Source organism: Papilio machaon, chromosome 5, assembly GCF_912999745.1.
Source record: "Papilio machaon chromosome 5, ilPapMach1.1, whole genome shotgun sequence".
NCBI lineage: Eukaryota > Metazoa > Arthropoda > Insecta > Lepidoptera > Papilionidae > Papilio > Papilio machaon.
Genome location: NC_059990.1, coordinates 6169472 through 6291367, shown reverse-complemented (window position 1 = coordinate 6291367; position 121896 = coordinate 6169472). Strand labels below are relative to the sequence as shown.

The window sequence follows — 121896 nt, the reverse complement described above, 5'->3', positions numbered from 1 at the left end:
TAGCAGTAGCCGTTTGTTTACAAAGTTTTGGTGTTGAATTTGGAAAGTATAAGTACTCTGTGATATAATTTTGATTTCTCGACATTTGGTCGATATCGCTATATTACGATAATCTTGAGACATTTTTTGTAAATCGGCCATTTTGTTGAGTGCCTTGAAGTTTTCCTTGGTTGACTAATATTTTGTACAAAACCAGGGTTGTGTAAATAAAATTCATTGATTATAAAATATGTTTTATTTAACTCCCTTTATCGTTGAGAGAAAAATAGGAGGAATTCCTTTTTGATACCAAATATAGAACAACAATCTTCATAAGCACAAAACAGAGGATTAGAAACATTAATAAATGTGTTAATAAAATATTTTTAAAGTCCATTCTAATAGATTGAAATTACCATTTTTTAATTTTCTTAAACAATTTCTAATATTTTCTTTCCCACTGTGACGTCTTCTCGTAATTGTCTAATACTCTCTTCAAGGATACCACATTCGTAGGAGAATAAATTTGAATAGAGTCGCATTTCACCGATACCATTTTTATTAACTTCGACCAACCCTGAGAAATAAGATGTACCGAAATCATTGTTCTCCACCAAAGCGTTCACTTGAGATATTTGTCCATCTATCGCTTCTAATATCCTTTGAGTGAATAAATATACGCTATAAGCAATAGATAAAGCAGGCGTTAACGGTGAAGACGCTTTTTCATAAATTGTAAAATCTCGAAGGGTATTAGTTAAATCTTGACATTTCTCTTCAGGTAGAACGGTTTTAGGACTCGCCTGGGATAATAACGGCACCATAGTTTCTTTCGAGTGGCCACAGATAACCGGCACATGACATTCGTTGTGCACGAAACCGTTCGCTTTGGCGTACAATGTCTGCGCTTTCAACGCATCGATGATGGTTACGCCAAATAGTTTGTTCTGTTCGTAACATCCCTGATGTCGCATAACCTCCACTGCCATAGGTACGAGCGTGTTAATAGGTTCTGTTGCTATACCAAAGAATGGCACTGGTGCGATTCTAGTCACCGCCGAAGCAACTATTTTTATAAAATCTGCATTTTGGGAAAGTATCGATTGTGACGTCGTGAGAGATTTTTGAGGTAAACCACCAACAGCAAGAACTAAACTTGAACCTTCCAAAGCCTCCTCCAATGTATTTCTACCGCAGTAACCTTTAGCTTTTGATTTGGATGGGATGTGCGATAGATCTAAAACAACACCGGGCGTGCTATCGGTTGTGTCGTGAAGAACTAATTTGCTCACAGAAGGACACGTCCGCAGTAGAAGCGCAGTTGTTTGTCCGACTTCATTAGTCGCCCCTACAACGGCTACTTGATGATTTCTCTTAGCAGTGAAGAATGCACTGTAAGTTATTTTAGAAAATTGCCGCGATATAAACATATTTATATTGTAAAGTAAAAAAAAGTAAAATCACAAAAATTTGAAAAGTCAGATTTTATATGACATGAGATGTTTTTGATTATTTTAATATTTTTTTATGAGTCACCATAGTGTTGTGGTTCTTGAACTACTCCACCTGCTAATTTAAGTTTGTAAAAAAAAAACATTAAATGTAACTGATTACAATTGCTGACATTTTCATACCTAAGATAGTGTGACTAAAAGTTAGAGAAAAGAAAAAGAATTAAAAGTCGCTTAGAGGAAGTATGTTGACTTGTACGTGACCAGTATTCTAGAACCCGGTTAGAATACTATTAACCGTGGGTCCTGTGAGAAATTTGTCCTCTCCAAGTGACACCCAGTGTCCGTTGCTGTGTTCAGGATTCGTATATGAGTATTTCATATCCATGCAAGAAGTATTTAAAAAGACTATATATTTATTACTATCTGTAAATTATAAGTTGACACAAGTGACATTTACTGCTGTTTTATGTCAAGAATAATGCTTTAGAAATTATAGAAAACCAAATCACTATCAGTAACCTCAATCAAAAATTTTAAATCATGTTGTTAGCTAAATTAAAATCATCGAAAATTTTCTTTCGAAATACACGTAAATCCCAATTAACTTTTATTCCACTGAGAAATATTCAAGTATCTATCATTGGCTCCGTTGGTGAGGTTGGATCTAATTTGGCTTTACTATTAAAACAGAATCCAAAGATATCGAGACTACAATTGTATGACGATAATGAAAGTGTGAATAAACTAGCATTAGAATTGGACTGTTTACCGGGCGGACCTACCGTGTCGGCTTTCGCTGGTCCTTCCATGTTATGCCCGGCGATACGATTCACAGATCTCATCCTAATGGTCGACAGGACACACAGGAAACCAGGTATCAAAAGGGAACAAATGATTTTTGCCAACGCTCCACCGGTCCAGAAGCTTTGTAGAGCAATGGCTGAACAGAATTCTAAGGCATTTCTAGCTATGACTACAAGTCCATTAAACTCAATAGTACCCTTTGCTAGCGTACTTTTACTTAATTATGGTAGTTACAATCCATTCAAAGTGTTCGGTATTACGCATCTCGATTTAGCGAGGACACGATCTCTCGCTGGGAATGTTTTACAAGCGAATCCAACGGAATTACAAATCCCGGTCATCGGTGGACACTCTGATGAAACTATAGTGCCTCTGTTTTCGAATATCTCGCCGAAAACATACGAAGTATCCGAACGCCAAGCTGATATGTTGACAAGACTTATAAGAAAAGCTGGAGTTGAGGTTATCAATAAAAAATATGGTACCGAATCTGCCTCCTTGTCAATGGCTTGGTCGATAAATGAATTTGTGGATTGTATTTTAGACGCGTTACGTGGAGCTGAAGTGACTGTAAATACGTACACGGCGAATCCTCATTTTGGAACAAAATTTTTCTCCGGCCCGACCGTAGTTGGTGCTCAAGGTTTAGTTCAACCATGCTACGAATTCAAGTTGAACGATTTTGAAGACAAACTTTTGGAAAAAGCTATTCCGATGATAAGTCGAGACGTAGCCCAGGGAGAGCAATACGTTGACGTGTTTGAAAGTTTTGTGAAGAAATTTTAAGTAATATATGTCTGAATTCAATAATAAGTCTGACATAATAAAATTTATTTTCTCATCTTTTTGGTTATGATATCACTTGTTGTCGCCCGCGACTCTGTCTGCGCAAAATTAAAAATAAAACTTTGTAAGTAGCCTATGTGTTCTTCCCTTACTATGTTCTACATCTATGCTAAATTTCATCATGAACTGTTAAGCCGTTCCGGAGATACCTTCAAACAAACATCCATCCATCCATCCATCCATCTAAACATTTGCAATTATAATATTAGTAATATTTACACTTAAATACTGGGTCTGAAAACTTAAAAAAAAATTGCCATATGGTTTAAGAGCCACTTCAACAGCAACATAGCTTGAAAATCAAACCAACTATTTTTACTGTAACATAAACATGCATTTTAATATTAAATGCGTATTATCCTTAGCAGGATATAGGAAGCACATTAAAGTAAACGTTCAATGCAAATAAAGACATTGGAATGTTCTTGTGAACGTGTGACAACGAAGGTTCAATATCGAGGAAACGGCAATGTTGCGGCCCAGGGCGGCCATCATGGGGCAACGGAACTGTTAACTGCCGCACAGTGCTGCCAATATTGCCAACGCACGTACTCTCATCATTGCACCTACGTTACCGTTACCTTAAAATGAAATTTTCCAATATAGTCGTATTTCTAGAAATTGAAATATGTTTTTGGATTGTTTTTTTTACTGAAGTTGTCATCTCTGCATTGAACTAGGGCGTATGTTCCTTAGGTCTAAATGCGCTGCAGCAAGGCTAAAGAAACTGCGCCCTTAAGCTACGCCCGCCTGGAGAAGTTAAGCTACTTCATCCACTATAATGAAGAGTTTCCACTGCTTAAAACATACCAAAAAATCTTATTATCCATCTGTTCTCAAAGAAAGTGAGACGGATGACCTATGTTTTCGTATAGGTGTTTTGGCAATGTATCTGGAACTCGCGATTAAGTTGTACAAGATATAATATTTTTTAATTATGTCATCGATTAATCATGACCAAGTGATTCTTTTGTTTTCATGTATAGTTACATAGTAAACCACTAACAAATTTGGATTTTATTAATGATCAGATAAAATTAGCTCAAATTGAAGTACTGGTACTCTGTTCTGTTCAGGAAATTAATTAAAGGCATATTAAAACAATGTGAATTTAATTAGCGTTTAATATATGCGTTTTAATAGTTGTATATAAGGGAAGCTATGTAAAGAACTCGTGCAACTTTCCCATCGCGTCGTATTCGTTATCTCAAGTTGTTTGCTAACTCGCCGCGGTAAGAATTGCAAATGGCGATAATTCCAACTACGCCGATAAATCAGCTCCAGTTTTTCCTCAAGGGTGCAGCTCTGGTGCCATTGTAGGTGATCGATCGCCTTTTTCCGTACTTAAAACTTTCTTTCACGACGCCCGCGTACATGTGTTGCGAAAGAGTTTTGACTCACAGACATTTCCACATGTTTCGAATCTGTTAGCAATAGATTTATCGGTTTATAATTTGCAAAGGGGTTTTTGGATTCATACTTTGTTGAGCGGATAAAGTATAAATCAATAAAGTTAAGGTTGATATGATTTTAATTTCTTGCGTATAAAAAACTAAATTGTTACTACGTAAAGTATTTTAACTTGACAAAGTTTACTTACTTTTCTTTTATACCAATGTTATTTTGTATTTTGAATGAAAACAAAGGAGATATTTTTATAGTATGTTATTTAACTTTATTTGTGATAACTAAAATATTCTAAGAAACCATATTTTTAAGACCATTACTTTATTCTCAACAATCCAAATTACCAGTATGACTTAGAAAAGCAATAAATTATCAATCGATGACACCCGCGGGAGTCGCGGTCACCAACTAGGATCAAACGATTTATAGCTACAGCTAATTGCCCTCAATTTATATCTCCAATACAGAACATAATAATGGTAACAATAAAAGAACGCGGTGGCAATGCACTCGTAAATGTTGATACGGGCGTGTTATAGATATTTTCTATCTTAGGAATCAAAGCTTACAAACTGTTGTTCCGTGGAATCCATTAAGTAACCCAAATTGTGTAGTACGATTAGTAGTATTATTTCTATGACATAACATTATACCTCGAAGATTAAACAAAACTAGTAAATCCAAAGAGATGGGTTTGCCTAGGAAATATCTAGCTAAATCTTAAAAAAAGTAATGTTTGAGACATCACAAACATTTATTACAGCCTTTATTTACAGATTGCTTGGCCATAGTACCGTATTTTACACTATTTGAATTTGGTAGTGTAAAATAATATCTCTTTGCGGCTGGTAATTGTATTAATGGGATAATTAGCGCCAGTGAGACGTACTTTCCTGCCGCGTCCTTGTTGCAGTTGCCGGAACACTTCCGCTGCGACGTTCGACGCGGTGCATCATTTTAAAGTCAATTTTCTTGTTTATTGCCTTCAATTAGATCGGTTTCATGAAGTTACTAAAGTACTTATTGAGTTATTTCTTTTATTTTAGTGTTTTATTTTTATGCGAGCAACTATATGAAATAATTAATCCTTGATAAATTTACTTTTACATTAAAATTGTCGCAGTTGTACACTAATTATGTGTAATCATTTTACACAACGCTGTATTTATTTTAGGGAATGTTATAATTGAATCTTATAATGTGGCGAATTCATTTGGCAGACGACAGCGGCAGTGATACGCGTCGACTGTTTTGAAATAATACGGGCAACATTTCTCCTCCGCTCCGCTTTTATTAATCGATTTAATTGAGCCAATGAACAATTTAATTAAAATTCTAAAGACACGCCGGAGCGACTGTAGTCGGATGCGCGGACTGTGATGCGGTGAAACTGTGAAATGAATCAATCCATTATTTGCTTGTATGAACATAATGTAACATGCATTTGAATGCACAAATAATCTTACCAATATTATAAATGCGCATTTTTAGATGGATAGATGGATGGATGTTTGTTTGAAGGTATCTCCAGAACGACTTAATGGATCTTGATGAAATTTGGCACAGGTGTAGAACATAGTCTGGAAAAAAACATAGGCTATTCATACGTTTTTTAAATTCCGCGCAGACGTAGCCGCGGGCGACAGCTAGTGGACGTTTAAATGAATGCGTTAGGTCTTTAGTTAGTTGCCCTTACCATACTGCTTAATATGTATGTATTTCTAACAAATTAACCTATTTTTACTAACGTTTCTTAGGACAGACAAAATTAAATGGTTATATCAATTCGTAGAGGTCTTAATAAAATAATGTGTCAATACTGAGATTACTTTAAAAGTTGCAGCATTTTCGTGAACAAAAAACTTTTGTGTGATGATTGATGTAATTAAATTTCTTGTGTGTTTTTCGATTTATATTAGAAGTTGATTTTAAACAGAATGTCTTATTTCGCACAATGCCGGTGACAAGAATAAAAATATGCGATTATTAAAATGTCGGAGTACAAATGAGCGATGAGGCGCGGTGGTATGCAGGTATTTACGGTACGGGTTATTGTGCCCCGGGACGCTGTCGCTGGGATCCGACTTACTTCTCTTTACCTTTTATCTTGTTGTTCTTATATTAATATTTATTTATTTGCTTCACGTAAATATTTCATTGTGTATGCTTTTAGAAAACACATTATTGTTTACAATAGTGTTTGACTGAAATTGTAGAAAAATTGATTTTGCCGTAGAATTTTATCTACACCTTGGTATAATAAGATTCAAAGTACAGCAGCTCGTAGATTGCTGCGAGACCATGAAGATGCAAGGTGGGCACATTGCAGTTGATACTCCAATTTGAGTTCTGTCCCTCTAGTGCAATATTACGAGCAGCCATAAATTTTGGATAATACTGTACATTCAGATCTCACCCGCCTCGTTTCAATAAAGCCAGTTTGCATCAAAAGTTCACGTTATTCAGCAAAATGAACTACTTATCTTTGTGCGTGATGATACATAACAACTGCACCATTAACTTTAGCGGGGTGACGTTACAATGAGATTTGCGGTATAAATCGCGCAATCGGTGGTGGCCACGCACGCGCAGATCCTCATGTGATAGACCACAGTGCACGTGCAAGTCGCGTGCCGGACATTACATTATATGGAATAGAAAGTTTTTAACACCGAATCAAAGTTTCAGCCATTCTGTCACAATCTTCTGCGTACATACGAATAACAACTATGTGCCATTCCTAAAGTCAGTTATGTACAAAGGTTCCCTAAATGATATGAATTGTGTGTTAATTTATGTTCTTTAATAATTGTGTTAAATAAACTTGATGTTATATACTAAAAATAAAGAATTTTTTAGCGTTACACTAGTATATTTTTACTTTTCTTTTGTTGTTACTGTTGATTTTTAAAGTTTAATATCTCGTAGTAAAAATATGCTTAATATAAAATTCTTTATCCCTAAATATAATTTGGCTATTGTGGCCCGGACATGAGTTGACGATAATGTCCCCTAATCTTTATTTGGGCGTTAATATAAAATCAGGATTACACTCCATTAGCTTCGGCTTCAACCATTCAATGGTTAAATAAATAAAGATTATTTAGAACTGTTTGTTTAAATGCCGTGAGAGTGACTTAGAAGAATAAATCTCGTGTCATTATGGTTGTTATTTGAGTATATGTTTTGCTGGTGTGTGCTGCGGGATTGTATAATAACGTGAGAATGGTACAGTGCAATCGAAAAAATTATAGATTTAATTAAAGGTTTATTTTTTTTTGTTTTTATTAATTCAATATTCAATATTAAAAAAATATGTCATCATAGAAGTCACCATATTACAGTTTTCAAAACGATAACCAAACAAAAATTTGTAAATTTTAAGATCTGTCACTTATTTTATACCTGTCATAATTTGTGAATACTAAGCCAAAAAATAAATTCTAAAATACTAATTTTTAATTAATTAGTCCCGTACAAAGGTTATGTAAAGCGGACTTAAAGTGAATGCAAATTATTAAGGATCCAGATCTGTTTAGCGAAGCACATTAATCTTAGATCTCAGTTATCATTTAATTAGATCCATGTCGACCGCCCTAGCGGCTTCAATTTTATTTTATAACGTCATACACACGTCTCTCCCTTAATAACTACAAAACATAATTAAGCTTACTATTGCTAAATTTATTAACAGCAAAATATACCTTATGCAGCCAGCATTAGAGTTAAAATTTCGTATATATCGTTGATTGGAACTACGTACACTGTTGGAGATGCAGTAGCGGTTCGTCCCTATTGTTACAATGGTCCAAATCTATTCGTTACTAGTCGGTGTGCGTAATGAACATTATAGGGCTGAGTAACAAATATAAATTTCCTCTGAATTGATTGCTTAAGAAGTAGCCTAAACGATAAAGTTTTCGATTTGTTTAGAAAAAATCCCAAAGAATAAAAAATCGGTTCTAAATAACTACAAAATGTAGCATTGTGTAATTTATTTCAGCACTTACGTTTAAACGAAAGTACAACACATCGTTTGTTTACTGCCTTCTGTATTTTTATTTGTACATATAAATAAGGCTATACACCTTTTACAATATTATTCTTAATATTAGGAAAGAAAATGTTTTTGGTATGACAACACATGAATTAAAAAAATCCATTTAATACTTATATGTTTTGTACTAAACTGGGAATTAAATTTTACGCACAAATAGAAAACTTGACAACCCTTAACATCCGAAACTGCATTTAATGTCTTGCGCGTTTTCTCCGGATATTAAGCCCCCAAACTTAATCATGTCCCTCTTACAATATCGAACAGCGAACAGAAAAGAATTTGACGTATCTCATTATCCTGCCGACGTATTCCCACGACTTGAACAATTTTTTCAAAGCGGCCATTTCATTTTAACAATTAGATTCGTGAGGTAATGCGTTCACGCCGCATAATTTTCCATGCGGTTCCGACTCGCAAATTTTTATAATTGAATGAATGCAAACCATTATGAATCGGTAGTTGCGAGTCGCGTCACAAAAGCCTTAACGCGTATTTAATTTATCTGTTGAGAATAATTTCGTTAGTCCCTTCGCGTGCTGTGAATATTTAAAGCTCGTGGGGACTCGCGTGAAATTGTAATTAACTCTCGCCGATTGTTCTTGATTCCGCTCGTAATTAATTAAAAATGATAACAAATTTATGTATAAATATTATATTATGATGGTTGTTTGATGATGATTGGTGCTTAAGATGATCCGATTTATAGTCTATACGTAAAGTGGTCATCATTATTATCATCAGAGAAATTACAGTCACACAGTCAGGGCTTAGTGGTTACAATAAATTTCTCCATGTTGGTATGGTATTAATTTAGGCTCGAACACAAACATTTTTATTCCATAATAGAACCCAATTTAAAAATCGCTACATTATCATTTAATTTTATGTACTTGTAAAAAATCCCAGCGGACCATCTGACGCACGAAATGCGAAAAATACGAAAAAAAATGTGGAGCTTAAACTGTATTTAAATTTGCATCAGCGGTGGCTGTGATGCAGATGAGTGACGTCACATGGCGCTCGCCGCACCACCCTGTCTAATTGACGCCCCCCCGATACCATACACGTAGCGTAACATTTTTTGATAAATGGTTCAAATATTCGAATAGTATGATGAAAAATTGAATGTAAGCTTTGGGTATCAATCAGTTTTACTAAACATTGGTATAAGCATTTTTTTGCAGTCTTTACTATCAATGTAGGATGCAATCATGAAAAGTTTTGTGATATTAAGGCGGAATGGAAAGTACCAATCAGTTAGTTCGTATGTATTTTTTTAGCCATAAAACTGTTCCCACTCTAGTAACTAATCAGCATGTCTGTCATTTGTTTCTCTCTTAAATATCAAGATTCGTAAAACCATATAATTTTTTTCTGTCATAAAATCGGTTACACTATTATGAAAAGTAAAGCAAGTCCGGAAGCAGTTAATACTATGCCGAGACCGTGTAGCAAAGCTGCGTTATTTGTCAACGCGCCGCGGCTCAGGGCGGCACAATCTTAAAATCAATTTTCATTTATTCGCAGATTATCCTCGCCGGTGCGCGCCCAAAACCATAGAGCTTAGAAAGTATACGAACTGAACTGGGTAATAACATATGCTTGCCAATTTTATTTCTAATATAATATGTATATACACATATAAATGTGGTTTAAAGTAATTGAAGTTGGCATCAAAATACCAGATACCAAGATACTCAATCAAATACTATTTATTGAGAGGAATAATTTCAAAATTGTATGTGCCGTAATACAAATACAAAATACAATTTTATTGGTCATAAATATTTTACAGGTCATGAAAGCAAAAGTAGTACCGTTGATATTAAAATCTAATTAAAAAGTAGCGTATAATAATTATATTTTCGATAAATGTCACGATCTATTACGAGGATATGTTCCAAAATTTAAAATGTTTTCTTTAAATGGTATAGGTTTATTTAATGTCAGTTCTAATACTTTTATGTCTCTTCCTAAACGTATGGCCACAAAACTGTGGTATAGTCTTGGGCGGGTGGTCGCTAGGGCCGGTAAAATCTTTACAAATGTGGTCCGTTATCGTGTGATGCCGGTATTGCCGATTGACCGTCGGCCGCGCGTCGCTCAGCCTGAAAAATAACGGATTTATTTAATTTTATGGCGCAGCGGCGTGCTGAATCCACGATTGGGCCGACAACGTGAATGGAGGTCGGACGACTTCATTTATTTTCTACTTTGCCAAACTACAACGATTTAGTTTTGTTTTTAGACGATGTTTCGTTTTCTCTTTATCAATTTACAGTCGTCTTTTACTTAAAAGGTGAATGTTTTTTAGTTTTATTAATAGGCTGAAATCGATCGATATTTTTTTTTACATTTTAGTAACCAACTTAGTAAACAGTAATATGTATAATTTATATTTAATTGAATTTATAACTTAACCAATTTATATGACTTTAATTTGCTGTAATTACTATACGCTTTTTTGTGTAAAATTAATAACTAAGACCTGTATTCCGTTGCTAAAATCGATTCGTCTGTTTGGTAAATAAAGTAAGGGCGGTACCCATTCCTTGTTTTGACGTTTTACGACATGCAGCATGTTTATAACGCTTGTAATATAAATGGGTTGTTTTTTATGGCTGCAGACTATTTGTCAACTAATTTGTGGATTAGTACAAGTATAATGGGCCCGTTTCCCCTGTGTTTACTTTTCCCATGGCTGCATGGTTCATTGTTAGGGTAAGACTGATCTCGTTAAATTAATCTCCGTTGATAATTTTACGATTTGTCACGTTTTGTCGACTTTGGTTTGCACGAATTTCAGAATTTATAATTCTTCGTGTCATTTCTTTTGTAACGACAGCATATTGCGTTATTTGTTATGCATTTTCGATTACCTTTTACTTTTTTTTGTTAACTATTTTAGTAAAAAATATACATTTTAATTGACATAATTAGATGCAAGTGATCAATTCCTATCCGATTGCAACACTATTGTTATTAAAAAAAAGCAAGGTCAGTAAAAAGTTATTGTAGCGTAAAATTGTTTTCTTGAACCGTTCACGTTTCGTAAAGAGACCGTAGAACTAAGGCGTAAGAATTAAGTTAACCGCATGGTTCTGCACAGAAATTAATTATTTTAATGTTTTCAAAATATTACCGATAATTAAAAAATGTTTTCTATTTATGTTATTATTAGCTGTCGCCCGCGACTCTGTCCGTGCCGAATTAAAAAAAATCATAATTTGTAGCTTATGTCTTCTTCGAAACTATACAATACATTCATGCCAAATTTCCCCGAGATCTATGCAGCCGTTTTGGATATACCTTGTAATAAACATCCATCCATTCATCCATTTAAACATTTGCATTTATAATATTAGATTTTCATTTTATAAAGGCGAAAGATTGGATGGAACAAAAATTGGGTCTCGTTGAAATTTGCCACCGATGTAGAGCATAGTCGGGAAGAATACAAACATAGATTAGAATTTATTTTTATTCGTCGCGCATGGAGTCACGGGCGACAGGTAGTGTTTCCATAAAATCTGTATACACCTATCAATCGATATACGTACGTGGAAATAAAATGGTTTACCGTCAAGCTTGATGCTAAGAACAATATTTTCAACGACAATTACACTATGGTTTTAGTTACTCTTGTTGTTATTGAAAAGTTTTTTGCGTTTATTTTGCAACGTCAAGCTGAACTAAAAATCAACTTATCCAATATTCTAGCCTTATCGAATTAAGGTTACTGTTCTAATTCTTTTGTTGTTTTTCTTTTCTTTAATAAGGTACATTTTTTATTCATTAGTATTGTTAGTTGGCTTTAAGTAAAAATGTTCTGTTCTACTCAGACATTTACAGTTCTGACTATAACTATATACATAAAATAAAATTGGAATGTCTGTATATAATAACAAAAAAAAAACATATTTCCTACAATTGGTTTATTTGCGTTTTCGATAACGAAAAAAAAATAACATTTTAGTCAGTCAGTCTGGCTGTTCGCAAAGCCGCGTGTGTTCCGGGTAATATCCGAAATGGATGGACCAATTTTGACGAGACTTTACAAGGAATGTAATTGATACATGCGGGCATGTTATATGCCGTTTTATTCCCTCGCTCTGACGAAGTCAAGAAGCGGGCGACTGCTTTAGTGCGTCAATCAAATATAAGCATTCACACCTATCTAGAAAGATAACCAAAAAATATAAATATGCGATACTATAAAAAGAATATAACCTTTAAAAACATATTTGTAAACTGCAATTAAGAAACAGTCTAATCTTATTATAATTGGCACCAGAAACCGCGCAACCTGCCAACGGGCGCGATGTTATTAAAACAACTTAAGTAAACAAAATTCAAATAAGTTAAGAACTCGACTTAAACTGCTTTACATACAATCATTTGCTACTTACCGACCTCCCTAAGATCTTAACGATAGCACCTGACGATATTTTAGTGATTTTACTTTTTTATAAAATTAAAAAACAATAATTTTCTCGGTTGATCACTGAAGTACTTCCCCGCATATTCCCTGCTCCTCAAATTGTTCCTAACCTATAATATAAAAATATTTGCAACACGTTTCCTAATCAATAAACTCTATTTTCTTTTTTGTCGGTTTTACAACCTTTAAGATATATGTAACCGATTTTACATTCATTCGGATCGGATATTCACATAAAACATTAAATAAGTAATGCCTCATGCTATTACTAACTCTATTCTTGACTTCATATCGTATTTTTCCTTAATACCTATATTAATTAATTATACTTGAATGCAATTTAAAAAACCTTACATTGTCTTATCACAAGTTTAAACGATGTTTAAAAATGTACACATCGTTTACAAAGCTAGGGGGTAACATTTCTCCGTAAGGGATCGCGTGTTAGGCCTTAAGCTCTCGTTAGCGCACTTTATTCAGTGACGAAAGGTGCCTCGTTTTAATTTATGCAAATTCCTGTTTCGTTGTTTCCTTGCCGGGACTTAGCGACGTTACTAAGTGGGGGTTGGATAATGCCTGCTATTTGTGGAGTTAAGGGTGACATTTTCTTGCAAATTATACCGTTTATATTTTAGAATTTTAAGTATGTTATTCAAGTTTAATTTAAATCGGGTTTAAATTGTTTATGCTTTTAAAATTGTATTTAAAGATTGCAGTGTTTTATAAGCTAGTTTCTGTATAAAACATATCTTCATCCCTGTCATTGACAAAATAGACATATTAACAATGTTTTTTTAAATGGGGATTTTGGTCTCAAAAACCCACGGTTACTCCCAGTAATTAAACGTGATTATAAAAATTACCATTACATATATAGTTTAACGGTGCAGTTACCAAGCCGCTTGCCAATTTTGGCTTTAACGTCATCTGCGCTTTGAGTGGGATTATGTCAGTGCTGGTGCTTAACTAGGGAATTAAGGTTATTACACTGTCAACCGATCTCAGTCGTTTTGAATCGAATCCGAAATGTGAGTTTGTGTTTTTACGTTAACTTTAATGAATGGAAAAAATACTTCGAGAAATTTTATATGTATTTATTCAGTCGTGCTTCTAATATGTAACCGTGTAATATCGATGCTAATCTAGTAATCATTTTATTTCATAGTTCCATTTTGACATTTTGGGCTCATGGTTACCGTAGAGTCAATATCAAAGTAACATAAAGTAAGATTCGCATGGTTATACTGTAGCTAATCAAATACATAAATTTTAATGAAACCAAGAAAGCCTAAGTACTATATAATGTATATCGTCTCAAAAGACTAATCGTCAGTTCACTCCGGTCGGCTCTATCAGTTTATAACACAATTGTTACGAACAATGGTCCAAATGGGGCACAATGCCAGACGTTTCTCCACAACAACTCAATGGCCAGCCGCCTTGCAGTCCCTCAGCGGAAAAAGTCAGCGAAATAACCCGATAAGAATGATTAATTGGTTTAAGGCGAATTCAATGAAACTTGGGACGGAAACGTTTAAGCCATTTTTCTTTAGATTCAATGGATCAGTTCCGATTGAATTAAACCGCTACTATAGCGTTAATAGTTTGAGAGTAACAATCTGCTTAGTAAATATTACATTCAAAATTACTAAATCATATACCACACTTCCAATTTCTTATATAGATTTAGTTACATTTACAGTTATGCACTAAATAAAATATTAGACACTAGTTTTAGCCCGCGACTTCGTCTGCGCATACATAAAATAAAAAGAATGATAAGTATCTCATGTGTTATTCGAGGTTATGTTTTATATCTATGGCAAATTTCAATAAAATTGGAATTTTTCGAGTAAATATGTGAATTAAATACACACAGGAACCGTACACATTTCCCGGACCATACTTAACCTATGTGTTCTTGCACATTTATTGAACATCTGTGACAAATTTCATCCAGATTCATTGAGCTGTACTGGTGATAGTGTCTAACAAACATCCGTCTAAACATTCGCATTTATAATAGTAGTAAGTCTTCATTGATTAATGTCTATCACTAAAAAGTTAATGATGTCGAAATACAATATTGAGTGGCTTTGTAATTTTATACTGTAATGTAAGCATCATATTGTATTTAAAGTGATGCCTGTGACAGTCGGTGACGTCAGAGGTTAGTCGAAGAATTGAATATATAGCATCGTATCGTGGTCATCAATTAGCTATCCGATATCACAGTAATTGCTACGTCGGTCAAACAAAACCACATATGGTATTTTAATTATAAAGTATTCGTATTACAAACTATAATATTTCCATTATATTTTATGGTATTTTGATCAGTAGATAGGATATTGTTAAAATAAAATTGATTATCAAATATAAGTTGCTGAAGTTCAAGCGTAAATTATAAGGTTTTGTATTTAATATAATTTATATTATGAAAGATGATTATTACGCATTTGTGGTTAAAATTTTTAAACATGTTTCGCAAATTTGCATACGTACAGATTACGTTTTATGTTGTAGAATTTAATTTTGTAAAAAAAGTCTTCTAAACTTTGTATTAATGATAATAAAAGTTCTAAGGTGTTTTATAAAAAGTATATTTCTTGTCATAATCCGAACAAGCCCTCGCATGAAGAAGCAAATTAAGAAATCATTTGTAACGTCCCTTCAAAACCGTAAAGCTCGTGTTTCTTTCAAACAAGCGAGTGACAAAACGTCGCTGAAAGCTTATAAGGCGACCTATGATTTGTGAGTGCGCATGTTTCCAGTTACACGCAATAAATTAAGCGGGTATAGAAAATAAATGCGTCAATGTGGCCCGCCGTACCGTAGTGATGTTCCTTTGATTTATCGATATGTCGGATGCGATGTTAATTTATTTATGAATCTAACCGCACGACAAGGATATGTCATCTCTTCACACGCACAATGTTTACACGCTATAATTCATACAATGCAAGCTATAATTAATACAATGATTTGTTAACTTTAAGATCTATTTACAGATAATGAAAGACAATTCAAATACCTTCAGTGTAACAGTATGTCATTTCAGGATTAACTATGTACTCTGTTTGTTTCGAGACGGAAATAATATAATAAACAGAGATTTAATATAGACTTACATATTATTATGTATTTAATTTATATTATTACGTTTAAAGCGTACTATCAGAGGCCCGCGACTTCGTCCGCGCGGAATTAAAAAATGTAGGCTATGCCACCCGGGGATAGTGTGGCTTCCCAAAAGTGAAACAATTTTCAAATCGATCCAGTACTTTCGGAGCCTATTCAATTCAAACGAACAATATTAGTATAGATTTGTAACGTTTAGCAAAGGCAAAAAATCATTTACAATTAAAATAACTATCGCAAAAATACTATTATTCTTAAATTTAAACAGTATAATATTACTACAATATAAAGTTTAATATGCGATTTTTTATCGATAACATCAGGAGCAACGCACTACCGTTGAGGCCTGTGTTGAATGGATCGCAAATTGATATAGAAACGCAAGGCGTTCCCTTCGATTTATTTAGGAATTTTAGCGTATTCATGTCATGCGCCCTTAAATTGAACCATTCTATTCTGCCTAATAACGAATCAAATGCGGCAAGACCCGCTTGTTTGTTTGACCCCTTTTAAATATTCGTATTTGTAGAAATTGTACAAAGTGTAAAATTTAAACTCTCAGTCCTTTTATCAAATATTCTTTTAACTTAACAATGCAGCTAATATTTAAAGAAACTAAATAAGATATATACAATCACATGTGACCTGTAGGAATACTTGTATTATTTGTTATTCATAGATATTTGTTACTTTACTTTTATAATGAAAATAATTGAGGCCGCGGGCATGAGATTTGCGACAGCGGAACGCGGCGATATAATCAATAGTATAGCACAACATAACAAAGCGCACGAAACGAGCGGGAGCAGTGTTGTACTTTTGTTGACATCGCTCCGCTCCGCTGTCGCGTCGCGTAGATCCGCTCATCGCTAATCTGCTAAATCTAATCTTTTTGTTCCAATACATTATGACACTATAATATCTTGCCTATAATTTTCTAGCTTATTCAACGGTAATACTGTAAGAACAAAGCCAGTATTTCATTGTTATGTGTAGTGACTAAAAATGTATTTTAATTGAATGCATTATATTCAACGGCGATAAATCAAATTTTACTGCACCCCTTTTACGTCGTCTTAATTGAGTGAATGCAGGAGAGAGCCTGTTTACAAAAAATTATAACAGGACGCAAGTCTCAACCCTTTTACTTTCTATTTGACAAGATCCTTTTCAAGTACAGTTTTGAAATGAATAGATAATAAATTGGTTCTTATGAGTGGTTTTTAAAATTACATATAAATTTTTTTTCTAAAGGTATATGACGGTAAACCTCCATATACTACAATTTACATCCTTTATCTGACGTCTACTAATTGATTGTTTCACTATTTGTTACTGGATCATCACATTAAGGAAACAAATAAATAAAATAAAACTATTTCAGAACTAACATAATTCACAATGCCGTTGATATAAGCTTGTGATTACATTACATATTTACATTATTTAATAATATTTAATACACAATATTTTGTTGAAATTAATACATTTGTAGCGATTTTTAACAGATATTGATTTTCTTATTTGAAACGCATAGCTTGTGCGAGAAAAATATGTTTTAATTACTCTATTGTAATATAAAAATTTCGAATAAAAGACCTAAGTGTATAAAATAATTAAAAAGCGGTCTAAAAGCTTTCATAAAAATCAAGGTTGAATGTGGTTTAATGGCTATAAACTATGACAATGGGGTATGAGTGCAACAGGGATGCCCCTCCGGCGTCAGGGTTCCCCGCCTGCCGCCGCCGCAATGAACGAGGTGTCACCAACTAGTTTTATCAATGATGAATGGTACGCAAGCTCATGCGATAGCGAATGCACTCCGGAATTACATGGGAATATTTTGCGGCCGAGTTTTTGATTTAGCAACATAGAATGTACGTCATACGCATGGTTTTTGTTTTGATTTTTTAATATTTGTCCTTCCAAATATGTTATCATATTATGCTTTCAAAATGTACAAAAGTAAATTGTACATTTAATACATAATACAATAGTTTTATTCAATCTGTATGTTTTTAGTTTAAAAAATGTATAAAATAATACGCAATGGTATCGGAAACTTACATTTTTTTCACACACCAAAACAAACAAGTCGATTCGACTTTAAGTAATATAATTATCATTTAAATCACGAAATGTAGTCGAAATGCATTCATCCGATTGTAATTTGATTCAGTATCGTTTTTATTTAGGCCTAAATGCAATACCGCACAATCTGCCCACTTACGGCGTTAAGCGTTGCTCTAGTGACAAAAGGTAACATGGGGTGCGTCCTCCGCGCGGGAAAAGCTCCGCAATGGCTAAACTTTGCTACGAGAAAAGGAAGGACAACACTCCCCGCCTAGTATCGCGGCCTCCTGCTCATTCGCTTCCCGGCTGTTGTAGCGAGCGCACGTCTCCTCTGCTCCCAAACGCCCGCGTACGATCGCGCAAAAAACTTTTCGGTGCCGTTACGAACTGTCTTTTTGAACATTGAATATTAAAAAAATGAACAAGACCTTTTTGTGGTGTGACTTTATCTGAGTGTGAAGAGACTTCTCGAGTGAAGGAGTGCTTCGGAGGCTAATTACAGGCTGCTAGGCTAATTGGTGGGGCCGGCGTTTCATGAAGGTGAGCCGACTTTTATTTCCGTTCGGCAATCCCTCTAATTGCGTCAATTAGTGTAATGCGGCGACAGCTTTGATGCGGCCGCTTAATGATCTACACTCTACTCTGCTCTGCTCTCTACCAGACATTACAAATTTTAAATATAAATTCGAAGTTCCTCCGAGTTTGTAAATTATAAACCAACAGTTGGATTTCTTTATAAATTTAACATTTTTCTAATATTTGTTTCTTTTAATTCTGTATATAAAATAATAATATATATTAAACCAATAATTTTATAACATTTCCAAATTCACACCAATACAAAACAAATTATAATTGCTGTGTCAAAAAACATACAATAACAAATGTACTTAAATTATTGTATTCAGATTTATCTTTAGAAAGTAAAGGAAAATTGTTCATTATTATCATAAAACTGTTAATTACGTTTGTGTTTGCATTGTAATGAAAATATGCAATCTAAAGAAAATGCAACAAAGTGCATTGGGAATTTTAATTGGCATAATTGAGTCTATTCGGTTTATTCCGATCGATGTGTGGCTTTAATTATACCAGCGCTGAATAATTTATTTAATAGTATTAAATGGACTGTGGGGTGATAGGAGTAGTGAATTAACATCTAATGGAACGCTATTGGTTATTCAGTTGCCGGTTAACGCGTTTTTTATTATTTTATTTATATACATTTATTGCTTTATTCTACCTTTCCATCAATTTTTCTACAAGAATATTGTTTTCATAGAAAAGAAAATAAGATTGCATTTGTCTGGAAAATTTTATTCCTAAAATTCATCGGAAATTATTAAGTAATTATCACTGTAAGTAAATATCGGGTTTTGTATTTTTGAGTCTATTTAAATTTTTAAAGCCAATGTATTTTTTATAGTACATATTAAGCATCGAAAAAAATCTATTTTTCTTTCAGTAAAATAAATAAATAAGAATGTATTTTCTAGAAAATCATATTACTTACCATATTAAGTACATTAATAATTACAATAAAGAAGCATAATCGAATTCAATAAGTCCGCAAAAAAAGGTTAAATACCATTTACTATCACTTACATTCGTTCAAAGTACATTTTTTTTACAAATGAAATATTAAACAAGTTTCTTTTCGTTATATTAATATTTAAATTAGTCAATTAAAATTAAAAATAACCGTGTCGGCGTTATGATAAGACATGATGCATTGTCTCTGTACTGAATAGTTATTGATAAAGTTTCCGGCTTAGAAAAAGCATTGACGATTGTTATTTAATTAAACTAGTTCTCATTTCCGTTGTTTAATAGTATTGATAATAAGTTAATGTTACATTACACGACTGTTTTCAATATTTAAATAAGACTGTTACTAAAACGTCTAGTGCAAGAATTTTAATTTTAAATACAATACATTCCTATTCAATGTTTAAAACAGAATACGAGTTTTGACGTAACAATAAGAATGAAATAGATATAAAAAAATAACACAAGTTAGAAGCGAAAGAAAAGGTTAAGTCAATTAATTATTGTGTAAAAAATAATTTTGAAGTTAATTTAACTAAAATTTAAATCAAAAACAAAGCGGATTAGTTACTATGTCTTTACCGTGGATATAATTTTTTAAAGAATAAAAGAGATAATGACTGATCTTAACTGTGCGATAGGTACTACAGTTGTTACGATAAAATGACAATATGAGTGCTACCCAGGAGCGTGTTTGCGTAAATGTAGGGATTTCAAAAAGAGAATGCTCGCCTGAAAACTGATCTACTCAATTCAAACAATCAATGACTTCTAGTCGTTTTTTTTAACAAACGTTAGTGCTTTTTATTTATTTTTCTAAGTCAATGGCCAAGTATCAAAAAAGTACGCTATTAATATTGAGTCATCATCATCAGCTCACTGTATGTCCCCACCGAGGGGCTCGGAGCCTACCCCAAGTTAGGGGTGACTAGGCCATAGTCAACCACGCTGGCCAAGTGCGGGTTGGTTGACTTCACACATATCATTGAATTTCTTCTCAGATATGTGCAGGTTGCATCACGATGTTTTCCTTCACCGTAAGAACGTCGGATAAATGTACATATGTTAATCGAAAATCGAAAAACACATTGGTACATGGCGGGATTCGAACCCAGGACCTGCAGATTGCAAGTCAAGTGCTGAAACCCCTGAGCCACCGACGCTCCTATTCGCTCCTAATATTGAGTATTAAATTATAACTACACTTGCGTATTTATTTCAAATAATAAATAATCTAAACGTCTAAACGAACTAGTGACCAATTTATTGAGAGCCTAATTAAAATATATATGCAATCAAGATACTAGAGTCACATTGGGTGAAAAAATGCGGTTTTTTTAAGAAGTAATTTATTTAAGGCTAGTCAAGTCAGTGATATTCGTACGTAATATTACAATAAGTAATTGCTTTGTTGATGAAATTAATGAAATTCAATAAAATGGGAATATTAAAAATACTCCACTCTTTATTATCTCAACATAAATGTATGCCAAAAATCTCAAAAAAATGCTCGTTTAAATGATAACAAAAATTACATTAAATGTAGTAATTAAAACTGCATGTATATAAACTAATATTTTAATAATGCACTGTTTAAAGTTTACAGAGTATAATCTGTGGCACAAAGTGACAGTTTTTTTACTCGTCTGTTAAGGTATGAGTATCGCGGGAGCGCGACACGGCTGTCCCAAAAGCTAATTAGAATCCCGTATCCGGCTTGTTTATTCTCTAATTAGCAAGTGGCTCATTAGAGCTACATCACTAGGCTAGAGAGAGCGGGCCAATGCTTCATTCGTTTTAATTATATACACTGCTTCTTGTGTCTTATAATTACCGAGCACAATTAAGGGACAACATTTTAATGCTTATCTTGTATATAATGGCTGTTTACAGAACGAATTACCGTTCGCTTCAGTTCGAAAGCTTTATTTACTCCAGTTTTTTCTGTACGCCTTCATAATTTTTACGTGTCTTTTGCTTATGTTGTTAAGGAATACAACTTAAATGATCCCTATATTTTATTATTTTGCCCACTTAGCAAATATGCTAAAAATTTTTTTTTTAATTTTAGTCATCTATGCTTACATTATAAAGAGGAACGATTTCATTGTTTGGATTGAATAGACTCCGAAATTACTGAACCTATTTAAAAAAAAAATCTTTCACTTTTGGGAAGCTGCACTAACTCCAGGTGACATAGGCTATATTAATTACTAGATTTAGTTTTAAATTCCCCGCGGGCGAAGTCGCGGCCAACTGTTAGTTATTAATAATGTAAATTCTATCATGGCCATTGTTTCAAATTTCGCAATCGCTATCTTTAAAGATTTTAAGTTTTTGTTTTATCATTCCAATAAGATTTGATAAATGTAATTTATTACTTTTTTTCCAAACAATATGTGTCGTCGTGTAGGCCTCGTATTTTGTTACTTTATTAAATGAAAGATATTAGTGATTTTAATTGGCACAATACATCACTTTCATGTTAGTTAGTGTGTTATGTTGTTGCTGTCAATTATAATATATTGTTTAGTCAGCCATGTAGTCGATTGGGCCGCTGAGGCCAAAAATTCCATGTATTAATTAATGATGATGTCTTCGCCGTACGTGAGTAACCAATTAGTAAATTATTATAGAAACATATAAGTTAACAATTTATACTCTGAAATAAAATAATAAATATATCTAATATTAAGTCTACTAAACATAAACTGAGAGGAAAGCGAACCCAATTTTGATTTGAACGTATCATGGATCTCGTTTCTTCCAGCAAACCGTTTACGAAGAACTGGAGCTTACCATTTTCGTTCTCATGTGTAAAGCGTAATGCTCGCTTCCTTTCGCTTGCTGTGTGCTACAGCCCTTAATAATCAAATTTTTACGATATCTAGTAATTCGTCCCGGTTTGTTTGTTTTCAGTTAAGGATGGGATAAACAAATGAAGTAATAGCATCAGTAGTTGTCTACGTTTTTTGGTCAAACAATCTTTAAAATCACTTTAGTAGTTTTCGTCTTTATCGAGCTTCATCAATTTTTCTCATTATGAAATTAGCATATTCTATACAAAGATAACAATAGCTGACATAACATAGAACAGGTTGATGCATTTGCATTAATTAATTTTAGCTAATTAATAACCTGCTTTAATTAACGAGGCTATTAGGACAATTTAATCAGAGCTGATTGGTCCAACGGTAGCGGGTGACACTGGCCGGCGTGAGGTTTCACCTGTTATTATTAGGTTTCGTTTAATTATGAATTTATGACAAACACTATTTGCGTAAATCAGTTTATCGTATTACTTCGTTAATCTACACTTAATTATGAATTATAACGCGATGGGCACCGGGAAAAACTGGTTGTCGAATGCAGTTTTTTTATTGAGTTAAAATTTGTAACAATCGAAAAAATTAAAAATGTAGAGTATACATATATCAGAACAAATGTTTTTTTTTAAATTTATAGTAAAATATTTTGGTTACGTTTTATTTTTTTAGGGTACAAAAACAAAACTGCACTCATCGACTACAACTTTATAAAAACATTTGAACTTTAGTGTTAATAAAAAAAAAATTTTGAAAAAACAGTATGAATTGAAAATAGAAACCTACAAGTACCTAATACATGTTTTCTTTTTTGTTCATTTAAGTTAGCATTCCTTGATTTTTATTCTTGTTGAAAGTTTGTGATAGTTTAATTAATTATTCATAATATTTTATAGATGTTTTTAGTAGTCGCTGTGATACTCTACAGCTAGGAATTGCAGACACACGGGGCCAACGGGCGCACTAATTGCTCCCCTACCCTGCCGGCCTTCTCTTCACCGCTCCACAAACAAATTAGCTAGAGAAATGGATGTCGACGCTGCGTTAGGGTTTTCGCTTAAAAAATCCTAATTACGATGTTACGTTCACTTGGCCTTTTTTCAAGTTAATGAGTAACATTTTAGTGTTGTAGTGATCTTATATTTTGTAATAAAAAGTTTTATTTTACATTTTCAGAATATCTTAATAAGGAAAAACAATTATGACGTATATGTTTTGTCTAAAATTCTACGTTATTTTGTTAATAACAAAATCATAAATGTACGGTTATAATTTAATGATAAATATTTTAATTCAATGATAAATGAATGAAAGAAATAGCTTATCATATTCTCGTAGAAGATTATGTTGATAAATAAATAGATATGGAAAAGAGCAGTTTTTATTAAAGAGACAAAAGTATCTAACATTTATCATTTAATGATATATTTCTCACACTATTAGTTGCTAAGAATATTTTACGAATTCAAGTAGTAAAAAAAAAGAACACTTAATAATAACACTGTCATAGTACATACAAGCCTTCAATAACAGATTGTCCGTAGAATTTTTCTTTTGCCGGTAATTTTACATTAAACGGTTGAAAGTTTTGTTTTTAAAAACTATAACTTAATAAAGTGCCGTTTAAATACTAAGTAATTGTAGTGTGTACGAGCCCTATTGGACGTAAGGGCGCAAGTAATTAGGTTTCTGTTGGGGCATGTTTTTCAACGACGTGGCCTCTTCCTCTTGTTACTCATTTAATTACCGGCGAATGTCAGCGCTCGTATTCTTGCATAAATACACGTCCAATGTCTTCATTTAACGTCAGCATTATTCGTGATAAATTAAATTTTGCATTCAATGATAAGATTCGTTGCAAATTAACTTGTACACGGAGATGAAAGCTATGCTTTTGGTCTTCATCCGAAAACTATGAGAACAGAATTGAGTGACGATATTTTGTCGAAATTAATCGAATTTAGGAATCACTAATTAACAGCTTTCTTGAAGGAACCTAAGTTCTCATGATTAAATAATATTTCCTACCTAAACATGTTTTTGTATTTAAAATTTACAGTATTCTATTTAGATCATGCGAGAAAAAAATCAAATGCCTCTTTTCTTTCCTACGTTTTCGTTCTTAAAAATATTTTATTTAGTGTTAGTGAATTTGGTTAGGTTGCATATTTAAATATACTGTTAAATAGTTCTCTACTACTGTATTATAATTAATTAATCAAAGTAAACAAGTATTCGTATCGACGTCAATGATATTTAGCATTTTGTGTGGATGTTATTAACATTTTTTTTCCTTTTTAATTGTCATCCATTATTTTATATTTCCAATAAGGTTACTGGTTCTAATCATTTCAACGAGTGAACCATGAATGTCTACAATTATTTTATTTAACATTTTTTATTTAACTGAATGTCTTAAATACCAATATAACATTAATTTCTTTGTAAACCATTAATGTTCAGTTACTATTTTACCAGACAGTTTTTTCTTCTTTAACATCATCCGTCTGAGTAGTACATGTTACCCGTACAGTACTTAGAAAGTAATTGAAATCAAACAGTATCAAAGGTAGAACATGTGATACAGGAGCCAGCAAAGCTATACGTCCAAAGCACGTAATTAGAAAGTCGTTTCGCATACTCCACTCATTAGGCGCGTCCCGTATGACAGTGTGCGATAACCCGGGGTGGCGTGACTAATGACGCAGCTCCGATGTATTTGTTTGTCAATACTGCGACCATCTGACGGCAGATCATAGCATTCGCGGATCGACATAATTATAATTCATATATCGTTTTTATTAATTACTTAGTTTTTATGCGTTTCTCGGATATTATATCTATTTGATTATTATAGATGTTGAGTTATTACTGTTGTTACTAACCCAATTTGGTAAGCAGTATCATTGAACATACGATCTAGTTGTTTCATGAGTATCATTTTACTATTAATCCAACTAATTCATGTTTTAAACTAAATTGTATTTACAACATTACGTAGTTTGAATTTCCAAGTTTGTTGTATAATACTATTTTGAAAATTTATTTTATATCAGTATTAGTTAACTAAAATATTTGTCCTTGAATTTTATTGTTACTCGACCGACATTTTTATTTGTGCCAACAGATAACTAATTTGATACACTTGAAATAAGTTAAAGCGATATTTCTAACATTGTACCGGACTTCCAAAAACATGAAATAAGTCGTTAATTTATTAAATTACAAATTGCTAAAATTTCCGAAACGAAATTCGTACACGAAAATTTAAATTAGTACAGTGAAATTTAAAACGGTAATAAAAGATTAAAGTGAAGGAAGCACTCAAATTATCTATACTTCCCGCAATTAAAGCTGAATTAACTAACAAATAGGACAGTGTTATAAAATAAGACAACATTATGACCGTCGCGAAAATATAATTTGAACTATGAACAAAATTTTGCACTTCGCTGTACAAAATTTTGCATTAACATTTTCTGTTAATGCAAAATTTTGTGTACTCGTGCATTAAAATACTTGAATTGTAAAAACCCAAAAATTAATATTCAAGTATGACTTATTGCATTCCAACATTTTACGAGTGTACGAAGTAAAGAATTTTTAAACGCATATTTAACGATCTTCAAGTTATCAGTTAACTTTTTTACTCGTCGAGATAAGCAGAGCGTTCTCCTAATGTTGTTTGATACTCCAACTGATAATGATTTGTGGTAGAACTTTTCTTTAAATATTTTAGGATACGGATCAATAAATGAGTAACTAGAGACTTATTTTGATGTACAACGCAGAATATGTGATTTTTACTATAATATTTTTTTTCTTTTTACTTGAAACTCTTATCGTGGGATTCCATTATGTAAACTGATGTCCAAATACTTTCCATTCTTTATTTTTGAAAAAAAAAATAGATTTCAGTTAATTGAAAAAAATATACAAAACCCAGTGCTGAGAAGGTCATCTATAATTCTATATTTATATATTATTGAAAAATCATTGGTATATTAGCTGGGAAGTACAATAATGAAATAGATTTTAAAATAATTGAGTTAATTCGAGAGGTAGATGGAGGAAACAATATTTTCGATCGATTTCATCGTCGTCTCCCTAATTGGTCTTACGCCGGCGGCTCGAATGCAAATACTCTGTTATTAGGCAGGTTAATTAAAGAGTTATCGGTCGTAATTAACCCGTTTCGGTACAGTTCGTGTGCCCATGGCTCGTATGAAACAACACTAATTAAGAAATTCCTCCTTCATTACCTCAATTAGATTTATTCACGTCTAGAACTAAAATACGCTTCGACTTTTCAGTTATTGATTTTCGTGGGAGACTCAAAATATTAAGGCTAACATCTTTGTTGGTTCAAACTTTGAAATAAAAACTACATATTTAACACATGCATATTTGATTTTGAGCATTGAACTGAAATATAATATATCACGATATTTCCTTGAAATGAATGCTCTATGAACTACACATTAGAGAAGGTTGTCTTTGGAACGTTATTGTTATGATGTATTATCGTCTTCTATCTCACAGATTTCTATATTGACTGGAACATTAACGATTTAAAAACAAAAAATATTTTATCACTTAAATTACTTTAAATTTTAAAAGTCCATAACGATAAGATAATGTCAGAAAGCGTCGGAACTCGTTAACAACGAAATTAACTTCCGATAGGAGCCGAATGTTGTTCAGGTTACGGTATGTCTAAATTAAATGCCAGCGACTTGGTGGGACACCGTAAAGTTTCATCATGTAGTCAGATGTATCAATATGTATACAATACCTGTTGTCCGCGATTCAGACTGCGCGGAATTAAAAAAAATGAGTAATGATATTGTGTTCTTCTAGGCTATATTGTACATCTGCATCAAATTTCATCAAGGTCCGTTAAGCAGTTCCAGAGATACTTTCTAACAAACATCCATACATCGATCGATCTAAACTTTCGCATTTATAATATTAGTAAGAATTACAAAACTTCACAAACTTGCAATGGCTAATGAGGTAAATAACGGTTTTAAATATAGTTTGGTATTTAAACACGATAAATGGAATAAGTGTTTATAACTTAAATTTCATAATTGTTATATTTAATAAAGCAATTAAATAATTCATTGATAAGAGATGTAATGTATTTAATTTATCGTTCTATGTGCGGATGTCTTAATTACAGTGACGTATATTATTTACATTCGTTATCATAGCTTATTATCTCTCTGAATATACATAAGTATATAAGAATAAAATATAACAACGTTATTAGTTATGTCTAAAAATATAATTATATTTGCCAATCTATAATACTTCCCTGTATTGATTCACTAGTTATATTTTTTCAATTGAAATTTATTGGTGGGAAAATTTATTTGTGTTACAAGAAATCAAGGATAGTAAAGATTAGACTGGACTTTAACAGTGTATTCAATGTACGGCCATAAGTCTATTACTAATCGATTTCGTTGTGATCATTAAATAATCTCAAAGGCAAGAATGAAATTGGTAAGAGGAGATATTGATAACCTCTGATCTCCATTATCATGTTTGCATCGTCAACTAAAGTTTCAAGTGCTTGCCTATCATCGTCTCCTCGGAGCTTTTTCAATTTCAACGTCGATATGAAAAAAGTTAAACTTTTTACGGGCACTTATCTAAAGACGGTCACAACGCCTATGTGTAACAGGACAGATATGTACCCTTATCTCTATACACTAATAAACTTGAAATATGTACACATTAATGAGCTTTTGTTATCATTGAAGATAGATAAGTTTCATCAACTAATTAAGCTATGTAGAGTGATTTATCACAATTGTTACAATTATGTTGTTTTTCGTTAAATTAAAGTAGTACCATTTTTGGAAGAATTGATGAAACGATAAAAGTCAAAACATTAAAACATGATTCTTTTTTTCTTAATTCTTATGCTCTTAAAAATCTAGGCCTATTTATTTCTCAAACTGTACAGAGGGAGCATCAAAAAATGAGGCCTTCCATTTATCGGCTATTTAGCTTTGAGTGTTCTCAAAGTACGACCAAACTTCGTAACGATGCCATCGGTTAGCGAATTTTATGCAAATTCTGTCAACTTAACATTAAGTAGGGGAACAAACTGCGTCCACTTTTTACTACTTTGGTTTCGTGAGCCGCATTTTGTATGGCCAATTTTTTTTTGTAATTTTTTATGTAACCATTTTTAACGGTACTCCACTGTTTTTAAAAAAGTAAAAAAAAAAAATACAAACTATAAGATATTTCGTTGTTTTAAAGTAGAAGCAAAAAACTATTCGAAATAATAAGTTGAAAAATCTCTCCCCTATTTTATCTTAAAGGCGGTAGTTCATTGACATTTAGATGTGTCATGTAGCTCTCTACATCCAAATACAACCAAACTCATCGGCAGAAATTACAAGCAGTTTTTTGGCTATACTATCATGGTAAAGATATTGACGTCAGATTATAAATGTTTACTTAGATAACTGTTGTTTACAGAAAGAAAGCCGCGCCTACGTACAGTCACAGCGAAAATAACCAATTAAAACTGTACATTCATTTGTTTTGTTTGACCCCAACTCCTTATCAAATTAATGAAGATTTGTTTTCATTCTCCAAGTAGGCGCAAGTACATTATTAATATGATCTGGATGCTTCTTAATTGTTTTGAACTTATATAAATTAATGTCACAGTTGACACGCACTATTTTTAAATGATTATTGACGTAAAGTTGGAGGTCGGATGCGGAATATGAGGCGAGCAAAACAATACGTTTATCTACAAAGATATAGCGTATTAATATTTTAATAAATCATTTTGATATCACGAATCAGAACTACATACTGGTTTTAAGTGAGCTCTATGAGTATATAAAGGACAAATCAAAAATGTTTATTTTTATTGATTTTAATTGTATGTTATTAACGAAAGTTTTATGAACACAAAAAAAATTATTGCGCAACGATAAATTTTGCAATTTTTTTTATAAGTAATATACTCTACCAAGCGACAGGAGCTTAAAGTTTTATTCTTTTTATAATGTTTAATTACTCATGTTTATTGTTATTTATTTGTTTGTGTATTTTGAAAAATATTAAGTCTAGAACTAAATATTTAATTTTATATATAATATTTCTTGATTCTCGTATTCAGCCGGCCATAAAAATATAAACCAAAACATTAAGGTTTATAAAACATTGTGCACCGAGTTTTCTTGAGTGGGATAAATCCAGGGAGATGATGAAGTATTACTACCATCTATTTGACTGACTAGAAAAAAATTAAAGAGGTTTTATTGCGTTCGCAGTACTCGAATGTAATCTGTGACGTTGATTCGCAATGAGGTTAATACCCTCCTCGCAGAAAGTGCTCATTTCCTCTGATGGTGAGCACTTCATTCGCAGAGTAGCAAACACGGCCGTGTAATGAACGGGCACCGGGTACCGGGCATTGCGTCCAGCACGGCAATTTGAACGTTCAGTGGGCCGACGCGCACCAACTGCCCTCGAAATTACTATAATGCTCTGTACTAAGCAATCATTACCTTCTTGACGTGTGTGACAATAATTATTTGGATCCAACCTAAAGAAAATAAGAAAAAAAAATTAAACTATGAGAATTTTGAATCTGTGACTTAATGAGTTTAGGTTATAATTGACATAGTTTAAAAGAAAAACAGATAATCTAAAATAATATAGCACCTATTGCTTCAATGATGATCTGCCGAATAAATTTCACTAGGTTTACACAAGTATTGTATAAAGCCTCATTCGAGAATAATGGGTTATCAATTACTAATCGTTGATTTCTGAGACTAAAATCTCTGCATAAAACATATCGTCAACCCTGTTATTATCGTTGTGAAAACAGAAAAAACAATAAGTTTCAAACGGAGATTCTGGTCTCAAAAACCCACGGTATGACAAGTGCTTTGTTTTATGCCTTGACATAACAAAGTAACCATACGATAAATTAAAACCTACAATAATTCAATAACAATAACTTTATACACAAATGTTTACAAAACTAAAATATAAAAAAAATGTGGCCAGTATTCCACGTACCATCAAACAAGAACAATTAAATTCTAACGGCAACATAACTCCAACAATACGATTACAGGCAACACGGCTTTGAAAAACGCTGAACTGTCGAAAGCTATGCATTTCAAAGCGGACTGTTGGCTCGTGTATGCGCTAATGATTGTTACCGTGCAGTGTCGACTTTTAATTTAGCAGAATTAATAACAACTCAACCCGACCCCTTTGCGAAACAAGTGTCGAGTTGTCTTTGTTTGCAGTTTTATGGTATACAAAGACAAAGCGACACATGCACTTATATCGTCACATATTGTCATCCCTTACATGCTCATTGATAAAACAGAGACATTAATATATGTCGGTAAAAGTGTTACTGTCACTATTTGGAGGTTAGTTCACACGTGTCAACTTTTGACACGTTGTGACTGTGCATTGACGACGATGAATCATTTTAAGCAGAGTATTGGTTAATTAAGGAATACTCACGTATTTATTGTATTTGATTTAAGTCACGATTAATTTATTGTTAGCTGATCCAGTACGTGTAATTTTTCTTGTTGACCAAAGACAGCAGTTATGTTTATTCGTACAATCTTAGAAGTGTAAAACTAAACTATCAGATGACACTCTTTTTTTGACAATTTTTTACCGAACTTAATTAATTCATTTACTTTTATAAATTCATATCTTCCTTTAAAGGCGTTCGGTATACCTCTTTTATTAGATTATTTTGAATAGAATTAATTCTAGAATTAGATAAACATAACAAATTTACTAGTCATTTCCCTTTGGAATAAGAGTATAATCAATTAATAGTAAGCTTTGCTATATCCTGAGTAGTTAATATTTAGGATTGGTGGATTAATAACCAACATTTCCGGGAACTAGTCGTCAGCTACGACATAATATCGACGTTGTTTATCGGCGCTGTATCTATCTGTTCGTCAAACAAGTCGGCGGCAGACAGGACGTCGTCCAAATTAGAACGCTAACCCGAGCATAGGGAGCCGCCAATTTGCGTTTCGCCAGCGCTACTGCGCCATCCAACTATTATTGAAATGAAGTACATTCGGTTCCTTTCATTTTATGTTACACAAATTCTGAGCGTTGATGTAAATATAATTAAATGTTACTAATATTATAAATGTAGAGTTTAGATGGATGGATGTTTGTTTGAAGGTATCTTCAGAACGGCTCAGTGGATCTCGTTGAAATTTGGTTCCGATGTAGAACATAGTCTGGAGTTTAGCTCTCTTTTGGTTCGCAATGATTATATATTTCTTTCATAAATGTGTATCATGAAACAAAAGAAATTTTTGGATACGATTGTTAAAATTTATTCTGCGAAGGCTTGCTTATATGTTACTGTCTCGTAGTCTAGCAATACACAATACGTGTTACTTAAAAGTCAGAGGTGTGCGTGTGGGTGCGGAGATTCAATTAAAGCTGTGCATTCATCATCGAAGCCAACAAATGGCGCGGACTTGTTATGCCAACGGCGAATGTTTGAGAACTATTACCAGTCGAACCCTTACACTTCATTTTTTACCATTAATGCAATCTATTGTAGAGGTTTCAATTCAAATGCAAGCTATGTAAATCAATAGAATTTTCAAATAAATATTGGGCAAAAATAGAAATACTTAGAAATAAAAAAATCTCCTTGTTATTGAAGTGATTCGTGGAAACGTTTTTACTAGAAACAGACCGATTGCGGCTCAAATATCGGGCAAATTGAATTTCCTAGTATTTACAGAAAGCATTGGTTTAGAAGAATGCATAATGGCCGGAAAAATGTCAACCGTAAGTGTATTAAAGTTGGGGTTGCGCTGCGTGCCGCCACTGATGTATGGCCGCGGTCGGCAAATTGAAAACAGTAGCAAATGGCCCGATCGCCGCGCGGTGCTCTTTACACTGGATGCATTTTTCGCGAATCCTTTTTTAAACATTTATTTAAAAAAAAATCTACTAGGTTTTACTTATGTTTATTTGGCACCAGTGATGACATTACATTTTGTATTATAATTTAGAAATAATATACTAATAGTCTTTCAACCTAGTCGTGCAGTATTCATACAATAATCATTACATACAAAAAAAATTGTCGTTTGGTCACAATTGTAATCAGTATTACAAGACGTGAAAACTCGTTAGAAAATAATGCGACCAATGTGGAACGGTCCCTCCATTAGAATTGTATTCAATATAAGGCTCCGTTCGCGCAGAAAATGGTCGCTCAATGCGTTCGCTTAGGAAGCCCTACGCTAAAAATATATTGTATAATTTTATTGTGAACTGTAAAAATGTAAACTATTGATACAACTTTAAAGATTGGTATTAAAATAATTTTCTTTCAATCCTTAATAAATTTTGCATTTACAATTTCATACTTGTTTGTGTGTTGTTTGTTTTTTTTTCAATATCTTCCTATGATCGTTTTGTTTGCTTGTACAATGTCAATAAAATACGATGAATAACGTTCTTTATTTACGTAAGCCTGCAATTATGTTTTATCAATGTATCAAAACATCACAATGTTTTTGTTTCTGCGGACGACTTGAGCAAATCTTATCAATACCAAGAATTACTATTCACTGCAAACAGATTCTAGCGAACTCATGTTGAGAAAGGAAAGGAAAACACCGCAAGGGGTGTGTGTCCCTCGCAAATAGTTAGATTATATAAATAAGGCGCTCTGAACAGTTTAGGTGATAGCAATCTGCGGCCGGACGCAGGATGGGATCGTCTCGCTCAAATTGAGTGGGGCTTTACGTATTTTTTCCTAACAGTCCTCACGCAAATTTGACATTGTTACAACCCTAGCCAACGGGTCAGAGGTTCTCAAACTTGTATCTTATTTATTAATTTTAATGTCAATATTAGTTTTATAAATATATATTGAGTATACTAAATGTTTTGAGGAAATTCTTTTAACATATTAATATTTATGTCTTAATTCGATAATTTTGATTATGTGTGTTTTGAATAAGAGATAAAAATATTGTGCAAAAATTACGAAATAATATATAAAACAGGGACAAGCGCATTCCAAACCGTTAGATCAGAGGGTCTATCACGAACACTTGCGATATAAGTTTTTGTAATGTTATTGACAAAATATGTCAAAAATTGTATGAGCTGTGTCATTGTATTTTAAGTACGAAAAGACAGTTTTAGAAATGTAATACCAATGTACTTACTTGAATACTTTCTCGCAAATTATCGTGTTAGGCCCTCTGATAAGTTCATTAAACCATCATACTTTGTAACTGCATTATGAAGTTTAAAATTAAAATCCGATTATTATTATCAAGTAATAAGCTTGTGGATATCATTTTCAAGTAATTTTAATATGTTATTGGATTATAAGACGACGTTGTCGGTTGTAAGGAATATTCTGCGGTCGGCTTGCGGAGAGGTGTGGGTAAGACGATATAGGCGTGACGCGTCATCGCCCACGGCCAACTGGCTAAAGTTACATTTCTATCCAGTTTACTGATACGTTACAAATTGAGCCGTCGACACTCGATACGAAACAGTGATTTGTTACAACATACTTTTGATTAGTGTAACATCCTTTATCTTTATAAATTATCTTAATACGGTACCATAGTAGAATTACAGTTAAGCTAAAGTTATAGTTAGGTTAAAAACAATCGTGAGAGTTGTCTATAAAAATCATAGCTATTGGAAGTTTTGTAGTCTAGTCTGTTTCTATGTAAATGTAAAATTTTCTTTGAGAAATCCTTACAAAATAAGAAATGCAATCTCGGCAAAGAATCAAACGAATTACGGAGCATCAGCGGTGTCCAATTCAAACGTTTGGAGCAGGGCATACGCACGAGCGGGGCTGGGGGCCAATCAGCCAAACTAGCAACACAGATGCCTATCGGTAAACTTTCACATTCAAAGATTTGTTTCTCGAGATTAAATCAAAGGCGAATTACAGTAGCGAAAAAGAAATATAGCGAGCGTCCGGCGCGGGCGGGGTGTCCCGCTGAAATTGCTTTTCAATCCCTCGGACTTTGGACTTGTAAAGAAGTTATTACCTTCCGAGGAGATAGCGCGGGTCCGGCGATACGGATATATGTCTTTTTCATATGTAATATTCCTTTTTCGCGTTTTATTAATGGAAAATGTTTCGTGGGACACTGCGGCCGGCTCTCGCCTCCGATATTAAAAAAGCCTTTTTACAATATACACTGTATTGAGAACTGCCACCTCTCTGATTTTATAAGAATAAAATATGTGCAATACCAGATCTTATTTAAATATTTTTGAATACAAAACAATTGTTATATCACTTGTTAGAGTATAGGGTTGAAAAATAACAAAACTGGTTAGTATGAGGTAATAGGAAAAGTAATATAATAAAATAGTTTTGACGTAAAGCCACAATAAATTAGTTATTAATATTAGCCTTCCCTATTGTTGTTAGTCGGTATTGTGTAGGTTACCTGTGTGCTCTGTCCGTTTAATAATGATGCCTACTCTAATTAAGTCCACTACACCAATGTTTGGAATTAATTAGTGTATTGTTTAATTGGCATCTCTTGTTATCTGTTTGTTTGGATTATTTATTCATTAGTGGTGTTTGTGACAGTAGCTGTTAAGGTATAATGTTTCCATGAATGCTTTTGTTTACTAAATTGTTACGTTAATAGACGTCCCAGTTGTTTTTATGTTTAGAATGATTATTTTTTTAAATAAAGAAAAAATTGAAAAGTGTTTGTTGACTAATTAATTTATAACCATGGATTGATTGACTACACGTAATAAAATGTTTAAAATAAAATTTCTTGCCCTCCGTATCATTCAACTCTTGTCATAAACGATTGAAAATTGTTATAAGAGAGAAGTAGCCATGCGTTGTCAGAGACAGGGCCGCTGGTGACGTCACGCGCAGGGCCGCCGACAATGCGGGCCGCAGCGCGTGTGGCTTGATTACACCTGTCCGTCACGATTAATAGAATATTGTGTGTGATTCAAATTGAATTAGCCCGCCATTGTGGAATTACCCGTGTATGTTTCGTACGGAGTATTGCTTTTGAATATTTAGTAGCCAATTTAGATCTAGTTGCCATTGTGATTTGACTGCAGGACAACTGATTCTCGGAGTTTGAGGATATAATAACTTGAATATTATAAATTTAATTACAAATATTTTAGAATTGTTCTAATAATCCACTCTCGTAAACTTGTATGTCCTTTTCTTGTGTTTGACAAAACATACTATAATAGACAATGTATACGATAAGAATGGCAGTTCGGGTAAATGGTGACATATAATTGTGATAAAAAAAACTATATTCAGCCTGGATTTACAATGTTGCTTTGCTGCAGGATTTTTATGGAAAAGAAATTTGTATTTATATACTTGATGTTTAAATATTTAACTTCGTTATAGACCCCCGTAGTTTTTACGGCTATTTGACCACGAATATGTTCCGTTGATGGTTCAATATTTGCTTGGCACATTATAAAACACGGATGGTTAGGCAGTCGATGTTTGTCCAGCTGTCGTACCGTACTTTAGCAGAGCTTAACCGACTGTATGAATTAATTTTTTCGTAAATAGTTAATGTAGATAAATTATCTTTTACACTTTTTGGTAAGAAAACAATTTAATTTGTGGTAATTTATATATGCATTTATATTTCTCGTTTACTATGTTTTACATAAGCTGAATTATTTTAATGTTTCGAAGCATCAACGCTAGATAACAATCGAGACAAGGCGCAAGAAGGATCGCGTGTAATAATATACGCCTGTTAGACTAATTTAGGTGGAAGATCATCCTCGTAATTAATCCACTTAGAAACAACCCACGCAGGAGAGTTGCTTTGAAACTGGATGCCTTGCTTGCCTCTTGCAGTTTCAGACTTCGGGTCTAATATCTCTCTCACTTGTAGTGTTTAATAAAGGTGTTTTGTTGTATGTAGACTGTTTAAATACTTGTTTAAAAGGGGTATATTACATATTGCATTAAAAGAGATGAGTTATAGGTTTCTTCTGATCTTTATAGACAGTACTAGCTATCGCCCTCGACTCCGTCTGTCTACGCGGAATAAAAAAATATCTTTATTTGTGCGTTCTCCTATGTGTTCTTCCAGGCTATGTTCTATACCTGTGCCAAATTTCATCAAGACCCGATGAACCGTTCCGGGGATACCTTTAAACAAACATCCATCCATCCATCTAATCATTCGCATTTATAATATTAGTAATATAGTAAGATTATGGTAGCAAGACTCGCGTCATTTGTTGTGTGGATTAAAAAATACTAAAAATGATTTTTAAGATACTTATAAGGTAGTATAACATACTATTTATTTCTTAGATAGAATTGAAATGCTTCATTGAAGTAATAGGAAATATTATTTCAATAATAAACAAAATTCAGTCAAAGATTTATATAGCATAAATCTAGGATATTAAAGAGTAAAATAAATTCATTAATAGTCCGTGTGGGATCCGTTCACACCATAAAGTGCGAGTAATGCAATAGCGCTGTCACACAACGAGCTATTGTGCGAATTACTCACTGCAAAATAAAAAACATGCGACGACCATTTTTTGTGAACCCTCCGTGTACGTATTAAAAGGTGCACTATGGTACCTTTTGAGGGTGCAAGTTAAACTGTCTGATTAAATTCTTTCATAACGGAATTTGGAGCTTTGTGAATACTTGTTGATTGATTGCGAACATTGACCATTATGAAGATACATTAAAAATTCGATTTATAATTATATATATGGGGCATTCCATGCCAACTCATCCGACCGATTGGATTTGCATCTCTGATTTCGCTGAAATTTGGGCATCTTTTTATACCCCTCGAAAAAGGTTTCTGTGAATTTTTTCAAATTTTTTCATTCAGCCAATCGAGAGATATGAATTTTTGAAAATTTCGGCTATTTTTTTTTTAAATAGCCATAACTTGGTGAAAAATTGTCCGATTTGGGATTTTTTAATTTAAAATTTTGTGTTTTTTGATGAACTTTTTGAAAAATTTATGCAAAAAATTATTCATCATAATTTGATTGTTTTTTTTTTCATTTCAAAGTTAAAAAACGAATTTTAAGATTGTTTGTATCCTTCAATTTTTTTTTTTAAATTCTCAAAGATTCTACTCTTCAAAACACAAATTTTAAGCCCAGTCTCGTAATGGGATAATAATGGGTTATAATTTTTTTTAAGCTAAAACTATCACAGGTACACAAAAGTATCATTGCGTTATACCAAATACAGATGGATCACTCACAATGAAACTGATTTGTTGCTCAAATAAAACTTATTCTTGTAAAATATTCAAAGGCCAGAAAAATAAAAAAAAAACCTTTAAAAAAAATTTAAAAATTCTACTCTTCAAAACACAAATTTAAAGCCTAGTCTCGTAATGGGATAATAATGGGTTATATTTAATTTTTAATTTTTAAATTAATTGTTTTTTTCTGTTTTTTTTTTTCACTATTTGTGTATTACTGGCGGCTTTATCAGATGAGATTCGAAAAAAATCATACATCAATGTAATAAGTAATTGAAGTCAAAATTTCAATTTCTAAGGTAAATTTTATTTAATTTTTAAAAGTTTCTTTTTTATTTTTTCTGGCCTTTGAATATTTTACATGAATAAGTTTTATTTGAGCAAGAAATCAGTTTCATTGTGAGTGATCCATCTGTATTTGTTATAACGCAATGATACTTTTGTGTACCTGTGATAGTTTTAGCTTAAAAAAAATTATAACCCATTATTATCCCATTACGAGACTGGGCTTAAAATTTGTGTTTTGAAGAGTAGAATCTTTGAGAATTTTTTAAAAAAATTTGAAGGATACAAACAATCTTAAAATTCGTTTTTTAACTTTGAAATGAAAAAAAACAATCAAATTTATGATGAATAATTTTTTGTATAAATTTTTCAAAAAGTTCATCAAAAAACACAAAATTTTAAATTAAAAAATCCCAAATCGGACAATTTTTCACCAAGTTATGGCTATTTAAAAAAAAAATAGCCGAAATTTTCAAAAATTCATATCTCTCGATTGGCTGAATGAAAAAATTTGAAAAAATTCATAGAAACCTTTTTCGAGGGGTATAAAAAGATGCCCAAATTTCAGCGAAATCAGAGATGCAAATCCAATCGGTCGGATGAGTTGGCATGGAATGCCCCATATACTTTGTCCAGGACCTCGTCCGCGCGGAATAAAAAAAATCTTAGTAAGTGCGTTATTCTCGAATATGTATTGAAGATACGTAATATCAAATATACATCCATAGATCCAAACTGTCGCATTTCTATAATATGTAAGAAGGAGAAAGTATGATAGTATGATTAGTAGGACTAGTATGAGGTACAAAGAAAAATTAACTTTATATTGATGTATTACCGCCACACGTTTTGAGGAAAATTCAATTTTAATTGGGGAAAATCAAATTAATTCGGTTACTAATTGCCAAGATCGAATCAGAGCGGTTGACATAGCTTCATGGTTCGGGACACGCATCGTTATATTGAAATATCCAATACTAATCTATTGGAAATTGACACCAATAATAATTGTATAAACATTTTTTAAAAACAAAATTAATACATAAGAATAGTCTTTTCGTAAATTACAAAACGAATTGAAAACCATTTTACCATGTTCCAGTTTCGCATTATAATAATTAATAATTTTTTTTTCATATAATTCCTACCTTATAACCTTTAACCAATAACCTTTAATATTAAAAATAGATAAAAAAAATAAACAGAACAAATAAACGGTTGTTATTCCAAATTAAAAATTAAAATAATATGACAATCAATGTTAGGTAAACTCGGACTAGTATTAAATTGCTGCTATTATTTTAATTTGTATAATGCTTACATTTGAACGTCTGCTTTTATTTACGTTTCATAAATATAAAATAAGGAATGTATTAGTATAATTAAGGAATTACATGATCTGTGGTTTATTTTATAACTTTGTTGTTCATTAGATTATTATTGAGTTTTCCTTTTATGAAAGTCACCAATTACGGTTAATCATTAAAAATGGCGATGTGAACCCGCTCTACAGGAAAGATTATATTGACGTTTGGCTTAAAGCCTTCAATACAACTACCTCTTTTACATACGAAGACTTTCAAGAAGTAACTAATCCTCTTTTACTTGAAGGTTTTCATTTAATTTTATAACGTATTGAATTGAAAAAGTTAAATGAATGTGTTTTTACTAAGATATAAATAGCACTTATTATTTCCATATTAATATGCAATGTATTCTGCATCGGAAAGAGTAAAGATTTATTTATGCCTATGGTAACGAAAGTACATTATGGCACTACTTAGTCGATATTAATAATATTTAATTCCGTATTTAAAACTTTACTTATACGTAATACAACTCAGATAAAATCAAGAACTGTTATTATCTGGTGATAAGTACATAAGTAGATATTCAATGTATAGACAATCAACCAAAACCGCATAGGTTAGGTGTAGGACCAATAATACGTTCAATTAATTAGCTGGCCGAGTGACGCGTTCGATGCACTTACCTAATTAACGTCCCAGAACCGGGCCAACAATATTCCTGTTATTATAATACCGCTGGCTGTCACTGATTGACTCGCGCACTAACAATGTAATCTAATTGATGTAATGACCGCACCTGCCAATACTAAAATATGCAATGTTCTAAATTCAAATACCTGTATTTTTAATCTTACTAATATTATAAATGAGAATGTTTAGATGGATGTTTGTTACAAGGTTCATCTCCAGAACGGTTGTATGAATTTGGTATAGATGTAGAACACAGTCTGGAAGAACACATAGGCTACTAATTAAGTTTATTTTATAATTGCGCGCGGACGGAGTCGCGGGCGACAGCTAGTTTAATTTAAAAGCAACACGCTAATTTTTGTGTCTAATTATCTCAAATATTCGAATATTTCCAAATATGTACACCTGTATTGATTTTGAATGAATCTTATTTTTGAATTACAATAAATATATTAAAGACGTTTGATTAAGCTGTCACAAAAAATACTGATGACATATAATCAATTATCAGTCATTTATTTACAATAATTGCAGAACACGTAACTAGATTATAATCAGTTATAATAACAGATACAAAAATTCTAAAATGTAAATTGTAAATACTAAAAAAACAAGATTATATTATCTGGCAGTATTGTTAACGAACCTTTGCCAATCCTTCAAAAATAAAAACTACAAAAATCATGAAAGAAAAAAAGTAGAACATTCGAAATTCGGAGCTTCGAATAGCTCTTGAATCGTTTATATGAATGGTGTTAGATAATAAAAACAAATGCTGTATATAATGTCAATAGCTCGCCTTGGAACAGCGAAATTTAAGAGGAACGGTGAGCAATTTAGCAGAAATTTTAATAATAAGTCCCCGGTATTTCTATTATAGCGGGCGGCGATCAGGTGGGGCGCCGCGAGGGGTTTAATAACTCACGATTAGCCTATTGGATTCGCTATGAATGTTTGCTATTTTTTCTCTATTGCCCCGCTGCACGTTTAAATGAAACGGAAATTAAAAATAGTTTGTTTGCTCTCATAACAGATATCTGTTGTTATTAAATTCCTCGATTAATTAATGGTCCGTATTCCCGCAAAACTTGCCAGACACGATAATGAAGATACGCTATTTGGGAATAACTGAAGCCCTTTGTTTACATTATTAATATCTCAATTATCAACCATATTTTGACATTATCTTTTCTGTATTTTTAGATTGTTTTACACAAATAGTGGTATTGTAACTTTATGGATTTTTTCCAAAGAACCGAACACCCAGAAAAGTCTATAGATACCGACGAATTTAGGTTAGGTGTTATTAATATTAACCTCTTCTTCTGTTATTATTATCGCAGTTAAGCTTTGACTGTTTTAATCATAGTTTAAACTTAAACTTTTTATTTTTGGTTTAGCAAGATGTGGTAGTGACTGATGGTTTAAACGTTACACTGACATCATATCAAGTTAACTTTTTTAACGTGAGCCGTAATTAAAAAAGTGATATCGCGTAATGTGCAGTATGAAGTATCCCTTCGTAGGGGTGATTTTTAATTATTAAAATTTCTACGCCGGCGGCTGCCGTCGATATTACTTTGATATGGGGCCCTGACGAGATATTGAACTGCCTAATAAATACATACATACGGACAATTTTTTTAGACTTATTAATTTAGTGAAGTTTATATATTTGATTTGAAGTGTACCTAATGGTTGATTGTTTTTACATAATTTTTAAATATTGATAAGCCTTGTTTATTGTATAAAAATCATTTCTCTATTTCCTCTTTCAGATCTTTACAATTTTCGAGAAGATCTGATTCAAATTGACATGTTCGTGTATGAAAAAGCGTTTATATGGAGAAGTGACTTTTTTTCATAATAAGTTTCGTAAACAATTCCCAACTACGATTGAGCAGTACAAAAGCGTCTCATACAAAACGTGGAAGCTATTTAAAATAATCCGCCGCATCTGTACAGTCCGCGGCTTCGAAATAATAGCGGAATGTTTTAATTTCTCTGCGAGTGACGGGTCACGTGTCAGCGCCCCCTGGCGGGCTTTTCGCAACTGTCATAGTCACTGCCTCGGACAATTAGGCCCGTTCACGAGATTAAACAAGAATACTGAATACTGCTCATGCTGGTATTTTTATACGACCGGTTTTACTCGCATGCACTGTACACTAACGTCAACTTGACGTTTTTGTCTGACTGCGAATGAATGGAGACATGACAGATATGACAAGTTTGAGTTGTTTCATTCAATAGTAGCACTCATTCATTCATTCATTCGTTCCCACGAATCTTACTAATATTAAAAAGCGAAAGTTTAGATGGATGGATGTTTACATATCTACAGAATAGCAAAACGAATCTTGATGAAATTTGGCATAGATGTACAACATAGCCTGGAAGAAATTAGGCCATTAATTTTTTTTAAGCTAGTATTTAAGTAACTATTTATCAATTTCATTCACGTGTTAGATTTTGTTTCAACATTTTTCCTGAATATATACAATATTGTTTTGACAACAAATTTAAATCTAGCCTTCCTTGTGAATATTTTAAGCAATAACTTAATCCATCCTAATGTAATCTAAATTAACGATATCAATATAGAATATTCAAACTTAACTTACTTAGTTCTCTTATAACTTAAAAATTCTACATGACTGTGTAACATAAACGTCTGCTTTTAAGCACTAACTTGTATTTTATTTCTACTTGCAGGGTGACTGATGATTGAATACTATTTATTCACTAAGCGCTAAAAACAACCTTGTCTAAGCGTTCAATGATTACGTTTTGGAAATTTGAAAACAAAATTAAATAATCCTCGGGGCATTGCATTCAATTCGCACATCTCGTTCGAACGGAATTGCCTTACTTCAATTTGTGTGTGCGATTGCTCGCGGAGGCGCACGAGCGTAAAATTAACGCCGATTGTTAGTGTTATAATTTTGTTGCGAATGGTAATCCAGAGTGTGTCGTAAATCTCGGATTAGGAGTGAATGAATGATATGCGCGCGACCGTATGACGCCGTCTTAATTATTTTTCATTCAACCGTTCCCTAACAATCCCCTTAGTAATTGAATCAATGTTTCTTATCGTCTTCAAATGTTTTGAATTATTTTACTGAAGCAATACACAAATACACCCTAAGGGCATTTACAATTTGCGAAATTTACTATTTAATTTTGTAATCCATCGAGAATTTTTTTTTACGTATACAAATAAATTAAATGTAACTTTATATAAGGCATGTAAAAACTTACCCACAACTGGTATAGAGAGTTAAAATTTTACATTATAGTTTATTAATAGAATTTTATTCTATTGTCTGTTTGTTTTGTCCTTAATGAACGTGACCTGAGCTAACATATGTAAATGTATCTCTACACTGTGTCATGTCTACTTTACTACTTATATCTTTAGATTTGCGATTTTATCAATTATTTAACTTTTATCTAGATTTGTGGCTATCACCTTTCATAACGTTAACATTTATCTGAGTTATCGCGCAGATATTTCTTAGAATTTTTCCAACGTGAAAATAATTACGCGACATCATATTAATTAGCATAAAATACGAACTACTGTAATAAAAAAAAATGTGTATCGCGTTGGCTATTTTTGAAAGAGTAATAACCGATTTCAAATTAAAGTGGCACGTTTCAACGACGTTGCGACCCTCGCTCGAGGGTCAAAAGTCCTGCGCATACAATAGATGCATTGCGATCCAATTAAAATTAATTAGCCCCAGAACACACTCCACAGACCAAGGCAACAAATCAACGAAAGATACAAGCATGGATAGCGCGCTTGGATAAGGACATCGCGCGCTTCCTCGCGCTACTCAATTTTAAATTTTAATAAACTCACACATAATGTCGTTATTTCTTTGTAGACTGGGATGCAGACGATGTCGCATTTTTTACACATGTTCATTATGTAACTTTGTAATTAAGACTTTTTACTTTTTGAACACGGCTTTAGTTTTATTTAATATTCCGTACGGAGCGCATGTTTATTTGATGTTGCTGCGTACAATTCTAAGCCAATATTTAATTAACAATTTTAAATTTCAATACTTTTAATTTGTAAATTTGTTTGCTTGTAGATGTTTGATTTATCTCTCGTACATTTCATATGTCTTTTTAAAGATAGCACGTTAGATTTTATTTTCTTTCTAACTATGTTATGGATTACTTTATTATTTAACGAATTTATCAAATATGTTTTCAATGAACAACTAACAATTCTTTATGCATTTAGTCATTGTTTTGTTCATGTTCAATTCATATGGTTTTACTTTTCTGTGTCATTCTTTATCGCCAGTATTACTCATAACATGTTGAGTTTCATTCATTTGAAAAGATTTTCGTTTAAATCAATTCGTTTTTCCTTTACTAATTAGTATTATAAACGTTATTTTGGTTTGTCAATTTATCTTGCGATGGGAGGAGACGTTGTTAATCATAATCAGAACGATTGCCAAAATAACTTGTATTCCTAGTGCGTCATGATTTATGGTGTAAGCATGTTAATTACAAAGCAACCAGTGTACGTTCAGTTTTGCCGGATAATTGACGTCTACAAACTTCTGCGCTTCTTATACTAAACATCATAAACAATTTCAATTCTTAATCTATTGCAATAAGAGTTATTGTTGATTGTCACTATGATCAGGGCTAGATTTTGAGTAATGTTGCCCGATTTTGGTCGGTTTGGGTACTTTTAATCAACATCAGACTTTTATCTCCTCATAAATACTTCAATATCTAACTGATCTTTTTTTTACTTTTGGCTAAAAAATTACATAGCAATATTATAGAAATGCTTTTATGTATATCAAAAGTATAACGCGTTATAAATCTTTCAGATGTTTCTATAAAAATCCGAGTAATTCAATTAGTTGGAAAGCAGGGTGCATGAGGCGGAGGGCAAGGCCTAATAAACATAATATAAATAATCTGTGGCGATAAATCTGCAGCGCTTTATGGCAGGAGTGGGTTGTCACTCCGTCTAATTAGCGCTAGTGCTGCTGTGATACACGCAGTAAGCGATAAAGCGCTGAAGTCGCTACGATGATTTAAATCCTTCAATATATTTCCTACGATTTCTAGGTAAACTTCGAACACTAATTAATGAGATTTATTTTTTTCTAATGTACATAAATAATAATCCTATCGAGACTCATTTCTAACAAACAATAAGTCTATGTATTAATAGTTGGAGAGGTTACCACTAAAAAGATGAACACTAGTTTTGTTTTATATTTTTGTAATTAAAAAAAAAATGTTTTGTTAAATGATTGATATTTAAAGCGCTAAAGCGGCTGTAGGCGCCCCGTGTCGTCAAAGCACTCTTCATCAGGTTTAGTTAATTATGAGGACGTATCAGCTTTATTATAATTACTCATTTTAATGTCGCTGCGCCCAGCGTGCCGTGCCTTTACACTGTAACTGTTGCTACATTACCTTTTATATGACATAACATGTCTGCCGACACTCTTACATGCGTTATTTCTTTTATACCTCTGGAAATCGACTTAATTCGTTTAATTAAATTATTTAATTTTAACTAATTAAATTATTTTATAGCATTCATATTTATGCTTTTTTTTTAAACTCTAATTAATGCATCTTTTAATTACTACAGCTATATTCACTTTATTGAAATAAAATTTGCAGATTTATTAATTACTACGTGGAATTTAAAAAAAAAAAACTTAATTAGTAGCCTATGTGTTCTTCCAGATTATGTTCTACATTCACGTCGAATTTCAGCGAGATCCGTTTAGCGGTTCTGTAGATACCTTGTAACAGACATCCATCCATCCATCCATCTAAAGATTTGCATTAATAATATTAGTAAGATGGTTGAAGCATTTCAATATCTTCCGCGGATTCAAAGGCGGTACCTACTTCTATAGCATATCGTCCTATATTGCTCTTAAACAGTTTATTGTAACTTTTAGAAAACGTCATCTATGTCTACGTACTCCGTATTTATGATTGGGTTATTTTTATCGCATTTTACATTGAACCGGTGGGCATAAGTCAAACTAAATTATGACAGCTCTCTAGCGTTCGTTAACGTCAAAAATGTCATAAGATCCTATTCGTACTTAACCTGTTATGTCATTTCTATGTCTAAGAAGGTTTTATATATATTCTGACAGAATCAACCGCGATAGTTACACCTCTCTCACCGGTTCAGATATCCTTGTTTGACTATAAATTGTAAGACGAAGTATAAGAAACTTAACGCTACACTAAATACGCTAAAGACGTTCTGATCACTGACAATATCTCTAATAACGTAACTTTACCTAGGTACGCTTTTGTACCTGAATTTGTACGTTGCAGGTGTTAGGTAGTGTCCGTTGATATCACTCGCACGCACCATTACCTCCATAATTTAATTAGTTTCGAGTGATCATTTCATTAATAGAGCGATATTTGGCGAGCCCTCCCGACCGTTCGCGGCTTTGTCGATTTTAATTAATCGCCGATAGGTGGACCGAAATGTTGGAATTCTTCATTAATTAGTCCGGCTCGAGATTTCTAATAATTTAATTAACGGCCCGGGTTAATCAGCCCGCGCGTCCCGTTCGGTATTCCTGTCACGCGGTGGCATTCGCGCCATATCTGACGCCCAAAATTTTGTATACATACCCACAGGTATTAACGTATAACACCTTTATTAGGCAATTGATTTATTATTAATCTTCCTTGTATTAAATGAAATCTCCTAGTCTTATAGCCTCTAAGACATGTCATATTACGATGATCACATAAATAAGATAGTAATGAGATTGAATGTTGATGGTTACAAAGGTAGAGGAAGACATAAGAAAGAATGTATGGATTGTGTGAAAGAGGATACGCGTAAGAAGGGGGTGAATTCAGATATGATGGTTGATAGAGATGTATGGTAGAGTACATACTGTGCCGACTCTACGAAGAGACAAGGGCAGGTTAATAACAAAGATGAGTCTATGGCCTCTAAGAGAATTTAATAAAATATGATACACATGTATTTAGTAAGAAAGAGGTTGCATTGTAAAAAAATGCAACACCCCAACCTCAACAACGATGTTGGCTTTGTATGCACTAATAATGGTAGAGTCGAGTGACTCACTTATAGGTAGGTTCTGTAACGACTTCTGAGTAACGGTGGACAGAATTTTGAGAAAATTGCATGTCATTATATCGACATACTGCTATTTGCACTAAGTACCGGCCTTTCCTTGTTCAAGCAAAATAACATACAATCGTTGGTAGCCCTTTTCAAACAGAAATGTCATGTAAATTGTTGACGTTTGTTGCATAATGTTGGCAGACATGGAGGTCTTTTGTAATTTGACATGCATCATTTTCTTATCGTAGCCCCTTATTACTGTCATAAGAAAACACGCTTTTTTATATATGTGACAAAAGAATCGACCGCAGGTATTGCACTTAGTTTAAAGCTACAAAGTATAGAACATGTTACTTTCTTTTTTTTATTTTGCTCGTCCTATTTTTTTTCGATCTTGCTCAAGGTTCAAAACTACCAACAAAAATCGTGCAATCAAAATTAAGTCATGCTGTCAAAATTAAGTTGTCTTAAAACACCTTTATCCGTTATTCAAATTAAAATGCTTTCACCATCTTTCAAATTAACCAAATTTGGTAATCCATTACTTACGATAAAAGCTATTAAGTCGTTTTAACATACATTAAAAATCGTAGTAATTATCTCATTTTAATTTTATTGCTTTACTTAAGCCTTAAATTATTATATAATCCTGCTTTTAAAAAATAAAATATATTCTTAAGTAATTTTTTCGATAAACTTCAGGCATATTTCTTTTTAATCTTATAAATATTTGATGCATACGAGAAAGAGGTTATATAAACATAATATAGATAGGTAGATAACATGAAAGATTAAGACATTATGATTATATATGCTCAAAGAACGATCAGTACTAAACCTTTATCCAGGCTGTCGGCGATGTCAAAGTATCCTCAAAGGAAGTTTCAAGCAAACAAGGGATTATAAAACGTGCTAATATTTAAGTTTCCTGCCCTCCAACGAATACTGGTTATTAAGCACCGTCGGTTTCTGAGACCAAAATCTTCGTTTAAAAAAAATTCAGTCGAATTGATAACCTCCTTCTTTTTGAAGTCGGCTAAAAAACTGTTACCTCTGTTTTGTCAATGATAATGACAAGGATGACGATATGTTTTATACAGATTTTGGTCTTAGAAACGTACGGACAGTATCATTAAGGGCGCAATTTGACCAGTCGATAACTCAATCGTTATATGCTGCGAGGATGTCACGCATATGAGCTATCGAGTGAATGAAAATGATCGGTTGATGTAAAACAAGCCTTATGCGCATAAGACATATATAGGCATAAGACTAATTTGACAAGTATAATATGCAGTAAGGAAGTATAAGGACCAACGTATGCGGGCATTAACGATTAACGAAAGCGGTTCTCGCATGCGAGCGTTATGGCATATGTACGTGAAAAGGAAATTTCTTGCACTACGCATGCGGGTGCTAACGACTTATGAAAATTTGCCCTAAAGTATAGATTGCATGGGAAGCCTCATGTTTATTATTACTAGACTTTTTAGCTTTAACAACAGTAAGGTTATACCATAGTTTTAAGTTAGAATATCATACTAAAATATATACATACATGTATGCATTGCCGGATTTGAAATCTTACCCGCTCTAAGGTATGGATGAAATGACGCTTTTGACAGTTAATATCAAGCTTTGATATAAATAAAAGAATTCACGAAAAAGATAATTTATTACTAAAAAGATTAAAGCTCGAACTATCTGGTAGATTAATTGTTTGTCCCGATTAAGCACATTCAAAACGAAAAAAGAGACATATACATATATATTTTAATGACAACGCAAAAAAGGTAAACAAGGTAAATTAAGAAAGTTGAAATATCATTGCCGAATGTTAAAAAAATATTTGCATAACACCTTTTTGACTTTTTGCTCCCCCTCATGTGAGATTAAAGGTTATTTGTTAATCGAATGTTAAGGACTCAATTTCAGTAACTAAATAAAAACTCTGTAATTGTACTGTAAATTAGGTATGACAATTATGTATTAAACAAATGCAACAAATACAAGTTGGCTCGACCCTACTGCTGGAGTACCCGATTCGAATTGAAAACGTGTACCACGCTCGTCAACCAGTGATTACACGCAATTATCAACTTCTCTACCACAATTAGTTTCGCATGAAATTTACGAAGACTAGCCTAGACAGACAGATCTTAATGACTATTGCAGACTTTTAGTATATAAACTAGTTTTTGCAATTCTCAATAATATAAATGCGAAAGTTTGGTATGAAAGATGGGTGTTTGGTAGAAGAAGTTTTCAGAATGACTCAACGGATCTCGCTGAAATGTTGGACAGATGTAGAATATATATAGTCCGGAAGAACACATAGGCTACTTAAATAAGTTTTTTTTTACTTATTGTACTTGTTGATGACTTAATGTAGATTTAAAAAAACTATTGGCCGCCCATTGGTCGAAAGTTGACCACAGTACAAAAAAAATTTTTTTTGCTTAAAAATAGCTATATGCACTTCATCTCAACATTAACTCCAGTCGTGTCAAATTTCATGTTCATCAATTCACGCAATATCCTTAAAAAGGAGTACAAGTTATCGCTTCATCTATTTTGAATGTTGATTTTTTATAAGACATCTGCACTAAGGTATGCCCTTAGAGAAAAATTTACCACCCTAAGTGCCTCTGTAGGAATATAGTTAGAAAATAGAGAGCTATTTTGTAGCAATAAAGAAGTGTCACCCTAAGCAACAAACGTTGCATGTAATGCAATTGCCTCTCTTGGCATTGTTCGCTCCGTCGACTGGGGCGCGGGGTGCAGGTTGCGGGGAACGGGGAGCGGGGACATACAGTTGTGTACAGTCAAAGGATTTTTGCTGATATGACTCCCTCGCTCAGCTAATTGTAATTAGACGGCTGCTGACATAGCACTTGCTTACATTACGTCAGCTTTCAATGCACGCGTTAATTATTGATTGTTGTTAGTAAACCTTATTACACATAATTGCTTAATTGTATGGCAAAGATTTCGAGTTCCGTACATATTAAATGTGTTAATTTGTAAGAGTGGAATGTACATAATAATATACAATAGGTAAACCTTACTAGTTTTATAAATGCCAAAGCTTAGGCGGAGGATTGTTTGTAACTATATAACTCCAGAACGGCTGAATGGATCTGAACGAAATTTGGAACAGAAATAGATTATAGTCTGGAATAGCGTATACGTAATAATACTATTTTTACGTGGACGTAGTCGCGAGCGACAGCTAGTAATGTATTTTACAATGTTCATATATGGGGCGAATATTTGAGACCGGAATAAATAGTGCGTAATGATGTAAGATGTAAGTAAGAACATTGCTGATTCTGTGCATAACGTGATTAGCTCCATTTATACTTAGTTTGTGGTTTGAAAAGTTGACAGTGAATATTTTTCTAACCAAGTCCTCTTTGTAAATAAACGGGACAACTATTGTATGAACCAACGACGCGATTGTTATTTCATCATTCCAAGTGTTTTATATAAGAGAGTAAAGAATCGTTTAACCTTTTTTTTTGTCAAAACAAGACGTTTAACAGAAATAAATTGACGTAAACCTCTCAAATACCAAAATATATAAAATATAAATAACATGCATACTGTAATGTACATGAAACAAGTGGATTTATTGAGAGTCATCTTCAAAACTATCGCATAGCGATGTGTTTGTTTCACGTCCTAATCCTGCGGCCGGCGCGGCAGCGGGCGCGGCGGGAAAATGGCGGAAATTGAAAATAAACATTTCATCTGCACCCCGGCACGCACTGCCCAAATTGACAATACAACCAATTTGCCGCGCGCCCAGACCACCTTTGTATGCGAATTGAAAAATAATATTACTCTTTTTTCTATCACGTTCACGTGGACAATCTCAAAAATAAACTATCATAGCTCCAGTCGCCCTAGTTTTTAATTTCAATTCCATATTCGAAATTCAATTAGGTACTCCACTACGACAAAAATGTTTACTCTCTTACCACGAGTTTTCACATAATTCACAATACATATTTTCAACCCTCCACACTCTACAGTTCGGCTGTAGGAAATACGGTTATTATATATAAAACTGATTTACAGAAAAAAACATATTCTGAAAAAAAATTATGAATGTCATATAAAGTTTCGAACTAAACAATTACATGAGAATAAATGTTATGCTGTATCTTTTTAAAATTTCAAATTTAAATTCATTTGTTACATATTTTTACAAAACATAAAAATATTTTTTATCTATTAATGATAAATATGATGAAATAAATTGTTAATTTATGGGTAATTTGACCAATTAACTGTCAATATACGAAGCGTTGATACGACGTGACCGACGGACAGGGGTGTTATCACAGCGGCAGGAAGTGGGCCGATAGAGTGCACTGCCCATTCATTCAGTTTTTACACAGCGCCCAGTTTGTAAACACGCGCCGTTGTGCTTCATTTTGTCACGTAGGAACTACGCTTACTGTTTTAAATATTATTGTTTTCTAATATGTTACAGTTTGTTTTATTATCTGTGTAACGTTCAATTGTTTTGTGAAATAAAGTGAATGGTGAGTGTATTTATTTTTAAATCAAAATGTTTTTTTATTTTGCTAATTACAAGTATAGTAAATTATATTTGTTTTAACTAACATATTATTAAATAAATATATTTAGTATATTTAATAAATTAAACTTACGGGTCTAAGTAATTTTATAGCAGCATACTTTATAAGGATGAAAATTTAATTAGAATATGTTTTTGTAATGTTCGGTGAGATAAAAAATAATATAAACTAAATGTGTCTACAGATAATTAAAATTAACACAACAAAACTCATTTAATTAGATGATTACTATTAAACCTCTATTTCACCAAGCGCTTTGTCGCGCGACTTTTGCATACATTACAAGTTGTAGTTACAGCGAGTTTTACATTCAGTATATCAATAACAATGAAGTAGAACGCAGTCAGAATCGTGCGTTTAGTCGCGCTAATGGAAAAAGTGTTTTACTGTTATCACTTAATTACTTTTCATACGCCTCCTAGTTCAATATAATTAAATTAAATTATTTATTTTAATTAAATTGCTCTGTATTCAAAATATCTTGAGTCGTACTGGAAATTATTGTTTACGGAGTTATTGTTATAGGTCGTAAGTTGAGAATCATCTTGCGTTATCAAATAACATTCAGAAGCATAGCAACAATTAAGTTATAATTATTACTCTACTATCTGTCGCCCTCCGTCCTCCGTCCTTGCGTAACTAAAAAAAAAACATAATAAGTAACCTATGTATTTCATCGACATCCGATAAGCCGTTCTGAAGTTACCTTCAAACAAACATCCATTCATCCGAACATTCGCATTTATAATATTAGTAAGTTAATTTATGATAGCTCTTAGTTTCCTTTATAAGAACGGACTTACGTAACCACCATTATTAAAAGCATTACCATAATTCTTAATTCTCTTTGTTAAAATCAATTTTTAGTTGTTGTATGTAAATTGTATTTTTTATTCAGTTTAGTAATTTTATTGTCTCAAGGTTACATTTTTAAAAATTATCGATGTATCAAAAATTTTCCGGTTTTAACTGAGTACCTTAAAGGGAGAAACTGAAAGCATTAATAAAGAAACTTTTTAAAATTTTAATTACTCATTGTGCAGCGATGTGGGCTTGCGCAAGTTTCGAAAAAGCCTTTTAATTAAATGTTCCTGTACATTTTTAGGTTATAATGCATTTTTTTTGTTGTCCGATTAATGAACGAGTAGGCTAACGTTTTCGCAAATGTATTATAACGCTTTCAATAGTATGTATGTCTGTTAAATTGAACGTGTTAGCAATGGTTAGTTATTGTCATTCTTATCTCTAGTGTCCTGTTTATTGGTAATAATGTACCTACCATTTTAGTTTTAAAAACGGACATGAAATATTTAAAATAAATTCATGATTATCTTCAATGTGTTACGTAACATATTTAAAATTCGAATTGTGTTTACTTTAAACAATAACGTAACTTCCTGTTTATGCTACGAATGCGTTAATGGGGTAAAAAATAGGGCATAACATATTACATTAAGATTTAATGATTTAGATTCCAACAATGTTTTTTAACCAGTTAAGGACCTTTTCAAATACCAGTAGACTAATGACTCATATAATAATAATAATAATAAAGATTCTTTATTGCATACTTAAATGATTACAACATCAGTATCGCCTTGGCTCCTTAACTAGGTTCACCTGTATTTAAGGAGCCAATGACTTCCCTTTCTATTGCATCATACAAAATAGACAATGAGTATAACAAATGTAATAATTAAAGTAGAAATTAAATTATTTTAAAAACAATAATAAGAAAAAAAAAACAAACAAAAAGAAACTATGGGTGTGTAGGTATGTATGTATGCTCAGACCCTCGTGTGTAAATGTGTGTGTATGTGTGTGTGTTGTGGGGAGGGGGGGGGGTGTTTGTGTGTGTGTGTGTGTGTGGGTGAGTATGGGTGTGTGCATTTGTGTATTTGTAAGTGTATGAATGCTGAAAGCTAGGGTATATAAATATATTATGTCTATTAAGTATTATATTGGAATAGTTGTTCACAATCATTGTAATTAAGATCTTCCAACCACTTTTTTATAGTCCTCTTCACGTGGTACATTTTCTTGCACCTGATTTTAAACTTTTTATCTACCACATTATATACATAAGGGGCCAGGAACTTAAATTGTCTCATACCAAGCGCACTTTTCTGTGATACTCGGATGAATAATACGATTCAAAAATCAAAATTAGTGAAGAATTTAAATGTAAAGGAAGTCACTAAGGAAGGCATAAAAAATACAAATGATTCCTTTATTTACTTGTTGGGATTTTACTTGTGGCTTATTAAATTAAACCATGTGACGTCATGTACGGTAGTAATTAAAAAAGTTTGAATAAGTAAAAGAATAATGCGATGTAATCACTAAATAGAACGTGTAAATTATAATTAAATGAAGTGGAAGTCACTCGATGGGTGGCAAATGAATGAATGTATAATTGAATGACTCCCCACAAATAAAAGCAATTTTCTTACAGCCCTGCCCATGGTGAGCGTAATTTTATTAATGGCTAGCATACCTCTGATTAAAACTATTTCTAACGCCCGCAGCTAAGATCAACGTCGCAAATCGAAGTATTCATTTTAGTTTTAAAACAGTTTTCATCCCATTTGTCAATGTTATAAGTATGTCTCGGCCTTAACCCACATCCCAAAGATAGCGGTTGCAGGAATAGACCGCTAGACCGGGAATAGACCGAAGCTCTAAAGCACGAACTTAAACCACCATAATTTAATAGTGCGAAGTACAGTTACTTTATACCTTATCTTCTTTTTCTCCAGATCAGCCAATTTAATTTACCCTGTCTACCTTTATTTTTTCTACCACTTCATTCTATCATATAATGCCTATGATGGTACGAAACTCCTCCCTATTTATTGCAATTTAAACATCAGATATCTGGTTTTATTTTTTAAATTACTTAATGGCATAAGAAAAGTAACTTCATTAATATTAAAATCTCGTTGTAAAGTCTTTTCTGATTAGGAAGGGCGACGTTTGCAATCGAATAACATTAGATTAAAAGAAACTGAAATAAATGCTAATATTACACAACGAAAATACCAATCCCATAAGGGGCTATAAATAAAACATGGCGACCGATACCTCCGATAGCTTTTGTCTTAGCTAATAAATGTTTAATAAGAATTAGGTAAAAGCGGCACTCTCCTGATCAAGAGATAGTTCATTGCATTAGAGGGCTGCATAATATTATATCGGTTTACGGCTTATCGCTTTACACACTTTATGCATTTTTATAAAAGTCTGAAGATTGTCTGGAAGAAGAAGTAAGATAAAAAATTTATATTACCAAGGCACATATTATTCTCTCAATTAATTCATCGAACACTTAACTAGAGCGGTTTTTACTTACAAAAACGAATCGCTTATCTTGAAAACAATTTACTGGGATCATTTGAATTAGAAAACACGTTTTGTCGTACATAGATTTACATCTCGATTGAATTTTAATTGCGGTAACGAGGGACTGCACTCCGATAATGGACTAAAGTTAATTATAAAAGGCAATTGATTTAAAAGGAGTGGTGTCGTGGTCGCGGTATGAATAACAGAAAAAGTTTTCAATTTCACTAAAAGGGACTGGTTTGTGTCTCAGAAGTCTCGTCTGGTTATCGGCTTGTAATGTATGAACTTACTCGCCGCGGCTTTATTTTATAACTCACTTCACGTAATAGGCTGCCGCTTGCTTTAATTCACTTTGCCCCTCGCCCCACCACTCTTGCCCCACACCCCGCGACGTGAGAATCGTTTACTAATTTCGCGCGTCTTTAAGGGTGTGCTAATGGAAACGATTTCGTGCATACAACTTTATTTATAAAGATACTAGCTGACGCCCGCGACACCGTTCGCGCGGAATTAATAAAAAAAAGTAGCCTATGTTTCCTCCAGACTATGTTATATATCTGTGCCAAATTACATCAAGATCCGTTGAGACGTTCCGGAAATACCTTCAAACAAACATCCATCCATCCTTCCGTCTGTCTAAACATTCATTTATAATATTAGTAAGATTAAAAAAACAACATCTTCACGAAACTGCAATAGATGTTTCAAACTTAAAAATCACTGTGAGTTATATAGGTTGGACTTGTTAAACTACAATAGTTGAAGTTTCCAACTTCTGTATAAAATGATAAAATTAAGATATCAATAACACTAAAATATTAAAAGTGCATCTGACATTTCGTGTATTATATTCAGATTTGACGGAACCTGAATTTAAAAAGGCAAGATTAGTATTTATTTCAACACTAAAAATGGTTACCGAATTGCCGACAACATAATGTTTACGCATAAGAAAGGGCCGTGTATTTCTTATTGTTCATAACTACATATTAGGAGACAGGCAGAATTTAATGTCATAAATTTATCCATAAACATGCTTCATAAATTATCATGACAACGATTTGGAACATTTTACAACGGCCATGAAAGATTCTTTACGATCGATAGGGATGGTGACTGCACCGACTAATAATTAATTCGAGACGTTTGTTTTATAATGTAATAAAATATAAGTAGAATCGGTTATGGACAATTTTACATCTTTATCGACGTACGACGTTTACTTTTTTATTTATCATAAAATGCTTTCAATTCTATTGGATATTAAATATTTAATAGACCATCATACTAATAATCGCGTTGTTTTTTGTATCGTAGTAAATTATATAAATTACTATAGACAATTATTATTTATGAATTAGTTTGACTAAAACTTTATTACATTGTCTAATTTCGGATCCATTGATAAACAATGAAAATATCTGTTAAAATATTAAGAAGAAACCTGTATAAAATATGATCTGTTCGATCCAAATTGAGTTGGACATTTGAAATAGATAAAGCGATTGTTTTCAGTTACAGAGCAAAGTTTATAGTTTTGTTTTTGGCAGTTTTGACGCTGCTTCTATCTGCTTATTTGTTCCATCGACTGCATCTGAGGTGAAACTTTTAACTTCTTCAACGTATATTCTATAGGGGGCGCCACACACCTCGAGTATGAGTTATTGTTTGCTACTTGCATTTCTGTTTATATCACTAGTTTGCATGTGTATAATTTTATCATGAAGTGAACAAAATGAAATGGACAAACCAATAACTCTGCAAATGACTATATTTAAATAAATAACAAATAATTAAGAAATAGAAAGAAAAAGGGTAATCGACAGCCAAACGTCAAGAAGACAATATGATTGATTATTTGATTGTCAATAATAAAAAACTACATGAGCTATCAAAATAGCAAAAAGGTCCGCAACATCTTATAGAAGCTTACATGTCTGTGATTTAAAACTCTTATCTATGATTGTTTATTTTTTTTTGGTTAATAATAACTCTATGCATAGTTTGTACTATCTTTCTTCTTCCTCATTCATTTTGCGAAGGTTTCATGTCTGATGATGAATTTTTGTATGTCAGAAGACTTATAATATAATTAATAGTTAACAAAACATTTTAAATTTACTAAATTATGAATTCATTGAAATCTAGTTAAAATCAGTAAACCTAGCATGTCTACCAGATTGATAAAGATTAAACCTGTGTAGTCTTTGGATTTGTTTCAACCCTTTGCAAAGTTATCTTGCTGTGGCAGAATAATTAACTTTCCCAATAATAGAGATGCAATCATTTAACGATAAGAATCTTGGTTATTCGGATCTCCTTCAAGTAGATGCGGACAGACACCTGAAAACAATAAACACGAAATTGCCACAATAATCGGCCCTCATGATCACGGTGTTAGACAATGGTGCAGATTATGCGATAGGGGCTTAACCGAATAGCAGCTAACTCGATTATTCGGCCATCCGTGATTGTGTTTCAGTCTATTAATATTTGAATTTCGTTATATTATTGCGGAGGTCGGGCGCTAGAGGTAATCCAATATGCCTCGTTACGGTATTAACTTGGTCATGATTGAAGTTCGTGCGTTATGTTTTAGAGAGTTCCTAACTTTTGTATTATATATGTCAATCTATTAATAACATGTTTACACATTAGATATGTATGCTGAATACATTTTGAATGGTTCTCAGTGCATTATGCAGTGTATTTGGGCCGTCAGAACTCTATCCCTACAGATAAATAAAGTAGCAAACCTCTTAGCAGAGTTTTCTTTTATGATCTGCTTTTTTATTATTTTGTACTTACAAGTGTTTTACTCGTGTAAAAGGTGTTATTTTGTCTCAACATCCTTGCAGCGAGATGATGCACGATTAAAGCGACAATAGTGAAGGAAGGCAGTGCGACTGTAGCCGCGAGGGTGCGAGGAAGGCACCGCGCCCATCGCTAGATTAAAGAACAACTTAAAGGAAAGCAATCTGCTAAATAAGTGCGCCCTGCTTAAATCGCATGAAAGTATGCTCTACATCAAAAATAACTGTATATTTAAACCAAATTATGTTTGATTACTTTTCTCTTTGTTTTCAAGTAAAATTGTAGAGTAACTTAGAAATCATCAAGTTATCAAAACTAGTAAAAGTAGAAACAAAAACGTTGACTAATCTTAAATTCAAATAATGTGTCAAATCTTTAAAAGAATAGTAGCAAAATTAAACAAAAGTACATATATAAATAACCGTAACTAGAACAAATCGGAAAACTTTCCCCAATATCACGATAGCGAACAGTAAAAATAACGTGGAGCATCTAAAAGTAGATGTAGTTGGTTGAATTATTTAGCTCGTCTCGTTACTTTAGCCGGTGTTTCCGCAGGTGTGGCAATCATATTGTCTCACCCACACGCCGGGGGAGGGACGAGGAAGGGAGGAGAGTTCGGATCTCCCCAGTCGCGCTTATTCTTTAATCTCGCTGATGAATTATGATTAGCAAGAGTGCACTCAATCCTATTAGTGTTGTCTGTTACAAAAATGCCTCGTAGATTTGTTGTTCGCAATACACGCTACTCAATAGCATCCTCCTTTTGTCACAAAGGGAGGGGAGCCTCGATTTGGTAAAGCAACTAGTTACTTAGCCTTGTTCCCTGTTATCTTGATACTGAAATGGAATGATTTTTAGACACAGATATTTTTAAATCTTATCCACTTAGCTTGTGGCGTTATTTTTCGTAACTGTAAGCTTATATTAGCTTTATTTGAATATTTATGTAATTGTTGGTAAACTAGTAAAAAGTAAGATTTGATGATATAATTATAGGAGCTTAGATGTATAATAAACCCCTCATTAAGTTAGGTTAGGTAATAATCTTGTCATGGGTGACAAAATTTCTTCATGATCGTTTGCAACATTATTACACATTTCTTTAATTTACTAACCGTGTTTTTCTGGGACCAAAATCTCTGTATAAAATATCGCCATATCGTCATCCCTGTCATTATTTTTGACAAAACAGATATAATAATATATTTTCAATAATTAGTAGGTATTTTATATTTAAGGCGGACCGACAGAACTGCATTCGAAATTCAAAAAAACGCATTAAAATTTCACCAAAAGCAAAACAAAAAGCTTGAGCTCACAGCAGAGGCCAGGCTCCGAATAATAGCTCGCCGTGGGACCACAAACTCCGATTATCCAAACAGAGAGCTCCCGAAACAGCGCAGTGAAATTTTAACGTGTAATTGATTATGAAGTTGGCCACTAATGGGCGAAAATAGTTTCTAATTTGGAGTGCGGCGGCGGGTAATTGGTCTCGCTCGGCTCCCGTGTTAATCATTCACGTGGCGTGGACGCAGCTCCACATAGTCCCCGCGGCCCGCCGAAACCGTCCTTCAATTTAACCTGCATAATACCCAAGCCCCGCAGTGCACGGCTTTGTATCAGAAGCTCTGGAACTTTCGAACGTGTTTCTGATTCGCTGCTGTTTGTCTAGATCTCGTCCATATTTACCTAACTATATGTAGATTCTATATAAAGAGCAAGTATTGATAGAAAATATCAGTAATACAAATGATAATTTTCATATTCTTATACTGTTGGTAATTATAATTGTTATCAATAAATACCCATTGGTATAGCGAAAAAGAGAGACGCAAACATAAATAAAATTTATAAAACAGTAACCGAGCGCCGCCAGTTGACAGCGAAGCGACACCGATGTGAACACTTTCCTTTAGTTTTATTCTTCGTCAGACTGACGTTCGTTAAATCCTGATTCGTGCGTATTGACATTCGAAAGTCCATGCTAATGGAAGGCGTGAGCTTTTTTGCGTCTAATCTGTACCGTTGCATTCGGCACGGTTTGTTTTCGGAGCGGCGCGGCGTGTCTCTGTCACCGCCACGGACGGTAATTATTCACGAAGCCTTCACGGGATTTACGCGGAAAAAGTCGAGGGCGTAGCGCGATCGTGCCTCACTCTATTACTGACATCGAGTACCCGAATAATTCGGACCGAATTATCCTACGGCTAGAGCGTCCGATACTGTTTTTGTAGATTTGTTATGCTAGAAATGCTATACTGGAAAGTAAAATTGAAATGTCGCAAAACCAGAAGTTATTTTTTATGAAATTAAGTAAATTGCAGTACTGTTTATGCAGTTAAACTTTTAGTTCTTATAAAGTGAATCATTGCTACTCTATAAATGTTCTTACTACTCCACTTAATATTCTTTTCAATTAAAATAATTACGAGCCAAGTTCTACGTAAACAGCTACTCAATAGCTGATTAGTTCCTGGCACAGAATGAACGAACAATCACTGACACAATTTGAAGCGCAGCCTGCATGTTTCCGCCCAATATCCGTATTCTATTATTTATGGCCGCCCGATCGGGGCACTCTCAAAAACATACAAAACTGAGCGACTCGAGCAATTTGTCACGGGGCTCACAATGCTCCGTATTGTTTCAACCAGTTGGTTCTTAATACCCGTTCTCATTGTACCAGAAAACTAGCCAGTATATCGCTAAAAACTTTTACGCTCGATGCATATTAGTGGGAACTGAATAAGACGTCATGCCGTTCTCAATTGTTGCTAATGGAAAGAGTTTTCGATTTCTTTTTTTCTTACTTATTCTAAAACACAGCGTCGGCGGCTTAATTATTAAGCGCTTGACCAGACCGGACCGAAATCTAGATGTCGATTGGTGTTTTTCGAAAATGTTATAAGTGCATTTCCATGTATATCATCCGACATTCTTAAGGTAAAGGAAAACATCGTGACGCAAACTGACACATATGCCAAGAAATTTGAAGGAATGTGTGAGGTCGACCAACCGGCACTGGTCCACCTTGGATGACTATGGTCTAGTCACCCTTAGTATATGAGCTAAGGACTATTCTTTAAAAGACTTGCTGTCACTTATGGCAAAAAAGAGGCTTTGTCTTATTTTTATGTTAATTGACTACCTCGTTATACATTATTATGTACACAGTATACAGTTTTGTATTGAATTGACATTTTTGCCATATATTTTGAATTATAGTGAAATCATTTTAAAAAATCCAGTTTTTCCTCTGTTGGAATTGTATTAACTGGAGTATAATTTTGCTTAAACGTATTTTAAAATCCAGCCTAGATGACTGGCAATCTGATACTTAACAAATATAGTATCAGTGTTGCAGCCACCGTCAAAATTTAATTGAAAAATGTTTGTATTTAAAGTGTTAATTAACCGTGACAACGCTCCGCGCTCGACTTTATTGCTTAGTACGGGGCTGCTTTTTTCGTTCTCGCGGCCCAAATTACCGTTTTTATTGCCATTTATTCGATATTTTTAAGGTATATAATTTGTTATAGTTCGAAAACCTCGGGTCGTGTTTCACGTTCTCATTAATCGGTTGACTAGTTGTGCTAATTTTTTCGTGAAATATTACAAGCAATAAATTTCATGGTTCTGGATTTTATGCAGTAATACGAGACGATCTTATGAATTGTACCGCGGATTGGACGCGATCACATCCGATAAGCCACATTTATTGACGCTTAGCACGGATAAACTTGGTATCAGATCAATTATCGTTGATTAATAACGTTTGAAATTGTATTAAGAACTATAAGTCGTCCGCGACTTCGTCAATTCGGAATTAAAAAAGATAAGTAGCTTATAATATTCCCGCTGCCGTTTCGGTGATCAGCGAAACGAACGCGGACTTGCAGACAGACACTCCACTTTTGTTCAATGTTTAGGAAGCGACTTAATTACAAAACATAATTAATATGTATTTGTATTTTTATTTTTAACTTAATTAGTTTACACTTTGTGTATTATAATTTAGCTAATACTCTTATAATAGACTACTAATGTGAAAGATAATTAATTAATGTTGAAGAAACACTTACAGTACTGACATAAAAAAGCAGTAAACTCAATATTTTCTTAAATGCACAAACAAATGTCGTTAAATAACTGTGTTTTAAACATTATATATTGTTTATGTAGTGCGAGAGACGTACGTCGGGTAACGGTAGCGGTAGCGGGCAGCAGGGCAGCTGCAGTCCGCACATGCTGGCCATGGACGTGACTAAGGAGTCCCGCGCCTCGCCGCTGCCCGCGGCCGCGCAGTCCTCCGGCACCGCGACACAACCGCCGCCGCAGCCACAGGTATATACCGAAGTAATCAGTGAACTGATGAGAGTTGTAACTTTAGCCATGTTGCAATGTTAAATTATCAATGTCTAATCTATGGACGATTAGAAATTTGATCCAAGGACTCTGTTTTTAAGGTGGATTTCGTCGGTAAGCTTTTATGTATATTTGGTCCCCACCGAGGCTCGGACCCCACCCCAGTTTTAACCAGGGATATGCCCTTATTAAAATATTAGAATTTGCTTGACTTCTTCATAGGTGTCTGACGCTGAATCTAAGCAGCTTTTAAACCAAGAAATGTATTAATGCTGAATTATTATGTACCTCTGATAGTCGATATTCCAATTAAACAACGTAATTACATTTGGTTTGGACATTCGTAGAATATTATGGTAGCAAGTTAATGATGTTATTGTAGGATTTGTATAATGAAGTTAAAACCTAGAACTACATTGTTAGATTTAAAACGTAAAACAAATAGCGCAGACAAAGGGTTTTATTTTAAAACTAATCATACCCTCTAATGCTGCATTATTATTGATTACGGCAGATTAAATAATTCTGGCTATTATATTATGTTTCTTTATTAATTCTGGATATTTAATTGTTTAATTTCTTGTGTGAAGATCTGTGCGGGCTGCAGTAAGGTGATAACGGAGCGCTACTTACTAAAGGCTCTGGACCAGCTGTGGCACGAGGACTGTCTCAAGTGTGGCTGCTGCGACTGCCGGCTCGGTGAGGTCGGCCACACGCTCTACACTCGCGCCAACCTCATTCTCTGCAAGAGGGATTATTTAAGGTAATTTCATCATCACTGTCCTGTTCCACCTCTTAATTAGTTGTTACAATATTTCGTCTTCTGAATCGTTCTCCGTCATTTTACTAGTAACTATTTCATTACATAAGTATGTGTTCGTGTTCTGAATCTCGCTATCGTCCGTTGCTTGTTCATGTCAACTACTCCTTTATTGGAGTTTATCATTTCATATTCTTCACTTTTATATCTAAAATTTCTAAACAAAAATATTTTGTTTTGTTATTATAATAAGTGTTGATATTTCTAATTACTTATCTCTCCATTAGACTTTGTTAATTTGTTCAATAACCATGACAAATCAAGTCAAAGCCACAAAGTAGAATAGTGACCACAAAGTGTGGCTCGTATATGTCAGCGTTTGTTTACAAAATTATTGCTTAGTCTAGAATGTTAGATCATTTTAATTAAAAACAAATGACGATACATTCTCTTTGTTTAGTTTAGTGTCAGCCTTAAATGGTGTGAAACATGATTTTGCTTCCAGTTTAATTCTACAAACATGGCAGTGCTTATGTTTAAATTTGAAGCAATCGCAATATTGATTTATAAAAACTAATTAATATTAGTTTGTTGAAAATTAACTAATTTCATTATTAATATCATTACCATGATAAAAATGAAAATGAAATTGTGTCTATATTTCTATTGCTTCACAAGAAAGTTAGGAGTTGGTTTTAAAGTAGATAAATTATACATAGATATCATTTGAGAGTCTATTTGATAGCTCTATCAGTTAGTTTAATGTTTATTTTATTGTTTAGGTTGTTCGGTAACACGGGCTACTGCGCAGCGTGCAACAAGGTGATCCCCGCGTTCGAGATGGTGATGCGCGCGCGCAGCAATGTCTACCATCTGGAGTGCTTCGCCTGCCAGCAGTGCAATCATAGGTCAGTATAACAATGTTGGATGCTCTATTCTATTCTATTATTTTGTATATATGTATTATTTAAAACCAGGAGACACATTGGCATCTATTTTCGAACTATAATTTTTTTGGAATTGCAGGAAGTAAGTTTACTCTACAGTTTTTTTTTTTATCTTATACATTCTCGTAGACAAGTTTTTATATTTCACTTAAATCTCCAAAGAGTTAAGGTTTTAAGGTGTGAAAGTTTATGTCTCGAACTACTTACTCGTACATTCCTTGTTTCGTTTAATTTTCTCACCTGTCACAGGCGATTGCGTCCGTGAAAATTGAATGGGGACCTTGGCTATATTGAATACAGGTCCGGTGAGGAACTTTTCTTCTACGAGCGAGATAAAATATGTAACACAAAGTAGAGAGCGAAAGAGACAACTCACGAGGGGTTCATATAGCTTATTCAACGCACGGAATGCAAACAAAAGATTGCGATTAAATTTCACAGTACATAAGGCATTCAAATGCAATGTATATGTTTATTATTTTCTCCAAGGGATTCAATTTATTGTTATACTTAATTTTTATCACATATTTAATGTAATAACTATATCACAATTACAAAAATTATTGATTGCTTTGAAAAAATGAAAAAAAAAACAATTATCTTTAGCCTTCCTAAATAAAAGCGTAGTAAATTTGTTTGTTTTTTTTTTTCTTTATCGAACAACGTTCGAACGAATTGCTATTTTCGCAGCTCTTGCCACCAACAAGTTTATCTCCAAATTTTGCTGTGATAATATTCTTTTCAAATCAATTTTATTCAACATTCTTTAAGTTAGGGAACTATTTAACTTAAAGTCTAAGTACAATAAAGAAATAAATAAAAAAGAACTGGTATGTTCGTGCGTTGTTACTCGTGCGGTAGCTAATATACTGTGTAGTTTCGAAGACGCAATTTTCACCGGACTTTGTTCGCTTAAATAATATAGAGGCCGCGAAGATTGGAGCCGCTCTGAATGGTTTATACGTCACTTGTGGACCTTTCCAGTGCTGCCAGTACTCCGGCGACAGTTTCATCCAATTGTATATTCATTCGACTGCTCTTTGAGTACGGATTTCGTACGTAAAACATTTTCGAGCAAAACGCTTAACGCGATATGAGAGAATTGTGTCTACAATATTCAAGAAATGACCAGAATACTCAAGAGATGCGTCCTGTTACGAGTAAAAGATTTTTTTTACTAAGTTGATATTAATTTATATTTGTACACGTAGTTTTGTCTCTGTCACATAATTGTTAACTAATACAGAATTATTTTTACATTAAGTTTTTGAATTTGTATAAATTCAGTGACTACATTTGCGTTGAATTTCATTGTATAAATTAGTAAATACGAAAGATAACATGGTAAACCCATATGGAATATTAGTTAATATTAAACAATGAACCGCTGAAGCTATTAAATATCACGTGCGAATCAATTTGGCAGCGGCCAGAAATCTGAATCCAATTTGCGGGCTGTCGGACCTGCGGCAAGCGGCTGATACCCGCCCAAATATCGCTAAACTGGTAAATTATTTAGTACCTATCTACTCCGCGGACGCCGGCGGATAACACGAATCGTACGCCGTTCGTCCGTCGCACGCTCGTTACCAACTTGTTCCAATCTGTCACGTTTAGAGACGTGCTTCTATAAATTTTACGAGAATGCTAAATTTGACAAACGTATACCAAGTCATCTATTATAGCTAAACTTTGTAAATTTTGATTAACTGGAAGAGTATTGTTTGAAATGTTAATGTTAATAATCGTACAAAGTAAATTTTGTAAGAATGAGTGACGACGCCAGGGTCAACAATGAGTCTATGCTAATATTATAAAGAGGAAAGATTTGATTTTTGTTGTAAAACTATATGTTGCCCGCGAGTCTGTCCGCGCGGAATAAAATAAATAATAGCCCATGCGTTCTTCCAGACTATGTTCTACATCTATGTCAAATTTCATCGAAATCCGTTGAGACGCTCTGGAGATACCTTCTCACAAACATCGATCCATCCATCCAAACATTCGCATTTATAATTTTGGTAAGATTTATTAGAAGGACTCTATTTTATTGATATACATACCTATATCAGTAAAAGATCATATTTATCTGTAAATGTTTAAATTAAATAGAGTTCGTTAATCATTATAAATGTGAAGTCTTCTTAGGAGTTCTTTATTTAGATGGCGTAATTAATTTAAAGTAATAGTAAAATTTTCTATGCACTTCGGAAAAATTATGGAATAAATAGAATTAAGTTTTTATTTGTTTTATAATAAAAAGGAAACCTTTTGAATTTTTCAACTCTTATGCTGAATATAATTTAATATTAATTATATTAAAATTTTCTAGTAATAACATTTCATAACACGATGTGCAGGATTCTATGCATAAATTGTTAAAAATAATTTCAGTTATTAATTAAGTTCAAGTAAAATACACTTTGATATATAATTTAAAATTAGAACTCTTAACAATGTAGTGGTCAGGCGCCACTTTTGTCTGAATTCGGTCGAGACGGCGATATAATTGGCGTATCGAGAGATTTGTTACATTTTATTTGGGTCATTGTAATCCAATAAGTAAGCCATTCAGTCGACAAATGAATAAAATCGCTGTTGGCTAATATTTTTTTAAGTCAGCAAATAACTTTTTGTTTTTTAATTTGTTACAGTGTATTGCTGATAAAATGATTTTGTTCTATAGTCGAGGGAAAACAGTCAACAGACACGTCCGATTACGTAAAATGTCAAACTTGGCGTCGCCGGCGCGACACAATGGACACTCGCACAAAGCTTAACTTGCACCCAGTCATTAAAATTTCATTCTACATCTTTTCCATTACGCGACTGCAGACAAAAAATAGCAAAAAAAAAAAAAAAAAGTATAAACCCCCGAAAAACAAAAGTCGGGGACGGGGAGAACAGGAAATAAAGTTAATTAAGAGCGGCGAAATCGACTGAGTTGCGGTGGAAATTGGCCCCTTAAAAAAGAGACATTTGTAGCCGAGCTATTGCGCTTAATTTTTGTGACAAGTGAAACAAAAGAGTTGGTGGGGTGCGGGGAGGGGGTGAGTAGGAGCGAGCGGTAGGGGGGGGAGGGTAAGGGGAGATAAGGTGAGTGTTATCGCGGCGGTTCCGGCGGCCGGCGGGCAGCGGCGAGTCGAAGGCGATACCTTTTGTTTTGCCACATTGAGGGATGCGCGCTCGCGTGACGTTATCTGCGCTCCTTGCCCGCGTTGACCTCTCCACTCCTGATACTTAATTTTATTTCTCAGACGTTTCTGGCACCTTTGCTACCACATTTTTAGTTGTGTTTTGATGATATCTAACTATGTAGTTACTTACTATTTTTATATATAATTCGTTGTAGGTACGTAGCTTTTAAAATTCTCCACGCGTTGAACCAAGGGCACTTTCAATTATTTGAAAATAACCACTTATAATCACAATCAATTTAAATCACAATGATTCTTTGCCATTATTAGGTCAAAGGTTCAGCAGTGGGCAGGTAAAGGCTGATGAAGTAGATGACTATCATTAGTTACTTTTTTATTAGTTACAATGACATCGATCCAAATTTAATCTTGTTATGGAAGTTGTTTTTAATCACATTGTCGATATTAGAAATATACGCTCGTAGATTTCTGCTTTGAGATTACATTGTGATTGTTTGTGGGATGGAGAATAAGAAAATAACATACGGACATAACTGATTTTATGTGTCCTAATTTAATAGTTAATAAGCTAATACTTAAAGCTATTCAAATAAATGAAATACGAAATGTGTCGCTAACTCGATTTACGTGGAAGCCTTAATAATGCGTGGGCATGGGACGCATTAGCCGCGCCTGCCGTGGAGAATTACTAATTGGATCTTCCTGCACCCTGCCCACTCGGTAAATGTATCTGACTTGTGCATCCGACGCGACATCTATACGCAGGCTTATGAATGTAGTGCATAGTGTACCACAATACAATCTTCGATATTATTTGAATTTAATATTATTTTATTTAGTTTTCATTGATTGAATACGAGTATATCAATAACTTCCTTACTCATCTAAATTAACCTACTTATTTGATGGAAAGAAATACTGTTTGAAAGATAATTTGATATAATTTTTCCTTCTGATCTGTTTCGAGTGTAGATTTCTTGAACGAAATAAAAATAAAGCTAGCTAATTAAACGTGCTTGAAAGTATTATGTTTGTAAGAGCAATTATCTCTTTACTTATTTCCAAGAAAATTATCCTGAAAAACATGAAAATCAAATTCTACGAATCATACTTAAGCCTCTTTACTCTTAAGCATTTATGTATAAGCACCGACTGATTGTCTGCCTAGTTAACTTATCAACACGTTCAAAGTCCAACAATCGGAAGCTGTCACAGAGCAGGATGTTTTGAAGTTAATTAATTGCGTATATCCTGATATGAATGTTCACATTTAAAACAATATATGATACAAGGAATTTCCTTAAAATGCATTACAGCATATTTTAAAAATATAAAAGTAGTTATTTAATTTTTTTTAGCTTTAACTTAATTTCGCGTTTTCTTTTTTTTGTTCCCAAATTAATTTGCTTTAATTGTTCTCAGATTTTGTGTGGGCGATCGCTTCTACTTGTGCGAGAACAAGATCCTATGCGAATATGACTACGAAGAACGGCTGGTGTTCGCTAACATGGCTTACAATCCGCCACCGCTTGCGCACCTCAAACGGCAGACCACCCATCTTTCTCCACCACCGGTAATTATGCTATATTAAAATCTCCATGATAATAGTAACAATGATTAAGTTATATGATGATTTTATGAGAAATTTCGGATACATAAAGCTAAAGGCTAAAGGAATAATTTTAGTTGTGGTAGTTGAAGCTTTTATAAACATTGCATTCTACTTCAAGATTTCATGACGACTTTAGCTACAATACATGTTTCTCCGACTTCCAGTGGAGTCATGTATCTTTTATCAGACGGTCAGTTAATTTTGGAGAGACTTACTTGCGCTTACATAGATTTAATCTACAGATATGTTATCTTTTATTAACAAAAGCACTCTTTCAACAGACAAGCAACGCGATGAGCCTAATGAATGGATCGGGCCGCTCCGGTGACATGAACAACAACATGTCGGGCTCGAACACGGCTGCGTTCGTGCCCCCGCCGCACCTCAAGCCGCTCGGCCTGTCAGCGACCAGCTGAGACTACCGCGTCTGAGATACGGCCCACCCGTACACCAAGTATCATAACTAAACGGCTAAGACGGTGTCGGTAAAATGAGTCGGTGTTAGTACTAAAGCTTGGGACAAACATAACATCACTGGCTTCGGACTTATGTCGGTGAAATGTGTCGGTGTTATTACTAAAGTTTGGGACAAAACATTGCATTGTTTTGCGACTAACGTTGGTGAAATATGTCGGTATTGATTTTAAATTTTGCGTCAATCGGACTAATGTGTGTAACATGTGTCGGTATAAGTTTCGGTCAATAATAGTGGCAAAGTATTTATGGTTAAATTAATTTGCGTTGGATAAACTATTGCGACGAACAGTTATAAAATTGTATGGATGTAAAGTGTTTATTATTAAATGTGTTATTGTAATATGCCAAAACTTTTATAGTTAACGATCTCTGTATCTTAGAAGTGAATTATAGCTTTGCTATTTAATAATAATAATGTTTATTGTCTGTTTGGAGATCTCAAAAGGGCAGTTCTAAACAAATTAAGTGAATATAAGAAGGATGCGGTTATATACAACCGAGTAGGAAAGCATGTTTTAAGACTGTCAGTCGTTGTATTCTATAATGTTGAAATGTTTATGTAAATATTATTATATATATTTTTTATTTACTTTCAATAGATCACTCATTTATGTATTAGTGAAGTAGAGTTGAATTGGTAGATGAAATATGTCGATCAAATTAAATATTTATTTTTAAAACTTCTTTTATATACTTTTGGCTTAGCCACACATTTATTATTTTGACTGTCTGAATTTGTTATTTCTTTTTGTACCTTGTATATTATTGTTAAGTTTATCCATGAACATGAACATTGTTGTAATGTTTGTATTATTTATGTAAATAAATTAATTAACAAAGTAGTTAGTATATTGTATCTAATGATTAATTAAAATTGGTAAATATTAAATATTTGATTCTAGCAAAATGTGGAAAATTATTAAATATGTACATGTTATTGAATATAATTTAAAATTGCGTAATTTGAAATAGTTCAAAATAGTTTGTTTAGCGATGTATTAAATCTTTGTAAATGTATTCAGATAATTTTTAACTCCGCATTTAATTAGATAGTTTATGCATTCCTAATTATATTAAGGTATTTCGATGTCGCCTAAGGTCAGCGCATTGTTTGTAAATTGTCAAATGAATGTCCTGGTTCTATTCTAACCAATGATTTGACCAAAGAAGTAGCTCATTAAAAACTTGTTCAATACTTACAGTTTTTTTTTATTAAATAAAATAATCCCTTTACCTACGTAGCATAATCTACAACTAAAGCCTTATACTAAAACCACGATCATAGTATAATGAGTTTCAACGAAGAATAGTACTGCAAATACGCATATATTAGGACTTGAAAATCGCTGGAAAAATATACATTTAAACTGATAAAGATTTGCGCAAATACGCGTCTTTACGCGCTTTTATATAATACGCATCTTTTTATGATCTCGAAGAATCGGATTTAAAATAAAAATATATTAAAAATATATTACCCAAGTATTCGGCATAGTTGCGATGTGAATTAGTTAAAGAGCACATCGAACGTGTCTATTATTTAATGTACAGGGTCGCTAAGTTCACGGTTCTGCGTTCGGTCCAATAACGACGCGTCTCTGGAGCGCTTACGGGAAGCGGTGCATCGGGTGCATCAGGAGTGCAGCATTGCTGGAGCCTTTAGACTATATGGCAGTGACTTATTTGACTCGACTGAAACCGACAGATTGACCAGGCACCTGCAGGCGGTGAATGAGGCATCGAGTTGGTAAATGCCACTTCATATATTTGCAATATTATGCCAGCCCTTGCAAGACGTTGTCTAAGGCAGGTTGTGCCGCGGGACCCAAACCCGTTGTGTACGGCACACCATATTATGGATTTAAAATATATGACGTCACATTATGGCTCGTGTACAATCAGTAATGTGAATAAAATAACAAGAAATATTAATATAGAACATTAAGATGTTAGAAAAGCGAATAAGTCTCTCATCCCGAATTCTGGGAAAAAAATATTAACTTTCCCATTTCTCGCTAATTAGGACGCAAGAACAAAAATACTTCAATGCCTCTATTAATTTACGTCGATATCCGGTTGAACTATTACCTTTTCTTGGAACGAAGGTGTAATGATTAACAAGAATAAATAAATAAAATAATATCTATTATTTAATTTAGAAAAGATATAAAATAACAAAGATTGAGTTTCCACAATCAATGTATATGTACAAAAGTATAATATAATCCTTCTAGTTGTAAAGGTAAAATACTACTCACGCAGTATTTACAAAAAAGATCTTAAGCAAGTATCGTGATAAACTCGAACAATGTAAGAGATGACGTCATCAATTGCAAAGGTGAACGGAAATTTGAAAAGGTCCTCTTTACAACAGACCTACCAAATAAAGACCATACCGATTCAATATACGAGGCGAAAAATATCGTTCCTCGCGTCACTTGTTCATAACACGTTAAAGTACTTTTTGTGTACTGACAGCAAATTCATTTACATATTATTTTAAAAAAATCACTAAAAAAATATATTTCTTGTATCTTAAATTCATCGTTTTATTCATTATATTAAGCGTTGAAATGCATTTATAAAAAAAAAACATTATCTTTTTAAAGTGAATGACATTTTTTTGGTGACTCTACTGTTAGAGCGGACGTGAAAAGAGGAGAAAAATCACCCCAATTTCCCGGCACCGGCCGCCCTCAGCGCCGCAGAACGCTGTCTGATAGAATTGTTATCAATACCATCTTTAATTTCAAAAGTAAACAAAACCAAAGATGATGTTGTAGATTAAAGATTCATTGCGAAGGTATACTAACAGATTGAGTCATAATATAAATGGTCGAGGTTATGCATTTTACTATTAAAGAACTTAGTATTTTTAAGAAAATAGTATTTCTGGTATACCATTCATAAAGCGATTTCATTGAAAATGAAGCGTTAACGGTGTGACGCACAAACAACACTTTCAATGCGATCTCTTCGAGCGTGAAGTGGACAATGAGGTGCGTGAAAAATAGCCTCGACAGACGCGACGGTACACAAATCAAAAAGCTTTCGACGAAAAAATCGAAATTAAAAAAAAAAGAGAATACAACGTAGGAAGTCGAGCGCACACCACTTGATGGCTTCTTGCAATAATTTCCGTTTTCAATGAACGCGTTTTCTTTTTCTTATCACCGCACGAACTAGGATGGTTGGGAATAAATTGAAATACAAAATTGATTGTTGACTTTTCCCGGCCGCTTTATTACTGTCATAAATAGAAAAGAGATTGAAAATTGCCTACAGACGGCCGCGACGCCGGATTCAATGATTCCGTTATTATTCCTCCAATTCTTTACAGCATCGTTTTCTATTTAATATGTTAATGACAAATTATATAGCTTTCAAATTGCAATTTATCTATTAATTCTTGAAAATTATTAAAACAGTAAATAATAAATGTGACAAATTTTTTTGTATTATTTTATGGGACATTGTACTAATCCCAAGATTAATAATGTGTATAAATAAATATATAATTTCAGAGAAAAGTTAAACAAAAAATGTTTGGTAATACAGTATTTTATTTCGGACACATCTTACTAATAGAAGTCTGTAAAAGTTAAAAGGAAATGTAATGGTAAGCGTCGGACATAGATAGAAAACGTCTGCTCCACGATTTATACAGTTATCAGTTTGAATTAAGATGTGAGTTAGTTTTAGCTCTGTAATTGGTCTACTCACTTTGCTTTTATTGTTTAAAAGTTTTAACAGTTTAAAATGTATTAACGATTTAAGGGCTTACATTTGTTTACTATACAGTACGAGTACGAGTATACACTCGTAGTGAACATTTTGTAAGATTTAAAATTGTTAAGATGTTTTTTTTTCTTCTAAGCATTTAAAATAAATTTTAATGGGATGTTGTTTACACTCTTTAATGTAGTCAAAATGAAATAACGACAGTTGTCTATTCTTTACCCTCGGCAAGGGATTTATCCTTGAAAATGACTCGTGTACAAAATCCAATTAGAAAAGATCTCCAGAAAAACCTTCGGTACCGGAGTTTACTCTTCCAATTTGTAGCGGTGAGGGGAGCGAGGTATTTCATTCTAAATTTGTCATGTGCCCTTAGGGCTGCCAGTTTTATTTGAGTTTTAATTATTAAAACTTTCATGAACTGCTTATTTCTTTTTATGGGATTGTCGAATTAATTTCGTTTGTTTTCTAACTTATAGCATTATGTGTTAATTACTTACACTTAGAAAGTACCGACTTCATTTTAATATTTTTTTTCCCGGTATTATCTTACTCGGGGGCAAAATATGCGATAAAAGTGATTGCTGTTATAATTTTCACAGGCGTTGTTGTTTGTTGTATTTATTAATAGTTTCAGGATCGACAAATCTAATGTTAATTTTTACAAGAATACAGCAAAGTAATTTTTTAAATAAAGTGTTAATTAATTTTAATATTACTTTATTAGTTGTAATAGAGAGTCTGATATTATTCGAAATTGTTTTTCTATCTTCAAGATTAACAAACTTATATAACTTCGACTAGTATAATTTTAAAATTGAACATTATCACGTGTGTTGAATAATAAAAAACATTTTAAAGCTCACAAAGATATTCGCATTGAATTCTCATTGGGTGCTGCCAGTCCACTGTAAGTAAATATAACTTTAAAATATGCATAACAGTTTTCCGATGCGATCCCCTTTCGGAATTTAAACACATCGAGTCGTATTAAGATACATTTCAATTCCATTGCACTTCCGAAGTTAGAAAAGAAAATTCACTTTGAAAACATTATAGTCTTCTCGGTTTGGTTTGGAATGGTCGCTAGAATATTTTATCTTAGCATTTCTTATGAATTTGTCTTAGGTTAGCGTTTTGAGAATATGGTGGAAAAGGATATGGACATGTAAAAAGAAAAATTGGCTAACTTTTTAACTCTTGTTAATTAAGGTATGTCTTCTGATTTTTTTACATGATATGTAAATGCTAACGACTGATAGTTCCTCAATATTTTGTTCTCAAAAATATAAGGACAGTAGATATACAATTTTTTAGGGAAATTTAAAAACATTATGACCTTAAGTATTCCCCCAATACGGTCTGGAAACTTGTTAATGCTATTAGAGCAAACTGCCGAGGCGTTAAGCTCGCAACCTTACTTAATTCTACTTATTCAGGAAACTTTGACGGGACCACCTCGTTCCTGCTTCTCCACGTCTTTTACAACCCACCAGCGTTTAATGCCTGAATAGTTTTAGTAGAGAATTCAAGACAAGAATTTACTATCGAATGTATCAGACCATAATTTATATTATCAAAAAATGCGTTAAAGTAAATTAAAAATTCAGGTGATTACTTAAGCTCGAAGATATTAAATGATTATCATTATTATTTAAGAGGATCGTGTAATCATAAAGTTGGTAGAAATACTCTCACTGCTATTTTAAGAATTTTAATACTTGTATAAATAAATATGATAATGTATAAATGAAACAAACTATGAAAGAGACACAAAAGCAAAGTTCGTAACAACAAGAAAATATTAGAATGAATAACATAAATTTCTTCAATAGCAACTAGTTTTAATAATAGACATAAAATTTAGACAAAACAAAATTAGTTAGTCAAAAAGTCATATCGTTTAATGAGAGACAAAGAAAATTAACATAAAAAAACTAAACAATAAGTACCTAGAAAGTTGTATATTGCTGCCAACGTCACTGACTTTTGTCAAAACCATTTGTTGTTGAGCTTCTACATTAGTATTTCTTTCCATAGTATCGGAGTCTCCTCTGTGATGATAGTCTTTTGTGTTCTCTTTAATTTTACTAGGCCACGTGGTTGCTCTCTCTTCATCTAATCTGTTTACCAAGGCGTTTTCAGTTAAAATAATTACAGTTGTTTGGTCAGCCGTTGCTGCAGTCAAAGTCGGTGGTACTGCATCACTTTCCTTGAGTACTCTCTTAGTTTCTCGGGTATTCTGAGTGGTAGTAGATGGCGTAGTTGATGTAGTACTTTCAGTTTCTAATTTAGCGACCATCACAATAGTTGCCATGTCGCTTGTCGCAGCGTTAATTTCGTTTACAGGAGTATCTTTGTTGATAGTGCTACATGTGGTATTGCAAATTTCCTCGTCACAACGTTCTTCAATGCCACAGTTAACAAACTTTTCCCAAGATGGCAAATATTGGAACAGGTAAGGCTGTCTACAATATTCGTTGACGTATGTCTGCAAAGCGATTACTTCGCCTTCACAAAGCAGAGGTCCACCAGAATTACCCTTAAAGCAACAAATATTGTTTGTTAAAAGTTTGTGCACCATTTGCATAATGTTAAAGTGATTGATGTATAATTAAAAAAAAAAAACAAAGATTGTACATATATCAAACTATCAGCACCGTATCTTTTGTTTTGTTGACACAAAATGTTATTCCGAAACTTACTTGGCAAAAATCAGTTTCATAGTTGAAATTCTTGTTGTCTTCCCCATCAGCGCCGCATATCATCGTTTCTTGCTGATAGTTGATACCACAGTCAGTCGATGGACTGAGTAGCTCAACAGTCAGTTGCATCAATATGCTGTCTTCTGAAATGTTGTTAAATCTCCTCTGCAAAAAATATTCAATGATAATGATTTTAATTCGTAAAACTGCGGTCATGGATATGAACCAGAAACGATTTGTGGATTGATGACCTCATGAGAACGGCAACGAGATAAATAATGAAAAAGTGTGCTTTTATAGTATTATTTTTAAAACAGATGTTGCTGCTGGCTCCATCAGTATTGAAGTTAAATATATGTATTAAAATGTTCTCACCGCGTAAACAAGAATCTTGCAAGATCTCTGCATTATTTCTGGCTTGTAGTTTGGTGTGATAGGCGATATTACAGAAGTAATATTGAAAGGGAACAGTGTTTTCAACAATGTCACATCATAAAACGACCATTGTGTAGAGTTGAAATTGTACGGCTGCACAATTTGTATCACCTATTGAAAAAGGGTTTAATTTATATGATAATTAACAACAAAAAGTAAATGTGACATCTAATGTTAAAAGAAAAAGTTATAATACCTCGCGTTCTTGCTCTTCTTCGTCTTCGTTGAAGTTGAAATTGGAGTCAATGCTGACGGAGCCCAACCTGGCGATGAGTGTCTTGTGTGGGAAGACCTGACCTTCACCGCGGTCTAGTGACGAGGAGATCAGCCAGCTGGGCTGGATCAGGACAGCACTGCGCCTGAACCGCTTGCCTGTCTCATCCACTACTGACATGTCTTGATAGTAAATGAATCCCTGTAAATATTAAGAAATACCACCATGTAATTATTTTTATCTTTTAACATTAGTTGCTGCAACCTGCTGAACGATGATCTACACTTCTACACAAACTTCAAAGCCTACATACCATGAACGGAAATATTCCTCTTTTAACTTCATTATCTGAATCAGCCGCCGACCCCGTTAAATAGGTAACTGAAAAAAAAATAACTGTGAAAATTATATTTTATTTTTGTAAACCAGAGAGCGTGGTATGGTTACATCAATTGTATTTTCCTATTCATCCTCGTCATATTTAAAACATATGGGACGAATACGTGACGAATATGAAATAAAATATAGGCAATGTTTTCAATCAAGTTAATCAAATAGATCGGTAAGTTTTTTACTAGTTACTCACCTTTAAGCCATTATTTACTTAAAAATGAGTGAATGGCTAATCGTGGAGTACCACGATTAAACATGAATATTTCACTTTTTGCGATGTAACAATAGTAGTTTTTCATGTATTATTAATTTAAAAACTTACCAAGACACAGTGGAAATAAAACACAGATTTTCATATTTTAATAACTATTCATTTAAGGAAATAAAGATATGACGTTTGCCAAATTCTTGTGACAAATGTATTTAAAAGAAGAATATGAAATAGTTTTAAGCAGCTGTGACGTTGGCCAGTAGAATCACGACTGAAGTGGACGATTAAAAATACAAAAAACAAACCTTCTTTGTAATCTCAAAAATGTTTCCATGTTTTCTCAAATTTTTGAGAATTAAGAAGGAAATCCGTAAAGTCACGTCCCTTTATTTTTCGTCGCTATCTCTGACAAAGTTGCGAGTACACCAGTCGAAGGCATTAATCAGAATCGCAACCCGGCTAAGATGTATTATCCTCAATAAAGCGAAAAGAATGAGTTTGCAAATTTAAAACTCGTGTCTTACAGATAACCGAGGAAGATAAATTCGGGAAACATCTAATTATTCATGTAAGGGGTGTTAAAGAATGCGTATTAATATGCTGCGAGGGACGCCGGCTTTTGAAAAATATGCCAGAGCATTAAAGGACGCAGTTTATTTTAAAATGTCGCGGACGGGAACACGACTTGGGCGGGAAAGCTTGAAACCTGCCTTATTCAAGATCTATTTATGTATCCTCTAAATATATATAAGAGGATAAAGTTTTTATAATCTTATCTTTAAACGAATCATCGAAACTATGCTTCTCAAAGCATAGCTTCTCATAGCGTACATTGGTGTTTTGAATCTAGCGTTACTTTGAAAACAAAAGGGTTAAAGACATTGTGATATGGCGACCATAAATGAGCGGATAGATCGTACTCGAACCGCTGATGTGGCGGCGTCACAACGACTGCTCAGACGGTTATTACAGACCAGTTTGCGGTGAGCCTTGCTAATGTTTCCTATTTCCCTTTCTTCCTCTCGCGTGCCTTTATCTGGGAGGGGTAACGAATATCAACACACAATGGCTGTTCTATAACGACCCGAAATGAACGTGCTACGTGTTTTGGCGGCTACCCACAATTGCTTAACACTTCCTCTGAGTAGCCTTTAGTTGTACTATAATCAGATAGGCTTATTTTACGACCAATTACGTTATATTTTAATATTTATTTTGAAACTTTTGTATTTAATGTAGGAAATTAGTGATGTTGATGAAAAATCAACCCATTAGGGAATTCTGATAAATTCGTTTGTATAGCCTATACCTTCAGTTCAATCTGAACCGATGGGCATAAGTCAAACTAAATTATGACAGCTCACTAGCGGCCTCTGTGACCATGAAGAAAGATTCTCTTTTTACTGTAGTTGTCATGTACTTTTTTCTCTAAGTAGGTTTTATATATTTTCTGAGAAAACCAACCACAATAGCAGCGCCTCCCTCGTCGGTTCAGATATACTTGTTTGACTTTAACTAGCTGCAATTAGAATTTTTCACATGCGTTGTCACTTATATTCGATACCAATTAAGAATATTGAGTAAATCATCATTTATATCTGAGGGCGTGTTCTTTTACAAGGCCCTTCGTTGTGCGTAAAAAACAACGAAAAATCTCATACAAATTTTGACAATTTTTGTTGATGACGTTACGAAACACGTATCGCAAACATTCAGTATTGAATACTCTGTTACTGTTCTGAAACTTACATTTTTTTCTATGTTTCTCTTATAATATTAAATGAAATTAACTTAGAAAAGTGTTGTCTTTAAAAGTTTACAGCGCTGTTAGCACAATGAAAACTTTTTCGGAAGAGTGTCGGCATGCCTCCCGCGGGACGTATTGAGGACTGGGGGACCGACGGTTGAACTTCTACCTTTTCTTAGTCTTATTGCCACGGAACGAATTAATCGGATCCTTTCTAAAGACGGTAATATAATAAATTAGTAATGATATCTTGTGAAATCCTTTACTGTTTAATTAGGAATACGAATACTAAGTACATTTTATATTTTTATATAGTTTAAAAATATTTACTTGCATACAATAATACAATATTAATTAATTAGTTCTAATTTCTAGTCCTAAACTATCTTACTCTTTCCATTATGGTTTTTACATTGTTCCTTTTTCTAAAATAAATACTTGTTTGCGATCTTCACACATGTATAGATACATAGATTTTGTTGATTTTCTTTTTTATTTGAACATTTTGTGTAACAAATAGAATCACGTGTTTGAGCAGTATTTTAAATGATTTCTGAGAATTTCCAGCGATAAAATGTTACAAAAGAATTCTAATAAAAAGATGTTCTGGCAGTAAACGTAAAAAAATCAATTAAAAAACTTTAATGAAATTTACAAGGTTTCGTTTTAATTAACAAGTTTCCCAAACAAAATATTATTTTTATATTTTGGTTTTGGTATTCCTGTTATATGTATGTGTTAATTTATTATCTTAACTAAAACTTAGTAAAGTGATTTAGTTTTAATTTAACAAAAAACTAGTTTTTCATTTTTGTCCAGACAAACTTATTTCATAAGAAATTAAATCTTATTTGTTATATTGCTATATGAAAGAAACAAGAGTAAAATAAAAACAGGTAAAGTATTTCTTTTTAACAATAGTTTTTTGTATAAAACTTACTCCGGTGGCGTAGCTACTAAACACTTCGTGAAGTTGTATGAAGCTGCGCGGTGGTAAATGTATGAAATTAGTAAAAATGTACATACATATTATTTGTGACGTATTTCTACTTTTAATAAAAGACCTAGGTAAAATGAGTTTCATTTCGATACACGGTTTAAAGAAATTTAGTAAAATAAAGTTAAAAGGAAATGTTGCCATAATCTACTTTTTGCTACCATTTTTAGACCTTATTCACTTGGAATAAAGTCTTTTTATACATGCTATTTTCATCATATCTGAGACTTAGAACGGGGAACAACGAAGGTGATATGAATATTAAACGCTTGAAGAATTAGAAGATTTATACGACAATTGGAAAGTTGGGTGGAGCTCGCGCACTTAAATGAATGTTTAACATTATCTGTAGAGTTTAAAGCGAGTTGAGTCTCTTAAACAACTTGTGAAGAAACTTTAATAGGCAGAGGCTCTCGGGCGATTAATTCTGAGACGTGGAAAGGTGGACGGGAATTCTTAATGTTAAAGGGTGACTTGGATTGAAAGACTGTTCAATAGACAGTGAGGTAAAAGTATTTCCCTATGATTTTTTTTTATAAAAATAGTAATAGTTATGTTACGCGGTGTCTGTTAGAAAAATAAAAGGTTTCGTAGATAAAAATGATTCTCTAATGGTAACGATGATGTCTTTAGAATACATAGTTTACAATTTTCTTTAAATTTTTTTCCAATCTCTCAGAGTCTGTTTACATTCTTCTTGTGTGCTTGACTATATTCACATGAAACAGAGCTGCAACGAAGGCGTGTTAAGCGAGTGCTTGCATGTAATATAGAGTTGATTGGCTCGCTCCGCGGCGGTCATTGTTTGACGGCGTCATTTTCCGGCGGCCGTCCCGCGCCCGAGTCTCACCATTGTGCTGTGCTTTATTGAATTTGATTTACGCACCAATTTTTGTAGGCTTCGGTTTTTATTAACTGACCTCGGCGCCGTTGTAAACTTAATTGAATCCGGCAACAAAAGGCATCGAATGAAAAGAGCGTCCGCCAGTGTGCGATGCAGATTATAATAGATTTTTCCGAATTTGCATCGGCTTTAAGTTTTTCGATATTGGATTTTTAACGGTGGTTGAACTATTGTTTCCAAATTTAATATTTGGCATATGTTATTCAATAGATTTATTTAAATGGAACACTATCGTTTTATACGTACTTTTATTTTTTAATATTGCATACGTGACGCATATTTATACTTTAACATTGAATGGTGATGAATATGGAAATGCTTCATCTAATTTTGAAATTCTAGTATGAATCAATATACGAGTACACGGTACTTTTCAAAATATCACGGTTTTCAGCCAATAAGTAAAATAGCAACATCAAGTTCAAATTGTTCAAAACATTGTAACATTTTCTGTTTTCATATCTAGGATTCGGTGTTGTAAATTAAATAAATATGCGATCCAATTTAAATGTTCTTGCTACAAAGCTCGTCACAATTAAGTTGCTGTCTTTCCTTCAAAATTTCTGCAACAAAAGCGAATTATACGCGAAGACCGTAATCTGAGTTAATTATCTGAAATTCGGTCGTATTTAACGTCGTTTCAAAACGAGTTTTCACAATTGTAGTCGAGTCAAAAGAGACTTCCAAAGGAATCGCAAACACAATTAAGGGCAAGTTGTTGTTTGTTGAAAATGTTAGGGAAAGAGTGTGCATGACGCGACGGTCGTTCCACATCGATATGTTACTAACTTTCCTTCGACATTATTACATAGCTCAAAAATATTCACGCGTTGTGTATAAAATAAAAATGTTTTCTTTAAAATAATCATCATCATCATCATCATCAGCTCACTATACGTCCCCACCGAGGGGCTCGGAGCCTACCCCAATTTAGGGGTGACTAGGCCATAGTCAACCACGCTGGCCAAGTGAGGGTTGGTTGACTTCACACAAATCATTGAATTTCTTCTCAGATATGTGCAGGTTGCATCACGATGTTTTCCTTCAGCGTAAGAACGTCGGATAAATGTACATATGTAAATCGAAAATCGAAAAACACATTGGTACATGGCGGGATTCGAACCCAGGACCTGCAGATTGCAAGTCAAGTGCTTAACCCCTGAGCCACCGCTGCTAAAATAATGAAAAACTAAAATTTTATTATAGTAATCACTGAGAATATGACCGAGGTAATCCAGTTTTAAATTGTTTATATGACTATTTTCCTCTTTATTCTCTTTTTTCATTAAAAAAATAAATTGTTATTGAGGAATGTAAATATGAAACAAAAGGTTTTTCCAAATGTCACGTTTCCATTTTCCAATGTGTCACGAAGTAGCATTTAAAGAAGTCAGATACTGTGGTATACTTGGTAGCGTAGAGCCGGTGCCGGTGAAGATTGTTGCTATGCGCTATAGAGATATGGAATCAAATCAGCCGAAACAATAGCGAATCAATTAAATCCGCGTACTCTAATGTCTTGGGAACGTCACCGCAACAATTCGCAAATTGAATCAATTTTTTCAAACGTCATTTTTTTTCGCGCAATTTGTGGTTAATCAAATTGTATCCAAGAAGAGTATTTAAGGATCTAAACCCAGATTTATCTAGACCCTTGAAACTTTGCATTTCATAAAAAAAAAATATTTTTATGAAAGTCTCATCATTAAGTTATTCCGTTGCTTGTGAAATTATTTTAAAGATTAAAAAAACTTTAAAAATAAGTAATGCAAGGAACGCAAGTATTTTCTAAAAATATGGTTTTATTTTAATCTTGTGTTTATTATCTCAAAACTAAGTTAACACCAGTTGATCTGCTATCGTGTGAACCATTTCGCAAATCCATAAAAGATTTCTTCTCAAGTCGAGTTTAATGCAAATCGTAGCCTGAATACGGTCTGTTTACTTCTTTGCCCCTTTGTTTCAGCCGTAACGAGCAGAAAAAGGGCCCATTCAGAACATCCGAACCTAATTACCCCACCCTCAGTTACAAAGGAGGGTTTCTAATTAACGACATTATGTCAAATAATTTGTTTGAGTCGACGTCTTACTTCGTTTCACTCGTGTATTGGATTAAGTTTGCTTTCGGTCGGGTTCGTTTGTTTTATAAAGAAAAGCCTTTCGGATTGTGAAAGGATTCATGATTTATTGTCGGATTATCCAACGGTTATTGAAACGTGACTTACATTTTAACTGTAAAATCAATTCAGTAAAAATGGATGAAAGTGACTTAATAATATCTGTAACAATAATTATTTGTTAACTAGCTGATGCCCGCAACTCCGTCCGCGCGGCATTAAAAAAACGTAATAAATAGCCTATGCGTTCTTCCAGACTATGTTTACATCGGTGCCAAATTTCATCAAGATCCGTTCCGGATTTACCTTCAAACAAACATCCATCCATCCATCTAAACATTCGCATTTATAATATTAGTATGATTACTAACTTTAATATGCCTTGAAATTTTGCAGTCGTAGTAGTAGAAAGCAAAATTTTCGAAAATCAACTAATGTACTAGGCCAGCATAAATGTATTGATGATATATAGATTTCTCTGATTTTTATAACGATCATTGTAGATCTTTTTTTCGAACGTTTTTTGAATGCATATAGATCTTAATTATAAGTGACAGTTATCTGATACTAAGGATTATTCGTTAATTATATATTAGTTGATTTGCACTGAGATCGTAACTAGTATAATTATGATAATGAAGTTGATGGATGCGGCATGTTATATCTCCGCTAGCCGTGAATGTTGTTTCGTCAGCTGTCTAACGTTACAGCGGGTGTATTATGATCACTTTGAAACGATCTCGTAAAGCTAAGATCGTTGCAGAGAGAACTAGCGGCAGAGCTCGCGATTCACGCGCGACATCAGGAAAGTTTAACCGATTTGAACTGGTCGATTGCGCAAACGCCTGGCGACCAACGTGAACACAAACTCGCGACTGCACCCGCTCTCCCGCTTACACCGTGAATAAGTACTAAGAGCGTCCAATTAATGACTTTAAGTGCGATCAGTAGTAATCTTTGTAACTGTGCGTTTTCGACTTAAGTTACATTTGTATTGACACATTTTTTGGATGATAATATGTGTCAATACGAATCAAAGCGAATACTGAAAGAATAAAAATTTAATTAGATTAAAATTTTCCAAATATTTAAAATATTAATTATAATACGTTCAGAATCAGTGTGAAATTCAACGAAACCTGTCACGGGTAACAATGCATCGGCAATTACTATTGACTGCTATTAATTCAATTCATGCTAATTAGTTTCTACGATGTATCAGGTACGAGTCAGGCACGAATATAGCGTGGTAGTTATAATGTTACTTTGATATAATAATAAAAAAAATCCTATATTTTACTTATTACTTTAGTCGTGTAACAACACGAACATTCACGGGTTCAGCGCGCTGCCGGCAGCATTTTTCTGCAACAAAGCTATCCGTGTATGGCGGTCCTAATTCATTCATATATGAATACCGTAAGAATATTTCAGAGTTATACAATGCTTGCTGCGTATGTAAAATTGCGCCGAAAATAGTACCAATTTTAAGCCTTTATCTGTCAGGCGGAGGGTCTGACCATGGCTAATTCCGGCAGCAGGTCTGAGAGCGAGGATTAGCAGACATTTGAATGCCGCGCCGTCGCCTACTCACTAATTGAGTTAATATTTGGTTATCGGCGGCGCGCACTCGTCCTGCGCGACTAATCCTACAGAATTAATGACTCAAATTTATCATTATTAATGCGTACGTGAACCCTACCTGCACCTGATATTAATGTTCGTACATACTATGTGTTATCTTAACTTTGAAGACGATATATTCATTGTTTATTCTTTACATTTTATTCTACGAGTATGTTCAATATTGTGAGAACAAAAATTAACAATTACTTTTTCCGTTATTATAATATGCTTGCTTACCCTGTCTTTATTTAAACATTCTCATATAATAGTGATTTTTTCTTATTAAATATGAAACAATAAATATTTTAGTTTTTACTCGACTTTTGTTTTCTTTTTATTATGTCCACCTTTCTGCCTAATAAAAAGAAAGATAAATTAACTTAAATTATTGTACATAAAATATTACTTGATGATCTACTTCGATAGTTCACATTGTGATTAAGTTTGTTATCAATGCTCTGATATTATTTAACATTGAAATACGACATTAAACATTGTTGTTATAATATGAACGTTGTCCAAAGGTGAGCCATTCGATCGGACAGTTTTATGCGACGCAGTTTATTTGCGCGTTCCGTCCGGTCTGCGGCTTTATGGCATTTTTTATAGCGGCACTAGTTCATATTTTGGCGGATTTAAAGGATTAAGTGGACCAACAAACCGTCGTTTCGATTGTATTAGAATTACGAGCTTCGAATGGCTTAGGAAGTCTGAGTATCGAGTACGTGTGGTGTATTATTTATTTGATTATGTGTTTTTCAAACTTAACCACAACAAAGACAGGACATTCTCTGCATATCTTTAAGGATATCTTTTTGTGTAAAAAGAAAAATAATTAGAAAATAAAAGGGAAAAGGTGGGAAGTGCGAAAAATATATTTAGGACATCACTAATCAAGAGGAGAATAAATACTTATACTCTCTACTCACTTCCAAAATATAATAGAATAAGAAAAGAATGAGAAGAGCATATGAAGATGAAATATTCTTCTTCGTCAGTTAAAGGCAACGCATCTGCAAATGCGGATTTCTTTGGGCAGCGGTCACTTCGCGATTTCGGTGAATTCAGATGACCGCTTGTTCATTTTCCACCTTTTAATATAAAAAATGAGCTAAGTTAACATTTAAATCGATATTATGAGAAGCTTATTGCGATGCTTTGCCGACCAGTGCAGTTGTATGAGTCAGTGATGTGCGAGTGTGTCACGCCAGACGCTGGGCGCTGGGCGCTGGGCATCCTGACACTAGCCGCTCAAATTAATAACGCTAATGACGGTAGCTTGTTCGATGACGTTTTGCTAATTAATTATACAGTAACGGTAATACGATATCGATATGTTACCGTTTATTAGTATATGAACATCACTAGCTATAGGAATGAAGTTATGTATGAAATAACTTCATAATGAATTTCTGAAAATCTTCGGAGTATAAATTATAGTTAATTTGATCACATTTCACGTAGCTACATGTGAATTTAACTTTAGTTATTTTTGTACGAAAATAAAAAAATGCAATTAAAGTTTTGAAAATTAGTTTTGTAATAGTTGCTGTTTTGATGGCTTTTGAGTTTAACACGCGTCATCATTAACAGAGACGGTTGTTTATTCCTGCGTTTATACATGATATTAATCTGCATTCGTTGAAGGCATTGTCCTACACTAGCTATCGGAAGGTACATCAAATCGCGTGTAATTCGGGATGCGACGTGACAAATTAGATCAAGTGGCACATGACAGTGCATTAGTGATTGCGCGCGGCATTAGGCTCGCATAATGACGTCACGCCCGACCTACACTCCGTAATTAACGACTGATTAACGGACAATTAGTCGGATAATCACTGATAACAGATGTTGCTGTAAAGTAATCAGCGGCTTAGTAGCTATAGTCTGGGTTACAAAGAGTTAGAGGAAACTAGATAATGATTTGCACATTAAATTTTAATACAACCAATTTTTCGACCGGTGCAATACCACGACCAGACAGAAGACAGGCGTGAAGTGGAAGCAATTCCGCGTTTCGTCTGATGAGTGTGGTACCAGAGGCCTAATTTTAGTCCTCTTTCCCTTCCCACCCTTTTCTTATTAGGAAGGGATGGGAAGGGGAAGTGGATTTGGCGGAAGAGGGGACGCATAGGAAGGAGAAATTTCCTCTTTCTGTGCGTCCCCTTCTCCGTTGATTAAAGGTAGGCAACGCATCTGCATTTGCGGATGTCTATGGGCAACGGTCGCCTCGCTATTGCGTCGAATCCAGGTGGCCGTTTGCTCGTTTGCCTCCTTATGATAAAAAAAAACAAAACAAAAAAAAAATTCCAAAGGAACAACTTCCATCCTCAAACCCTAAAATAAACATAACCTAGAAATCTAAAAAATTATAAAGTCTGAGAAAAGATAAAGATAAGAGACTAATTGTCGCAATGTCGATTGCAACAAGCGTAAGTTCAACTGATTTTTGAATTTTATATAATACATCTCAAATAGTATTTTTATTCACTACTAGCTTTTACCCGCGACTTCGTCCGCGCGGAATAAAAAAAGCACACAAGATAAAAAAGGTCCTATGTTAATAAATTTTTAGCTAAATCAGTTCCACTGATCTTGAGTTATAAATAGTGTAACTAACACGACTTTCTTTTATATATGTAGATGTAATTAAAGATTACTTAAGTATTTGAGTAAATACAAAATAAACTTATTCAAATAATGATAAATTGCTTGCGATTACTCAATGCGTCGTTCAGTTGCAAAATTGATGAGAATTAAGTCGGGCCGCTAAAAAATAGATCGCTCGTCTCTTTATCACCTCTTCGCAAATCCCGCTCGTAAATCAGACTTCGCTTGTTCATTCTATTCATTATTTAAACGTTATTGTAACTCGAAGACTTCAATTAGACTTCAATGAAACATTCAAGATTAGAGCAACTTTTTTCTCGTTACAAATAAGAACGATTAACCGTGGGTTACTGATACCAAAATCCCCATTTAAAACATATTATCTCCGTTTTGACAACAATGACAGGGATGATAGAAAATTTAATAATAATTATGAAAATGTCTAAGAGAGTTTTGATTTAAAATCAGGCAAGATTGTGGACAAGGATTAATTTATTCATCAAAATAATATACTGGCTGACTTTCTTGACCGTTTTAAAAAATAGGGTGTGTAAATGAAATAGAAGCTTCAGGCGTAGTAACTTTATTTTTAACATAAAATCTACTGAATAATATAAAACTTGAAGTCGGCCGTCGGCAAACCGATTCCAATTTATTATATTTTATCTACACACAATAATACATTAATGTGAATAATCTAAATTATTTAACCTATTTCTTGTTAGTAATTTTCATGCGAAGTTATCTGTTTAACATTAAAGGTAATATTGAAGCAAGGTAAAGTGAAGTGGGGTTTCTCCACATCAAAGATAAGGGTAGGGGCGGATGTCTCAATAACAATTCTTGTAAAGGGTTAAAATACCGACCTTCTACGTTACATGACACTTGGACGCATTATGGTAAGTATCTGTTTTCAATAATTTGTATTGGAATTTTTCATAAGGTTAATTACTCCCTACCAACCACTAAACCACTGTAAAGTGTTCTTAATGGTGATAATAATGGAGATGTGATGACTTGTTTTTTTTTAATGAAATAAAATTGCGTGCCGAGCGCTCATTAACTCATGAAATTGTCACGATGATGACTCGCTAGATTAAAATCGATTAAAATCTAGTATTCTTAACTGTGTATTAAAATTATTAAGGCGAGTTTTCTTGTCATAACTTTTGTATTACAGCAATTTTGCATCCCCTCCTTAATTTGTAACCAGCTACATACTTACATGTATATAATCGTTGTTATTGTTTAAGTATGCGCGTTGGCATCTTCTCTATGCCAACAATTTTCACAAAGACATTCTTGTTGTACGGTGCGACCGTCTTACGCTTTCAAAAACTCTTTGGAGAAATTTGAAACTTTTTCTCGAAGATTTTTTAAAAACTGTTTATAATAAGACAAATACTTTAATATTCTGTTTTGAATTTTTTAGATATTTACTAAATTCGTTCTATAAAGAATCATCTCTCGTGTCATAATTTTTATACTATTTGGGATTAGCATATAAGTTTTATACTAATTTACTCTGACTTTATTTTAATGTTGTTTCTTAAAATGCCTTTTAATTCAAACAAAATAAATACATTTAATTGGTGTAATAGTAAATATAAAATATTATTACGTTTCAAATAATTCTGTACATTTTCAGATGAATATTTACCGATAGCAAATAAATTTAAATTCGCATGGAAGTTAACAAATTACTTGATAAAGTGCCCGTAACGACAATACTTTAGAGATACGCTCCGCCCAACTGTCAGAAGTTTTTCTGCAGAGAAGGCAGGTTCATCGCATTGGGCGGGGCCATGGTGCTAATGGGTGTAGGCCCCGCCCATCGGTGCGCCACGCCCATCCACTGAAGCCTCAGTTTCCAGTGGAACGTCACACTGGGTGCTACTCTCAACTGTAGCGTATCGCTCTCAAAGCCAAACATACAGAGTTCACACATAATACTAGGACGCGTAATGGCAACACTGCAAATAAACACAATTTTATAATTAATTAATTTTTTTACTTAACGTTCTATATAAATATAAGAAATATTAACTACCTTAATGAACATCATGACATTAAAATTTATTATTACATGAATTATGTAGCATAGAACAATTCATCTGAAAACTGCGCACTGTCATTTTGTGAAATTGTTTAACATGTTCCATCCCTCAATTAGTCAGAAATTAAATCCCATAATCTTGTAACAATTAGATACAAAGAGAAGAAGAAGGATTTTTATCTTCTGATACAAATGATACAAGACTGACCGAAGCCGACATTGCAATAAAGCATTGACGTGAAATTTTTTCTGCGTCCAAATTATTGAGGTGGTTTTCTTTCTATTTTCGTATAAATAGGTTCCGAGCTCCTCAGCGGGTACGTGATAGTAAGCTGATGATAATGAAAGCTGAAGGCTGTATTAGTTAATATTTTGATTCGCATTCATTAATCTTTTTTTCTGTTGAATAGAAGTGGGTGCGACTAAAAGAAAAGTGTTCATAAAAAGTCGCCGGGGCTCGTAGCGCTGGCAACGGGGCTCGTATTTCAAGTATAATCTGTGGTGATTAATTAAGACGTCTGCGGGGGTCACGCCGACCGAGTGTATATCATAAAATTGTCTTACATTTTATTTTCATTACAGTTCCGGACTGCTATATAAAGATTTAATAATTACCAAATTTTTGTTAAATAGCTTTTGTATTAATTTTTTTTCACTATATGGCTATTTTCAACAACGTTTTTGGGTTTGGTCAAATACGTATTTTATATAACTTATACTATACTGTAAACGTCTCTATCTTTTAGTATTAATTTAGCAAGAATAGAGTAAGTTGATCTTTATTGGCTGATTGACAATATGTGATTGTGGAAAACTGAGCCATATGTTCAAACGTAAACCTACATGGCTATACACTTTAGTAATTAGAAAAAAGATCCCAAAGACAAACTAGTTTTATTTTACACTAACAAAGTATTTAAGAAATTATATTCTTCGAGTCCGTCCCCCAAATGAAAAATTAGCAAACGTAATTCATTAACCGCCCGCAAAGATTGCGCTAAGTCCTTTATTTCAGGGTGGGCTCCAGCCAGAGTATTTTTTAATTCCCCAGCATTAGCATTGTCTCGTGCGTTGATTTACGTCCAGGAGTCGCGCCGCTCTACATAAATACGCCGAGATAATGGCCCTTTTTTAACACCTTAATTAAAACGCTAGCTACTTAATTGATGAGAAAATGTGAGAAGAATATTTTTCATTAATCTTTAATGTTTCATTGCTAAGAAAAGCAGGATTTCCTGTATGAAAATGAATCATGGATACATGTATTTATTTATTTTTATTTTTGTACTCATTAATGTGGAAAGCTATTAATTTTAGTACAAATTACTAAAAGTAAAACCTGAAATTAAAAAACAAACATAGCAAGTAAGACTGAAAAACTATAAAACTAAACCTAAATCTTTAAATAAATAATTTATTAATTCTGATTATTTAATAAAAATTAATTTTACTACACACAGAAAAAATGTTCTTTTTTAACAATTATTTTTGAAGAACCAAATTAAAAAATCACTCCTAACTATAACTTCAACCGAGTAATCTATACGTTACTCGCTAGTCCTATTATTTGTAGGTCTTGAATCAATCTTATAGAATTACCGTCTGGCAGCGAATTTAATGTTGGCCGATAACCGATACCCGGCGCCCATAAACACGCTAGAGTAAGTTTATGTAAGGCGATATAAGGTCGGTCAGGACCCGTTTAGCTCATGCTTATCTCCACACGAAAACCTTCACACGAAAAGCTTGTATTACCTGCTTTGTTATGGCATATACTTAAATTAAAAAGAGTAATTATAAACACTTACATTTCTTTTAACTGAGTGCTTTCATCTACAACATCTTTTGATAACTGTGATAAATCTCTGTTAATAAATAAAAATGTATTAATTAATACAAACACTGTAAAAAAATTCGTCTATTTTAACAGAATCTTAAATTATTGCAATTGAGAGTTTGAACAATGAAACACGTCAGATATAGTTTTGCTTTTTATTCAAAAATCATAAAACTGTAGTTACCACTGTTTAAAAATACAGGGATATATGCTTGTAGCAACCCTAGCGCACATCCATCCGTACTCTTAAATTAATTGCTTCAAGTTAGCCAATTTGTCGTACTCGTAAGCGGTGCGAAATAACTCGGCTCAGTTTTTATTTATTTCGTCTCATGTTAATTGCGAGAGCAAAAGCTTTAAAAGCCAGCAGCCCCATCGAAGCACAGTTTAGCAAGCACGTAAGCTCGGGGACTGCATCCTAATAGCGGAGCTTTCAAAGTGGACCAAGTGCAGACTGCGCCATCGTCAGTGGCGCACTCTCGCGGAAAACGCGAAATGCCGTAATTAAGGTTAATGATGTTTATAATTAAAATAACACTCGTGGATCGTGGGCCGCAAATCAAAGCACGATCCCTGGGAGCCGTGTAACGCCACTTCACTTTGTGAGTTGTTTCTCTGTATGCTTACTTGTCTATTTGGGTCTAGGGTTACTGGGGAGATGCAGCTGTAACACAGCTAAGTGAACAGCCGTCTGTAACATGGTGGTTTTAATTTATTAAAATAAAAAAATGAAAAATAAATCTTATTACATTAATAAATATATAGAATTGTATATCAATGTAATTAATATATTTTATGGCGTAGCTTTAAGATAAATATAAATTTTCATTTAAAATTTAAAATTCGTAAATTCTGAATTAAAACTGTTGGTAAACAGATAACGCCAAAGAAATGTATTCGTGTACATCTGAAATCACTTAACTAGCAATAATTAACTTTATTTACATTCAGCCTCGAGGCAATCGCACAACCCTTTCTAAGGTGTTTGGCACACCAAGTTGAATAAAAATGCACCAAAAAAGCATTACATAATTTGCTTTAAGAAAGATTAAGATATAGTATGTATTGCATATTTTAATTTTGACTAATATAAGTTGTTATTTATCTATAGGTATAGAAACTATTACCATGCTTACTATAAGAAAGAGAAAAAATAATATGAATAAAATATTTTGATTTTTTTCCTCTCGGTGTGCCACAGTTTTTGCAGCAAGAGGTTCCGGCGGACGTGTAATTAAAACCATCCTCTACTGATTTATCGCGTCCACAATTTATTCCTTTATCTTTGTTCGGACCACTAATATATCTTTATTCAGTAGAGTTCTCCAGATAAAATTAGCGAATTTGTTCATCGCACCGCCTCCCCTTCCTTGCGCATCGTTTGCTTAAAGGGTTACGAGCGAGCGCATTTATTACAATTGTTTTCTTGCATTTGTTTGTTTGAAATTTACTACTTTTGGTGATATTTTTAACAGATTATTATGAAAAAAACTCATATTTAAAAACGTATCTAAATAATTGTATATATTGAGTATCCGTACATCTAATTTGGAAGAGATGGAAATGCATCTGTAACTTATGATCGCGGTACTTACAGGTAGCAAAGTGCGCTGAATAGGCGAATTGTTCTCGATTGTACCTATTTATATCAATTAAAAAATTAATCACAAGTGTATCCACTACACAATGATTACGGATACTTAACTAATATAGGAATCAACGGCTAAAACGCTCATGTACATTTGTCCTGTGTCGGCACCGACTAGTTTCGAGCCCATCGGGGGCCCTTCATCAGGGTGAGTGGGACTGGTTTTATTTCGCGGACGCGGCCCTTCGCTCAATGTGCCGACATCGGACAAATGTACTTGAGTGTTTTAGCCGCTATATATTAGTTAATAATAATGTCTCACGAAAGTTTGAATAATTTAATTACGGATTCTGAATAATTCATAATACTATTAACAATGTTGTAATTACTTATAGTAAATACTTTTCCGAGATATTTATCAGTTATCAGAAATAAATGAAATCGTCGACATAATTAATATTATTGGAAATATCACGTTTCAAAATACGCTGTAAACTAATTAATTAAATTTCATTTTAAAATCAAAGTTACTGAGGTAAAATAATAAACAATATTAATTATTGGAAATGAATGAGGAATTCATCACAAATACTGGAAAGCTGTTTTATTTAAGTACGGGATTATCATTACTCTGCTTAATTAAAATTTAGCGAATGTAATATGATGGGCAAAGTACATTGAAAATAAATTAATACAAGGCAGCCTAGTGGCTGCATTTGTTTTACAGAGTATTACCATTTTAAACGTATAGCCTAAACATAAAAAGCTGTGTAAATCATAAGTGAAGCCCAGTTTGTTTTTTTTTTCAATAATCAAGCGGAAAGACGTTCGGTTAATTTTAATCAATTGGTTTTAGTGTTGTAACTTGAACTGTATTGTATTACCTCAATCCTAGTGTATTATTAAACCATTTAATTGTGCAATGAAAGTGGCCTGCACTAGAAAATCCACTCGTAATAAATCTAGGGGGCGATTTATTGCATTTTTCATAAAGCGAGCCATGTTAGGTTTTAGCGGACCTCGATAAGGCGATTAATAATTCACAAGTTTACGGTGTTTAGCGCGGCATTGTTGCATGGTTTAGCGTTATCGGTGCGATCTCGTTGCGGAATGGCAGCGTATAAAATGCATCCAGAGTGAAGGTTGCCGTTTGCTGTGTTGTTATGACACCTAATATGCAAGGAGCACGCGATATCGTGCGCTTTATTTTGCTCGTGTTAATAGCCGGGACGCTTTTATGATGACGTCATTTTATTGATATGTATATTTGAATTACGAGTATCAAAGTACGACTGAGTAATTGATTTATAGTCAATGCTTTCGTAACAATTGTTTACTAAGAGTCAGCCATTTTGTTCACATTGTTCCATTTTAAAACAATCATAACATTTAAGATTTTTCATAAAGAAAAAAAAAATGGCAAAACATATCCGTAATAGTAAGAAATAGTCGCCACTATTGTCATAAATGATAAGTGTATGGAATAAAGTTAAATATAACTTTTAATATTGAGCGAGTAATAAACGTAGCGTGCAGTTAATGTCACAGGTGAGTGGATATTTAGGCAATTAGTTGTTATAAAGTGCAGTTGCGCCGTGATTGCTATTGGTTTGCAGCTCATGACAAATTTGAGCGATGTTGATATCCGGCCGCACCGCCCGGGGGCGCGGGCGCTCGCTTTTAATAAATTACGGCTTCCAGTTACAATGGACTTTACACAACTACCACTGGGTATTGGTTTACACGTTAAACATAATATATTGGATTTTGAATTGTTTTAAAAGTAGTCTTAAATAAAAATTTCCTTCAAAAAGGAATTTAGATAGTCCAAACTTCGACGACTATAGCTTTAATCCTTATTTTCTAAGAAATATCTGTTAATTAATAGAAGTAATCAATAACATTCCTTTTTTGTGCGTCTCCTCCTTCGTAGATTGAGGGTAGGCAAAGCATCTACAATTGCGAATGTCTTTGGGCAGCGGTTGCTTCGCCATTTCGGCGAATTCATGTGACCGGTTCCTCGTTTGCCACCTTATAATATAAAAAAAAAATTACAAAGGTAAAGACAGACTCGATCAATGACTTATTTCAGACAAAATGTTTATTGATGTGTACGAAAGAATTGTTTCAGTTGTCAATTGTTTCAAAGTCTCTAATTTATTAATTCTAAACAAACGATGTGTTCATTTTTATTTGCCATCAGCTGAAAAACAAATTAAATGGTAATAAATATAACTTAGAATTTAAACTAGTAAATGATTGCATACCTCATTTTCATCAAGCTGACCTTAAAGAACTGTACCGTACCTAAGTTATAAAAATATCTTTGTTATATTTAATGTAAAAATCCATCTCGTAATGTACGACAGATAACACAGACAAAACACTGAGTCATTCTCATTAAATACATATTTGCTGAACAACGCAACGCTCCATTAATCAATTTTTGCATTTTTAATTCGACCCTCATTATTTGCCTGTGAATTTCGCTCCCACTGTTGTTTCAACATTTTAAATTTTAAACTCGCGGTGGGGGGCCTCAAAACTCGCATTTCCAAGTAATTTACAATTTATCATGTACGCCTGCAAATGAGCAAATATTTTTCGTTTGTTAAGCCACTTGTAATTAAATATATTGAAATTTTATTTCTGAATGCGGTTTGCAATCTGTTTCACGCCAAGCCGAATTTTCATTAAAACGTATGCATTTTGCATTGCATTTTGTTATAAAATTAGCACATTTGTTACCATACAAATATACTTTAATAGTTACTAATTGAAAATTATTAGGCGTCTATCATAGGCTACTAGTAAGCTAGTTGGTACGCAGAAGGTGACTGACACTACGAACAAATTATAACGAGCATTATTTTTATGATAAAAATCGAGTGTCAAAAATGTTCCTTACCCCGATAGTATAAATGAAACAATAATAGAATAAAGCAGATACTATAAGAAATTAGAAAGAGCAAGGTAATTTTGTACAACGATTTTTATTTAATTTCCTGTAGACAATTTATTGATACGGATATCCAATACGTTTATATTCGAGCAATTGAACATTTAATAAAACAGGGATGATTGTTAAAGTTTCCACTTTTATACGTTGAAGTGTTGTTCACAGAGCTGAATTGAAATATCGAGTATATGTGGAGTTCAACAAATTCGTCAAAGCGCGAATTTTACGAGCGCTCGTACCATCTGGTATTTCGATTAAATATTTTATTAACAACACTCGTATAGAGCATTTTGATTATAGAAAACAAAGACTAATTGAATTGCGTTCTGATGCGAATACAAAATTTTCTATTTTATTGTAAAAATAAGCCTTCTATTATCTCAAATACTATGGCGTTGCTTTTCTATTTTTAATATAATAGCAGGTTTAGGCTTATTTGATATCTAAGGTACAATAATAATATAGAGTAAAGATTGGTATGCTGGTAATCAATAAACTCAAAAACTACTGAACGGATTTCAAAAATTGTTTCACCGTTAGCAAGCTATGTTATCCCCGACTATGGGGCTGTATTTATTATAATTATATAATGTTATATGAAAAATGTTCATCTATATGAAGTTTTATTAATTTGAGATCTACAGTCGTGTTGATTCGCTTCAGATTTCACGAATTTTGCAAATGTCCATACTTTACATTACAGTAAATATTCAACAATGGTCGGCATTTGCTTCGTATTTTTCGACGCGTGATCCTCTTTGTAATTGATAAAGGCAAAACGCGGTCGCTACCGTGACATGTTATATTTATGCGATTTTAAAAGCTTCCGACTGGCGAAGCTTAAATCGAAATTAATCTCTCCGTTAACGTTTTTATCTGTAAACGAAAATGACGTTTTAAGAGATAAATAAACATTTTGAAATATGAAACAATTATTCAGAAGAGATTACTCCAAGCTAAATCAACCATTGATGTATGTATTTGGGTTATCTAAGTAAGAATAGCTTAGAAATATATCTTACAATCAAATTATTGTGCTTATCTATTACCCTAACTCTAGTATAACTTTTATTCCTTTTAACCCATTGTATTCTTTTATTTTTGTGACTGTGTAGTCACTATTTGCCTTGAAGAGGCATCTACGGCCTCACCGGGCTTTCGCTTAGCCTAAACCTCGTTTAAAAGTAACTGCGCTCGAGGGCTCTTTCAGGAGCCTCAGCTTAGGCTGTTACTTCGTTATTATTACCGGATTAGTTTGTATTCTTATTTCGTGAAGACTAAATTACAAAAACATCATAATCAACATAACTTTGATATAACATATGTAGGTGCTATTACTAAAACGAAATATCATATTTACTAGTAATTTATTAGTTTATATTCAAAGGTAAAACTTATTAACTTAGCATTAAAGCTTATATTTATTTAACAAACTGTGAATTGTAACTTTGCATATAAACAAACTTTGGGATAACTTTGAGCTGTCAAATTTGCTTAGCGGTAAGGGAGGGCCGCTTAAAGTTGTAAGGCCGCCGTCGGCGTATAACTAAGTGCTTACTTGCCTTCAACTTAGTAAATTGTTACATTTGTGTAGGAAAATTAATGCCTTGATTTACACGGTATGGTTTAAGTCTGCTTTGCTTACATGCTAAAATATATAAGTCATATTTATTATTATTTATATAAGCAACTATAAATAGTATATTTTTAAATAAGCTTTCAACTTGTAACCATAACTTTATCAACAAAAAAACAATAAGCTTTAGTATTTACAGTAAAATATATATTCTATTAATGTGAAAATTTTGATATGTGTTTCATAATAAAGTAAACATACTAGTGCGATTTCATAATTAAAGCAGTCATGGTTTAATTAATTTATTTCCGAACATGGATTATGACGAAAATTTTTAAGAGTTAAGAAACCCAATAGAATTAATCGCTAGTTGATTATCCAACATTCAGAAATGGAAACTGGTACGGATCGCGTTACACAATGGGCAGTCGACGGGATTCCTTGGTCAAAGTTCAAGAGAAACCCCTCAGGTGTGACCGGGGGTTAATTATGAACTCGATATGTACCAACTTTTATTTGAAAAAAATAAATTAATAAAAAATTTAAGAGGAAAACGTTTTTAAGAAATCTTGTAAGATTTCCCATTCTAAGCTTGTTTTGTAAAGTAAATTAATTAAGAGTTTGTTAAAACGTTGAAAAAATTAACGTAACTGATACGTTTAACGTGAACACTGGGCGATAGAACTTATTAAGCCACTACCTACCATTTGTGTTTTTAGCTAATGTTTCAAAGATTTCTCAATAAAAGAGCCGTTATTACCTTCTATTGCATGACTTGTGAGCTAAGGAAGGTATCACGATTTCATAGGATATAACTTTAAACTAAAGCGTACAAAAATTGTAAAGTCAGTCAGTCGGGTAAATAATGCAAATTTTTTCGTTATAAAAATTAATGTAAACAACCTTACCTATAATTGTAACATAAATAGTACAATGTTAATTATAAATAACAAATGATTTTAACCAGAAAATATATATTAAGACTTTATGGCAGTTTATTCTACAATAACTGTTGAAAAAATATATAGTATCATAACGTACTATAAAACAAAATCAGTAAAAGGTGATAAGAGTCGTTACAGCGTGCGTCATATTTTACAAAGTACCGTAAGTTCGGCAGTTAACTCACACGGTTATGGCGCTGTTAACACGTGTCGACTGTACAGTGTTCCTACCTCGCCACCTCGCCGCCTCGCGACCCACTAAATCATCACGGGAACGGCACAAAAAGAAAGGGTCCTACTTCCCACGGATTAAGCCAATATCTTTACGGCCAATTTCACACGAAAGAAACGAGGCGTATTGAAAATCCGATAAGTTTTTACTCTCCGGGACAGACGACAAAAAAAATGAAAAAGCATCCGCCCATATTTTCCGGTTTGCTCGGAAACGAGCCAAAACGTATTTACGTGCACGAGAAAAAATTGGCCCTGGTTTATCAGCGGCCTGCATTGTTACGGATTGCACACGTGACGCCGGAAGGGGAAGCTGCAGGGTGGGGGCAACAGCCAGAGCGCCGCCGGGGACGTAACTTAATTACTGCGTCGACCTCTTTAACGTCATAATTTTGCATCGATTACAAGTTTAGATGGCGGTTTAATTCTTTCTTCGTACTTGTGCGAATTAAGTTTTGGCAGAATGTATAACATTTGGAACGAAATTCCTTATCGCGCGTTGTGAAAGGGGGCTAGACGGAAAAAATTCTTACGAAAAGTTGTCACGACACTTTTTTGCTATATCACCATGGCAACGACGTGACAATATATAACGAAATATCATAGAAATAAAATGTACTTCTTGTGAAGACTTAAGTTTTTTATGCATAGAATAAACATTGGTTCCTTCACTAATTAATTGAAAGGAACTTCGTTCCATCCGGGTGTCCCTTGACACCTCTCAAGTTTTTTAATCTGTATTTGGTGATTTTACATGAGTAGTGGTTTATGATCTTGTAGCTTCGGAGAAAAGTAGATAAACTAAATTACTAAGTCTAATTCATGCGCCGAAACGCCGCACACTGTGTTGAAGGATTTTGTTGAGGTCTGTTTAAAACTACAAAGCTTATGTTCTAAGAAAATAAAGTAGGAACATCACAAAGCACCTTTGTGACCACAAATGTATATATTAGTTGAAAGTTAAACTGTTGATAAAATTTTCGTAAGAGCCGGGAAAAGCGTTGCCCAAGGCGACCGTATCCTTCACTCGACATCACTTTGTTGTATTAAACGGTCCTTTATCGAAAACAGGGACATAACGGACACACCGTGTACTAGACGACCGAACCAACTTGATAGTATATAATAATAAAATATGTAATAAGTAAATTCTCATTTTACAATCTTCATTTTTTAATCCGCAACATGGCAATAAAATACTTAATATTCAATGTTCACTGTACTTGAAAAAAAAATTAAATATGTATATGAAACGCTTAGTAAGCTTTAATTTTTCTTGCTTTCTTATTTTGTAAAAGTAATTTAACACCAACTTTAGTAGAAATACACTTTCAAAAAACAAAAAAGTGAAACTTGTTCCAATCACAGAAAAGATAACATTAAATATGTATATTAAATATGAAATAAATGGTAAATAATAATAAAAATATCAAGAAAGTTTACGTTGAACGTCTTTGTCTGTTCAAAGACGTCACAGTGCATAAGCTCAGTGAGCCGTGCGGGACTTGACAGTATGATATCTGGCCGAGGCTGCGCCGACCGCCGCCCACCGCCCGCGCCGTGGAGTATACCGGACGCTAAATGAAACTTTATTGGACACTTTTCATTTGTCCTGAGACCCTTAACTTAGACGAGATGTTTACGACGAAATTATGAAAATTTTGATTTTGTATTATTCCAAATATAAATAATTTTATAGGTTTTTCAGCTATCTAAAAAGTAACTTGTATCAATATACAAAAATATTTGCGTAACGTTTTAAACGTTTTAAAAAATTATCTAACGAATGAAACGTAAAAAAATATTACAATAACAAACGGTACAAAGCAAAAATGCAAGTTCTGCGAAATAAAGTTAGTAAAACGTTGACGATTTCCGTTGTTGGACATATGAGGACGATTTCCGAAATGTGTTTACAATGAAGGCCGAGCTCCGTACGAATGCGACATATTTCATCATTCCAAAGAAATGCCTTCAACTCCATAAAAATGGAATCACGCAAAATGGTACACTTCTGTACGAAAGTGAAAATAATTGAGATATTTTATTTTAGTAGTCTATTATATTAAATATATATTTTAATTAGTTTATATATATATTTTTATACATAATTAGTATTACCCACTAGATAGCATTTTTCTGTCGAAAGGTTAGCCATTATAGAATTCTTTAAGAATTGAGCTCATCTGTACACCGCGTCTTTTCTCCTTATATTTGTTATATTGATTCTTCAATTTTCTCATACAAAGTTAAAATAAAATCAATTTAATTTAATAAATTCATTACAAAATAATCATCATCACACAAGTTAGAACACTACAGAAAATTATGCACCATATTAGTAGTTTAGGAATTGTATCTTTGAAGTTTAATCCAATTTTTTTTTATTGAAATGTGTTAAATTGCATCAAGGCATATTGCGTTAATTTTATGTTAAATTTCTACGGACTACTTAAGAACTTCCGTTGAACATATTAAGTACGTAAACACTTTTGTGCGTGACATCCCTAGAAGCGCGGGAGGCGGGCGGCGTCCACCCTGTACTTCCGGTTACTATATAATAAAGTTATTCTCCTTCTTTCGATAAACTTCAGTTTGTCCGACGATAAATTACCCGGTCACATTCGCGGAAGTCACCCGGCTCCGCAAATATTGGCTTAACTTTGAACAATGTTTCGGATTTGTTCAGCTAACATGTTTTTTGTAACTGACAAGAAATACAGACGCTTTAATATATATCTAATATAAGCCTAGCGATAAATAACTCAATCATGTTGAACATATTTAATTTTACGAGTATTTATATAACTTTTTACGTATTATTTGAACAACTAAAACCTTCTGATTTGTTACGTTTAATATATTATTATCAATAGGTAATTAAAAATCCATGTTTGCTTAAGGTATTTAATGATGTGCAAGTTCACAAAGATTTATAAACAGGGGTCGGGTATACGTTTCTTTGTAGCCAGCTCAGTTAAATTGTTCAAGTGCGGGCTCGTAGCGGACGAGTGTAGACACCGCTACGTAGCAACCGACGTCGTAGATAACGATCTTCAGACACGAACAAAAAAGATTTTACACATTGTAAAAAATTTAATCAATTTAAATTTGCATTTTTTTCAAAAATATACATAAAAGAGTAAAATAAATATTAACATTGGGATCCATTAAATTGTGAGAAGACCGGGAAAGTTATTGTATATTTTACTGTTATCTCAAAGATTGTGTTTTACCGACATATTGTTTAAATATGAGTAGACAGAGCTTTGATAAATAAAAACAATAACACGCGATTTATTATATTTTAAATATCGCCGTGTCTATATGTTGTTAGGTGATTGTTTGTGGGCGCTATCCCTGCAGCTGATGGCGCGGCACTAATGCCGTATGAATGAAATTTACTGTCAATATCTGAGGCCCGCATGCGGCTTTGTGACGCAAACTGTCCTCTTTTATATCCACCATTATTTCTCTTTTTATTTTTCCCTTTGAATTTTTCATCGCATTTCAATATCTCTATTTTAACATGGTATTTCTAGCTTTACAATGTATCTTACTATTTTCATCTGTAGTTGAAGTTGAATATTGACTCCTACATATATTATACTCAAATATTATTAAACCAAATCTCAAATTAAAGTTCTTGCATCCAGTATTAATCGCAGTAGGAATCGCATAAAAATATCTTTATAAACTATAGTATCTTTAACAAAGAGCGGTATAATAAAGGAATGGTTAGCATATATCGTTTAAGTATATCATAATGTAACGAATAACAAAGACTCAGCATAGCTGAGCGCCCCTATAATTTGTTTGGGATTATCGCGAGACGGAGCGAGGTGAATCCCGGCGATTAGTCACAAGTATCGCGAGATGAATTCACACAGGCAAGAGATCCCGGGCTTATCGTGCTGCCCGGGAATCGAACGAACTTACACTGAATACTGATTACCTGGCTTCACGATTAAGTATTCAACTACAGTAATAGAGTTGAGATAATTTTCTATGAACGGCGCTACGAGTAATATCTTCGTTGAAGTTATGCTGAATAAGAGATTTGAGATTTTTACCTTAAAAATTACTCATATTTATTATCGTTTAATTAGATTATATGCAAAGACATTTTCACCATAAACAAATCAATAATACCTTTCCGCTGGTCGGTGTATTTTCATTTGTATGTCTACAAATTGTTTTGGATACGTAACAAAATTAATTCTAAGGAAATTTTATTTTAACTACGTAAGTATTTCGTATTAGTAAAATGTCAATCAATATCACTCAAAACAACAAATCATTTTTTTCATTGCATACGTCGAACACGGTCTGGAATGATGGAAATCTTTGAGCTGACATTCACAGGATATTAGCTGCAGCTCTGTCCACAGGCACGATAATTACGGCACACCTCAGTCGCGGCCCGCAATTAATTCCTGTCCGCACTGTCCCCTCCCCGCACCCCGCACTCCGACCCGCCCCCGCTCGCCTGCGGTGCCCGCTGTCCCGGACACCATTCCAGGAATCCCGACACTTTGATTGACCTCCAGCACAGATTATTACTTACCACTGAAGCGTACTCTTGTAACCAGCTTCGTACAGTATTTGATTACTTATTACATTAGCAATAGGAAGTGTTCTAACTATTAAGGTACTTTGTTTGGTATTTGGTGCATGCATTTTTCAGTCCTGAAACAAAATTTGTTACAACCAAAAATATCTTGAATAAACTTATTTGAATGAAAATATAAAATTTTGTATAAGATTTAAATTTTAACTGCTACATATGTTTCATACATCAGTAGAATTCTATGATGCATCCTTTTTAGCCCTCGTTCATTTTCCTACAAAATCTTTTAATTAACAAACTACACGTGTGCCCGAAATATCAATTAGTCGTGCCCTGCGCTAGAAACAAAAGATATGGCGTCCCTAATGAATTTGTAATCTCCGTAATCTGTTCAATGAGAAATGGCATTTTCCAAATAGCGGCGCGTAGGCAAACAAATTAAACCATACCCAAAAATGAATTTATCACGTAGGAGGGTACCGTGGGCCTGCCGCCGCCGCCGCCGCCGTTCTAACTATCCATTTGCTCATTTGTTTTAAACATTGGTCACTATATAGGTATAAATACTTATCGTTGTACAGACACATTTGTATGAATAAATAATTTTAAATATTAAGCAGTATTATGTATTACCTGCCCGATCTTTCTATAGTAAATTTCAAACAGAAGACAGGCGTGGAATGCAAGCAATTTAGCGTTTCGTTTGATAAGTGTGCCTTTCGGAGGTCTAATTTTAGATCTTTTTTCCTTCCCACCTTTTTGCTATAAGGTAAGGATGGAAAGAGTAAGTTGATTTGATAGAGGAGAGAACTCATAAGAAGATAAAATATTCACTTTCTGTACGTCTCCTCCTCCATCGATTAAACGTATCATCTGCAATCGCTGATATCTATGGGCAGTGGTCGCTTAGCTATTTCAGCGAATTCAGGTGGCCGCTTGCTCGCTTGCCACCTTATAATAAAAAAAAAAACATTTCAGCCAGACTTTATTACGATGTGACACATAATTAGGACACTGTGAGTTAAATTTGTAAAAAAAAAAGGTTTAGGAAAGTTATTAGTTACAATAATCTATCGTTCTATTAAAAAGATGACCTTACAAAAAATCCTCCTGCAATTAAAATATCAAGTTCTTCTTTGTCACAAATATGTAAATGACAATTAAATCTAATTCATAACAAAGCTTCTTTAAACAATAATGCTCCATGAATTTGCGTTATTGATAATCCACATCAAAAGTAATACGCACAGTTGCATGTGTGACTAGAGCCTTAAGCTTCACGTATACTTTTATTTTCCATGTGATAAATTAATGATGGTGGACTATTACCACCAAATGTCGCCGGACCCGAAGTCCGGAATATTTTAATTTAAACGTGACGGCTGTAAGACCAGTGTCCGGCGGCGTCATATGGCGACCGGTGATTAATATGCAGGACGAAGATTGAAGCGCGCGCCGAATGCCCATTTTGTTTGTTTGTCCACAATCCGTATTTACCACATTGAAAATTTCTAAATATCTACTTCATATTTACGTCCGCTTATTTTATTTCTATGTCTGTAATATTTTAAAAAGTTCAGTCATCGGTTTGTTATTTTTCATTAAAATTAAAATTCTATAACTTCTTACAAAAACTTGCTTTCAATTTAAGTAGGAAAAAACATTTACCGTCACATACATCATACATAAATTAGGAACATGATAAGGTACAACTTAATATGGCAAAGGATTTGCTGAGTTTTCTAAAATAATTATTGTCTTTTCTAATATTTTTTATGAAATTATTAAGTAATATTCTTCTTTAATAGTTATTAATTAAATAACATTTATGATACGTTCTTTAAATTAAATGTTACATTCGCAAATACTATAGCTGCAATTGACGTAGCTCTAGTAAATTTTTAAGCGGTAATTAGCGCCGAGGGTTTAAATAAAAAAAAGCAAAGTAAAGCCATACAATTAGTGCATTTGTTACTGTTTACGTGCAATGCACTTCGCTCGCTGTGTGTTTACATTGAGCCATAAAATTAGCACATCAAAGATATTTAATGCGGTATCAAAGGATGAGTGCGTCTTTAAACAGCGCCATCTAGTTAAGCCCCCGTTATGTTTCGCATAGACAAGCAAATTAGTCCTCGCGACACGTGGCGTTAACTGCCCTCCCCCTCCCACCAATCTGTGCTGCACTAATTACCCACCTCCCTGTATGTTTCATTATTTTTGCAATCAACAAATTTACATTTTTTGACCCTATTAAGCTCGTAAAGACAAAAATAATAAAAAGCAAGTTTTCATGCGTTATAAAACACAAGTGCAAATACAACAAACGGTTTTTTTTTTTCATTGAAATAAATTTTATAACCAAATAATAAAGAAGAAATTAAAATAATAGTAAAGTATATATATGTTTCTATTTATAACAGTAACTTTGTTAACTTATTGAAAAACAGATAATATTGTAGAGGCGATAAAAACTTAATGAAATAAAGAATATTGCCCATCTTGTTATCTGGAGCAATTTGAAATAAAATTTGAGTTAAGGCTCAAGTTTGTACAATAAATAATTGTTTCCCGAGACGTAATTGCCGTAATTTCATGAATAATTACCGCCACAGAGCAATTAAATAAATTACAGTAGGAATAACGACCTCCTTTGGGCTTTAGTTTAAACTTAGGGCGACGGCTGTTGCACTTCGCAAATAACTCTTACATTTTCAAGCAGCCATAAACGCGCGCCGTAGCAGTTAATATTTTCGAAATTCAAAAAGAAATTTAAAAAATAGAACTGTATTTATGGGCACGTAAAAATTGGACTGACGGAACCTAAACACGTAACCACAAATTGCTGTGAAGCGGTCAGGCTGAAAATTTTCAAAAAGAGAATTACCGCTGTCATACGCGATATGGCCGGCTTCCAAATACAGGGGACAACGCGGGCGACGGGGTGTAGGGGGGGTAGGCTTCCCCACATGGCCAGTTAGTTACGCCGCGAATTATAGGGGCCATTACGATTCATTAAGGCCAGTTAGGCTTAAACCGGTGTTTACTCACGCACACACCCGCACTAGTGTATACGTATACAATGCTGGATTTGCTATATTTGTTGTACTGTATTAAATCTGACAGACAGGGATGACGATAAAAAGTTACTACGTAAATGTCTAAAATACATGTTGGAATGCAATATTGAAAACAATATTATTAGTATCTAATTTCAATTATTAAGCGTAGATGACTTTACGCGCATAGTGATTAATTTGTATTCTGTAAAATCCACTGATAACACTATACCGTATTTAATAATATTTAGTATCAATATCTGCATGTGTGCACAGCCGGCATGCTACGTCGTAGCTGGAGGCTCGCCAGTATTGACACTGTCGGCTATCGGCTACCTCTCTACACAGACCTGTATCTACGCCGTAGACATAGCGCTACGAGTGTAGATTGTGCAAACTATCGCAATCGATGTCCCGTTTCAGACTTTAATTACACAAAATAATAATTTTAAACCTTTTTTTTTAAATTACATTTATTAGATTGATAATTTTAGTAGTCATTACAGTATTATATGTGAATAGTGAATGTGTATTTTGTTCAGCAATTCCATTATAGTAATATTACACAAAGGACGTAAATACATCAAAAAATGAACTCGAACGGCCATTTAAACCGATCACATCAGAAAAAATGGAACATTCATATTTTTATAAACTTGTTGTTTTTGTTATTTGATTTAAAGAGAGCTTTATTATTATAGGAATAAAGTGATGTCGACTGTAGAAATATGATTGCAAATATCGTATCTGCCAATTTGCTCCCTCTATGTCGCAGGTAAATAACAGCGAGGATCGTTTGCCGATGCTTTTGACAGCCTGTAGCATTGAGCAAACACTGCCAGTATTTGCGGGAACTATTTTTTGTACGTCGGCGATCAATCGCGCTTTTCATTTGTTTACTGTAACAGGTTATTATTAAACTATCAAGAACATATATCAAATGTTAAAGGAAATATGCATAATGTTTTTACAACTGTATATATACAATAATTAAACAAAACATAGCTAATGTAGGCATTTACCAAGACTGCATATTATCAAGATCTTATTTCTATATATTTAAAAATCCAATTTTTAAAATGTCCCTCTGTCTGCAAGTCCGCGTTTGTTACAGGTAATTTTCGGAAGGGATGGACCGATTTTGACGGGACATTGACTAGAAGGTAGCTAATGCATATTGGCATATAATATATAATAGGCTATTTTTTTTAAATTCTGCACTGACGAAGTAATGGCCGACAGCTAGTAGTTTATAAAAATCGAATATTGAATTTCCGGAAAAAAAAAGTGTGGTTATAATCAAATCGTTAAATTAAATCAACAAGTATAGAATACTGCACTTATTCTTTAAAAATACTTAATTAACTAAAATTCAAATGAAAAGAATTTAACCCCCAACACGCCGCTCATTTAAATTCGACCCCACTAATTTATTTTCAAACCCAGACACATTAACAAAAGCGGTCGTTGTACGAAAGAAGTCCGAAAAAAAGTGTATAATCCCTGTCCCGAACTAAGCCCAGCGGCTATCTAATAACATTTATTACCCAGAATCCCCGTCCCCGGTGTCCACTTCCGCCGGCTGATAAACTGATGCCATTTTTGCCGCCATATTTATTTATAGGAAGCGATAATGGCGATGTGCGAATCGTTCATTACGCGTAGAGCCGGCGACCGGAACGCGGCGCCTCTTTAACGCGTTATTTTGTGTTTGTAATAAGCATTATGTAACGCGTTGGATAGTTTAATGAGCTTCCTTATAACTTCTGCGGTGTAGGGTTATTTCGTAAGAGCTTCTTGGACGATAAGATACAGAGTAATTGAAGTAATGACAAATTGTTCGTGGTGTAATATTTTTTATGCGATATGATAATTTTATGGAATCAACGGCGCTTCTTAATATACATCAACTATTAGATTCAGTAATTATCATTTAAATTAATATTAACTAGTACTATAAATTATTATATTCAAACTTTCACCAACATTCCGAAATAATGGTGTTATCTAACCAAAAATCAATATATCATATATCATATTTTATTACAGCTAATGAAAAGAAATAACGCTAAGAATATCATTCACTAGATTAGTCTGTAAGTGTGAGCCAGTGCCAATTAATCATATCGATGAGAAGCGGCAAGTGTTAGCGGGATTTATGCGATCACAAGTTTTCTGCAGCGCACGCACGCCGGACTAATGACTCGGGTTCACGGGAATTAATGACCATGTATTTGTATTGATTGGGTTGAAAACAGAACGCTTGTTTTTGTAGTTTTCCACTGTTAAAATTACATAGTTTCTTATCAGAGTTCTTTATTAATCAGTAATCACATGTATAGATACATAGCAATAGACATTGTTACTAACCCAAAATTAAAATGTTTTGAAAAAGTATTTGTATGTGCATACGACATAGGAATTGATTAAGAATTGCTAAAGAGATGAGACTGGCAATGAACATATAGGTATAATAATCATTGGAAGAAGCAAAGTATCTATTTGGCTAATGATAATAAAAAAACATAAATTGTGGTTATAGTTATAAAAAAAGAAAACCTAACAAATTGTCCTTAAATCCTGTTCATATTATAATTTAACACAATGTTTGTTTGAAGTGGACAGCAAAATCCTTCACATAAATTGTAAGGAGCGGGTCAGAGTTAGCGAAATACGGGAAAGCGCCCCCGGGACCAGCCGCGGCCGAGCACAAATCATGTTGTCTGCTGCCTCAGACTACCACGTAACGACCCAACGCCACACATCTATTACTTTGTAAAGGAAACATTTGAGAAAACATTTGCTTCTTAATTGCTTTATTTGTTACTAACCTACACATTTTAGTGTACCTAGATTATTAAGGTAATAATTAAAGTAATATTTTCATAATTAGTCATGTAAATATTAAACTAATAATAATTTTCATTTTTAATACAAAAATCAATGAGGAGAATGATATGAAATATCGAAATGAGAATGTATTACTTATGTTGTCTGATGTACTTTCATGCGTGAATAAGTCAGTAAGTACCTTAAATAAAAAAATAACAATTACAACTTCTACAACAGACAGAAAATTTTTCATAATACAGCAATTAGAGTAAGATTAGAATTATTTTTAAACACATAGACGTTTACAACAAATTTATAGCATGTGGTCTATATCTCTCGGGACATTAGCGGGCCGGTCTTGAGAGTGGCAACCGCGGCAGCTCCCATCCGCCGGCGGCCCCGAGCGCGCATTACCCGGCCCTTGTCTTTGCCACTTTGATTTGTTGCGCCCAAGAAAAGATCAATCGCTGCCGGCCATTCACCCAACGATTGTTGGATCAAATGGAATTGAATCTTTAGTTTATGTTTCCTTATCTGATGTTTATTTAAGTTTTAAATTTATTTCATTTATTATTATTGTGTAGATTTAGTGCAGTGCTTCATTTAGTTAATGTAAAAAACATTTAATATAATTTGAATTATGTAAAGTATTTGCATATTTTCCTTATTTTTTTACTCGGAAGCAATATAGCGTTAAATTATATGTTAAAATAATCTAACTCTTGAATGTTAAAATAATAAATTTAAAAAGGAAATTATCAACGAGATTGCCGCGTTTGTCTCGCAGTTTATAAACGTCAGAGCGATGACTGCCGCCAAATCTCCTGATTCATAATTAATGATAATTTCCGGTGAAACGGATTTTTCATTCAAAGCGAAAAAAAACTGAGTTCAGCGGAAAAATAATCGCGGAAAGAGCTTATTCATTTATGACGTGGCTCAACACGGTGACTTGCGACGGCGGATTTGTACTGAGGTTTTCTAGACAACGGCTTTTGTTATTCTTACCATGAGAATATACAGTTTATGGTTATAATGAACAGCGAAACATAGAATTGGTATTTTATACTGCAAACAAAACTCTTCTACTGAAGGGTATGAGACGAGCAGAGACAGGAAACAGCACATTAAAATACGATGTTATTACTCAAACTTATGAAACTAATTGCAGAAGAATCGACATTTTACTAGTCCGAGTTCACATATTAACATTATTTATTCGTAATATTATTTATGTGATGTGAGTAGGAAACATTTGGCAAACTAATTTTACTTTACTTCCCTTAAATCGTAATATTTGAATATAAGTCTCTTCAAGCGAGATATGTAAATACCTCAAAATAAAAACCATCCGTAATTTAAACATTCATGTTTATCGCTCAGCTTTGAAACAGAGAATAAAAGTAAACATTTTACATTTACATAGAACTCATGTCCAATCTTGCGTGGCATCGGCTACAGAGTTAAAACGGAAATACAACGTTTAAAAAAGAAACGCGCCGAACCGGAAGCGACGGCAGGAAGACGGCGACGACAGCGCCGTGCCGCCGCCGAGCGAATTAAAAATTAAACGAGTATCCGTTTCCGGATGCCGTGACACTCTCTTTGCTCGTTTTCATTTGGACTTATACAACCAAACTTTTGTTTATCTCACGAAAACAAAAGCTTTATACATCCTAACGGCTTAATATAGGGATGGCAAAATCGCACGCAGCAAAATCCTGGATAAAATATTCCAATACGAAAAAAAGTGTGAAGTAGATGTGGTGAGGAGCGAACGCGAGTGATCTCTACACACTAACGAAATGTTTCCAATAATTATAGATTCAAAATTATTTAATGGCATGTCTATGATCTCGTTAAATATTTATTTATAAAAATGGCACATTCAAAAGTTTGCCATCCCTGTGCTCGTATATTGCACCGTTAGTGATTATATATAATTTATGCTTAATTTGTACTTTGTTATATTAGATTTAATCAGCAGGCGAGCTTATTGTATTTTGGTTCTTACCTTGGCTATTATTTGTGTTTATTATTCTACCTACGTCAGTTACAACAATATTTCGACAGCCACATAGACTCTATGGTTTTGTAATTACGAAGTGTATAACATTTGTTATAGTAGCTGAGAAAATCGCAATAAACCAGGTTTTTTCGTCTGTTTACACTTCATGTTACAAAACATAATTTTAAAGGAAATGACGTTTAACAACAATATTTTACTTTTGTATGTAATTGTACAAAGTTTTCAGTGTCGCGACGTTGTATTAAATTTTGTAGCCAGTTTCTCGTATTTCACAGTACTGAGTAAAATTAAATACATCAGATAGGTAAAGTACCTGTGCATAGACAAGACTACACACACGGTTAAACAGACATGCCACACAGAGACAACTATGTGCGCACACAGTCTGGAGACCGCTAACGATCTCATTTAGGTATATTATATTAAATCTAAAGAAATGTCTCTCTCTAGACCTTTCAGTCGAGGATCTTTAGGGGCGTGTCGCGCAAAGGGCGGAGCTTCCTACGGACACTCCTTAGATTTCTCTTTTTTACTTCAATACGTATTTAGGTAAGCGACGTCCAATTAAACGAGACCCGTGATACTTTGCTCAGCATCATCATTTGCGCCGAAAACTTTATCCACGGGGGAGGCAAGAGAGGTCATGGCGTGCTGGTCGTATTTATATAAGCTTTGAAACAAAGCACCGAACAACTTTAGTCGTTATCACTTTTATAAAGTCCTCGAGACAATTCTATTTTATAGGGCGTTTTGCTTGAGATATATTTTTATTTCTTTAGTCTTCTTTTTTACACTGTTTGAGAATTGTGAAATTCTTTACTTTATACTTGCTTACATACCAAGACAATTTATAACATAACAGTTTGTTATCTGCTAACAGAATTTCATCAGATATTTATCTAAATTAGTTTTCCAAATTTTCTATTTTTACATTCACTTGCACAAATCTTGTTTATTTTTTTTTCTAAAAAGGTAGTGAATTAAGATCCAAAGCTTTTGAACTTGTGCACTCAACAATTATTAAGTACACAGTGAAATTATATAACACAGATGTGCTATTTTATGTGTGAGGATAGAATAATGAAGTAACCACTATATTACTCTCATTTACTTCATCTCCCTACTTGTGAGAATTTATCTTGATTGATTAACAGAAATGAACATCGTTAATTCTTTTGGAACTCATTCGTATGAAAATATTAAGTCGATATAGAATGTAGATAATAAGTGATGGATGAGACTCACTCGATACTTATAGAAACTACTTGCAATATAAATATTAAGGGTGTTTATCTATAACCAGTTGCCATTCATTTACTTTACAATAAATTATTAACTATAAATTTAATCAGGTCCTCTCGATAATTTGATGAGGTAAATTAAATTAAAATTTATAATTACAACACCCTAAGGTCCTCCTCTCCTTTTTCTCTTCTACCTTTCTTTATTCTTCATAAATATTGTTTAATATTTCTCTAGGAAAAAAGCTACCCAAAGAGTACAGTATTGTTTTTGCTCGTCGTCTTCTCGTAAATTGTATTTTTACTGTACCTAATTGAGAAGAAATGGATGAAAATTAACGTTTGCAGAAACAAATAACATTGATTTTTACATTGTTTATATTTATTACCTCATAAGTTATTTAATAATAATTGTAAAAGGTTACGTACTCGCTTCAAAGCATAATTATCTGCTTCATGCATGTAACTTGAACGGAATTAAGGGAGTGTGAAATAACGTACGGAACCGTCGGCCACCCTTATCTCTCGTCACTTCCTTTGAGGTGCAATTGTGCGGATCCTAATGTGTCGGCTCTGCTAATGTAGATACGGTCCGTGGTCTGTTACTGTGTAATTTATTCCACATGAGGCTCTACTTAAGATGGTTAAATCATAATACTCCGTTAGTATTAAACAGTGGACTTACATGTATTATTATAATTACAAAAAAAATTGTACATACTTTTCAACATGTAAGGCAAGTCATTGGCTCCTTTAATACAGGGAAACCTAGTAAAGGAGCCAAGGTTATAATGAAACAGATATGTAAAATGTACAATAAAAAATTGATGTGAGCTTTTTACCAATTAAAAAGCTCACATTTTTAATAAAAAAATTAAATGCAAAGTTTTCTATTTAATAAATTTTTTATTGCACAATTATTTAATTTTTTTATTTTATTTTATTTTATTTAATATTCGGACAACTTACAGCTAACTTATAATTTAATTTTGATATAAATATAAACTTAAGGCTAATTAAAAGTTGTCACAGATGGGTGTAAATGCAGGTAATGAAATTCACTTCTTATTGGTTATTAATTAAAAATAAGTTTCAACATATTTTCTTACATTCTAAATGGATTGTTGCGATTTAAATAAAACAGTTAAATATTAGTCGACAGTTTCAAATAAAAGTGCAGAGTAGACTTTTAGAATACATACTCGTATGTAAAGACGTAGATCATGTCGTCCATTATAAATATTCTTATTTTATTTCGTTAAAAGATTTCAAATCCTTACTAATATGGCACTTTACCAGACCACTCGTACGTCATAATGAATCCGCTCCGAAGTTGTGCTTAAACACATTCAATTTAGTGCTTACACCCCATTACAGCAAATTATCGATGTCACCTACATCACATTGTGAACTCAACCCTAAGAGAGGTATGTATGTGAGCATGAGTTTGTATGTGTACGCTGCGTCTATGTGAACACGCTGTGTAATTGTGTGCGTTATCTGAAAGATTCCACTTCATTTCCCTCGACCCACGCATGACGTCACATATTATACGTCGTTCTATTTATAATATCGCGCTTGGCTTTATTTAATATCGGTTATGTACTAAGTATATACAGTTCATGTTCTCAAAACCTCTACATGTCGAGCTAAGGAATGTACTCGTATATTATTGGACTTACACCTTATGTGGAACCTTAACATTGGGACAAAAACAGTCGACTATATTCACAAATTATTCTATGTACATACTACTCCACTATTATATAGTTACCATAAATGATTTTATACGATTAAAAATATTTCAATGACACATTATAAATCGCTTACACGTATACTTAAACATTACAGTTTTTAAATGTGACCGTCATTTAGGAAATGAACGTCAGCTGTTTTATCTAAACGGCGCTTCGAGGACGTAAAAATGGCGTAAAATTCCCGTTTGATACAATAAATAATGAAATAAAATGCGTCGTTTGCCACAAATAATGCGAAATGTACCATAAAGTTATTCTGTTACGATGTACATAACATCAGCATCAAGACATATGTAGGTAATTGTACCGAAAAAACTAAAAACATTAAAGGCCTAACAAAAAAAACTATCCGTGGGTTTCTGAGCCCCGTTTAAAACATATTGTTATCTATGTCATGTCAAAGATAATGACAGAGGACGATTGTTTTTATTCAAAGATTTTGGTCTCAAAAACCAACGGTTAGTGTTTCTATTACATTTTAGCTTCAACATATATGCCAATCCTTTTATCGCACGCTGATATTAAGCATTGCCAGAAATGACGATTATTCAAATTCGTAGCCTTCCGAAATGCGATCTTTATAAATAAATACAGAAAGTGCTATTAACGGAAGCCATTTTTTGATACATTTATAACGGTAAAACTTTTTTATACATATATACAATTACGAGCGATCAAAGGGTTAAAACACGTGTTTAACTAAACAGAATCTAGTTATGTTTGATTCAGTGTAATTTTTTAATATTACACTATGAACTTATCTTTGTCATATTCATATTATACTCTAAGATTTAATATTGTGACTGTATTATCCTAAATATATAGAAGGCGAATCATGTTATGTTAGTCCTATAAAACAACTAAGCAGTGGGAGAGTGTCCAACATTTCTTCAAAAGAATTAATTTTTTATTCCTTCTTTGTTATTCTATGTGATTCTTACTTAATAAACAATTAAAAAAGAATAAAAACAACCTTTACATCAATACGGTTGCCTGTTTATACAATTATAAACAACAACGTATAATTTAAATCGAGGAAAATCAAAACAAGTGAACGTTGAAAAATAATTGTCTGGAAAAAAAGCAAAGCGCGGAACAAAGAGCGGAACACAAAAGCGCTCCGAAAGGCAACCTTTTCGCCGGCGTGTAATGAAGCCGTATCTTTAATAGCCGCGATAAGGCCGCTAAATGTTTGCGTACACGCCAAATAATAAGCGAGTCGATCATTTACCACGAGGGGTGGAGCTTTGACGAGGAAAAAAGATTTTTCGAGCCGCGATGAACCGTTATCGTGAGAGATAAGTGTGTATTGAATATCTCCGAGCTCGTGGTCATTTTTCTATGTCGCCTCGCATCATTTTTATCCCGATAGATTGGGCGTTTGCGTGTTATGATTCTGAATGGTAACTTATGACGGATATGGACTTTCTAAATTGTAAATATTTGAGATTGTTTTTAAAAAAATCTAAATAAAAATTAATACTAATTATATGGAATAGGTTCACCGAATTACGTATGTATTTTTATTTTAGTATTTTTAAACATTTCGCCTCGTATAACTTAGCCAGATAGGAAGTCCCATAGATATCGTGATCATTCGACAAACTTCTCTCTTTATGGTTATTCCCCTATAAAGGCAAGTTTGAGTAAAAACAATTTTACAACCATGCTTTTATTGCAGCCATTTTATGCTTCTCGTGGTTATTTTACTGTTATGTTGACATAAACATTATCGATGATGATTAATCATTTTATCTAACATCGGATCAAATTTATGTTAAAAATGACTTCTTTGCCTTTAATATTACAAATATAAATGCAATAAATTTTGAAATATTTAGTGAGATAACAAAATTAGAGTTTTAACAAAATTATTCCAGTAACTACAACGAAATTCGTTCCAATCTTTAATTAACATGATGTATTTTTTTTAGTCCTGGGATTCCTTTGGGGTTCTACGAGTCATTTGTTCTTGTTCAAACAATTCTTCCATTAACCATCTATAAAACAAATGACTATCGACGATTATTTTAATTAAATAATACAATACAAATAATATAGTAAAATACTGGCTAAACCTTATTACCATATTATGCAAAACCTCAGCACTAGACAGAAAACGAACTAATTCTAAAACCACGAACATTTAATCCAGCTCCCTGACACTTATCGTCGTGGGCGTCATCAAAACTAAATTTGGGCAACGACTCACAATCCCATATCAAATAACGGGAGAAATAGCGTTCATAGCAAACTTCATACAACGAGTGAGACACACGGTCACTTTGTTTGTCCAACAAGGAACTTTTCAAAATTAAAATATTTAAAATTTTTAACATAAGCTTTTCTTTAATAATAAGTTATTAAGAAAATATATTGTTATCATAATTCAATTATTTTAGTTACAATATTAACAGAACCTTAATATGAAGAAATGCTAAACAGTAGGGACTATTTCATTTTAATTTTAACCTGTGGCCATACGTTTTTTTTTATATTTTTATTTTCTGCATCATAACAACTTTATGAAACAAAAAATATTTAACCATAATTAAATCTCTTAAAAATGTATAAAATTTCAAATAAATACATCCCTGTCGACCCGACCATGTGTCTCGTAAGTAAATCGCCAGATGAATATTGTTTCAAACGGAATTAAGCACGCGCCGGAGGGATGAGGATCACTTATAATTGTTATTTTATTCATAGAAACAACGGTCCTGCGGGACGTCGGATAGGTGAACAAATATTTTGGCTTGTCGAGCACCTTTTAGCACGACTGATGTTTTGAATGACGCGTCCGAAGAGTGCGTACGTCGGTTCGTAAAACTGCTGAAGTACTATTACAAGTACTCTTTGTTTACTTTGTTTGAACATCATACTTCATTAGCATTCATTTAATCATTTTACAAGATAAAGCACAAAGGCGTATATATTTAACAAAGCAGGCTTCCCAAACTAAAAAACAAATTAGTGTTGCTAAAATAGTAAATAATTCGTAACGTCTGTTTTTATATAATTACTCTCCATGTTTCAAAGATGGCGTGGCGTGTATTTAAATATGTTTAAACAAATTAAATTTTTTAAAGTTGCTTGTAACGCAATGACGTAACTTTGAGATTACAACGTGCGGTTTAGCCACCTGTAGCCGGTTGATAACTGTAATCCCTTCCTGCGGTGAGTTATCCCGCGCAATCATCCCGCAAATCCCGTATCATTAAGTATCGCTAAGAAAGCGATTCGCGGACCATTACCATGTTAATAACGTGGGGGAAATGGTGATTAATCAACTTGACATCTAGTTAGAGCCACTGTTTGGCAACTAGTCTTGTGGCGGAGAATTTTATGCATGGATTTCGAGGCGTAGATTAAAGACGCAATGAGAATCTCAATGTGGTATGTATTTATGAACTGCAAGCAGCTGTTTACGGTGTCGCTTGAGGGAAATTTTAAAGCACAAGTTATAAAAACAACTGAAAGTTTTCTAACAATTGTAAGCCATTTTTTAATTATGTGTAGTTACAGAGATTTCTAATTTAATAAAGCAAGTTTTTTTCATCTTAAAATATACTTATGAAATATAAAATAAGATGAAATAAAATTTAGCAAACAAAATAACAGGACAAAAATAAAAAATAAATAAAAAGCGGGCAATTACGTTCGCAACGAGCGCGGTAAATCCAACTCATTTAAATCATAAAACCTTTAAACACACACAACTTCAACATAACATAATGTGCATAATCTAGCTAAAGCTCGCGACGGTCAAAAGCTGATATTTCTCTTTTAATCCCTGTCAGATTATTTAAATTCCCACCTGCGGGCTCTTTCTGCCTCTGCGCGAGTTATTTTTTTATTTTACAAATAAAATATAAAAATATCCCTGTATTTGTTTTGGACGGACGGAATCCTTTAATTTTCGGCACGGCCGCGTGACAGTTCAAGCGCTTTGCTTGTAGCTTTTGGGATCCTTGCAAAAAATATTTCTCTATATTTCATATTTTTAATGTTGGTGAAACATTTTATAATTTTAAAATTCTTGACGTGGCTACGAGCGGCGCTGGAACATTGAAGCGAGGGATTTTTAATTTTATAATTTTTTATTTGACTCTATCGCAACAAGCAAACCATTGGGACATCCACTATTAAATTTCTCGACCCAGATAAAATAGGTTATACCTAAATTAAAAACCTTTCTATTTTTGTCACCTCGACTATCCTTTTCATCCGAGAAAAAAGCAAAATAAGAAAATCTATTTAACCATCATAAAATAGCTTAACATTTATTATTTTACTTTTTTTGTTTTAGCAAATTTGTACAGTAGGAAACAAATCATCGCGCCATCTATTACAGTACTGTTTAGTAAATTACATAATATATTTTGAAATTTAAAATGCAAAACTTAAATGGCATTGTCTCATATAATTTCACATTCGTGCAGCAAACGTGAAGCATTAACGTCATAACGATTAAACAATGGCCGAGTTTTTTGTTAGAAGTCGTCCGCCGCCGGCCGTCCACCCAACTCAGACAAAAGGACGACTTGCAGTTCTAACATCGCAAAAATTTCAGTTCGTTCTACATTGTATACCTTATCACTATCTAGAAATAATAAAATTTTTTTAAAAGTAATTTTACTGTTATCTAGTAAAGGAAAGGAGCGAGCTAAACAGTACTAGTATTTGAAACGTGAATTAATAACTAAACTAAACTCGACATGATACACCATCAATGATTGGACTTCGACAGTGTTCGAAAGACTCATTCGCTTTCTATCTTATGGGTCTATTCAAGTTATTATTTTTATTGTTTCATAAATGTGCTCACTTTAGTAAAATCATACGTACGTAGAAATATAATAATGTAGGCTTTATATGATAATCAAAATTCAAATGGTGGTCACTGTAGAAGCGCCGCTAAGTAATTGCTCACGTTGAATCGCGGGAGCGATATCGAAATATAATATTATGATGTCACGTCGAATTACCAGCGGCGCGCGAATCACTCGCGATGTCAAATAGTTTTAACTGGTTTGAACTGGTCGAACACACGAACGTCTGGAGGCCAATGTGAACACAAGCTCGCCACGTCTATCAAGACCGAGCCCGCGTCCGCGCCCGCGAATTAACGTGAACAAGCACTTAGACCGGCCATACACACGGAGCAGTCGCGAGCTCGCGGCTGGTATGTCGCAATTGTCGTCGCCGCTTTACTCCGCGACTGCCTTTTATTTGCTCACTCCACCCGGAATTCTTTCCCTCTCTGGCGGTGCTTTATGTAACTTTTTCGCGCACTCGTTGCGATCACTGTACCGCGAGAACGTTCCATAATGAAAACAACTTTTTGAATTAACGTCGCAATGGAGTTTTCTCCCATTCGGCTTTACATTGAAAACAAAAAGCACAAGTATCGAGCTTGAATGTTGTTTGAGAAATTGTGCATTTTTAAATCTTTTTACATGATAGGAAGCTTTGAATGTTTAAGAGGATTTTAAAAGAATATTAAAGTTAGTTATAGGCTAAGTAATGTTAAAATCGGTTTTTCATAATTTATTGATTATGTTCTGATTAAATAATAAAAAAAATTAAGCCGAAACTTTAAGGTTTATAAAACCTCGTGTGCCGACCACACGTGAGTGGTCAGGGATGATGATGATGTTCTGATTAAATAACATCTCACACAGTACATTTAATTGGATGTTTAAAAACATAGATTATCAAAATAAACAAGCCACAAGAATAATCTAATCGATATATCGAATTGAAATGGACAAGCGTTGTTGCGAGCGACACCTCGCGTACAATGTTGCGGGCTACGAGCCGCCAGCCGCCGCGAGGCAGCCGATAAATCATCCGCCAACTTCAAATAGAAATGTCATATTATTTCCACAAAAGATTTAACTCGAAAATAAATTATGTTTTCCCCCTTCCCGTGGCATTGTTCAACGACGTGTGGAAGCCGCACCATTCTCTGCGATATTTAAAAATCCATTAAGTGCACGCTTTTGTATAGAAAAATACGAGCAGCGCTGTCTCTAATAGTGAATGCCTTTTACAATTGTTTAATGGTCACGTATTTTGTAAATGAAAATATATACCCAAATAATTTATTAAAAAAAACAAGTGCTTAACTTTTTTCATACGATTAACAATAATACATTGACATTATTAACACTATTAAATAATCAAAATAATTTCTGTTTATTAAATTCTAAATTAAATATTATTTAAACAGTATAATATGCAATATTAGTTTTGACTAATTTGTCAATTTTAACTTTTTATAAAATACGAAAAGATAACATGTGAGATGTACAAATAGAGTAACTGTATTAAGTTATAATATAGTAAAGAGAAGAAATATTCCTAAATATTTCAAATTGTAACTAACAGCCGTAGTCACCAAGCATATTTACGCAAGGCACGTTACGCGACAAATCTGCGAATCGTACCATAAATTCAAAGCTAGTCTGATTTACAGCCGCCGACTAAATGTTTGATTTGTGCTCGTAAATCGAGATGAGCATTTGTCACGTGCACAGCTGATCCTTTTCGCTTTTACCTATAACCAAAACACACAGACAAAAAATACGTTGCTAATTGCCTTCATTTTAAAATTATGACATTACTTATAAACTATGATTTTGCAGGTTGTTAGCTAAGTACGTGACTAAAAAATCTAGTACATGTTCCGAAATATATTACGTACTCATATGACGAGTATGTGAAAATATCTTTACACTACTGGATTTAATCGAGTTAGTTATAACGGTGTACATTGTTAGGAAAACCCGTAGACCCTGTAGCATTCGTAGCGCCGTAGCAAATACAATGGAACATTCAAGATATAGAAAGCATCTAATTACGACATCCGAGTGGAATTTTCGAGTCTGTTGCATCATAAATGTGATTAATGCAATACACAAGTGAGTGCCAACTTTAATTAGAAGCTTAATTCAGTGCAAACTTCTTCGGAGGCTGTAGCGGCGCCCCATTCAGAACTACTAATGTGAAAGAGCGATAACACGTAGCTTGGCATTAACTTGTTGGGAAACATTCGTACACCGAAAACATATTTGTACTGAGTAGAACAGAACTAACATGTTGCCCAGAAAATGTAGCACATTTTGAACTAAGCCGCTAAGTTTGGTAAATTCCGTGTAATTTACAAAAATTTGAAATTAATTTGGGGTACAACAATTAATGTTACGTAACTGAAATACCAAAACGTCTTGTGAAGCATAATTATAGGCACGAAACAAGGTTAAACAAATGGTCAATATCAATCGAGTTATGTTACCAGTAAACTCGAATTTCACATTATTGAGTATGGAAATAATAGGTTAGCTTCTGTGTGCATACGGGAAAACTAAAACAGTACAATTTTCACGTCGTCGGTCGGGCGCTAGGGCGGCGCGGCGAGCGGCGACACGACACGAATAAATCGGCCAAATAGGCGGTCGTGTGGCGCAGCCATGTCGTTAATTCGACGATTAAAATCGGAAACACGCGATAAATTTACCGTTTAACGCTTTTGAATTCGAACATCGACCAGCGCGGCCTGTAGGGGACAATAGATACAATTGAACTTTAACTGTTACTTGCCATTTAAAGCCACCAAATTTCAGATTTATTTTTTGCTCTTTATTAAGATTGTACATTTACTGATTGTTATCTAATTCATGCTGGTTATAGACGTAAACAAAATAAATAAATTAATTTAGTGATTTTGAATTTCCATGTTTTTCCAGAAGACTTTAACAAGCGTTAGTTGTTTAGAATTATTAATCAGTGGTATATTTCAAGCTTATATTTTTCTGGTGTACAACTTACACATATCTGATAGGGTGCTGATGAACCGGCGGCATTTTTAACAAAGCAAGCACATCGCAAACCTAATATTATATTGATAGCTTTGATTTTGTAGCGAGCCCCCTCGCGACCCCGCTTTTTGTTAGTTATTTATGGCTCTACAGATATCGATGGAGCCAGCGGCGATATCATGAAATATTAAACGCATTACAAGTGGCATATAGGCCGGAAGATGAGGTAAGAAAAACTTACATTTTCATTTGACTGCTGACACAAGAATATTGTGGACATAGTCATAATCAATGTTA

The 121896-nt window shown here is 33.5% G+C and overlaps 4 protein-coding genes across 5 annotated transcripts; 2 read left to right on the top strand and 2 right to left on the bottom strand.

Moving 5' to 3' along the window:
* Positions 1 to 410: 410 nt before the first annotated feature.
* LOC106713502 (malate dehydrogenase) lies at positions 411 to 1427 on the bottom strand. The gene has a single exon (XM_014506312.2). The coding sequence runs from the start codon at positions 1407 to 1409 to the stop codon at positions 411 to 413; it is 999 nt and encodes a 332-aa protein (XP_014361798.2). The 5' UTR covers positions 1410 to 1427.
* A 546-nt stretch (positions 1428 to 1973) lies between these two features.
* On the top strand, positions 1974 to 3023 carry LOC106713504 (malate dehydrogenase). Its single transcript, XM_014506313.2, has one exon. It carries the CDS (start codon positions 1974 to 1976, stop codon positions 3021 to 3023), a length of 1050 nt encoding a protein of 349 aa, XP_014361799.1.
* A 15491-nt stretch (positions 3024 to 18514) lies between these two features.
* Positions 18515 to 69926, top strand: LOC106713516 (LIM domain only protein 3). Of its 2 annotated transcripts, none has more exons than XM_014506327.2 (6): positions 18515 to 18745; positions 62261 to 62422; positions 63034 to 63206; positions 63986 to 64111; positions 68731 to 68881; positions 69202 to 69926. In XM_014506327.2, exons 1-6 carry the CDS (start codon positions 18740 to 18742, stop codon positions 69334 to 69336), a joined length of 753 nt encoding a protein of 250 aa, XP_014361813.2. In that variant the 5' UTR covers positions 18515 to 18739; the 3' UTR covers positions 69337 to 69926. The 2 variants fall into 2 exon arrangements, with proteins under 2 accessions (XP_014361813.2, XP_014361815.2); XM_014506329.2 differs by lacking the exon at positions 18515 to 18745 and adding an exon at positions 51719 to 51859.
* Positions 69927 to 75038: 5112 nt separating this feature from the next.
* LOC106713505 lies at positions 75039 to 77286 on the bottom strand. Its single transcript, XM_014506314.2, has 6 exons — positions 77205 to 77286; positions 76803 to 76870; positions 76472 to 76690; positions 76216 to 76386; positions 75841 to 76005; positions 75039 to 75677 (listed from the first exon to the last, which is right to left on the bottom strand). The coding sequence occupies exons 1-6, from the start codon at positions 77236 to 77238 to the stop codon at positions 75039 to 75041; spliced, it is 1296 nt and encodes a 431-aa protein (XP_014361800.2). The 5' UTR covers positions 77239 to 77286.
* Between the last annotated feature and the right edge of the window lie 44610 nt (positions 77287 to 121896).

Excerpts from the sequence above, each read along its gene's own strand:
- LOC106713516 (XM_014506327.2), top strand. Across the intron at positions 62,423-63,033 it reads AACCGCCGCCGCAGCCACAG|ATCTGTGCGGGCTGCAGTAA; the intron begins GTATATACCGAA and ends TCTTGTGTGAAG. Across the intron at positions 68,882-69,201 it reads CCCATCTTTCTCCACCACCG|ACAAGCAACGCGATGAGCCT; the intron begins GTAATTATGCTA and ends CTCTTTCAACAG.
- LOC106713504 (XM_014506313.2), top strand. The coding sequence starts at position 1,974 with ATGTTGTTAGCTAAATTAAAATCATCGAAAATTTTCTTTCGAAATACA.
- LOC106713505 (XM_014506314.2), bottom strand. The coding sequence starts at position 77,238 with ATGAAAATCTGTGTTTTATTTCCACTGTGTCTTG. Across the intron at positions 76,006-76,215 it reads GCAAGATTCTTGTTTACGCG|AGGAGATTTAACAACATTTC; the intron begins GTGAGAACATTT and ends TATTTTTTGCAG. Across the intron at positions 75,678-75,840 it reads ATGAAACTGATTTTTGCCAA|GGTAATTCTGGTGGACCTCT; the intron begins GTAAGTTTCGGA and ends TGTTGCTTTAAG.
- LOC106713502 (XM_014506312.2), bottom strand. The coding sequence starts at position 1,409 with ATGTTTATATCGCGGCAATTTTCTAAAATAACTTACAGTGCATTCTTC.